The sequence below is a fragment of the Pipra filicauda genome, unplaced genomic scaffold, assembly GCF_003945595.2.
Source record: "Pipra filicauda isolate LSUMZ 115617 unplaced genomic scaffold, ASM394559v2 scaffold132_size2486313_pilon, whole genome shotgun sequence".
NCBI lineage: Eukaryota > Metazoa > Chordata > Aves > Passeriformes > Pipridae > Pipra > Pipra filicauda.
Genome location: NW_024103796.1, coordinates 1,756,584 through 1,887,140, shown reverse-complemented (window position 1 = coordinate 1,887,140; position 130,557 = coordinate 1,756,584). Strand labels below are relative to the sequence as shown.

At 41.0% G+C, this 130,557-nt stretch overlaps 5 protein-coding genes and 1 long non-coding RNA gene across 26 annotated transcripts; 5 read left to right on the top strand and 1 right to left on the bottom strand.

Moving 5' to 3' along the window:
* The first annotated feature begins 9,188 nt into the window (after nucleotides 1-9,188).
* Nucleotides 9,189-16,030, top strand: MRPL42 (mitochondrial ribosomal protein L42). 3 transcript variants are annotated; one of them, XM_027732296.2, is made up of 6 exons: nucleotides 9,189-9,446; nucleotides 10,280-10,439; nucleotides 11,782-11,845; nucleotides 12,769-12,853; nucleotides 14,126-14,289; nucleotides 15,536-16,030. In XM_027732296.2, exons 1-6 carry the CDS (start codon nucleotides 9,204-9,206, stop codon nucleotides 15,579-15,581), a joined length of 762 nt encoding a protein of 253 aa, XP_027588097.2. In that variant the 5' UTR covers nucleotides 9,189-9,203; the 3' UTR covers nucleotides 15,582-16,030. The 3 variants fall into 3 exon arrangements, with proteins under 3 accessions (XP_027588097.2, XP_039234172.1, XP_039234171.1); XM_039378238.1 differs by lacking the exon at nucleotides 9,189-9,446 and adding an exon at nucleotides 9,457-9,998; XM_039378237.1 differs by lacking the exon at nucleotides 9,189-9,446 and adding an exon at nucleotides 9,457-10,002.
* Nucleotides 16,031-16,364: 334 nt separating this feature from the next.
* LOC120322579 lies at nucleotides 16,365-20,536 on the top strand. Its single transcript, XR_005562376.1, has 2 exons — nucleotides 16,365-19,199; nucleotides 19,421-20,536. It is a non-coding gene; the product is annotated as an uncharacterized LOC120322579 (long non-coding RNA).
* Nucleotides 19,395-32,869, bottom strand: LOC113993771 (collagen alpha-2(I) chain-like). 13 transcript variants are annotated; one of them, XR_005562370.1, is made up of 3 exons: nucleotides 31,966-32,869; nucleotides 27,710-27,870; nucleotides 19,395-23,075 (listed from the first exon to the last, which is right to left on the bottom strand). XR_005562370.1 is itself a non-coding variant. In XM_039378231.1 (3 exons), exons 1-2 carry the CDS (start codon nucleotides 32,629-32,631, stop codon nucleotides 23,052-23,054), a joined length of 690 nt encoding a protein of 229 aa, XP_039234165.1. In that variant the 5' UTR covers nucleotides 32,632-32,869; the 3' UTR covers nucleotides 19,395-20,108; nucleotides 23,024-23,051. The 13 variants fall into 13 exon arrangements, 3 of the variants coding, with proteins under 3 accessions (XP_039234165.1, XP_039234166.1, XP_039234164.1); XR_005562368.1 differs by having other exon boundaries at nucleotides 19,395-24,260; nucleotides 27,714-27,870; XR_005562369.1 differs by having other exon boundaries at nucleotides 27,714-27,870.
* SOCS2 (suppressor of cytokine signaling 2) lies at nucleotides 32,291-41,175 on the top strand. Of its 4 annotated transcripts, none has more exons than XM_039378233.1 (3): nucleotides 32,291-32,457; nucleotides 33,965-34,247; nucleotides 35,199-41,175. In XM_039378233.1, the coding sequence occupies exons 2-3, from the start codon at nucleotides 34,103-34,105 to the stop codon at nucleotides 35,645-35,647; spliced, it is 594 nt and encodes a 197-aa protein (XP_039234167.1). In that variant the 5' UTR covers nucleotides 32,291-32,457; nucleotides 33,965-34,102; the 3' UTR covers nucleotides 35,648-41,175. The 4 variants fall into 4 exon arrangements, with proteins under 4 accessions (XP_039234167.1, XP_039234168.1, XP_039234169.1 ...); XM_039378234.1 differs by lacking the exon at nucleotides 32,291-32,457 and adding an exon at nucleotides 33,352-33,470; XM_039378235.1 differs by lacking the exon at nucleotides 32,291-32,457 and having other exon boundaries at nucleotides 33,772-34,247; nucleotides 35,199-35,641; nucleotides 37,300-41,175.
* A 5,755-nt stretch (nucleotides 41,176-46,930) lies between these two features.
* On the top strand, nucleotides 46,931-127,313 carry CRADD (CASP2 and RIPK1 domain containing adaptor with death domain). 4 transcript variants are annotated; one of them, XM_027732283.2, is made up of 4 exons: nucleotides 47,191-48,755; nucleotides 49,462-49,702; nucleotides 50,234-50,539; nucleotides 126,794-127,313. In XM_027732283.2, the coding sequence occupies exons 3-4, from the start codon at nucleotides 50,242-50,244 to the stop codon at nucleotides 127,132-127,134; spliced, it is 639 nt and encodes a 212-aa protein (XP_027588084.1). In that variant the 5' UTR covers nucleotides 47,191-48,755; nucleotides 49,462-49,702; nucleotides 50,234-50,241; the 3' UTR covers nucleotides 127,135-127,313. The 4 variants fall into 4 exon arrangements, with proteins under 4 accessions (XP_027588086.1, XP_027588084.1, XP_027588088.1 ...); XM_027732285.2 differs by lacking the exons at nucleotides 47,191-48,755; nucleotides 49,462-49,702 and adding an exon at nucleotides 46,931-47,074; XM_027732287.2 differs by lacking the exon at nucleotides 49,462-49,702.
* LOC113993762 (dynein light chain Tctex-type 3-like) lies at nucleotides 98,039-98,420 on the top strand (the record flags this gene model as incomplete). The annotated part of the gene is made up of 1 exon (XM_039378240.1): nucleotides 98,039-98,420. A coding segment is annotated over one exon (369 nt), but the record flags the coding sequence as incomplete, so codon positions are not given.
* Nucleotides 127,314-130,557: the final 3,244 nt, after the last annotated feature.

Sequence of the window (130,557 nt, the reverse complement as noted above, 5' to 3'; positions counted from 1 at the left end):
TCAAGTGTTTTCTCCTGTTTTAAAACAGGACTTGTTTTTAAAGAGGACATAATTTCTGTATACTCCGGTGAAATGTAAAGTTCTCTTCCAGCAGCAAATCTGGACTTTGTAATTGCTGAAACAATCACAGATAGTACAAACATGTTCTGCATGCTACCATTTAAGCATTTATATTATTATACAGTGGTTATGAACCTGAAGCATGTGTCAGAAGATTGATGTGCCTTCCCCCTTCACCCTACTGCTATCAAGGAAAGTCAGCAATTCCTTGTGAATTTTATGAAAGTAGGAAGACAAAAGGAAAAAAACCGTCGCTGGTAGTCCCACTAGGAGAAAGACTCCATGACATCAATACTTTATTAGACATGACAGAATCTTCACTGAGCCATACCCTCAAGAGAAAAGTAATTAGAAACAGTATTTTGTTACAGTGCTTGTTGAATTACTTCTTTTTCTTTTTTTCTGCCTTCGCCTCTTTTTTTTTCTTTTTTTTTCCTTTTACACTTCTCCCAGAATACTGTGCATTAAAAGACTGGCATAAGTGGAAGAAAACATGAGCCAAAGCTGGTTTTACGTTCAATGTGAGTAAAATGCCACTCAGTTTCTTGAAAGTCTGTGAGAAGCACCAACAGAGTGCACAGTTGGCTCAAATACATGCTCATTCAGTGTCCCTTTTCTAGTGTTGTACACCAGGAACCTTGCTTCAGTCTGAAGACTTGCTGAAATTGAAGCAAGTCAATCTGGCTTATTATGTTTTGACATCTTTTGTTGCACAAGTGGCCCGTCACATCCTGGGAAAGTTGCAGTTTTCATTACACCTCTCCTGGCTCCTCTTAGGAAAAGGCTTTTGAAGGCCACTTGCTCAGGAGATAGCAGTAAACAAAAGCATTGATTTCTGTTGTCATATCTACAAAGATTTAGGTTGTTCCCTAAGTCATTCCAGCTCCTACAAGGACTGCTGCAGAGATCCTTGAGTATCCATATCAGTGCTGGAAAAGCCATCCAAACAGGCTCCTCCAGAATACCGGCTATAGACTTTGCTTCTCTGCGTTTCCTGTCTACCAAGGGATATCTTCCAAGAGAAGCTATAGTAAAAATTGTCCTTCTTTTGTAGCATTCTCAAATTCCCAAAGGAAACAACTTAATCTTCTGATTCAGAGCTGGAACAAGGCATGTAAGTGCCAGGAGAGACTTTTCTCCTCAAGCTAGCCACACCCCATAGAATTCTTGAATCCTCCAGGTGCCTTACCAACCCAATGACCTTCCAGTGTCCACACCTGTCCTTCAGGATTTTCCACTCATCCATTACTGCCACCGTAACTGTGTTCTGGACTACAGCCTGCATTGCTCTGTGTGCATATCCTCCATTTGGCATGTGTCTTGGAAGATTTCCTTGGAGAAGCACCGCAGGTGATCCAGCTTAGCATGCTTTTGCTTTCTGCTTTCCTGGATAGATCAGTACTTCATCACTCCTGTTCTGGAGTGCAATGTTGTTGTTAAAATGCATTTATTCTTCTCTGCCGGATTATTTATTTTGAGCAGTATGGTACAGGGATTCTTTACCCACAGAGTTTTTCAAATGTACGATTAAAAATAAGACAGTGCCACCAGAACCACCTAAAAATTGTAAAGTTTCTTGGAGGGCATGGGAGGGAGGACAGAGAGGAGAAAAGAAGAAAAAGTAGATGCAAAAAACTAGCTGTCCACAGTGCTACAAGTGTAGTTTGTCAAAACTTCCAGATTATTTCAGCAATCCCTTTTTTTTTTGTTCATGTAAAATAAAGATTTGATGGAAAAAATACTTCTTTCATCCCAAGTACTGTAATTAATGAAGTCATGCATCCTCATTTAGACAGCTGCCCTTCCTGACTCAACCCGGTATTTTTCTTTTGCTAGGCTGAAAGATTTAGATACTATATGTTGGTTTAAATTAAATTCAAATCTTTCCTTAGACTCATTGCCTGGAATTCTGTCTGATGCTCTTTTAGCACTGGTGATTGCTAACTGTTTGCTCCCTTAATATCCTGAAATAAATCCTGCACATCAGCCAGAATGTGAGCAAATCTGGAAATGTCATATGCTGTATTTTCTCAGATATATGCTGACAAACAGTTCCAGGATATAAGACAGGACTCTGGATGGTTGGTAAAGGCTTTGTTAGATACTATTTTGAAGACAGAGCTTCATGTCAAGGCACTGAGTGCACAAATAGATGGTAATTGCTGTGACAGCCTAAACAGGGGCATCCACCCTCACCCTCCTATGAGCCTAGGTAGAGTCCTTCCTGAGCTGCACCTCAGCTGTGCCTGCCTGACTGTCTGGGGCTCCTGAACCAGTTCAGACCCAGCCTGTTCCTGCCTGATGATCCCTGGACCATCAGCAGGCCCCGCTGCAGTAAACAAACTGTTCTGCTCACTGGCCTCTGGCGCAGTGGGGCTGCTCCCCATTGAAGTCACTGCTCGGCTCACCTTGGGGTGCCCTTGGCTTCTGGCTCACCTACCCTGAGCGAGCAGTGCTACTCTTGATGTTCCCTGATGCTTTGCTTCAGAGTTCAGAATGCCTGAAGATGCAGGTTCTTTTTAGAAAAGTAGTATTGTCACACTACTGGTTGGTTTTATAAAGCAACATTTATATTTGCATTTCAGAGGAAATTTAGGTACAATGTTCAGTCAGATTGGTGTCACCTGTAGTCCCCATTCAAAAGACAGTTCATTCCTACAGCCTAGGCCTGCCTCCACAGTGGTTACTGAGTGTGTGTGTAGTTTCACATCAAGGTTACATCACTTTGTATTTACATTAGTGCTAAAGAGGGCTTCTGCCCTTCTCATCTGCCACGCACCACTGCTCCATCAGCTCTCACCATGATCTCACCCAAGGTGAGCTGATCAAAAGCACAAATAGTTCCTGGATGAGCAGTGAGGTGCTGAGAACCACAGGCAGTCACACAGCTATGCAGGTGAAGCACAAGCAAATGTACAAGAACTCATACCTGAGGGGGTAAGAAAGGGGCTGTCTATAATTCCCTGCATTAGGGATAGTGTGAAACCACATATCTGAGGTCAAGTTATACCAAACAGCTGAGTCAATCTGTTAAAAAGAGGTCTTCTTACTTCCCTTTCCCATCTCACTGGTTCCACGCTCCTTTCTCTCGCACAGCATTTCCCCCACTGTTCTTTTGAGCTGATGCAATGCACTAACTTGGCTGAAAACCAGCCCTTCAGTCTGGTCTTCTGCTGTATCAGTGAATTGGTTTGGCTTACAGGGGGTCTGGCAAACACCACTGACAACAAAAAGTAACACAAGTGGGAGTGAAATTGCCCTTTGTAGTGCACATGAGTTATTAACACATCTTTGGATGCCTTTTGGAGAAGCCGAAGACAACACTGAGCTCCTCCCGTCTTTCCCTGCCTTATATTCCTGATCCCCTTCTGCCATTCATATGGGTCTGTTGGGGTTTCTTTGGCTATGTTACCTTTCTGACCAGCTCACTGGGGCATCGGAGCTGGCACAAGAGGAGCAGCAGGAAACAGAGCGAGAGGTGGTAGATGTAGGATTACCCCCTTCCACAGCAGTGACCTGTTCTGTTGGCTGAGCTGATCCTGTCCCACCACACCTCTGTGAAGGCCAGGATGGAGAGAACAATACTCCTCCCACAAATCCATGATCATCACATTGTTCTGGGATTACAGTAGTTCTGAGAATAGTTAGGCAACCAGCTTATTCACCAACAAAGTGCTCTATAATGCCACTGTAGGCGGAAAGGTAAAGAAGTAATTGCAATTAGGCAATTAATACTCCCAGAACAATTCAATACAGCTGCTGACCATCTTCCTGTGACAGCTTTTGCTGTCATGGAGTTACTCACTTAGTGGGTGCACCCAGGCCGACTGAGCCTGTGACTGACTATCTCACTTCCTCCTCCTATCCCTCTTTGCAATCTTATAGAAGTCTTACTGCAATTACAACTCTGTTTCAGACTCCGGATTCTTTATTTGTGCATAAAAGCATTTCTCTATTTTTGTCAAGTATTGCAGAAAATCTGTTCTACAGCAAAAACCAGATGTATGTATATGTGTATGAATGAATTCTCACAGTAACATCTAGATTTTATATTAAAAACGTTCACTAATCCCCAGAGTATTTTACAAGAGTTGCTATGATCCCTATGTACAAATGGGGAAACTGAGGCACAGAAGTGCAGTGTTTTTCACTTAGCACTAATTTAAAGTGTCACTGGACAATTTCTGAGTTATCCTAAATTGCAGGGCTAAGTGAAACTGTACTGGGCAAATAAACCCCACCCCACTAGCTATATGTTTTACCAACTTAGAACATCAAAATGGGATGCTGTGATTAGGCGCCTTCACTGTGGCAAATAACTTTAGATTTTTTTCATTAAGTGGCTGCTTGAATAGAGGCATAAAATTTAATTGAACTATGGTAATCAACAGAAACACAAATTATTTAGGCTGCATATGACTGCTCAGTTATTTACAGTTGCAGCTTCACTCCTTACCAGTAACAAGATGGACAAGATGACGTGAGATATGCTAAAGAATTAAGATGGCCTTGGTGACATAAGCCTTGATGTTTACTCTAGGTGTTTACAGACTGACTTAAAACATAGAAATGTGTCTACAACATCACTTGAGAAGACTTGAGAATTAAGACCATAATTAAACTACAATGTCTCATTAAAAATCTGATGCCTACATTTATAGGATAACCTTACAGAGATTAAGATATCTTATTTCAGGAGTGGAGGCCCATCCGTCTCCATTGTTAAGACACAACCTTTGCAATAAAAAAACTCCATCCGTTCACAAATTCAGTTCCACTTCAAGGTACAATTGTATAGCACCTTTTCTACTACAGATTTAAAAGGAAATAAAGGAAATAAAATGCTTTTTCCTAGGCAGATTTTGAAACATTTGTTTCTATGAAAAAAAAAGTATTATATTGAGTTTGCCAATAATCCAGCCTGAATAATTTCATTAAGTAACAATTTCCTGAATATGCCACTGCAGCAAAAGAGCTAGAACGCCCAGGTCCCAATTTTTATTTCTCAGAAAGGCTGTGTGTGTGTGTGTGCGTGTGTGTGTGTGTGTGTGTGTGTGCAACTGCTCACACAAAAACAGTCCAGATGCCATCTCTGATTTATAAATTTTTTCTTCTAAAACAGAGGCAACCAACATAGTCCTGACCTCATTACTACATGGTGTTTGTTGCCTAACTGTTGCAAAAGTCTGATCAGTTAGAGCATTTCCTGGAGAAGCTTGTGACTGAGTAAGAGCAGGTTAATGGTTTATCTTCAGTGAGCAACCTAGAAACCAAACTTGCCAGATTTTCAAAGACATGAAGTCCCAGAGGTCTGGAACTCACCATTAGCACCTCCACAGTGTCTCCACAGGTAACAGAGAGAACAACCTCCTTTCTGCTGAGCCAGTGCAGACTGAGCAACTCCCCCTCCTCTGTCTACAGCCTGCTGAAGCAAGCCAGGCCGTTGGCAGTTATTAATAACCCATCTCCAGACATGCTGGAGAAGTGTGTAGTCATACTTCTGAGCTCTCCTTAAGCAATTCCTATCTCCCTACCAGAAAGTTGTGATCTGTCAGAACATGCTGCTAAGAATAGACTCGCAGAACATCATGTGTCAGGGAGGGGGTAGACCTCATCTACTATCTCCTAAAAAATCTTTTTATAGAAACCACCTAAAAATAGCCTGGAAGCCTAACAGCGTATGTGGTTCAGTTTTTTAAAAATAAAAATAAAGTTCTGCAGTATCTTCAATTGCAACCTTTTAGAAGTAGGATTTAAATTGCAAGATTTGCCGTTAAAGTGATATTTTAAAAGCACACGTTTCTGGAATAAAATCCTTACAGAAATACCCATAGGTTACCTCTAATTTAAAACTAATTATGCAATAAGGATGTCTGGGAAATCTGAAGGCTGTTTTATGAATCAAGATTTCAGAGGGCTGTCAAGTGTTCTCGGTGAGTTCACATAAGGGACAGAAGATTGTTAGCAATCTCTGATGAACTTTGCAAGTGATATTCCATTGCAGCGATATGAAAGAGAAGACTAACGATATGGTAATTCTCCTGGTGGCTGCCCTCCTGTCTGGAATCAGAAATTCCCCCCAGAGAACCACCTAGCATTTGTTATGTGGAAAAAAATTATAATGATTGAAAACAAGCAGTACAGGCTGTAGCTTCAAATTAAAGAGCTTTTGTTGATCTTCACAATCTCATTGATTAAGCCATTAACGACTCAATACTACCAGCCTAAAAAATCCCACCATTAGAAGATTTGTTGGCCACATTCATCAGTAACATTAGAAACTCTACTTTTTCAAACTTGAGAGCACACATATCTGCAACTCGTGCCTATATGCAGTCCTCAGGAAGTACATATGGCACTGAAGAGTAAAAAAATTGTCTTGATTAAAGCAAATAAATTGATTAGGAAACAGTAATGTAGGAGTACCACAGAAGTCTTCTTATATTGCAATCATGACTAACATACTCAAGCATATTGAAATTTAGTAGTTTTTATTGGGAGACCATTTTTAAGGGGCTAGCGAGAGGTTTTAATTTTTTTTTTTTAACAGTTGCTGCTCAATATAGAGGAGATTAAAAAAAAAGTGTCTCACACTGCAGAAAGAAACAGGTGTGATTTTCAGTCATCTCCAGTTGTGAAAGGAGTTAATTTCAAGGTTTCCACTCGACAGCAAAGAATTTTTGTCTCCTGAATGGGTGAACAGTATCGGTTTGAGAAAGCCTCTAAGAATCGGCGGTGTCAATCACAGTCCTCATCATCACTGTGTTTAGGCAATCTTTTAAAGAAGCTATGACAACTAAGTCATGAGCACCTCCAAGGCAAGTCAGAGAAGCCTTAAGTTTATTTAGTATTTCCTAGGAACCTAGACCAAGCCTTAATGTGCTTGTGTCCCAGGTTCACACACAAACACACACATAGCACACACGACAGACCGGGTTCTGTGCTAAGGGACCACTGCAAGATGCATTTGCATACAGGGGTGTCACACTGCAGCCAACCAGGAGAAAGGCAAGAATCCTGAGCCGGTCTGTTGTTGTCACAAACTGCTCCTGGTGAGAGTGACTTTGAAATACCTCCGTTTATCCCCGTTATGCCTATGGACAAGATATTCCTGAAGCTCACTCCTTAAATGAAGTTTCATTCCTAACTTTTAATTTCCAGAGAGCACTTATTTCACACAGTTTATAACCATTTAATTTTTTTTCAACACTGTCCTTGAGTTTAAAATCCTCAACATGTTTTATTTGTCCACTGTCTTGCTTGTATTCAGCTTCAAAAGGCTGTCCTTTATCCAGGGGTGGCCCTCATCCTAGTACAAGGACTTCCTTGTGGGAATCATGAGCCAGTGCACAACAGAAGATATGTAAAACTGTATTGCTTCTGTTCAGTGCTTGATCCAGATCAGACACACACACTGCTGCACACTGCAAGAAACTTGATAGAATGACAAAGTGAGTTGATCTCCACAAATCTGGAGGAGTCTTACAATGGAGTTGTTATCTCTCACCTTGGCTGCATCTCTCCAAGTAGTATGTAATACATTTTGGCCCACCTCTAGTCCCTTTTTCTAAGGATTGATTCTATGATCTACTACTGCAAGAAGCTCCAAAATGGATGTCTTCCATCTTCCACTGTAAGGAAAAATACTCACAGAGAAACCTTTGCTACTGCTAATGGGAATGATCAGCTATTGACTAGTGATTTCTGGCTATACTTCTGTTATACTTCTGGAAGTTATTAGCGTAACTACAACTCTGCAGCTACAGAATCAAGTTAGACGTGACTGAAATTGTGAGGCTTCCACCGATGATGACGTGAAATTGCAGTACCACAGCCAGCGATCAGAAAAGATGCAATGGTTTGAAGATATCTGGAAAAGGTTGCAGCCTTTTAAAAGGCATTAGCTAAGAGTTTCTAAAAGAGTAATGCTGTGAAAGGAATAGAGACAGAACCTACAGATGTGAATTAGAGAGGTTTTATGGACGTTCGAAAGCTTACAGTGCTGGAGCCATTTCAGATACTAAAACTGCAGATCAGATAATTGATTTTTGTATCTTCTTCTTGTCTTTTATCAATGTTGTGTAAATATAATCTTATCTTTGAAACGCTTTTTGACTCAGTCTTCAAAAGAAGCAAAGCAAGTAGCCCCAGAACAGCAATGTGCCTGGGGTATTCCGGTGAATTTTCAGCATGCCTTAAATATTGGAAACATTCTATTTCATCTACAGAAACTCAGGCGTTCCCTGAGGAAAAGTATTACAGGTACTGCGAGGGTTTGGCAGGCTGAACAGAGGGAGCTGCTGTTGTGTAATTTAACCCAGAAAGCAAGCAGGCTATGCTCGCAAGCTTGTGAAAATAACCAATAATGTTAGAGGTGTCCCTTCAAATTATGGGATCAGAGGGGGTTGTTTTGCAGATAACAAGACTATGGCACATTCCTGGGACTGGCAGTTGCACTGCTGCATCTTGCTGGGGCTTTGTGCCCTCTCCCCCAGCTGAACAGCTGCTGCTGATGCCAGGGTGCCCCAGTGCCTCTGCTACGGGTTTCTGAGCCCCTGAAGCCCACTCAGTACAGGGACCACCAGAGAGCACTGAGGGCGAGTGGCAGGTGTTTCGTGACAGGTCTACGGGGTAAATCCTATGAGGAGAGGCTGAGGTAACTGGGGTGCCTGGAGAAGAGAAGCCTTGGGGATCCCTTAGAGCTCTCTACAACTATCTGAAAGGAGGTTGTAGCCAGATGGGGGCAGACCCTTCTGCCAAGCAACTAGTGACAGTGTTGTCTGCAGTGTGTTATTAACGGCTTGTTGCACACTGGCTAACGAATCTCATTTTTGTGGACAACAGGACGAGAGGAAATGGCCTCCAGCTGTGCCAGGGGAGGTTCAGGTTGAACATCGGGGGAAACTTCTTCTCTGAAAGGGTTGTCAACATTGGACTGGACTGCCCAGGGAGGTGGTGGAGTCACCATCCCTGGAGGCGTTCAAGAAACGACACTTTGTGCCACGGTCTAGTTGTCTAAGTGCAGATCGGTCACAGGTTGGACTCCATCTCGGAGGTCTTTTCTAACGTAATTCTGTTACTCTGTGTCCGCGTTGCTCCCCCTGGCCCGGCCCGGCCCGGTCTACCCTTCCCGCCACCATATTATGAAGCGGCTCGGGGCTTGCGGCCACGGCCGGGGCAGTGCTGAGGGCGGAAGGAGCAGGAGGTGGTGTCGGTATCGGTATCAGCACCACTGTAGGTGCCGGGCCCTCCTGGCCGGCCGGCCCGCACTACGTGTCCCGGCGTGCCGCGGGACGAGCCGCCGGAGCCGGAACGGGAAGGAGAGCGGGAGGGCGGCGCCGCTTCCGCCGGCGGGGCGGGCGCGGGCAGCGGGCGGTGCCGCGCAGGTGAGCGCCGGGCAGGGCCGGGCGGGAGGCCCTGGGCTTTCGGAGGGGCCGAACCGCCGGGGGTCACACTCGGGGTTTCATAACGGGGACTCTTGCTTGCTTTGACGGATTACTGATTTATATATTTTTAAGTTAAATATTTTCTTTAATTATAAAAGTGTCAGGTTTCGTGTTTCCGCGCATTGCTGGCACACGTGTCCTGTGTCTTTAAACTGTCTCCAGTTGTGTTTTTTTAAGCATCGTAATAAGTTTCTCTTTGAAGCAGTTTTTTTTTTTCTCAGTAGACAATGAAAACATAAGATGTCTTTCTGCTTCTGTGAAGTCCGGGGTAATATTTACGGTATTCTAAACGGTGTTTCTTGGTTTCTAGGTGTATTGCTTTTGAGATGGATAAACCATCTGACTTCATTTAGACAGTTTGTTAACTACAGCAGGTGTTATTTATAAGTACTTCTATTTTTATACTGGGTGATGGTATTTACATTGTGAACAAGAAGAACGTGTTTCAGGAATAATTCTATGGAGTGTGCAGAAGGAAGGATCAAATTTTAGGTGGGTGAGTACCATTAGAAAAACCTGTGAGAAGACCCAAGATTGGAAACTTTTTTAAAAAGTTAATGTTTTCAAAGACTACCTCTCAGTAAATAAAGTCTTGTACTGCTTTTGACTGTTAAAAAGGCAGGTACCAGTACCATAAATAATAAGGAACTCTAAATAATTGACAAATAATGAAGAATGTATTGCACAGATTTTATTTATCCTTAAGATTTTCAATAAATTTAATTGTTAGTCTTCTGTATCCTGAACGGTTATGAAACTGGTTTCTTTCAAAGAGTGTTCTGCAGAGAAAAAGGATACGTGTCTCTTTGAGTTTCATCAAGTCCCGGACTGGTTCCCTCTCTGCTGTCCACATGGCACTGTCTCTTAGAACTGCATGGTCCAGCCTCTTTTGGATGCGTTCGGTAGCACCCTGTAAGCCGGCCCCGCTGCACAGTAAGTAGCGATAAATTGTAGAAGTCCTGTATTAAAATTTGTTCTTTGAGAGCCTCTGTCCTGTACTGTTTAAAGTAATGGAAGCATGGAAGTGACTTTTCTATTTGAATACAGTGAAGCCTGATAGTCTGTGCTCTCTGCTAATAATTAAAGGACATCTTGATCTGGTTTTTTTTTTCCTTTTGAAGCTTTCATGGTTCACATAGGATACTCCTCTAACTTATTAGCTTGTAAATACCACCCCTCTTACCACTGATTATCACTGAAGATTTAAATTTATTTTTTCAGACTTGTAAAAAGTGGTGAGAAAAGGCTACAGTAAAATCTCATTACTTAACATAAACATTATTAGAATAAGTCGAAACAGGCAGTATTATTTCTTAGATTTTTGTCTATGTTTTAGTTGTCAATAGAAAGACATAGGAGAGATAGTAAAGGTGGTAGAAAAGACAGTAATTGAGTAAATATAATGGACATGTTACATTTTAGAGGTTAGTGGGCAAGGAAGGGAAAGAAATCTTAGGAAGAAATGCAAACTATTTACAGTATACCAGAACTCAACTTCTCAATAACTAAGACAACTTAATAACTTGTGGAAGGCAAGATGCCTATAGCATGATTCCTATGTAAGGGACTGTTACTGTTTAACACTTTACGCTAAGCTTGCATTTGGACTCTGACCTTAAAAGTCTTTTCCAATCTAAATGATTCTGTGATTCTATAAAAAAATGTAAATCAAACTGTGAGTAAGGAACTTTGAGTGATTTGTGGTCCAGGCTCCTCCTTAAAGCAGGGTCAGCTCTGCAAACACATTGGGTTGCTCAGGGCTTGCTGAGTCTTTGAATTCTCCAAGGACAGAGGCTGCACAAACCTGCTGCACTCCAGTCCCACTGTTGGCTGTCCTCATTAGGAAAGCATTTCTCTGCATATCCAGTCAGAGCCCCTGATTTTGATAATAATGTTGCTATGAATGAAATTACGATCTTCCCTGAAAGTCATATGGTAATGTTCTTTGCATATATATATATATATGTATAAGAATACTCTCTAATAACTCTGTAGCTATTTTGTTCATACTGTGACTTTTCTCAGGAAAACAATACAATTGGAAAGGTAGGTATAGGTCATAGGTACCTGGATACTGTGGGTTTTTTGATTGCATTAGAAATCTGTATAGTAAAGTGAATTTCTATTTAGACAGCATTTGGGTGTCTAACTGTGTAGGATTATAATTCTGATTAGGACTTGAAACAGAATGAAAATTGAAAACATAAACATTCTTAAATGGGCACAGCTCTGCTTGATTTTACATCAGTGTTCCTTACTTGGGTTCTTGTTGCAGAGGGAGCTGTGTATCATGCTTGCCATAAATCTACATACTCGGTTCTCCCTGAAGACTACAACTGGTATGTAAACATGCTTTGATGTGTGGCCTTTTCATGTAATGTGTATTCCAGGGCTACTTTCTCTGTCATGAAGTTGTTGTATAATGCTGTCATTTTCTGCCAGTATTGGATATATGTAATAATTTTAGCTAAAGTACTGATTCCAATAGTAATAATGATAGTGAAGTTAATATTTCAAAAAATAAGTGTAATGAAAAATTACACAGGACCCATTCTGATGATATCGACATCAGCATGTTGATGACCCCAGTACCCCTGCAGTTTTGCTTGCAGAAGAGCAAAAGTAGCTTAGAGTTGTCATTTCCATTGGTGCTCATTGTTAAGACAAAGTCCCAGTATATTTTTGCTGCTGCATGGGAAACTTGAGTAGAAATGGGAAAAGACGATACAAATATAGTGAGAAACACAGAATCCATGGCATCCATGGTTTTAGGAAGCTTAATGTGTCATGGGAAGGGGAAGGAAGGTGACAAAAGCCATATTCATGCAAAGAAATTCTCAGTAGGACATCTTGTTCGTCATCTTTTACCAAAGAGAAAAGTTGGAACCCCAAACAGAGCTTTGTTTCCAATTTTTTCATTGTAGGTGCCATATTTCTTATAAAGGCATGTTGTCCTAGAGGTCATTTTCCCCATCTGTTTAGAGTTGTATATGCAACTCTTAAAGACTTCTTGTCCAACCCATATTTCCAGCTTTTTTTAATACTTTCTTTAGCTCTTTTTTCCTCTCCATTCACAAAGAAAGATGAAGATGACTGGGGGAACAAAAAATTGGAAGTTCAGATCAAATACTTGTGACCCTTATTTTATATAGAAGATTATTAAGAATTCATAAATGCAGGGTCAAATCCAGTTTTCTTTAGGACTTGGGCTGCTCAGTTGTTCAGCATTTCTGAAAATTATAAGTTTGTTTTATTTTCATAGCAAAGTGGAACTTGCAGTGACATCAGATTTGAAGACAATTGTCTGCTACCACCCTTCGCTTGAGATTCCATATGAGCATACAAAAGTATGTGCAAACGTACACATTTATATTTCTTACTCTTGTAAAGGCATTTATTAGTTCATAGGTTTGAGTCTTTAGGGCATCTTTTTTAATTTGAAATACTGAGATACTTTTTAGTATGTGATCAACATCTCTATGAAGTAAGTGAATGATGAATACAGCTGCTGCCACAAGGAGAAACTTAGTTGAATTGAGGGAAAGTTGCAGAGTAAGAAAAGCTCAGATATCACAGCACATAGTAACTCAAATAGAATTAAACAGGGCACTCGGATACTTGGGCACTGCAGAGAAAACTAGTGTCTGTCTATGAACTACTCAAAGAGGATGATCAGAATGCAGATTATAGTGCACATATGCCACAATCTGGGCAAGAGAATATAAAGAAATGTTGCCTCTACTGTTTTCAACTCAAACTTTAAATTCCATTCAGCACTCTTGAGCCAAAAAAAACCTTTAAATACTGATTTTTATCTATCAGTAGTACTTTCAGTGTGTTCTTTACATTGATGAAAGTAAGTCTAGTGTTGTGATTTAACATCTAGATAAACTTTTCTAGTGTACACTTCTTGTTTGAATTTCCAGTTCTCATGTGCTAGTAAAATACTGCATCTGGTAGCCATGTTGCTGAAGTACCCAATGTGACAATTCTCTATTGAAACTTAAAACCTTGTAGCACTCTTTGCGTGCAAGTTATATATTGGTATTTTTGAATCTGTCAGTTGCATGTTCCTCAGGAAAAACAGGTGAAACAAGGAAAAATATTTATAATAGTGCTAGTAGTTAGGTTTCCAGTTGAAAACAAACAACTTTGTCTTAGCTGGTGCATAAAAAATTAGGAAGTGACATTCTTCTCAAAGGTACACATCAGCTAAAAACTTTTTAGCAACAATGATTGTCACTATGAATAAAATTCTAATTAGGAATAATATGGATACTTCTGTATTAGTAGAACTGAAGCTTATGATCCAGCTAGTGAATTTTAAGAATGAGATCAGCAATAATGATGACAAGAATGTTGGTGTTAGGGGTAGGGTAATCAGCTGGAGCACCTGGGGTAATTAGATATTTCTAGACATCTGCTCCACAGTGGTGTGGTTTCATTTGGGATGGGCAGGCAGGGGCGATAAACAGCTTGTACAATTGCAGGCATTTTTCTGTATTCCTTTGGTTTCAGCTGTTAGACAGCATTACAGTTTACTCTTATGTAGCCTGGCTTTTTGACTTTCTCAAAAAAAAAGAGAAAAAGGATATACTTATACATTACTGTTTTTATAGCCCATACCACGGCCAGATCCAGTGAATAATAAAGAAGAAAACCTTGATCAAGTTTTGAAATCCAGATTGAATGAAAAAGAGCTAAAGAACAAAAGAGGTCCTACAATTGAAGAGCTCAGCAAAATGTTTTACACAACTAAACATCGCTGGTATCCTGTGGGACAGTAAGTATTTTCTTTTCAATGTTTGTTCCTTTTAGCAGTAAAAGGAAATACAGGAATAATTTAATGACCAGATGCAATCTAGGATGAGTCATGTGAGACAAGATATGTGGACTATTACATAAAATTTTAAATGCAGTGTTGTGTAAATGGAAGACTGTATTTCATGAGGGTTTTTTTAACACTGCCTCTTTGTTTGGTAGCCTTTGCCTCTTTTGTCACAGTGTCGAAATTTCTCATACCATCTAGTTAGTTACTGGTTTGGGTCATTTATTAAAGTTACATAACAGAATCTAGTATGTAAAATACCCTCAGTGGACATAACCAAATACAGCTTGGAAACATGCATTGTCTATTCCTTAACAACTTTTCTGAAAAAAGCCCTCAGTGGGATAATTCCCAGACTTAAGAGCAGTAGAAGTTTTTCATTTGAAATGGTGAAAACTTCACCTTGGTGTGCCTTGTATTCAGAAATCGAGGAAGAAAGGTGCAAATATGCATGACTGAGCTTAAAGAAGAACTATGTACATTCAGATATACTAATGGAAACAAGCAGCATTCTGGTTTGTGCTACTCCCAGTCCATGTTACTACATATTTTGGTAGCTGCTAATTTTATAACTATGAAGACATAACACACACAAATTTTTGGGGGTTTATTGTCTGCAGAAAACTTTAATTAATGTGCTTTGGGAGTAGATATAAGGAATGGAATGGTAGGACTTTCATGACCAAAGGGTAGCTGTCACTTTAATGAGGATCAAACAGGATCTATCTTGTCTTAGGGTGCATAATTAAGAGGAAAATATGGATCATTTTTTGTTGTTAAGAATTTGTTTTTCAGTTTGTCTGTAAAATACTACACTATTTAACACACAGTCTGGCTCAACTCCTTTAAACATCAGGTGTCTGTTCTATAGCAATCATTTTAGCCAAAGGGAAAGCTGACCATGTAATAAAATTAACTTCACACAAAGGATTAAGAATAAACAGCAGCCTTTGTGCCTATTCAGCTGTAGAACTGATTGGATTATTGTGTGCTTGTAGCAGATGTAACAATAGAAATGAGTAACGTTATGTAATTCCACAAACAACAGAGATGGCATCTACTGAGTGGTGATGGGTAGTGCTTGTGTATCTTGTGTTTTGCTTACATGTGTAACCTCAGATCACTTACTGGGGGCAAAAATATCAGGAAAATAAAGACTGTCCACAGTCTTGCATTCATTGCACCCTTTTTTTTCTTCTAGGTATCACAGAAGACGCAAGAATCCTAATCCTCCCAAAGACCGATAATTAAGATAATTTCTTGATCATCAGCACTTTGCTGTTAATCTTTATTAGAAATAAAAATTACAGAAAATGAGATGTTTGGCTATAACAAAACACTTAATTTGACTGTTATTTTCCACTTTAACTAGTTGACAGAAAAATGGCACTGATGAGACAGAGCGTCAGTGAAGGCAGTTGTGCATGTGCCTGGTCAGCACATGGGCCGGTTTTAGAATGGAGAACAGGATGTAACAGGCCATGGAGTGCTCTGACTATACTTGGTCACAGCCTCATTGTTTATAAAGTGAATCCATACAAGTCTTGTGTCAAAATGGGAAGTCTAGAAATGGACACATTAGGGTTTGGTGGTTTGCTGAGGGTAATAATTTTTTTTCTTCTTTAGAAATTTAGTAACGTAAATGCAGGTAAGCTTGAATACTGAGGTATTAATAAAAGAGTGTTTATGAAAAATACTGTATGAGGTATTTATGAAAACAAATAGTTTTGCTTCTTCTGTTACACTTGTAAGATACCTGGTTCCATGTTTGATTCTACGTCGGCCAAGAGATTGTATCTAAGGCTATTGTTGTGTACTGAAAACTGGCCAACTTGGTTTTAATTTTTAGCATCCATAGAATCATAGAATTGTCATAGAATCAACTGGGTTGGAAAAGACCTGAGATCATCAAGTCCAACCCTTGATCCAACACTGCCATGGTTACTAGACCATGGCACTAAGTGCCAGATCCAGTCTCATCTTAAAAACCTCCAGGGATGGTGAATCCACCACCTCCCTGGGCAGCCCATTCCAATGTCTGATTACTCTCTCTGTAAAAAATTTCTTCCTGATATCCAACCTAAACCTCCCCTGGCACAGCTTAAGCCCATGCCCTCTTTTCCTTGTGCTGGTTGCCTGGGAGAAGAGACCGACGCCCACCTGGCTACAATCTCCTTTCAGGGAGTTGTAGAGTGTGACAAGACATAGTAACTTGTCCTTCAAAATCACCCAGCGTTCCCAAATACCTGAGAACTTCTGTGTGCATTTGTGATTCATGGGCAGTTTTTTTGTTTGTTTAATTCCCAGCTACTGCTCAGTGAGGATGCTACAGCTATTCCAATTTATATATGAAGTTCTTTGCATCTGCAAGGTAATCACTGAAGACTCCCAGCTCTTTGTAGCTTACTTAATAGGAAGGGTTGACCCTTTATTATATAAAATGCTTTAAATTAAAGAAATTTGGTCTGATTCTACCTCATTGCTTTAGCATTTTGTAGTGCTTAAGTGTTCCTGCTCTTGTAATATTCTATGTCATGCAGCATTTTTTCCCTCAGGAAAAGGCAATTCTGTGTTCCAATCTACAGTTTTAGGCATCGGCCTTCTGATAAAAAGGGCTGGCTTGGAACATTGTGCCTCTGCAGAGATCCCAGTGACTTCATAAAACCTTCTTAGCAGATCCTTGTAAATAACCAGAAAATAGTTACTTCTCATACAGGATACATTTTTATTGCATTTCCTTTCCAAAGCAAGCTGGATAACCTAAGAAGGTTTTTGTTTCCTCTGTTAGTTTAGTGCCATTTTGTCAGCATGTATTATCTACAGATTTTGCTAGAAGTTGAGTACTGTATGGAGCCTCTTATCTTGGTCATTGTTAGTTTCTAAAGTTATCACTAAATCACCTTTTTTTCTTTGAATGTCCTTAAATTGTGAAAAAAGTGATGTTGGATGTGTGTAAAAAGACTGCCTTTAAATACCTCTGGAAAATTTTATGTAAAGCTAGTCTAAGTGCATTTTTAAATCTGAATGCCGGGTAGCTGATAATGGTTTTTCATTGCTCTGTTGTGCTTGTAAGATATGAGTCCGTGCTTAAGCCGACATCAGCCAAGTGATTTTGGCTCCTTATTAATGATGTGTTACTCACATAACAAACATGCTGTTTGGAGGAATGTCTGTGCTGCCTATGCAAAGGATGTCTGCTTAACTCTGCAAGTACGATCACATGAACATAATTGTGGGGTTTTTTCTGCCTAGAATATAACTTTTAAAATAGTTTGTAGTAATTTCTAGTACAACAAATTTTAGTATTTTCATCAGTTCATGGTGCCTGGTACTGACACTGGCACATAACTGAGATGACATCTCTTGTAGTGTTTTATTATGTTCCACAGCTTAACTGCATTGAGTCCCCTTTATTTTTAGAAAGCTGAGACCTAATTTGTCACTCCAGTGTAAGAAAAAATATTCTTGGACTAACTTAAACTTTCAGTTATTTCCTCCCCCCCTTTTCTCCAATACTTTTGCTTATTGCTGCCTAATACTGCTAAGACATTTTGTTTTATAGAGACCTTCTGTTATGGCATTTATCTGTTCATGCCTAACCCTGTTTATGTTTATCAGTGTAGAAATGCTGGATTTCTCAATGTTTCCCAAACATTTTTGGATGCTTTTCAGGCATTTTGAGGGCTAAAAATCTATTATGTACTTGATTCCTATCTTTAAAGTACCTTCTCTTCTGACCAGTTACTGGAAACTGAGTCTAAAACACCTGTTCACTACATATGTCCTCTGACATTTTGTTATTAATTCATAACATTGATGTTTTATCCCTGCATTGCACTGCCTCTTTCAATATTTCTCTGTTTGCTTCTACTAAATCTTTTTCTGGGGTCATCTGAAGCATGACATAATTAAAATACTACTCTCAAAGGAATTTGAAGCTCTCTTCTTGATTTTCTAGGTATCAAACAAGTACATAAAGTTATGTTTCTCTTCACTTGAAAACTTGGAATTCAAAATTTATCCACCCACTTGATTCTTGTCCCTCTTCTATGCAAAAGGAAATCCATTTGAAAGTTAGTTTGGGACTTCTGTTTTCTGTTGCTCTTGTTCCTTGGAATTGAAAACTTAAATTGCATAAAATTCACAATGTTAAGTCTACTCTGGCACTTTATATGCAATTTGGGGCACTTACCCTTTTAGACTGTGTATCTAGTAGCTGTTAAGTGTTCCAGACCATGTTAGTTCATTGCTGTGGATAGTATACAGTTGGGTGCATCTTACTGATTGATTTTTGGTTTTTAAATGTCTCACTACAAGTCTCCTCAGGCCTTGCTTGCCTGCATGCCTTTAGAAAACTCTGTTTCAGTCAATTATCAAAAATCTTGTCCGTAATTCAGGGTATCACAGAATTGTTAGGGTTGGAAGGGACCTCTGGAGACCATCCAGTCCAACCCCCCCCACCAGGCAGGGTCACCTAGAGCAGGTGACACAGAAATGCATCCAGATGGGTTTTGATGGTCCCTCCAGAGAGGGAGACTCCATGACCTTCCTGGGCAGCCTGTTCCAGTGCTCTAGAAGAGGAATTCCAACCATTTAAATCGCAGTTCGATTTATCCTGATGCCTTCATGAAAAGAATTCTTTTCACTGCCCCTAGTAGTTAGCCCTGAATTAAAAACGGAAGATGCTTTTAAGACGGGCCTTTTCTGTGTGCCACTGCTGATGTTTTGCAGATTCTGGGTACCACCACCAGGAGGCAGCCTTGTCCAGGAACGAGACTGGATCTGTCAGAGATCCTCGAGGACTTGGCTGTGTGGTCAAATTTAACCAAGAGACGGGAGTAAGCTGCAGTTCTTTGCTTCAGTTTGTAAGTACTTCAGAAAAAGGAGCTCCCAAGCAGGTCCGAAAGTGGTTGGATTTAAAGGGTCAAAGGTTCTTATGTGGGGCTTGCCTGTTTGCTTTTAACTTTTGTAAGGTGTCTCAGAGATGTATGTTCATGTTTAAACCAAAAAAGCTCCACCCTCCCAGTTTGGGAAAAAATTAGTCGACAGAGGAGCATGTGACAAGTGTCATGTCTTTATATTTCAGTTCCTCACGACTACAATGAAGGCAGCAGTTACACATCCACCCATCTCTCCCTCCCCACCCTTCCAGCTATTCAGTCCTGTAGGAAAGTTCTCTTCTTGTCCGTTGCTGTTGTATTGGGTCTGAACTTCATCTGTCATGTCCAAGTTCTGTTGTACCAGAGTAAATCGTTGTGGCAGGTCCATTATAAGTCACAGTACTGACTGCTGTTTAAAGCCAGCACTGCATTTCTCAGTTACTCCAGTCTTTATGAATTTTAGCAGCTGCTCTGCTGTAATTTCTCAAGTGCTCATTCCATCCTCCAAACCAATACAAAGTTATAAAAGACAAAATAGATGTAGACTGCATTCCTCATCTGTAATAGAGGATGTATATTTTATTTTAATGCTACAGTATAGTAAAAGTGACTTAAAGCAAACCCACTAGTAACCAGAATAAAGAAACAAATCGTGTACCCACAATACATAAAAGTTGGATTTGTCTCCAGGATTGAGACAGCTACTAATTAGACATCAAAGCCTGAGTTAATCTTTGTAGGCTCCCCTTATAGTCAATTGACGTGGAAAAAATACCTACATAAGGCAGTTGATCTTATTTTAACATTTTATTGTATAGACTATGTCACACAGTTGTTCTCTGGAGGTACATTTTCCTTCTCTGTGAAGGGAGGATGAAGATGAGATTCAGATGTCTGTATTGGGGTAAATGAAAGCAGTCTTACTACTTTTTTTTTTTAATTTAGGAGAGTATCTATGTAAAAGGAAAATACTTCTCTTAAAATTTGGATAGAACTATTTTTGCTGTGTCTGCTAGCCTTCAACAGTGTGTAGCCCGTATATAGGAAATCTTGCTTTTCTATATAGAGTAATTCACATACATTTAATTTGTCACTTTGAATAAATTGTGTGTAGGTTTTTAATCTCCCTTCATATTTAATCAACCCTCCAATGCTAAAAGATAATAATTAAGCTATTTTGTTTGTTTCGCTCAGTGTGTAGTCACGGGAGAAATAAGATATGTATCTTAGTAGCACCTCTTCTAAAATGAGCTCATGATTGTAACTGTTACTTCGAGGTACTTCTAGAAAAATTACACAATAAATTATGGTTTACTGAGCAATTTGCCCAGAATTATCTGAAAATTTAGATACAGTTGACAAAGATTGTTAGTTCCACTGTATGTAATGACAGCGGCTGGGACACTGCAGATCAGACAGTGGGAGCAATGTGGAAGCTGTGTGAACTAAACAGCATGTTTGGCCAGCAATTTTCCATTGCATGGCTTCTGGAGAAGTAAAAGTTTATGGCCTGGTGTGCCACTTTAGTAAATGATGTAGGTGAGAAGTGATAATCAATATATCACAAAGTTTTTCATCACCTGGAGGCACCTCAAGAGGTTGGAATGGCCAGTAGAACTGGAAACTTTGCCAACTGGTCTTTATGAAAAATAAGTAATACATACAGAAAACAATTGTTCTAATATTCAGCTTTACTGCTTGTCAAGATGATAAACAGTCTCAGGTCAGAGGTGATTTACCTTTTTATATAAGGCCAGTTTTGACAACTACTGAAGTTTACAATTCCTCAGCAAAAGAATGTCCCTAACCAGCAAAATATGAGATATTAAAAAAAGAGAAATTCTGGAAGAGCTGTTTTTTAGCATCTTTTCTGCTAGAACTAATAAAATTCTAATCAGGTAAGTACCACAAAAAAATTCAATGAACAGTGAAAAGTGATTGTTGAATTAGGCTACTGCATTAAGCTATTACCAGGTAGAATAAAGTTTAACCTAAGTAAAAGATTAAACTATTAAAGCAGGATACTGTACAAACATGTATTTCCTACTCACTAATGGTAACAAAACAGAGCTTAACAGTTTCAAGCAAAGATCAGTGTTTCTTAAACACTGCTAGTCATTAGCACTAAGTTTTCTAAACACTGCTAAAGTTTCTTAAACACTGCAAGTTTCTCATTCAAATATGTTTTATTTGTTTAAACAAATAATAAGCCAAGTAGCATTTTTCTGAAGTTAACATCAGCAGGAGTTACGCTGCATCAGAACTGTGCTGCAGTAGTGATCCTCACCATCTGCTTTAGTTAAGACACACTGATGATTTCAATTGAATAATTGAGGAAAAAATTTTCCTTGACCCCTAGTTAATTAACATTTGGTTGGTATAAGTAGCATAAGGCTTCATATCCTTCTTTTTAAATTTATTTTCTAATTTTTAATCCTGACTGGTTTCAGTATGGGTTCACTTGTTATTTTCCAAGAATAGATGTTTATAGAACTCCCTCTCCCGCATGCTATTTTTCATACAGTTAAAATCCTGGCATTGGTGATGGGGAAACTGAGGTTGGCAGTGAGTTCCACAAAATTTAGAATTTTAAGAAATAGGATTTCCTATCCAGAGTAGAAGACCAGTGCAAGCAAAATTCATGGGGAGTTTACCATAAGCAGAGGTAAGAAAAATTGCAGAGAAACTCCCTTTCTAGAGCATATATTTGTATCAAATCTACTAAAATAAACATGCTGTATCTTGGCTGCATGGGTTACAATTCATGGACTTTATGTGGCCATATTTGTTGAAGAAAGATTTGAAGTGAGCCCAAAGAGGCCACTGGTAAGGCACACAATGGCCTGTGAAGAGAAGAGTGGTTAGTACCTACACAGTGCTTAGCCAGTCCTTGTCCAGTGCAAGGACAAAAGCTTGAATTGCTGGAACTTGGTCAGTGTTTTGTTTCAATATGACCAAGATTTTAAGTCATGACTTTGTGGAAATGACACAGGAAATACAGTGATGCCTTTATCCTGCAGTCAAAACGCCTGTCTGTGCTTTACCATGCCACAGTGGCTCCAGCAGCAGGCAGATGCTTGGGATCCATCCCTCTGAGCTCATCCTTACTGCAGCAGGCTGGGGAGCAAGCTCAAGCCCCAGCTGCTAGTCCCCACAACTCTTCATTACCTCCCATGTTCCACCAAGCCCTTTTTCAAGCAATGGCTGCCCACTGCTGCAGGGAGAGTCTGCACCAAGCACTGCTCCTGATATCACATCTTGTTTGACTTCGCGCTGCCTGCTCTTCTAAACTGCTCGAGCTGTGCACCCTCAAACATGACCACATGCCAAAACATATAACACACCCCCTCACTTTCATGCTAGGAAAGCACCCTTCTCACAACCTGTAATACAGTTTCACGTAATTTCAGATACTTCAAATTATCTAAAAAGATAACACAAAAAATCCCAGAATGGCATGTTGGATCTATAGGGGCACCAGAAGGAGTCCAAGGAGGACTGCTTGATGTGAATGTGGGAGTCTGCTCAAGAGGGAACTAGCCCCAGCTAATGTGAATATAAGCCATATATGTGCCCCTTATATTCCCAATATAAGTCTTTCTTAACATCAGGGACTTTTTTTTTATTATTATTTAGAAATACAAGTATGCCCTCTGAAATCAGGTAGTGTGAACCCACAGCATTTTTGCAGATTACCTGAGCTTAGACTGCCTTTGTTCAGAGTACCAGGTGTGAATGAGTCTAGCACAGGCTTATACAGACACACAAAACCAGCAACTCACACACATAATTACTGTTCTCTAAACAACCTGAGTCGTGAAGATTCTCCAGTCCAGTTCACAGAGGCCCCTGTTGAGACTCCTGTAAAATTAAAAGGATTTTTCTTCTGAATAAAAAAAATATACAGAGAAGAAAGCGCATTTCTGTAACTTCAAAAAAAATCTGGATTTAAGAGCAAGCATCTTCTTACACAGTCCATGTTGGAGTAAATGAACCATACCAAAGGTCAGTAAATGTCAATGTTCTGTAATTTTCAGCCTTCAGAGGATCAAAGAAATCTAAAGATGTGGTTCAAGTTGAGACATTTGGCAAAATAATGAGGTGGAAAGCTTTCAAAGTTTTCTGGAGAAAAAACCCTACAGTAATTGGACATAATTCTTAAAATCTTCATTTAGGCATTACTAAATAAAAATGCTGTTTCCTTTTCTGAGCTAATGAAATGTCAACAAAAGAAAATCGTGGTATAAAACCCAAAGAGCTGTTTTTCAGTTATTTTCAGGACATAAGAGGTTTGTTTATTCAAAAATCTGTGACACTAGCAAATAAGCTGTTCACTTTAAACAGTTTGACAGGTGTTGTTTTGGTTTTTGTTTGGTTTGGGTTTTTTTTCATTTTCAGCTGTATTTTACAATAAATTAATTTTGCTAGAAATACACTACCAGTTCAGCACAGATTTTTTTTAAACAATTAATCTCCTTACCTGGCATACTTTTGTTGCCTTAGAGCAGCCCAAGGAACTGATCTTGAAAATGCCCAAGGAGATTAAAAGATAAGCTTCAGTCGATTGTTGAAGGATAATTTAGAACCCTAACTGATCAGTCATTTAGGGAATTTCATTGTTGTTGCTTCACCTCTTCAATCAGCTAGTCCAAAGGGATCTCATTAACATCTCACTAGTACCTCTAAGTGGGAATTTTGACTAGATTGTCACAGCTTCCAGAAATAATCTATTTTTAAGTGCTAAGTATATAAATGCAAATTGAGTGGAAACAGCTGTTATTTACATTCTGTGGACACGTGATTTCAGTCCCTGATGCACAGGGGAAGAAAAAAAGCGACTGAAAGACTGAAATGCCATTAAAGAAAATGGAAAAATAGGGATCTAATAAAAATACATGCAATGGACCATACTGTCAGGTGGCATAAATTGGTAAAGCTTTACAGGTTTGCCACCACAACATTATATAGCCCACCTGCCAGGAGGATGTGAAGAGCTCCATGTATTTCTTGGAGAAAGTGGGGGGAGGAGTTGAAAGAATGAATACACTGAAACAAAAGCATATGAACAAATTCACGTTTCAGCCTTTTATGCAGTGGCTAACAGAGAACCAGGCTGTTTTCAGAAACAGTCTCACAGAACAAAGCCCCCATTCACAACAAGATTTTGCTATGGACTTAGTTTGAGATTATGTTCTGGAAAAATTACAAAAGCTTCTGAAAAATGTAAGCAGCATATTCTAGACCAGTGTGCCTGAAAGTAGAGGGCTGCGCTGGAGAGAAAAGGAAGCAGAGTGTGAAATTTCCCCCTTTCAATGAACCAACTTTTTATGAGCCTGGCAGAGGCCCTCCTGCGTGTCCTCTCTACATGGCCCCCTTCAGTTACCTGGAGCAGGTCCCTGCTGTCATGTGTTCCACTGGAAAGCTCACGCTCCCTCCTGCCACGCCTGCTTCTATTTGTAACATCACCAACAACCACTTAGAGTAGAAAGAAGTAACAGACTGTCCTCAGAAAAGGTTAGGCATGTTAAAAAACGTACACAAAACACGGCTTCTAATTTCATTTGGACCAAACCCACTCAGTCAAATCAGCAAGAAGAACGTGGGCCGGAGAATTAAAAGTGGGATTTTTTTGCTGGGATTTTTTTCCTTATAGGAGGAAAAGGAGTTGACATACTCAGCACAGTTAAAGCTCAAGCACCACAGAAACGTTGATTCTTAAGTGCCTGTTGAGTGATTCCCTCCAAGATTAGTTCTGTTTGACTTAGGATTGCTTTGTGCCTGCCAGCACACAAAACCTGTCATAACACAGGGAAAGGTGGAACAGAAATTTCATTCTCGTTCCATTTCAGATACACTCTTGCCTGCTGCTCTGTCCTACGCAAACAATACATCCAATGTCTAAATGCATCCTTTAGTTCCTTCCCAGAATAAAGACTGATCTACAGCAGCAGATTTTGCAGCTTCCTTCCATCTAGCATTATGTGGCATGAAATGCTGGGGAAAAAGTCTACTGTGCCTCAGGCATCTTTCTGGATCAAATTTATTCGCAGAGGGATAATTTATCAGAGAAGTGAGCTCTGAAGAGACTACTAAACACAATGTTAAAATTTTGAAATACAGGGCAATGGCACTGAAAGTCAGAAAACATGTCTAGCCCAAGCTCACACTTTATAAAAGGCTTTGAATATTTTGTAATAATTATGGATATTATTTCCCCTCCTCTGTTAATTTATAAAGACAGAGATAATAACAAACTTCAGCAAATCTGAGTTTGGTTACACCGAGCCATCTGTTAATTCTGGTATATGGCAGTAGAGGGCATCTAAGGACTTCAAGTCACATATGGTAAGGGATTAAAATCAGATGGCTGAAGGAGTTAGTTCGTTCACCCCACCCCGTGACATCTTGCCACCTCACAACCAAACAGCTCTCGAAGCTGCTCCTGAACGATGGTAATTTTGAGCCATGCTGAAACTGGAGTTGATCTTAACACACCAGACTGAAAGCTGAAGTTGTTTAGGAGGAGATGCAGGAGTTAATGTTTCTTCCCTGCTGGAAGCAGTGGTCTGCCAGAGCCACAGGAAGGATGGTTTCAGACACAGTACAGGGGGAGATAGTAACTGCCTCAAGCAGTCTATCCAATTTTATCTACTACTGTTTGAGCTTTAATTTCCATACCTGGCAAAACTGCTTACAGGAGCAGCAAGCAATTCTGGGAATGACAGGCCGTACCAAGAGAAGGCAAGCTGTGGACCAATGCTCTTTACTTAACCAGAAAGAGTAGACCTATGTCTACTTCCTCTGTTGAGCCTAAAAAATGCCAATCTGTCTATCTGGCCTGTGCTTCAGTTTATGTCCTCCCAACATGCTAATCAGTTATAGAACAATGCCTCGAGCCATCCTAACAAAAATCAAGCATGAATCCTGACAAATATAGAGAAGGTAGTTAGTTGGCAGCTAGCACTGTTTTCTCGTCATCTGTCCAGGTTTGTAAGACATTCCACATCCAGCCTCTCTCTGTACTGAAGCAGGGAAAGCAGCCATGCCTATCTTGAGCCGAAAGAAGCCAACACGTCAGAGGCAGGTTAAGTTCATTACCTGACATTAGCACTTAATGCACTAATTTGAAAAATGTATTTGAGCCCAAAAGCATATTCACATACCATGGGCACATATTTTCAATTAACTATAAGAAGTTTAAAATCATATAAACATATTAGTAAATGTTGATTAGCCTGTTATTCAAACTTCTAATACAGCAACACAGCAGGCCTTATGCTGAAGTCTATTATAGCCTTAACCTGAAATTTAAAAGTGGCTCATGCCCAGGAAAAGGTTCTACAACTCATTTAATGATCCACAGCACTCCTGAAATGATATTCATGTGTCTGCTCTCCATGGCAGCACTTTCAATCATAAACACTTAATTGCGGGAATTCATCCACAAGGCCAAATAGTTCTGCATGAATTAAACCATCTTTAATATAAGAATTAGAACAGTGATTTTAAAATAATCTTTTTCTGATGGGAGGCCATTTATTCACAGACATATAACCCAATTTCTTCTTCATCTTCATTTTCCTTTGTACTCAAATATCTCCCCTTTAGAGATAGCCACTTCATCACCTGTTTTGGTTTTCCCTATTAGTTTCAGAACTGACTCTTTGCCAACAAAGGAACTTTAATTGCTTAAGGACTGGCCGAGCACAGCAGAGCTGCCTTCATGCCGTCTGTCAGGAAAACTTTTTTCACAGACATTACTTGCTTTCTTTTACTTTGGGAAGTAGGACTTGCAACTGGCAAGAAAACAGCTCAAGCCTCCTCAATCTTAAAAGGCTTGTTTTTTCTGGCAGCATCTAGAACAAGAATGCAAGATTTCACAGTGCTTTCAGCTGTGCTATCTCTAGGATTTTTCTAAAACAAAGAGTGTATGTTTCTTTAAAAATCCAGAACTTCAAAGAGCGTGTTTCTGAACATGCGTATGTATAGGTGTATGTGTATATATACACCTATATGCTCTTTCTCAGCCAAAAGAACAAGGTAAATAAATATTACAGTCACAGCATCTTATACTATAATCTGAATATTAAAATCCATAGCATATATTCTCCTAGTAGTTGTTTGAAATGAGTGTACCAAAATGGTCCTTTCCAGCAGTCTTTTTTCTACTTTTTTTCTACTTACAGCTTATCCTTCAGTAACTGTCAGCAATATTTAGCTAGTGTTAGTCAGAGTGAAATTGGATAATTCACAAAATAACAAAGTAATAGACCAGAATTCTGCTGTTTATAAAGAAGCCTAACACAGTATAAAGTGAAAAATGCTGTGCAAATTATCTTTTTTTTTGTACGTTCTACTTTTCCTTTACGAGTCCATCCAAATTACTTTCAGTTATTTTGGTTTTACTTAAAATTGTAAATAGCAGAGAAACTAAGAAAGCACTACATTTAATTATTTTCATTGAAGATTCTAAGTGTGTCTAGATAACCTCTTACTCACTGCAGTTGAGGCCTTTAGTTTTAAACAGTAGACAGCACATGATGAGGTGAGAGCTGGACTTAAATGCCACCTTTTTCTGGTCAGTTCCATGCTTGTCGATGGTTATTTACCTATCCACTGAACCAAAGGAAATGATCCTTTGTTATCTCAATGGTCTCTGAAAGAAAAGAATCTGGATGTTATTTCAAAGTACTACTCTCATAGTGCCCTCTCTTGATGGTTTGCTTTTAAATTAAAAGTGCTGATTTTCTTTTAGAGCACCCCTGATTCATAGAAATTATTCACTGAATTTTTTGTTATTCTCCTTTACCAAATGCATATTCTCAAGAAAGACAAAGCATTCACATCTGAAGAGATAAAAATGACAGTAAATAAGGTGGCAGCTGGTAAGTAGTAAAATTATCTGGTATAAATCATAATTTATTTCATCAAAACATTCTATTCCTCAGAAAGCTGGAAAGAGCAGGGTGATCCCATTTAGGAAAACACTTGCTTTCTCTATGCTTTATTTATTATGTTTTAGGAACTCTTTGTGAAATAGGCAAACCTTCCTCCTGACTGCTAAGTGAGAAATTCTCTAAGTTCACATTGCAGACCTTGTTTGTGCTGTAGAGCTATAGTTAACCCATTCCAATTTGCTTGAACTAAAGGCTCAATATTCATATTTCTCTGCTCGAGAACCAGACTGTAATCCAGAGAGGGAGGAACAGTGGCAGTTGTACACCATTATTTAGATCAGTTCAGGTAAACAGTTGTCAAAGTATGGTCAATAAGAAGAGGTGTGTCATATGCCATAGCTGGCCTTTAAACTAAAGGGGATTTTTTCCTGACCAAATGGTATGTCACAGATAATGGATATTCTGTGCTGCAACTTTGGGAAGTAAAGATGCAGACAGCAAGGAAAGGCCCCTTGTATTCCTCCAGGTAGCTAGATAAATCTAGCTTAATAAATCAGTAAGTCTTTTCAGCATATCAGAGCAAATTCAGCAAAATCAGCTGGGTCAAAAACACATTACCCCCTCCTCTGCTTATATCATATTATATAAATAAATCAGCATGCTAGCTCTCCAGTAAACTTGGCATACTTCTCAGGAACAAAGTGAAAATAATTTCTAGCAACAGGCACTTTACAGGACTGTAAAAATCTTTTTGCCTCCTTCCTTGATCATGAAAGGGATTTTTGCCTAAAGGAAAAATAAAAAAATAAATTCACTCATCCCTCCCTGTCTTGGGCACACATGTTTGAAATCAAGTCAGGAACAATATATTCTTCCGGTGATTTTCAAGAATTCTTAAGGTTCATGTTTTCACTACTAATGTAAAACTCGATTAAATATATCTACAATCTGGATGATATACATTGAGAATCAAAATGTTCAGGAACAGTAGAAAGGATCTGGGGAAAAAAAATAGAGGTTGCTTAACTTTGTGCCTTTCATCCCCAGTAAGGTGATATGCCTCTAAAATTGACTCAGAAGCATTCATAACTGTATATGTACAGGCAATGTTTGTCCTAGAATTGCTACCCCAAAACACACAGATTAAAAATAAATAAAGCATTGGGTTTGAATTGTACTTAAAAATTTTAAATCCCCATTTGTATATAGTTATCGTATTTGTGACTGTTTAGAAGAATTACTGTTTGTTATATGGCAAAGTAAAAAAAACTTATTTTGTTTACATGAAGGGAAGCTAGGTTTTCAGAATCTGCTCTTTTTTTTCTCCATTTCACATCTTTCTCCTACTCCATTAGAACTTTTACACAGTAAAACATTTAAGGCAGACCAAGCCTGTATTAAACGTTCCAATGCCAAAGAAGCTCAGAAGTAGCTTTAAGTAGTTTCATGCACTACATATGGCCCAGAGTCCCAAAAGTAATTTAATTTAGTCACTTTTTCTTACCCTTAAAGCTATTTTTTTTCCTTCTCTGTGACTGTATGGAAGACTCACATAGATAGAAGAGAAAAACAGCAACTAACATTGTTGAGAGAAACAGTGAAATTCAAACATACTTCAAGGAGCCCATAGCACTTATGGAAGTCTCAAGCCAGAGAATAAAGGTAACTGTGAACCAGAGTACTCTTATGAGGTGCCAATATTGTCATTTAAAGATTGATTTGCAGTTTTTAAGTTTGAATTTCATTACCCTTGTAAATTTATAAGATATTTAGTGCTGTTTTTAAAAGACAGTAAATTCTCTAGAAAAAAAAAATTAACAGAACTCTGTTTAGGAAAGATCCTGCTGATATACTGCCTATTTAATTTTTATGCTACCTTTTTCATAACAATATCCTAAGTTTTAAGTAACAAATATTTATTACATTCTTCTATTCTTGTTTCTCATTCACCACATAAATCATGGTCTTCCTCTCTCTGCCTTTATAGCAGCCAGCTGTGGTTTTAGAAACAAATTATTATGACTTCAAGTGATGAATAAACAGCAGAAGCAAAGGAAGTCTTGAGATACTATCCACATACAAATTCCATTAATAACATAACATAGGGAAAGAGAACTACAGCAAAGCTGTAAAAAAGCAGCTTTGCACCTAGGCAAGATGCATTCCATTTCTCCAAGATGCATTAGTGCACTTTAAATAAATAGCCCTAATTTGAACACTATGATATCAAAATAACATATTTTTGAGCAAAAGCTCTGTGCCTGCATATATGGAATTATTCTAGTAATAAAACTAGATCTGTATTATTTTTTTATTGTTCTTGTGAAAATAGCAAAGCCAGTGCCATTCTGGAAAAATTAATATAAGTTTTATGCAAGATCTCACATTATCGGTAGCTGAACTGTCAACTAAATTTCAAGGAGTACAAATGTATTCTCTCCCCTCTTCACATCTATCCAACAAAAAGTTAGTGGGGATTTCTGCAAGAGTCACTGGAGGCTGGATCTGAGGCTATCTGAATTGCACGGACAAAAACAGGAACAAGAATGACCTTCAGGACCTAAATTGTTTTAAACCATTTCTGAGAATGCTTAAGAAAGACCGTGTTTGTTCCTCAGACCTCATTTTAAATCTGTGCTGCTGCCAGTGATTAAAACCACCTTTTTCATAAACTGAATAAATTAAATTCAAAAGCACCGAGGCATGACAAAAAGGTGAAACTATACTGACCAATATTTCACTTAACAAAGTAGATTTTTTTTTCTCAGATGAATCTGCTTAATTACTAAATATAGCACTTAATTTTTAAGATAACTATTAACTCTCTTATTCCCTGATGCTTAAGAATTATAAGCAATAGCTGTTACAAAGTCCTTCAGGAACTGTTTCTTTTTTTTTAATTGTTATTATTTTAAAGAAACGTCGAATTACAGGCGTTACTGGGGATTACGACCCAAGGCAGCGTGTCCCTATGGGAGTTTTCTCCGTGCAGAGGAGGTGCCGGCTCCCTCAGCCAGACAGTCCAGCCTAATACATATTCATTTACCACTTTGATAACAAAGACTCCCTCCCCCCTCCCGGCCTGATTTTTAAGGAGATTATTTTGTACTTTTTTTTTTTTTCCCCCGAGGGCTTCAAAAAGACACCCCTTAATCCTTCTCCCGTCAATTCGCGCTCCCAAACACCGCCGGGCAATTTGCAGGGAGCCCTGACCTGCAGATAAGGGCAGGGGTGAAACTATTACGGCTACTTTTCCTTTGTTTCCCCTCTTTTTTTTTTTTTTTCCATTTTTTTTCTGCGTGTGTGTGTGTGCATGTGTGTGTGTGTGTCTTTCTAAAGTTGGCTCGGGGCCGCCCGGGCAGCGACAGAAGGTGGCTGGTTACTGAGCAGCACCCGCGGCGAAATCAATCATCTTTACGCCGAAAAACAGCTTCGCGGTTATTAAAAATAATAATAATAATAATTAAACAAAAAAAAAGAATCGGGGCGGGGGTGTGTGGGGGGAGAAGATCGGCGCGCGCATCGGCGAGCAATGGCTGTTTGTAGCAACGAGGTATTTAGCGCCGGAGGGTGAAGGGGGGTGGAGACCAGGGTGGGGTGTCCCAGGAGCTTCGGCCGCCGCAAGTCCCTGGCACGGAGCTCCTGGCATCAGCCCCTGACGCGCTCCCGGCCCTGAGGGCGGGCCCCGCCGCCGCGCTCAGGTGCCCACGGCTGCCGGCGCCGGGCAGGCCGGGCACCCCTCGCCCCGCCGTCCCGGCCGGGGGGGCCGCGCTCAGCTCCCGCCCGGTTACCTCAGGGGGTCCCGCCGTGCCCGGCCCCGCCGGCCCGGTCCCCCCGCGGCCCCAGGCACTGACCTGCGCGTCGCCCGCGGCCCCGCGGGCGGAGGAGGAGGCGGGGGGGCCGCGGGGCAGCATTCGGCGACCGCTGCCCCGGCGTGACAGGGGCGGCGGCTCGGTGCGTCGGCCCTGGCTGGCCGCGATCGCGGCGGAGGCGCCGGAGCGGGTTCTGTCACATGATGCGGTTCCTGGAAAGTTCCTGGAAAGCAGCCTTTGTATGTAACCATCCCGGGAGGGGGGAGCGGCGGGGGCAGGATGCCCTCGCCTCGCAATCAAAGGCGAGCAGACCGCCCGCGCCGGGAAGAGGGGGGGAGCGGAGGGTGTTGTTTCCCCAGAAGCACCATCCTTCTCCGGCAGCCTCTGTTCACCCCAGCACAGCCTCAACGCTTCTCCCCGGCGGCGAGTGCTCTGTCCCTGCGGCCCCGCAACGCCGCCGGGAGCCAGAACAACCTGACCACCCATCTCCAGGCGGTGGCAGCGGCAGCCCCAGCCCCGTCCCGCCGAACCCGGGTGAGTCCGCTCGCCCCCCTCCGCTCGATGAGCTGCCGCGCTTCGAGAGCGGGCAGCCCGCCTCCCCGCTACCAGGACGGCGCTGCCGACTGGCGGGATGGGGCTCCCCCGCAGCCGACGGCAGGCTGCTCCGGCGCTCCTCGCCCCGGCCGGGGGATGCCCCTCTGCAGCCATCCCCCACCGCCTCGCAAGCCTTCCGTCCCCATCGAACTCCCGCGAGCGGCGGCGCTTCGCGGCCAGGCTCTCTCGGAGCTTCCCTTTCACAAGAGGTCGCGCCCGGACACCGCCGGCAGGGCTGCTCCCACCTGTGATCGGCGGCCCCGCGCTCGCAGCCGCTCCGGTGACAGGCGCACCTGCGCCCCGTCCCCGAGCCGGCAGCGGGAGCTTCTAAGCGCAGCGGAAGAAGGGGATGGGCTTTGCCAGGGGGTTGCTGCTAGTGCATGTGTTAAGATAGAAACCCGGCAGAGCAGCCTATCAGTTGCCACTATAGTTCAATTTGGAAAAGTTTCTGAGCTCCGCCATGGAACTTGTTACGGGAGGAACCACCTCGGCATAATGCCTCACCTGGCGGCTGCTGCGCACCCGGAGGCAGAGACTCTGCCCAGTTCGCAAGCACCAGCGACGGGTCCAGGTCTTTATGGGTCTCCCTCCACCCCAGCTAAGCCGGCTAGGCTCCCCCTCACTGGTGCTGCCCGGCTTTGTATTGCTCCTGACGTGACGGTGCTCCTAGTAGAGGAGAGGCTCTTTTTGTCCCTCCCGTTCGCTTCAGCCGAGCGGAAAGATTTTTTTTTTCCTAATATCACATTTAATAGAGCGGGAAAAGCACATTTCCTGCCCCCACTAATTATATCGCACCCTCCACGATGCTGCCCCTTCCCGTTCCCAGCGGCCAGCGAGCCCCCGGAGCTGGCGTTGCCCGCGCACCCACTCCGCAGTTTCTCGGGCACGCAGCTGCCCGAGAGAAGCTCTCCCACCCCGGGAGCACGGCCCAGGCCGGGCTCCCGTTCCTGGAGGTACGAGTTGGCGTACGATCTTACTGAAAAGCACTACCGTACCGTTCCTACGCACCGCAGCGTGCAAGCCGGGCAGGGCCGGGGCTGGTACTGCCCCACTCCGTTGGTTACCCCTCCTCACTCATACCTTTACGTGCTCGGCTCTCCCCTACGACCTCCTCCCTCCCCAAACGCCCCCGCCTCGGTGCTGCCGGCCAGGTTCGCCTGCCCCGGCGGAGGCGGCGCATCAGCAGGTTTGCCCTTGCAATAAAGCGAGACCACCTTCGCGGGCCGCCGCCTCTGCCGCGTGCCCGGCGGAGGGGAGCCGAGGACAGGCTGTGTGGTGGGGGGAGGAGATGTCCCTCCCCCGCTCCGCCGCGAGGTGATCTCTCGCCTCGGGTTCCTCCTCTGGATGCTGGGAAGTTCCGAAGCGGGATCGCCAGAAACACACGGGTTGCGAGAGGGAGCGCCTCTCGCGGGGCTCGCCGCTAACCACGCTGTCTCTCCGCTCGCAGGCGGCGCCCGGGCTGGGGACCGGGACCATGTACCCGGCACGGCGCTGAACCCCGCGGCGGCGGCGGCGAAGCGGAGCCCTCCCCCGCCGGCAGCCCCCGACCTGCGTGCGAGCGGGGCCGCGCCCGCCGCCGCCGCCCATGACCCTGCGCTCCGCCGAGTCCCTGGAGAGCGCGGAGAGCTCCCAGGAGCGCTGGGGGCACCGCGAGGCGGCGGCGCCCGTTGCCGAGGAGTCCCGTGAGGCGGCGCAGCTGGCCGCGGCTATGGAGGAGCTGCGGCGGGCAGGTAAGCCCGGGCGGCCGGGAAGGGGAAAGCGCCCGGGGCGGCGGCGCTCGCCAAGGCTCCCGGCTCCCCGCCGTCCGCCGCGCCGCGGTCTCGGGGGAGGCGGGGAGCCTCGCCGGGCCGAGAGGGGAAGCGGGCGGCGGGGCGACGCTTGCCCATCGCCGCCCGGTGCTGCGGGGTCGCGCTCCCACGGCGCAGAGGGGCGGCGGCGGCTCCGACCTTCCGCGGGCTGCGGCGACGGCCGAAGCGAAAGCGCCGGCAGCGCCGCGCCCCGGCGGCAGCCCAGGATCGGCGGCCGAGAGAGGGCCGGGCTCTGCCGCCGGCCGGGGCGGCCGCCGTGCCGCATCCCCTCGGCCCCGCGTACCTGCGCTCCGCTCGCCGGCGTGGCGGCGGCTCACCCGGCCCCGCAAGACGCGGGGCTTGGCGGCGGGCGGCTGGAAGGGCTTTTTGTGTCCATCGCCGCCGCGCCAGGACCGCAGCCGCCCCGCCGGAGTTTTCTTACCCCTCTCTGTTTCCGATCGCTACACAAAGCTCATTTTAACAGCAGCCTGCCCGGAGTTGCTGGGCTCTCTGCGGGCTGCTAGCCTGTGCCGTGCGGACGCCGCGCCGGCCCCGGCGGGAGCGCAGTGGGGAGCCGCGGGACGCGTCCCTGCTGCCTCGGGGGCGGCCCGCCGGATCCGCGGCTCCCGTGTCTGCCTCGCAGGACGCTGCGGGAAAGTTTGTGCCTGTGTATGCATAGATATGAAAATAAAGAGTGACCTGAACGACTCTGTCAGAACGAGACGCATTGTAAAGCAAATGGATTTAAATAGCAAATAAAAATTTTATTGTGCCTGCAGGACTTTAGCTTTCAAACAACAAAGGAAATGGGTGACTACAAGTATATCAGCTAAAGAGCAGCTTTTTAAACAAACAGGAATAAACAAATCCCTTTTTTTTCTCACTTTTTAACAGGATGGTACTGGGGCAACATGACTGTTGCTGAAGCCAAAGAGAGATTACAGGATGCCCCCGAAGGAACCTTTTTGGTTAGGGATAGTTCACATTCAGAGTATCTACTGACTATTTCAGTAAAAACATCAGCGGGACCGACCAATCTACGTATAGAATATCAAGATGGCAAGTTTAGACTGGATTCTATCACTTGTGTCAGATCTAGACTTAAACAGTTCAACAGCGTTGTGCATTTGATTGAGTACTATGTTCTTATGTGCAAAGACAGAACTGAAACACCTTCAAATGGAACAGTTCATCTTTACTTGAACAAACCCCTCTATACGTCCGCTCCATCTCTGCAACACCGCTGCAGAATAGCTATAAACAAGAGTACAAATCAGATCTGGGAGCTGCCATTACCAACAAGACTAAAAGAGTACTTGAAAGAGTATCAATACCAGGTATAAATATATTTTCTAAATGCCTCTAACATAGAGTAACTTTTGAATGCAATTCTTAAAATCAGCCAAAGAACTGAGTAACTACTTGTACAACTCCACATGGAATTCACTATCAAAACAGTGGCAGTTCTGGGGAAAAGGTTTTTATTTCAGATGCCACAAAGGGAGACTTTATGTAGGATAATCCCAACTTGCATCCTTGAGGGTTCAACAAGGTGGCATGCTATTCTTGCAAGGAGAGAGAAGTCAGGAATCTGTCCAGATTGTGTTGCTTTGTCAATGGCATAAAATGCTGCACTAACTATCAAATGCTTACTGAAGCAGTGGGACTGGGAGAGACTGCAGAAGTGGTCAGAGACGTATGAGAGTTCACAAGTATCTCACTTGTCTGATTCCAAGATTAATTTGGTGCTGGTGTTCATATAATCCTAAAAGCTTAACTAGATCACACTGTGATAATCTTGCTGAAGTTATGCAACTAATCAAATCCAGTCAGAAAATGATCATGTATTCAGTTTTATTGAACTATTCTCTTGCTTTTCTGCAAGCAAAGGAGTACTGTAAGTAATCAGTTTAAAACATTGTTTTTCAAAGTTCTCTAAAGGCTGACCTTAAGAAGAAATGCCACATCTTTCACAGGAACCCAGTATGTTGCTGATTATACCAGATTGGTATCCCAGAATCCTTAACATGTTAACATCTTCACAGTGGTGATATATCCATGTTATTACTATTAAGCCTTTTTTGGTTGAGGCTTTAAGACTGTAGGCTGCAGACTTGCAGTTGCTCAGTTCCAATGTCAAAACATGGATATCAGCAGTTACAGCTGTCTTTCTACAGTGTAGAATGTTTTCTTCAGCTTGTTTCCCAAAATATGGGGAAATAGGATTTGGGTTTTGTTTGTTTGTTTTGTTTGTTTGTTTGTTTTGAGGTGGTTGGGTTTCTTCTTTCCTTTTTTTTTTACTTCTAATTCACCATTGTAGCTATCAGACTATTACTCAATAAAGTAAATCAAATTGCACAACAATCTCCCAATTTTTGTATGTATCGATTTGCTATTATTGAGGAAACAGGGCTCTTATGAACCTATATAATTTTCCTAGCTAATACTCAGATAAATGCACATGTATCAGTGAGGATGAATACTCCTGCTTTGCCTTTGTGGTATAGCTGGATTATGTTCAGATTAGTGGCTTAGAGGCTGCCTGCTGAATTCCTGTAGTTAAGTATTAGCATAGGACCTTGCTTTTTCTGTTACAGCAGTCTTCCAGATGGGAGGAGGGGACTAAGACCCTCAGTACCCATTCCTCAGATTAAATGTGAAGTATTTAATAGAAGAAATACTCAGGATGAGAATAGCAGGAGAGCAGTAAAGAGAGACAAGGACCTGGATTCATCCTCAGTCAACAAATTCATAGGTTTAGCTCTTTCCCTAGCTTATTTGTTAATTAAAGCAAGGACCTGTGCTTGAACAAGGAGGATTGTCAAGACTTGCTATAATCGAGCTCTGCCCAGGCTGAAGTAGAAATAACATAAAATAATCTTCTTGTTTTCTTTGTGATTTTACTGCTCTGTTGTACCGTTCTCATAAACTTTGGGGCACTGACCAGCTTATTTGTGGCATCTAAATTCCCAATATTATCCTCTCAATTTTTCAGTAACATGCTGGCAGAAATGAGTAGAAGAGCCATTCAGCAAAACAAGATACCAAGAACCTGAGACAGAGTGGATGGTTCCTTGGTATGCCAGATACTTGATATGTTCTCTCTGTGGAAAAGGCAGCTTTTCTCCTCCTCCATGGATTAAATTTTCTGTCCCCATTTTTAATGCAAGCTTTAGTGTAGAAATGGGGGGAGTTTTCTCCTGAAAAACGAAACAAAGGATTTTGTTATGTAACATTTTCCCCATGTCCTGCCAAAATGTAGTTGGAAATTTTTCACATTACATGGTGACCACCCTTTGGTTCCCATCCCAGAAGACTTGTATTCCAGGTATGTGTTATAATCACACAATTTTTCTCGTCAGCCTTGCTAGGATCTGCCACCCTAGGCTGAGGAGCTTTTCCTGTGAGCAGAGCCTGTGAAAGAACCATATGCCTGAGAACACTTTTCATTCTGAAGAATCTGTTTTCTCACAGTTCTTGTCTAGCTCTACCTTGCAGTGAGAGAGCTGCTATATGGAATAACTTCTGTCACAGTTAGAAACACTCTAATCTGCTGCTATGTTAACCTTCCACTACCGTGCATTTTCAGTCAAGGTGATATGCTTGGAGTCTCAATGATAAACACATAATAATTCCTCCCTGGCTAGCCCCTGGCCTGAGGATTTAAAATCATGAATACCAATGCTGGAGCAAGCAGACTGAGAGGATAAGTGCAATGAGACTGCTATATTGCAAATATAAGAAATAATTTATGGCTTATTGCTGGCAGCCTACTGTAAGCACACATAGGCCAAGTGTACCCCACGGCAGAGCCAAGCTCTGAGGAGCGACATGAGGCAAATGCAGGGAAGCTTGCTGGGTTTCTTGATAGCAGTTCTCCAAAGCACAAGGGCAAATGGTAGGCTGAGGACGAGGAGCGCTAGTAAAGTGAAAGGTGGTGATTCTTGTAAATAATCAAGATTAGTTACTGTCATGTGGAATCAAGTCACCAAACACTAAGCATACTGACTTCATGTCATTTGTATTAATTCCTGTGAAGAAAAGCAGGGTGTGTAGCTATGGTGTGCTCGAAGCAGTGAACAGTATTTTAAACAGACTGGAGGGGGAACTAGTCCTCTTTGCATGAAAGCGCGGTTCTTGTCCTCATTAGGATGCCAGTCCTAGGGTTGATGCATTGCACTAGTAAAACTAAACTGCACTATAGCTTGCTGAAAGCTTGGCTTCTTTCTAATGCAGCACAGAGGAAGGACTTGTTCTGGTACAAAAAATCCAAGGATAGCACATGATTGGATTACAGCGGTGCAAAGATCTTGCATGTAGACTTTGTGAATTTTTAGTCATGATCATGTTGTTCAAATATTTTAAAAAAGTTTCAGTGCCTTTTTTCTTTTTTTTTCTTTCTTTCTTTCTGTATGTTGTGGCTTGTTTGCAGCACTAGCTTTTAAATTGCTGGCTCTTCAGATTCCAAAAATTACTTCCAACTGATATATATCATCTTGAATCCTAGTACAGAGTGTTCAGTGAAGCCAGTTTCACACATTCAATGCCCATGAGTCAACCAAAAATCATGATAAGGACTTTAATCCTAAGCCTTTTTTCTCACCCCCATGTGTTGGTTTAGTTTTTAGTTTTTGAGTCTTGAGGTTTCAGATTTTCCAGCTTGTACCTGGAATGTTAGTTGCTGAAAACATCTTTATTTTAATTAAAGGAAAACTGAGAATCCCACAATCCTAAAAGGTGATGCTTAAAATAACCCCAAACAACCAAACCAAACGTAATTGCAAGATGAATGATGAAAATAGAATTGGTGACAGTATTTCATTTAGCACTAAACCTAGCAGAAGTGTGAACTATGGCAGCATTTTAGTTGTATGGGTACTTTCCTGCTGGTAGTGTTATCACCAAAGACAGAAAATGGTTCAAATACAAGATGAATGGGTAGAGTGGAAACGTATCCAAGCAGCTGCACCCAGTAATTTACATTAGAAGTAATTTTATTTTAATCTGATCTCGTCTGTATTGTCCTTATTATATTTTATGTAACCCCATTCTAGATAAACAATATATAATTATTAGCAAGAAGGAAAAATTGTTCACTAGAATATGGAGGCAGAGGGTTTTTTAATATCTTAAAACAATGCAAAACTTACTCTTCACTAGAAATGATGGAGCTTTATAATCTGAGGCTCTTACTAAGTCTCATCACCTTGAGGAAACAGAATCTACATACAATACAAAGGACAGGGTTCTGTAGTTGCATGAATTCCTGTACCTTAGCCAGCTCCCATGTCTTAGCAAAATGTTCCTGCAGGTAAATTATCTTGTTAAAGATTGTAAAAAACTTTATTTACTTACATGTTCTATTCAAGAGCTTCTTGTATTCCTGATAACAATCCTATGGATTTTTCCTTCGTCTATAAGCTTAGGCTCTAGCGGAAAGTAAGTCGAGTGGTGTCAGGGCTTTGCTCTCCTTAAGCCAAAACACATGATGGAAATGGGAAGAGAGATCTTTAGACAGGGGTAACACGTCTAAGGGTCATTTAAAATAAAGTAAAATAAAATTTCTGCTGACTTCACTGTCATTAAAATGAATCTAAGTGTCATATTTACTGCTAGAGGAAACAATGGCTTAAGGGATTCTAAAAATGGTATTGTTAATTCTCAGTCATAAGAAACTTTATCAAAACGAGGAATTTTATTTAGATAAAACTATAGAAATAAAAGAAACTTTTAGTATCTAAACCAAACAAATTCCAAATAGAATAACCAGAAATTAGTTGAAAGTTCTGAGCTTGTTAGTTCTTTATATACAAAGGAAGTGAATACGACAAGCTGCTTTGGTATCTCAGCCTAGCTCCTGAAAACCACTTCTTTATTAGTGTTAAATTCAGCAGGTCTCAGTATTTTGCTAAGCCATTAGCATGACTGAAAATGCTTGGAAACAGCATTCCACTTCAGTCATCATGGTCTGAGCTCGCTTTACAACAAAGTGATTTGCCACAGTAGTGCTGAAATGGAGTGATTTCTACAGTGGGATGAATATCTCTGAAGGGGACAGTGAGGCAGAGTTGGTGCTGCCCAAGGCCATGAAGGGTATCAGGTGCTGACCATTGCTGGTCCTTATGTGCTGCCTTAGACAGAGGGCACACTACAAACTAGGTGAAATACAGCTGCCAGGAAAACAGATGAGGAGCTACTCTGCTTGCTAAGGAGGGAATTTCATGTCTGAGAAGGGACTGAAGGGAAAGAACGTGGAAGAGTCAGCAGCTTCTGTGAGAGGTGGCACTTCTCACAAGGTGTATCAAATAACTAACCGTCAGGATGAGTATGATACTGAAATGTGTTATTAGTAGAGATTAAAGGTCCAGGGGGATAACAAGTATCAGCACAGTTTGAATCCACGTATAAACAAAGTCCGTCTAGATAGCTAAATTTCAGGAAAAAAAAAAGCTTCTAGCAAAATCAGTCTGTCCTGGTGCCAGGGTTACCAAACCAGGGGAGGGATTAACTGTGTTTATTAATCAGGTTATCTACAGGGCTTTGAAGCAGCCAGTGCCTCTGATAAAGTCTATAGAAATGTAAAAACATATCACCATAATTATGGTGTTTAATCTGCCTGATAAATTGTGAATTTTTTTCTACTTAGATCCTGTTTTAAAAAGGGATTGCACCTGTGTTACATTTTGTTTTCTTCCAGAGCTGAAGCCAGTAACTCTCCAGGAACTGAAATACCAAAATAATACCACTCCTTTCTATGGTATTAAGGAGGAATATAATACCAGAGCAAAAGCTATTTATATTAGCATAGGAGGTGGTTGGGCACTGGAACAGGCTCCCCAGGGAAGTGGTAACAGCACCAAGCCTGACAGAGTTCAAGAAGCATTTGGATGATTATCTCAGGCACATGGTGTGACTCTTGGGGATGATCCTGTGCAGGGTTAAGATTTGGACTCAATGAGCCTTATGGGTCCCTTCCAACTCAGCATATTCTGCGATTCTGTGGAGGCATTTAGTAGGAAAAACTTCAAGCAGATACTATCCAGGAAAAGTTTAGTGCTGAGTGCTGCAAAGAGCAAAACACATTTAAACCCCCCCCCACAAACTCAATGGTTCTGTTTTGATTTTTCTTTCACTAGCAGGCAGGGTTTATGTAGGTAAATCTTTTTGATTCTGGTCAAATTGTTCCATAATTGAAGTTTCATATTTGAGGTTTGCAATTTGGTGCACTGTTGGTTAACAAATAATAAATGCAGAGGTATGTTAAATGTGGGGAAAGATTCAAAGCTCCACGCAAATTCTTCTTTTGAGATTATTTGGATCAGGCTTGATAGCAGGAGTTATATAGAAAATAGTTGTAAATCTGGTAGCTGAAAGCTGTAAAATACCTTTTCAGAACGCTTTGTTACAGTTTAACTGTATCTCTTCAGGTTGCAGCCCTAAAATAGGATCTGTTCAGCTGAGTCCTGTACCCACACTATGTTTGTCTCAGGGGGGGTCTCCAGATTTGAGAGATTGCTCCAGACACCTATATTACATGTCATACATTTGCTTTTTTCTTACCCAGTGTGCTGTTTGATGCATATGCAGAGCAGAATAAGTTGTGGATCGACTGTTACTGTTCAAGGGATTTAATTTGGTCCATTTTCTTTAGGAACAGAAACAAGACTGCAATTTTCCATCTGTAAAGTGGGCAGTGGACTCAACATTTTGTAATTTATCAGCATAGGGTGAAAAGTGGCTTATATTTCAATTAACATTAGTAGGAACTTAAGCTGCAATGATGGCAGTATCTTTGGCTGCATTGGTAGAAAGAGAGAAGTAAGTTAAGAAAGTGAGATCCTTGTCTAACTATATTGCAGTGGAAGTGGCATCACAGCTCCTTCGTGAGCTGAAGTGCTTCAGGCGTGTCTTCAAGAGAAACTGGCTGTGAGAAGATAACTGTTTTCTGGAAATTCATCTGTTTAACTCCCCTGATGGAGGATGCAGTGCCTACTGCAGGCTGCTTCACTAGCCTGAATGCAGGCAGGTTTCATTTTGAAAGGGAACAAAATAGAGTAAGTGAAATTTTAATTGAAGGGTTTGTCCAGTTCAAATCCTAAAAAATGGAAGATTACAAAAAGCAATAATTACTCTCCCCCTAAATAAAACCAACCTTCCAGTCTTTTATGTAAAATGCTAGAGAACCATTTCATATGCTGTAATTTGCGAACAAAATAAGTTGGTTTTGTGAAAAGGTTTCAGACTTGAATCTTAAATTCATTTTAGTTATTTGTCAATGTTTGATTTTCAGGCTAATTAGTGAATTTTCTTTGTTCTCACATTATTAAAATGGTGCTTTACATTTAAAAATAACTTCATAAGTCTGGAATAAATAATAAATAATAAGAGACTTGTAATATTTCATCTGTCTCCTCAAAGTATTTTTAAATTAAAAATAAACAGAGAACTACATTAATTCATGTATTTAAAGAAAATGGACTAAAAATTCTGAGACATACTGAGTCATGTTTAGCAAATATTAATTACAAGTTTTTTATTACAATTCATTGGAGTTTTTTTTTCTGGAATGTATGCAAACGTTTTGCATTTGATGCCTGTTTCTTTTTTATAACTACTTGTCGCTCAACTTTTTGCTACAGATTATTTATATCAAAGTAAACAGCATTAAGAATTCACTGCAGTACTGCTAATAAACACTTATTTTTATTATTGAAACAAATGTAAATGTATAGACGCTACAGGGTCACTTTAAACCTGGTTTAAGATATTTTAAAACTTTCTGTGCTATATTTTACCTACATGCTGGACATGCCTTTTAATAAAATAATACTTTTAAGGAAGTTCATGATGTGTCACCTATTTTGTTTTCATTCTTCTCTTTGAACTGCATTTAATTTAAAGCCTTTATTGTTTAAATGAATGGAAATCATGGAGTATCAGAATAATTAAGCAGCAGCCCAGCTGGTCCCCTTCAGTGATGCACTTCAGTCCTGCCCATCATCTTTTCTTAGGAACGATAAGGAATTATTTTTGGAGTAGCAAATGCCACCTGAAGAGTGACACCCCCTCCCAGCCCACCACCTAATGCCCTCAAACCCTGCCAGCACCCAGCACAGCATGCCTAAATTTTGGTCTACAGTTTGGGCAAACTTTCCATACCAAAACCTTCCCTTCCTTGGCACCAGCTTGTTGTTTGGTGACTGGCAGAGGAGACCTGGATGTTGGCATTACGGACACCCACGCTTGCAAAGGGGAGTGCAATTGGGACCAGGGTGAGGAGGAAGAGGGAGGAAGGGAAAGGATGGGATTATTGTCTGGGACAGCAGTAGACAGCAATGGCTTGCAAGACCCTCATCTTACCTGAAGACCACCAAGTTTGGCCCACCCTGACAAATATTTTAACACTGTTTTTGAGATACATCACATAAGAAATCTTTTCTGTGCTCTTCTTTCTAAAAATGACAGGCAAGCACACAATAAGTTTCTTTTTTTCCATCTTAATTTCTAAGGTTTTGTGAGAGATTTAACCAATTAGACGTGTTTCTAATAAACAAATTTAAAGGCTCATATTTTTTCCTTTGTCCTTAAAGCCAGAATGCTGTCCTACAGACAATTGAAAACAGCATAATCCTAATAGATTAAATCTGCTTGCACTAGTTTTAAAAACATATTTAGGCTCTTGTTATCAGCAGAAACCAACTAGTCCAAAGAGAACAAAGAAAATACATACATGCTTGAATACAGCTTGACTAATTAGCATAAACCATTTAAAAAAATCTCATTATACTAGTACAGAGTCTCTAAAAAGATTTGGCACTTAAAAGTGAGCTTTAAAAAAGTGTGTAATAATTGTAAAAATCTGCCATTATGACCTGGAATATCCCACATGTAAAGAGAAGAGATACTGGATAGCTTGTTTCCCACAGATTTGGACTTGTGACCCTGAATTCAGCAGTCCTTAAAAGCCGATGACCGCTGGTGACCCCTCAGTCTGCAGGACCAGACAGAACAAGGTTTTCAGTCTAGAAGTCTGATGATAGCGATGTGCAGGATTGACTATGAGATTTGTGCAGTTAGTGGGATACTGAATTGACACCAAACTGGCTCAAATAGATATAAAAATATGTATAAATAAATAAATATAAAATATGTATTTTATACATATACACACATACATGTGTGTATATATATACACATACATATACATATATATATGCATACATATATATATATATATATATTAATTTTTTTGTCCTTAAAACTGGAACAGAACTAAATCATCTTTCTGAAGTTTTGTTGAACTTGGACCAGAACTGAACTGGGAGAACTTTGTGAGGGCTGAACCCAAATGGAACTGAAATAAAGAGCTTAAGGGCTTCTCTCCTTGGACTTAAAGTATTACCTGTGTGCATTCTTATCCTGTAACTGTAGTATATAATCAACAGCTGGGTTGCATTGCTAAAGATGAACCCAAAACACCAGTAGCACATTCACAGTTTCTGCTAAGTAAATTTGCAGCACTGGTTATTAATTAGTGGAAGAAAAAGGAAACACCACATTTCCCCTTTAATCAGACTTGGACTTCTGCTGCTGTCCTCTTCCTTCCTAGGCTTATCTGTTTCCTTCTTTGTATCTCTGATGACTAAATGTTGATGAATAACTGCTATAATTTACTTGAGTGGAATCTGGAGCTGCTCTGTGTATATCCATATGATGTGATTCTGTGAAGTCTCCAAGTTTGGTCACTCCAATTCAACATAAAATACAGTTCCTCAGATCATGACTGAAAAAAAAAAAAAAAAAAAAGCAAAGCTGACAGAAGTAAAAGAACCCAAGAAAGGAAACTTTTGTTTCTGTGCTGAGAAACAATCAAAGAGATGGTTTATGGTGTTCTCTGCTCCCTGGTGCTGCTCTGTGCTGTTTACAAATATATTTTCTCACAACTACTAGTACAGACTATCCATGACAAGAAAATTTAAAACCACCTCAGTTGTACTTTGGCTACAATAGCAGCATACTTCTGGTCTCAGAGTTCCCAAAGATGACTTACTTGTGTGGTTTCCAGTATTGTCAAGGTCATGGTAAATATGTTAATGCACCTCTCTGAAATAACCCACAGGAGTATTTAAATTCTTTATGTCTGTGTTCCTAGAAGACTAACAGGTGTGCCTGAGACAAAAAAACAGTTACCTTGGTTTACTAGATGTATTGGAATAAGAATTATTCACAAGCAATTTAACCCCCGTATCAAATTTATTGCCTGGAAATAATAGTAAATACAAGTGTTATGTCAATCAAACCAAAACACTGCTTTAAAATGGCCAAGCAAGTAGTAGCTCTGCAGAAGCTGGCCACACAATAAATGTATATATTTTTAAAAACATTTCTTAAAACCAGCATACAAACTTTGATTTTAAGACTGACTTACATTGTGTTCACATAAATTCTCAACTTTGGTGTCAGACACAGGAAAATCAAAGGAAAAAGATTTAAGCTTTCTCAGAGTGACTGCATATCTTTATGTAAAGACTTGTAGATAACTACCATGTTAAGGATATGCAGTATGCAAGCTCTACTTTTGGTCATATTTTTCTATGGCAAGTATTTCCTGGGTACAGTAACCAGGAAAAGCACATAAAGGTTTCCATAACTAACTTCCAAATACCCTTAAGTCTGTACAATTACTCTAAACTGAGTGTACAAATAAGATTCACACGGTGTCAACAGCAGCTGCAGCCACCACCTTTCCTGCTTTTCCAGAGGGTAGGCATTAGCATGCTGTGCAGACCACAGTTTGCTCGCTGTGGTTGCCTATAGCTTCAAGGTAGCACGTTCCAGCACTGCAGGATCTTTTTTTTTTTTCTTTCATCGCTATTGCGGTCCCAACATGAAAGGAAAAGGGCTGACACCACTAAATCACGTGTAACACCTGACACCTACGTAAAGATGGAAAAAAGTTCTTCCATGGTATGTGACAGAAAGTGATACCGCCTCATTTTTATAGCTCTGTGAATCATAGTCATCTCTCTTCTACCATATTTTCGTTCCAGATATTAATATAAAATTATGTGAATTCAATAATACTGTATTCAGTAATCAATAAAACGACTAGATTAATAAAATGACCAGAATGTGCATAGCACTGTGGTAGACACAGGCTGGCACTCACTTTAGTAAACGGTTTTCATCTATCAAAGTTTCTTCATTTTTAGGCTGCTCAGATGAAAGTAATGAAGCCAAATATGTATAGTATTCCATATAATACTTCTCTGTGTTTGATATGACGATACAGCACCGGGATGAACTTCGACTTAGCGCAATGCTTGAAAATAGGAACCAATATTCCTAGAGAGTAATGGCATCAGCTGTTTCTAATGCCATTAAAACTCCAATGTCGTAATTTCTGATTTAATTTTGGATACAACCCCTCCACTCGCTGAACACCCCCACCACCCAGACGCTGAGAGCGCAGCAGGTCCTCTGAACTCCTGGAAAGAGGCCCCTTTCGAGGAGACCCCCCGCCGCGGCACTGGGCAACGGCGGGACCCCCCAGCCGGCGCCAGGGCCGCCCGCACCGCCCGCACCGCCGGGCTCCCGGCGCGCTGCCCACAGCTGACATGGCGGCGACGGCCGCCCCTCCTCGGCCGGCCCGGCAGGGCGGCGGCGGCGGCGGCTTCCGGCGGAGCGCGCTCGCCTTCCCCACGGATGGTGCTGCCCGCGCAGGCTCCGCGGGCTCCGCGCCGCCCGGGGTAGTTCCGCGCTGCCCTCGCGTAAGTAGGGGAGGGGGACGGCGGCTCGTTCGCCCAGGCGCTGCCCGGCTCGGCTCGGCTGCCCGCGCCCGCCGCCCCGGGAGCCGCGCAGGGGGAAGCGGGAGAGCGCTGCCGAGGAGCCGTTCGGTGGCGCCCCGGGGCCGAGGCAGGGGCCGGGCTTCCGCGGGGCGGTCTCGGGCCGCCTCCGCTGCCGCCGCCGGTGCCGGAGGGAAGGCCGGAGGGCGGCTGCTGCCGGCAGGGGCTCGGGGCCAGGGTGCCGGCAACCAAGCCCTGGCTGTTGCAGGAGAAGCAGCGTCGAGACCTCAGCTGCAGGGAAGGAGTTAAAAGCAAAACCTGATTTTTTTAATGATATATTTTTAACCCGTAGGCATGCTGTGAATAGGCAGAATCACTCGTGGGTTAGGCGGGGGAGACCTTATCCTTAGCTAAGCAGGCGTATGGGAACGCACGTGGGAGTCATGAGCAGCCCGTTGCAGTTGGTGTTAGGGAAAACGCCGAAGTTTTTGTAGCCAAGAAGTGAATGTGCCTTTTTAGAATCAGAAAGGGCTTTTATCAAAAGTTTTATCTCCATTCATGGCCAGATTCTGTGTCAGATTTGAAAAAATGCAGACCTGCTTGTGTTGGTGTGGCGATGAATCAAGGATTGTGCACATTCAGCAGGACATGGACTGCGTTTCTTAGAATTTGGCTTTACAATGGAAAGGAACAATTTTCAGAAGTATCTGGGAAGGGTTTGAGCCATGTCTTTTTTTGGGTCAATGGACATCTCATCTTTTTCATTTTCCATGGAATTACTACACAAAATTTAGTTCAGGGCTTACTTTGCATCCCTAGATATAGCCTGTGATTAAAACGAATTTAAATTAATTCTGTGTTGCACTAAGCTCTGTCCCAACACTGTAAACACACAAAAAGAAGTACTTAATCTTTAAAAAGACCTTAGAAAGCAGTACACCCCATCCTGGAAGTTTATTAGGACAATGCCAGGACTTTACAACCTCAGTTGTGTGCACTCTGCAGTCAGCAAGATTCCTCCTTCAGATTCATGGCTTGATAGGCATTTTTCAGCAGCCAGAGGTGCAAACTGAGATGGTTGGTAAGAGCTTGTTTTTGAAAAGTGTTGGCTGCTTTGGTCATGAAAAAGAGGAACTCATCAAGTGCTGCACAGTGACTGGAGAACTCAATGATTCTCATCCAGCACATGGGTGGGGAGGCTGCTGGACGGGGACTCTCACAAGTGGCTTGTGCAGAATGTGAAGCACAAGAGTTTTGTAGCATCTGAAAGAGATTTTTGCCTGGGTTGAGATAACACCCTCAGAGCTGCTGCTGGATGTCTGTCTTGAACTCTGCAAGTGTTTTGTGAGCTCAAGGGCATTCCAGAAGGGAGAAGCAATGGGATTTACTGGCTGAATTTTTGTCCAGAGATACCTTCCAGTAGTGTAAAGGTACTATGTGTTGGAGACCAGAGTCTTCAGCTTCACCTCTCCAAAATTAACCTCCTAACATCAAGTGGGGAAATCCAGTTCTTTCTTGCCTGCTCTTTTTCCTGCTCCTTCCTTGCAATATTGTCTCAGTCCATGATGGAGTTTGATGTTTGAGCTATGCTTAGCAAACTGGCATTTCTTAAAGACATGTGCTGGGATAGCCGTTACTTGATTCCCACATGATCCCTAGACACAAGGTAAGCACCTTGAAATTCACTTCAGTATATGAGAAATGCACCGAGTAACCCAGGAAGGTCCTCTGGGAAAGTGCCTTCCAGCAGTGCTTTTAGCTCTCAGTGGAAGCATTTTTGGAAAGTGGCTTTATCAGAGGATGTCACAGACAGGGTTTTCCAGTCTCTCTCTCTCATGGTGCTATGCCCTTGCATTCTGACCAAGGTGCCATTTGCATGCCGATATGTTTTGTTGGTTGCCTGCCCTAGATTTTAACAACCAGGTCAACCAAAAAACCTCTGATGGGGCCCTGGGAGTCACTAGGCACCTCTGATGATAAAAAGACTTCAGCAGGATTCATACAAAGGCTTTGAAAATTCCTGTCTCGCCTTGTATCCTCAAGCTGAATGAAGTAGAGTTTCTGCTGTTCAAACAGCAGCTTCTGGTGTAATTATTAGAAACCCTCTTGCCATAATCACAACACCTACTGCAGTTTTTTGACTTCATTATTTAGTAATGAGAAAGTATCTCATTGTATTGTCCTGTCACTTTCCTTTTCAAGTATCATTAATGGCCCTAAGGATATGTTTGTCGTTAAGGATTAGACTAGACATCTCGAGTTGGTTCATAGGTCTGATATAGACTCCTGTCATGATCTTGGGTCTCTGGTCCTTGACTCTTGTTCTGTAGAGTGACTATAAAATGCATCTTTTTTGGCTTTTATCTCATCAGAGTGTTAGTCAAGTAAAATGGAAGCTGGCAAAGGGCATCTGATTGCTTACTGTGAACACATTAGAAGGGAGGGAGAAGAGCTTCTTAAGCTAAAGAACAATTTTGGCAGAAAAAATGCCTATAAATGGAAGGTGGATAAATTTGAGATGGAAATTTGAAGAAAGTTTCTCATCATCAGATCAGTCAAGCTCCAGAGCACTATTCCAGGATGATCTGGGGGGAGAACGACCTGGTGCATAAGGTGCGTTTCTACCCCTTCTAAGCTTAAAATGCAGGCCAAAGCTACCTCCTGCTGTCCCTGCTGCTGCTGCCTGGCTGTAGTGCATCTACAAGTCCTGCTGCTGCTTTTGTAATTATATCAGTGGTCAGTTGTGACATCTCTTTAATTTTTGGGGTTAGAGTCTCTTAAGGACTGGCAAGTGCTCTAGCTGCCTTTAATGCGGACCTTAGCCAGTTAGTGAGCGGGATTACGTGGCGTGGGTTTCACTCCAGCAAAGAACTTGGCTTCACAATACCAAAGGTTCTATTCTTGTCTAATATTTCCCAGAAATGGCTGCATTTTACCTTGTGAGACAGTGAAATCTGAGCAGAAAGAAGATGATAGGGATCATTAACAGTTTACCCAGGCTGGTGATTCTGAATTTGTAATTCTTTCTGAAGGTTGACAGGTGTCAAAACATCTCTTCTGAATGTTCAAACATCACTTCTGGATGTTAAAGGTCTCAGTGTTTTAATCTTTATACGTTTCCTTACTCCTTGTCTCACATTCTAGATTACCAGATGGATGCCAGAGATAAGCAGCTTTTACGCTCCCTGCGCATTGAGCTCTGCACAGAGGTGCTGGTGGATGGACTTGTTATTCAGTATCTCTTCCAAGAAGGGATTCTTACAGACAGTCATGTTCAAGAAATAAAAGCCCAAACCACCAGTCAGAGGAAAACTATGATGCTCCTTGATATTCTCCCCACCAGAGGACCCAAAGCTTTTGAAATGTTCTTGGATTCCTTACAGGAGTTCCCATGGGTTAAAGACAAGCTGATGATGAAGCGTAAGGAAATGACAGTACAAGGTCCTTCAGGTAAGGCCAGGATTGTTGTTGCTGGTATTTTGAAGGTTGGTATTTTGATTGTTGTTGCTGATATTGTTCTCAAGCCATGATTTTAAAAGTATTGAATGTACCAGTAATTTCAAGTTATGCATTGTGATACCAAGAAAAGGGAACAGCCTGAATTTCCTGGAAGCCAGACAAATATCAGGAAATATTGCGAAGTTAGGGGCATGAGCAGGGCTGAGTTTCAGGAGACAAGGAGATAGCAGGAGGGGCTGCCTTGGGTGAGGCTGGAGTATAGGAGGACCCATAATCCATTACCTCAACGGGAGTGGACTATAAAAAGTAGTTTTGACTGGCTGCAGAACAGTCTCTTTACCATCCGTATCTGATTATTGTTTGGTTTATGTATGTTTTACAGTGATTTGTTTCTGGGTCATTAATACTGACAGAGTTTTTATTTACTTTTATTATGATTTTGATGTAATTTTGATTTAGTACCAGGTACTAATTTAGATTTATTTAGTTTATTATATTTACTGGAGTACAAATATCTAGGATCATTACTTCCAAAATTACTAACCATTGCTTATTTTTAAAACAAATGTAGGAGCTAACTGATTTAGTGGGTCTTAAATGATCTTATTTAGTAAAATCTCTGGCATTTAAATGTACTTCTAAAATTAGTTTTATGGACTTGATGTTTGTTCAGAAGTGATTTCTTTACCAATCCATGCATGCAATTGGCTAAGCCGTTTTGAAGTCAAGACAACTGCTTAAAATTCACATTTCTTCTCCCAGATTCTGGCAGCATGCTCTGACTGCTAACCTCATGTTACCAGTGAGATAGTGAAATAGTCCTCAGTTGGGAACATCCTTTCCAGGCAGTCTGATTAATCTTTCTCCAAGTCCTCCACCCCCTGCTCTACCCCCACTTTTGTTTGGTCATACATATTTTGATGCACATGACTTGTGATTTTTCCAGTGTCAGTGTGCTTTATGTGAGACTGAAAGCCTGTGAAGATGGGTGACTAAGACCCGTTGACCATCATGTGCACCTGCATCTCAGCTGCACGTTCAAGAATGTTTTGTCAAGATCTGCTGGACAAATCCGAGATTATCTTACTTTAGGACATTTTTAATGGAATATTGTGACAGCTGTCTTTCTGATGGTCTCTGTGGAGGTTGCTGTGTGTGTGCTTGGAAATGAGTAAATAATTTTCAAAAACTGGGAAACAAATATGCTATGCTGCCTACAGGGCAAAACACTTCAAGTTCTCATCACAGTGCAAACCAAGGCATTGAATGTGTTGGAAAAGGCCTTGCTCAGACCAAATCCTGAGCTAATGCTCTTTATCTGCCTTACAAAACAGCTTCTTCCTTGGATAATTGCTGCTTAAGCTGTTGAATAATTCTTACAGTTCCAGAAACACACAGCCATCAAGTGGAAAAATTGTTACCGATTTTTGTTCTTCTTGTTTTATGGGTTACTTGTTCCCATCGTTTGTTGACTAAGGTGTTGGATTTAAGCGTATCAAGTTCTTTGGTTTCGAGTGGGCTGATTCTACTTGATAATCCTATTGCCAAATTTTGTGTGTAAATTAGAAAAGACTTCCAGACTAGCTCAAAGGCTACTGTTATTTTTATTTGTGGCAATACAGAGTGTAAGACCAGGATAAGAGGCAGATTTTGTAGACGTGGTCTTTAGAAACCAAGGAAAGGGAGCACCATCTGTGCCCTAATAAGTGCTGACTGCGCCCTGGAATGAATTGGAAACTATGGTGGCATCATCAGCTCTGATTACATGCAAGAAAATGTGCTTTGGGATAAAAGCTTTGCTTTGCATTCTAACAACAAAGTTGGAAGCTTTTGTCTTGGCAGAGTACATGAGCATATGCTTAGCCTTAAGCATGGAAAAAGCCATTGGTTCTAATAAAACTATAAGCATATTTAAAATTAAATGTACTCTCTAGTGCCATGCTAGATAACTTCTGCCTTATTGGAACTGTTCTTATACATGATTATTTGACAATGACAATTTGTTTTAAAGAATCTGTTTGTGGTGAAAAGAGCCTACCCCATACACACTACCTTTTTTTAGATCCTAAAACTTTTAAAATTGGTTTTATGGCCCCAGTTTTTTAAATTATTTTTTTTGATCATATATACTATGGAAACTGAATGCTTGCTGTTCACTTGTTTATGCTTAATTAAAATTCTGTTAACTGAAGTAAAATATCCTCAGTTTTTACAGATCCTTTGCAGAACTAAAGACTGGTAGCAAGTTGGTCCTTGAAGGAAGGTTTTATTTTGGTCTTTCACTTCACGGTGGCTACATGGAGGATTTTTAAAGTCAGTGACTAAGTAGACTATTAGATTTGTCTATCTGAACCTAAAACTGGCATGTGCACAGTGATTTTCCTGTGTAGGTCTTTGGGTTATTTTACATTTTGTTCAAAGAGATCAGGCTTTCTATCTTTGCTTCAGCAGAGAAGCATATTTTGTTGGTTGCTAGTTAAAAAAAAAGTCACAACTGTAATTATTTAGAAACTTTTAATTTATTTTCTTCCCCTAGTTAAAATCAAACCCAAAACAACAAACCAACCAAACAAAACAAATGGCAATTTCAGAAGGTCAGAAAAAAAATATTTTGTTTTGCTTTGTTGTATAAATATGATCTGATGAACCGAGCAGCTACAAAATGGAAGCCAAAGTCTGAGACCTAAGCAAGATACTGCCACTGACTCATCATGACTCTTTGAGTAAATTCTTTCAAGGCAATGGATTTACTGACTCCCAAGTTGTGTAACTTGGTGTAGTGTTCATGGAACAGCATAGGCAGGAACTGTAAATTGGCTCAGGATTCAAACCCAGTTTGGCTGCTTGCAAATAAATGAACTCTAAAACCACTGATATCCTGAGTTTTATTGCTCAGTGTCTGTTGACTTAAAAATAATAGTTCTGTATATGTATATACATCTATATGTATATAGATGCTCTGGGAGTATCTGTTGTAGTTTCAAGGAACACAAAAGACCTTGATCTTGCAGAGCATGAGGAATACTTTTTCTATGAGAATCAGGAGAGGGATGTGCAGGCAGGTAGGACCACTTGCATCTGTATAACTGCAGCAAAGAGATCCAAGATTCCTTCACCTTGTTTGTTTACTTAAGGCACAGGGCAGCCTATTGCCTACGGTCACCTTTCTCCTCTCTCCTGTGGACCTGACAGATGGCCAGAGCTTTAGGGAAACCTTATCGTAAGGTGGGGAAATACCTGGGTAATACCCCAAAATCCCAAGGAGGAAATTCAAAGTCATGTGCTTTTGAAGGTAAATATTTATAACTTTAATTGATTTAAAGATATTAGGGTTCCTTTCTTGCTTGTGTAATAACCTGTGATAAAACAGTTCACCTTGTGCAGAGTGGCATTGCAAGACTTAATCATTATGAACATCAACCACAGCATGAGTTCCTGGTTTTGAAGATCAAAACTCCTGCCATAGTAAGAGTTAACAAAAGTAATGTGGGTCTGTTTCATTGGGAAAAGACTATTCTGTTTTTTCTGCCCTAGTTTGGATAACTTTATGCCTTTGTCAGGAACATAAATCTTCAGTATAGTCTTATAATTCCTACAAAAAACTACAGCTGTTGGCAGTAGAATTCCCTTCTTTCTAGGAACAGAAAACAGTTACCCAATATTTTTTACACTGAATTAAAAAAATATATGAGCTTTGATGGCATTTGTTTATCAGAATTTTTCTAATCTCTGTCCACTTGGGAATTTCTTGGTCCAAGTATTAAATTTCTCTCCATAATACATGTGCTATAAAATAATTTACTTCTAAAAGTGTTAGTATTGCACTTCTTTGTAGTATAGATTTCTCCATTCCACAGAAAATCACAGCATACTGAGAAAGAAAAAAGTCTGAGATATGGCATTTGCCAGAGGAATCCTAGAGCAGCTGCTGTTATCTGGCAAATGTTAGTGAATTTAGGGCATGGAGTTACACGGAATTGCCATGGGAAAGCTGTACTCTCACAACTAAGCAGGGGATATTTTCTAATGCACGATTTTGTTGTTGTGGTACCTAGTCAACGTTAAGGTCCTGTTAGACTTGGGTGAGGTTTTTTGATTTGAACAGATTTTAGTGTGGTTGAGGTTTTTCCCTGGATATGTGGGGAGTATGCGTTCTCATATGGCTATATAAAGCTTCATGTTGTGTAACACTTTGGATGAAGCATGCAAATAGAAAACAAAGCAAAACATGTACTTATGCTGAGAAAGCCAGACAGCCTTCCATGCCCTCCCAGCTTTCACAAAGTCCTTTTTCCACAGCTGGATTGTGGGTTTCTAAGAATTTGGATTCAAATGCAAAAGCATTAGGACATGGGAAATTTTAGTATGTCTTTCTGCCTTTTGTTGGCTGCTTCCTGCCCTCTTCCTGTCCTGCTTCCTCTCCCATCTAATGCAGTGAGGAAACAGCCTGATCTCTTGCCTTTTCCATTTGGATGTCAGATAGGAGAGCAGCTGAAATGGTGGACACAAGATAGTGGTTTTTTTCTTTCTTTTCTTTCCCTCCCCTCTCTTGTATAGTCCAGTGGCAGAAGGGGGAGTTTACTCCCATGTATGTCTGAAGGAATGGGCTTAGCAGCCTTGGCCATGCTGGGTTGACCCGGAGATGAAGAAATGCCCTTGCGCCACATCCTAATGCCTGGAGGCTATAGAAAATGTTATCTGGAGAGATTCAAAGGCATCCTGGTAGGAAAATTTCCCGAACTCTTTTCCACATTCCCATCTCCCCTGAAAATCGGGTGTTACATTTACAGCTTTGGCTGTGTTCCTGACCACAGTGCACGGACTGAAGTCTGGCATTAAAGGTTTGTGCAGATACTCAATATTAACAGTATGTATCATGACATCATGACATGGACAAGTAATCAACTTCCCTGGTTCTATGGAGCATTCTGTGTATTTATTTTAGTTAGTTGTGTGTATGGATGTAAGATTTTCTTTTTTTTTTTTTTTTTTAAAGTTTAAGGAGTATTTGCTTGCTTTCTTTTTTTGCTTTCTTGCTGTGTTAAAAGCAGCTGTCTTTATGCTGGTTACATGCTATGTTTTCACTTTGAGAAGCCTAAATCTTAGGCATCACTGTTAGGAACTATAGTGTTTCCAGCCTCAAACAATTTCTCTCAGGTAATTTAATGGAAAGATAAACCCATGTTTGGTGTCATCCTCAGTAAGACATATATGTAAGGCTAATAATAATAATAATATAGATTTAATAAAATGTGTAGACCCTGGAAGCTGGAGGGGAGGAGTGAGGTCTGGCAAGAGAGGTGTTTAGACCAGCCGTGCCTGATCAACTACTCTTAACCAGTGCCACAAAGAGGAAGCAGGGGGTAATTGGGATTGAATACTCCCTGCGGTAGGAAGTGAAGACATCCATCTGCTGACCAGACCTGATGACTTCCAAAGCTTGCTTCTTTCCCAGGGACTGGATCCAGGACATCACAGTGGTTGCCAAGACCTGGCCAATCATCAGACTTTGCTACTCTCTCATGTGAGCAGTAATAACACTTCAGTAGATTAAGGATGACTATGGGGCTCAGTGATTCCATGTGAAGGGATGAAGCCCCAGCAGTTCTCCATCCTTCCAATCAAGAGGAAAAACCTGGGCAGGGATGGATGCATCCTGCATATTCACACATCTGTGCACCTGCTGTTCTAACAGCACTTTGGACTCCATGACCACGGGACAGTTTTCAAGAAATGGGGACTGCTAGGAACAAATGGGATCAACTCAACAGTGTGGGGAAAAGTGTCTTTACCAGCAGGTGTTCTGATATGAAGTGGAAGACTGCATGGCTGCAGCACTGCAATGTCATTGGATTTGCAGAGATGCAGTGGGATAGTTCACACAACCGCAGTGCCACAGTGCATGGCCTCTTAGGTTCTTAGACAAGGATGCCATTGCAGCCTTTTCAAAGGAGTGTCTTGAATGCCAGAGTTGTGCTATTGCCTGGGCAATAGGCTGGTCAAAAGCCTGGATTAGGATCAAAAGGGAGCTCAGTAAGAGAGACATTGTGGTGGCACCTTTAGTAGGGCTTCCCGATCAAAAGGGGGTAGAGCCTGTAGAAAGGAAGGTAGCAGTTTTGCAGTACCTACAAAGAGGATATCAAGGTAAGACAGGGATAGGCTCTGCACAGCAGTGCATGATGGGAAGATAAGAGGTGAAGCATGTTAGTTGAAATGGGAGGTTCTGACTCATTATAGAGAGAGTTTTCATCACAGGGGTAGTCAAGAAGTGGAGCAAGGACCCAGAGTTCAGCCATAGAGGTTTTCAGGACCTGGCTGATCGCAGAGATCATCCTGCTTTTAACAGAAGGTTGGACATGAGACCTCCTGAGGTCTCTTGCAAGTCAAATTTCCCTATGATCCTATGAAGTCCTGTTTAAAGAGTGCTTCTTTTGGATGTCCTGGTTCTCAGGGAAACTGACAACTCTGGTATCTGCTGTAATGTGACACAGTATGGCAATCCAGGAGGCTTCTGGAATGCAGAAGGTAATATCTTGATGAATTTCCTGGATGAGAAGTGTAAGGGAGGTACTCTACTGGCCATGCTACTCACAAACAAGGAACACCTGTTTAGGGACGTGTTTGTTAACATAGTCTTGAACGCAGTTACCATACAGTGCTCAAGTTTAAGGCAGAGAAGAGAGAAAAACAAGTAGAAGTGTAAAGATCCCGGACTTTAGTCTGTTCATGAAACTGGTTGATGGTACAGTGTAGGAGACAGTTCTGAAGGACAAAAGCATCTAGGAGACCTAACTGAGCCTCAAGGAAAACATCTTCAAAGCACAAAAATGGTCCATTCCTATGTGGAGGAAAAGTAACAAACGTGGCAGGAAGCTAGCTCAGCTGAAGTCCCAACCTAACTCAAATTCAAAGAGGAATTGTCTAGGAGGTGGAAGTGATGACAGGCTACCCAGGAGTAATATAAAAGCATTCTGTGGACTTTTAGGAATAGAGTTCTGAAGGGCAAAGCTCATTTGAGTTTGAAACCGTTCAAAGATAAGAAGGACAAGTTGGGCTTCTACAGGTACACTGACAGTGGAAGGAAGACTAAGGTAACCACTGAAGAAGGGCACAGAAAATGTTGGGTCTTCATATGCAAAGTCTGCTCTCAGTTGGCCCTGATCTCTGTGTCTAATACTGGAATTTGGGTGAGGGAGATGCTGTTTATAGTAGAATCAAGTTAGGAACTACCCGAATGGACATGCAAAAATCCGTGGAGCTGGACAGGATGTGTCTGAGAGTGTTGAGGGAGCCAGACTATGTCTTTGAGAGGCTGTTTTCTGTCATGTTTGGTAGGCTGTGGTAAGCCAAATGCACAAAATGCAATAAAGTGACTAGTAACAGCTAGGTTGGGTATACCACACGTGAATCAAGCTTAACCAACGTGATTCTTGCCTTCTACAATAAAATGACTGTCTCTGTGGATGATAGCAGCAGATTTTGTTTAATTGACTTCAACAAGGCTTTCAGCACAGTCTCAGTGGGATTCTTGTGGCTAACTGGGAAAGTATGGACTGAATGGGTGAACTGCACAGTGGTTGAAAGAAAGGTTGGACCACCAGTCTTAAAGGATGTCTGTCTAACTGGTGGCTAATTAGGAGTCATGTTCCTCAGGGCTGACAGTGGGATTAATTCTGTTTAGCCTCTTTGTCAGTGACCTGGGTGATAGGAGGGACTGTATCTTCAGGAAATTTGTAGGTGAATTAACTTTGCTCACTTGTCAGTTTGCGTTCTGTGACCTTTGAATGGTGCCTAAAACAGGAAGGCAGGATGACTCCGGGCCCTGGGGGTAATTTAACACAGGAGAGTGGGACTGCCTCTCAGAGGGATCCCTGCAAGCAGGATGAATGGACCAGCAAGAACCTCATGACATTCAGGAGAAGGAATTGTGAAGTCCTGTACCTAGGATACAAAATTCCCACAAAATAACACAGGATGGGCGCTGACTGTCCAGCTGCAAATCTGCAAAAACGAAGCTGGGTGTCTTGATAGATGGCAAGTATGATGATGAAGACTAACCACACACAAGATTGCAAAAGCAAGAGAAAAGCCAACAGGCAGACTAAGGGAAGTGATTATTCCCCTGTACTTGGTACTAGAAGGCTGTATTTAAAATACTGTATCTAGCTTTATGCCACCAGTACAAGGGAAAGATTGACAAACTAGAGAGTCCTGTGGAGCATCACTGAAGTGGTTAATTTAACATAAACTACAGGGACAGCAGTTGAAACAATTGAGTTTGTTCTTGGAGAAGGCCAAGTAGACTCAGAAAACATGGAGTCAGACACTTTCTATGGATGTGCTGCAAAAGAAAAAGAAATGGCAGCCACAAGTTGTAGTGAAGAAAAGTCTGATTGAATATAATTTGGAAGTTTCACAAGGCAGGTTAAGCACTGGACACAAGAGTTTGCAGACCAAGTTGTGTTGCCCAAAGAGTCTCCATCCCAGATCCTTAAAGACAGTCAACACTCAACAGTACAGGATCTTGAGGAACCTGATCAGACTTGGAAACTGGCCTTACTTTGAGCAGGAGGTTGGACTAGATGACCATCTGAAAATGTTTGTTGAATTATTTTTTTCCTTGCATGGGGAAAATCTATTGTCTTTCATAAATTAAGTCTATGAATGCTATTGAACAAAAAACCAACCAATCAAGCAGACAACATGTTCACCTTAACTTACCTGTTGGGGAGGCTGCATAGCCACCCAAAGTCAGTAAAAAGTCAGTAAAAACATTAAGTAGTGTCTTTCAGTGAACGTCTGACTCTACTGAAGTCAGAGGCCAGACTCCTGTTGACCAGAGCAAGCCGGTGAAGGAATGGGTGCTATGCTGTCTTCCCTGCACCAACATGGCAGCATGTCTTGACCTTCAAAGAAAAATAATTTCCACAGCTGGAAAGCTATTACTAGTTCAGACTATGCACTCCTTTTGCCTGTAAACTGAGAATATCAGCAGTGGTGTGACTTACTTCTCACCAGGAAATGTCACTTGTATGGCAAAGGTCAGGGTTCCTCCAGGATATAGTTAATTATGCATGGTTACTGTATCATGAAGCACTCCCTGTACTGCCATGTGCAACTAAGTTTTCATTCCAGATCTGTTCACAGTCATATGTATGTTTATGAGAATGAGGACTAGAGCACCCAAGTATCACTGGTTACCTCAGAGTGATATGGTTTATCTTGTTAGAAGATTTATGGTTTTGTATACAAGACTTTTAAAGCCAGTTTTTATCTATTTGGCAATTGTCTGTGTAAACAAAAAACCAGTCTTGTTGCTTCTTTTCCACACTAGACCATTGTTCTGGTATTCTGTCAGATTTTCTTTTAAGCTTTCTTCTTGTTCTTGCTTTATCTGTGAATAGAAATGTTGATACTAATTAATGGCCCTTATGGTCCATAGATATACACTAATACGTGCTCCAGAGTAAATGAGAAAATTTGTAACTGAGTAATTAATTCTTGTAAATGAGAAAGCCCGATATGTTGGCGAGGAGTTGTACATGTGCTTTGACAGACACTTCTGCTGTGAAGTGAAGCTTCAGTATTTCTTCCAATTTACATTTAGAGAAGGAGCAGATTTGATTTATGCTATAGGGTTTTTGTGTGCAGGAAGTAAGCGTTGGATCAAGGTGAATAAATCGACATTAGTGCATCACTTCTTCTGGCAGCCTTCTTAATCTTAGTGTTTCACCACCTCGCCTGGGATTTTCAAAAGTACTTGTAGTTAACCCAAGCTCACTCAACCCTTCTCCCATCAAGGTCAAGGGTAAGTTCCCATTGGCTTTAAAGAAGGTAATTTTAGTCCTGTGCAGATGCTTTGGAAAGTCTTACCTTTCATTTGTAATTAACAATATATTGAGTTCTTTAACAAACAGCCTGTTTCAGGTTTTGGATCTTTCTAATAAAGTATGTGCTAGGGTTGAGTGAAAGGATTTTACATAGGTAAAGGGCTGACTAAGCCCCTTGCCAGCCCTTAGGGTCTCTGGCTGGCTCTGGTGGCAAGTAGCCTTTCTCCACAGAGAGGCGGTGCTTCCTTTAAGCAGGGACATACAAATCCTCAGCAAAGTAAAAATTGAGAAAGAAAAGCTGGAATGAAAAGGAAAGCCAGTACTTTCTAGTACTTCTACGTGAAGAAAGTATTTATTTAAATATGGTTTTATTTATTGTAGGCCATGGTGTTGTTTGCTCAGCTTTTCCAAGTGACATGTTCTTTATTCTTACTCCTCTTCCATTTAATTAGGACGTCATGTAGTTCTCTGTGATCCAGTTCTGCTACATCCCACATGAGATTAGCTTGGTCTTCATATTCGTGAATGATTGCTGCAGTTAGGGTTGCAAAACACTCTCATCATCCCCTCAGTTCATGTACTCATGGTGGATCTGATGGGTTCACCTACAAAGTGCTTGTTCTAAAAGCAACATCAGGCTATGGCTAGAAATGCTAGCTAGCTGTTTGCAATAGAAATTAACTCAGGATTCTTGGGGCATTCCTCTTGCAGGCACCAGGATCCAAAATGGAAAGCCTTAAATCCTTCCTCAGCAAGCTGCTGGTTGTGCCTTCAGCCAGGTCCCCAGGCAGCGCAGCTCCAGTCAGAGCTTCCTGGGCACTTCAAAGCCTGCTCTGGGCAGGTCCCAGGCTCCTGTCTCTCAACAGTGCCGAGAGCACTCACGGCACCTCACGCCTGGTGTTGGGACATGCGGCCAGGCGTTCCTCCAGCAATTCCACCCATGGGGCCGAATCCCGTGGGTGTTTGCAGAACACACCTGTCAGATGGGGCTGCGTCCCTGCCAGCAACTGGCAGTGAGGTGCAGCTCTTCGCATGGAATACTGTAATATTAATAGGACCCAACAGTGTAACTGAAGGATGCCACCTTGTGACTTCCCTAATAAGCACATATCATTTATATAAGCAATGCCCCCTGAGCTGTGCTTATAAATATTTGGTGGAGGTGTAACTCCAAGAGAGAGCTCATATCTTGAAGTTTTACTTGAATAAGGTCCTTTTCAGTAGTGGAAAGAAATATATCTAAGTCCTAGAAGAGGGCTTGAGTTGCTCTCCTCCTTGTTTCACCTGGGCTAACTGCAGCAGCTTCTTAATTAGCGCACTGGCCTTTGTGAATCCCTTTCCTAATACCCCTAACTTTCCTCAGAAATTGTGCACACATTTTAGGAAAATAATTTGTACCTGTTCTGGGGAAAGGGGATTGATGATAAACCTGTGTCTCTGCCTTTCACCTGAGTGGAGTAGAATTGACTCTGTAACCAAGAGTCTTGTTTTCATTTATCACTATTTGTATGTTTCATTTATCGTAGTTCTCATATATGACAATGTTAAATGTATCTTTAAGTTGTTCAACTAAGTCCAACCCTCCTTCAGAATAGAGACATACACTTCACCTATCTCTTTAAAGTTGTTACCTATGTTAGGGATTGTTCAGCTTCCACTCTGACCAGTGGATAAAGTATAGAAGAAGAAATGAGAAATACCTGTTTAGCACAAATGTTTATTGTTTATTAAAAGGCTGTTACCATGCTTCTGTTTAGATAAAATAAACTTGGCCAGCTCCTGGCATGGCACTGCATTGACCTGATATCTTGCACAAGACAAAGTCTGAGTCTCCAGAAGGTAATAGTCATCCTACATGCTGTCCATATCCCAATTAGTGGAAACATATGCATTGCTAAAATTTAATTGGAACGGCTAGTTTAAAAGGTCTGAGCTAATATATTTTTATTGTCAAACTCAACCTGCAAACATTTGTTTGTGTGACTGTATGCTTGTTAGCATGCTTATTGGCCTCAGTTGGATTATTTGCTCCAAGTTTACTTTCATTATCCACAGGATTGATCTATAATGTATATATAAACAGAGTCTGTAGGAGGAAAAACAACTGTGTTTCCACTGAAAGATGCACAAGGAGTCCAGGGGGATATTACAGAGTTGTATGTATCTTGTTTGGGTTCTGTTAGCATTTTTCTTTTGTTTTGCAATTTGCCACCTACAGTAGTGTAAAGAATAAACATCAAGTCAATTTAGAGAAAAAGTGAATCTCAGTAGTGTGGTGCCTTTCTGTTCAGACTAACATCAGAAGAATTGGAGTGTAAACTCTGCTGTTTACTTGAGTTTCATGCTCTAGCCTCCTGCGTGACAAGATGTTTTCCTGGCTAATGCTGATCAGAGGCATTCTTAGTGTGATTATATGTCCACTGCAGTGTTCATTTTGCCATTGGTATGTGCACCCTTTCACAAAATTCTTGGCATACCAGGCTCTGGTTTAGAAGATTTCTCCCTGTTTTTTGTTTTGTTTTGTTTTTTTCTCATGAGCCAGATATGAAGGGAACTGTGAGTTATTGCCTTGAATTTATGATTTAACAGCTTTTTTTCTCACTGCTCAGTAGCCCATGGACTTGGTAAAATTCCTCCTGTATCACTAAGTGTTTTTGTTGCTAGGGATTATGTTCTGATTAAAAAAGCAGTGTGCTGGATTTTCCTCCTCTTGTTCTGCATGCACAAATGTACTGCTGCTTTCCATTCAAAACTTCTTTGGCAAGTGCTGAAATCACTTAGGGACTTTAGGAAAACAGTCTTGATAATTATAGCAATAGTAATCCCATTAAATTCTCTGTAACTCTTCTGTAATCACCTGTAAATGTTAGGAAAGGCAGAACTAATTTTTTGCATTGGTGTATAAGCCTTTTACATTGGTCTTAGATTGTGTGTACTTGTTAGTGTCTAGCCCTGCTGGTAGTGTCCCCCAGGATAAAGTTCACCATTGTACACTTCATCTTGGTTTTTCAGCTTCAGCATTCTTTTGTTAAATACTATCAAATATTGAGTAGCTTTTATCTGTAAAGCTCCAGAGGTCTAAGGTAAGGAAATATAAAGGATGACCATGTCTTAATACTACTTTCATGCCAACTGATTCCTCCTGGTAGGAATCGAGGGCTGTGAATTACGTGTGTAATCATCGTTACTAGTGCTTCTTGTGCTGAATAGTATGCTGTCCAGTTAAAATTGCAAACCATCCCATTTATGTACAGACAGATGCTATTTTTTATGTGTTGTCCTTACCTTGTAGATTCATTCTGGGAAACTTGTCATCATGTCAGCAACACTGTCTGAGATATACATATCCAGACAAGTCTAGAGCTCTTCAGACTTCATCACTGTCTTGCATTACTGCCCATGGGTAAATTATGAACTCCTTCCACACAGGGCTGGAGAATACCAGAAGTCCTGGAATTGGGGATCTAATAACTTTAATTAATTAATTAATTAATCATGGAACATCAAAGCAGGCACAAAGTCCCAAAGCATGCCTATTCCTGGTGGGGAGAGGTAGATGGTAAGAGATTCTGTACTCCCAGGCGTTAATTAGCCTTCTGATTTGGCACCAGCTAACATTTGTACACCTCTAGGGGTTTGCACTGATAAACAAAGTGCTTTTCTCCTGTTCTATGCCGTAAGTGTGGCTTTTTGCTTTTTCTTATTGCTCAGTTCCTGTTAACTGTACAAGCTGTTGCCACAGCCCTTTTTCCTCCCATAGAGCTATGACTATTTAGTTACTCAGACTGCTAATTTAACCTGGTGCCTCAAGAAAAGCATTTATGTTGTCATATTAAAAATAAAGAGCTACTCTCTGAATAGATTAAGTCCTTTGCTTTATTGAGTAAACTAATGTGGGAGCAGGGTATAAAATCCCCCAGAAAGGGACTTATGATCCTATATCCCTTCCATGTGCTCCCAATTGTAAGTGGTCCCCTTTCTCCTTATCTCATTCCAGTCACGTCTGCACCACAACTTCTGAGGCTTCTCCCCATTCTGGATAGATTTTTCCTTCTCAGTTTACTATTTTCAAATGCATAACCATTTTACAGATCATTCAACATTATAACACATAGTTGATTTCATTCTGGTATGCAAAGCACATTGGTCATACATACCAGAGAAAAGTTTAATATAATTTCTGTGAATAAAATGAACGTCATTGTAGTGCATCTTTAAACATCTAAAAGCAAAGTTATTACTTGGGCCTTTTGCTACGATTGCATGTTCTGCCTTCATCAGGATATTTGGAGTGAATACATTATTACTTCATGTCCTTTCTTACCAGCTTCTGAGTCCAGTGGTATCACAAGATTAAAAAAATGTTGTTAGCACATAGAATATATAAAGTATGAAGAACTGTGTGCTTTGCCTCACATGGGGAACTGCTGTGAGTTATCTACATGCTTATTAGGAAATTGGATATTGAGTTTCAGTTTTTGGATACAATTTCTTCCTTCTGTTAAAAATTGTCAACACCAAAATGACCCAGAAGTATTCTCCTTCTACAGAAGCATTCATCTTTCTTTTGCAGAGGTAACATTAATGCTTGCCAAGATGATCTTCTGTCTTTTCCAGGATGTTGTATATCTGTTATAAATTCTAATGTACAGTTGTGATTGCTGCTTTGTCCTTAAATCATTGCAGCTCTATAGCAGATGCCCACTGATTCCTGACCACAGCTGATGGGCTTACTCCTCATACTATGCTTTACAGATTTCCTCATCTTGGTTTGAAAAAAGGGACTTTTCCAAGATGGAATCCTATTCCTATCCTATCCTATCCTTGTATAGCCCATGTTCCAGATCTACCAGTGTTCTTTGCCTTGCCTTTGAGCTGTAGGGGTGTGTAAGGCTTTGATTTTTTTTCCCGATCTGTGGGATGCATTATGTTATTAGTGATATTCCTTCCCCTATAGCAGTCTTGCAGTTACTCAGAAAATTTTCTTATGCATCTGGACTTAGCTGTAAAAAGAGAGATGCCTGAGATTTTGTTCATTTCTGTAATATAACCGCTGGGATGAGAGATGATGAAAGGACAGCCATGCTGGGTCTGTCTTGCTAAATATACCCACCGTGTCAAGGAACTCACCGTTAGCTTTTGCCAGGCTCTGTCAAACTGAATACCCACAGTGCCACAAGAAGGAAGCCTGACTGGCGAAATCCCAACAGTGAGACAGGAACTCTTTCCACTCCATTTTGCTGTCCTGTCTCCAGACAAAGAGAAATGGTGTCAGAGATGCCTTGTTTTAAGCTTCCCTTTGGCCCTCTGTTCTTATATTTTTTGAGCACCTTGGCCCTCAAGCCTCTCTTTTCCTCGATAGTCATATGCAGTAATTTTCTTGGTCTCCCCACATCTAGGCCTCTGACACCTGTCCCAGGTAGGAAATCCAGTGAGGACAGTGGTCTAGGAAAGAATAAGATGAGAGTAAACATTTAATCCCAGGATTTGCAGTGACTGCCTTTTTAGGCATAGATTTTAGGACTTGGTATGATTTTTTTCATTTGGCTGGAAGTAGCTAATCAAAATTCTGTCTTTTCACACTACAGTCATAACTATTTTCATGCGAAGTGATAATACAACACATATGTGAACAAAGTGCATATGCCATGTCTGGAACACCGAAATTAATTACCTCAGATGTAGAGGCAGAAGACAGTCACTCAAAACAAGGTATGATTTAGGATTAAGATATGGGAAATGTGCTGTTATATAGTCTCCCTCAACCATTCCAGATTTATAAAATAAATATTGGCATCTGCATGCAAAGGTGGTTGGTGCTTTAGGAATGCCAAAGAGGATGTAGCAATTTGACAGAACTACAACCAATTCTACACTTGTTTTTACCTACAGGTTATAAGAAAGTGATGAGAGCTGTTCTCAGCTTTGAGTAGGTCACCCTGTTTTGGTAGCTTGAATTCAGAATGTATATACATACCTAGGAAGTTTATTTCCTATGGGAAAGGAATATGTTTTAGTAGCTGAAATTAGGTTGTTCAGGAGAATCTGGCAGACTGTGATTCTCTTACTGTGTGGTGTATTCAGGCTGGCTGGTGAACCTTTGACTATGGTGAGAAAAACAGCTGAATCTATTGCTGTTCCTGGTGTTTTGTAATGGGGAAATTTGCATTAAGTGAATGATATTTAGTACTGAAGAAAGCTAATGGCTTGTCTTTAGAATTGTTTTATATAATTCACTTTTTCCCCTCCTTACAAGTTGGGTGTGTTTTGCTTTAGGCAACACCCAGCTGAGCTGAGTCTTCTCAGAAAAGTGTCTTGCACTTTAAACAAGCAGTACATAGCAGCTGGAGCTTTGCCCCAGTGTGTGTGTGTGTTACATTTATACTGTAAGATGCACCAGAATTTAATTTCAGGGTAGTCTTCTTCGTGACTAAAGCCAGAGGAAAAGCTGAAGTTTGCCTCTTGTCTACAGCTGTTTTATAGAGTTTCAATTAATCTTCAAAGCTCAGTAATTGGTGTAGTTTCATTGCAAAGTCTTGAAATGGAACTTAAAAGGATCATTTCCGTTTGAAGATAAAGCCAGATAAAGAGTCCTTTGTGCTACAAGTTGAAGATTTATGTTTTGGGTTGTTTTTGTTGTTTCTTTTTCTGAACACAAATGAATTCTTCTACTATCAGGAAGACTAAGGAAAAGGTTGCTTTTCATGTATGAAGTCCTGTCCATTTTGTGTTTTCTTATCAAATTTCTTAGTAGTTCTTTTTTCCTTTTGGACCATAAGAAATATGAACCACAGGTAGAAGATACTTTTTTATCAAACTTTTTGGTAAACAAGCAAACTAACTTCTATGAATTAGGCAGTGCTGTCTTTCTGTCACTCCTTTGTCTTTCCATGATGTTTTTCTGCTTTTTGTTCTTACGGTGGTGGACGAGTTGTTATATACATCTCAAGATGAAAGTGCTAGTTTTTAGGTCTGCTCTGTGGCCTCCCCTAAGGAATATGCAGGGGAAATCTGAACTTCAGACCAGTTAGTGTTAGGTAACATCTCAGAGCAGAAACATCTCACATTCCCACCAGGCACTGGGACTAGAGGGAGAGCTCTTAGCTCTTAGGCTGTTTAAAGGCTAGCCATGATATATTTTTTCTTATTAAGAAGTACATAAGTAAATAAATAAAAAGCTTGAAAGCTTTGATTTTGCATAGACTTTACTCTTAGACTTTGAAGATTTTACAGTAGTTCGTGTTTAAAACTCATAAAAGAAGATAGAGTATGATATAGCTGATACAGTCTCTTGCTGATAGAGAGGAGTTTTAATACCAGGGTGAACCTGGGTATTCATAACTTACCATGGAAGACTTCTTTATTTACTACAACACAGGTTTTTTAGGCTTTCAGTAGATTGTGATCAGCACCTTGAATTGCATTTGGAAGAGAAAGCTAGTGTAAAGTATATGTTGTCATTCAGATGAGCTCATGGTTTCAGTAGCTGCACAAACCTCCACTTTCCTTTACTCAACCTGTTTTGGTTTGTCTGTATGATATTGTGCGTAACCTAATGTTTTTGTCTTTTCCCCTGGGACTGAGATAAGGTTTGCTGCTGGTAATGTCTGGTGTGTTAATTGTCATGTTCTGTCTTGACCTGACTAATAAAAATGGCAGTGCATCATTGACTTTTCAGGAATAGTTGCTCTTTCAAAGGGTTCGGTTTGCTCTGTCAATGAGCATCATTGCTGCTTAATGCTATTTTTCAGAATTTCTGATCCAAGTGATTTATGACACTTGAACTTCCCAAACTAATCTGTAGTTTACGTGGATCTTAATCTTTGCCGAGGACATACTGACTATCCATAAAAATGTTTGGAAAAGGAATTTCGTCTTTTAAGTCAACAGCAAAAAATGATGTAAGAAAAGTTAATGTAATTGTCTGCTCTGTTCCCACGGGTGGCTGAGATGGGCTGCAGTAACACATGCCATCTTATTGTTCTCCTCATAAAAATTGTTACCAAAGAAAATGGGGTTTAGATGATTGTTTACATGACAGTTGTGCCTGCAGAAAAGAGATTTAAATGGAGGACTCTAGTCTCAATCTGGATGATGACTAAACTTTGTCTGGATGCCAAACCAAGAATCAAAAATCTGCTCTCTCCTGAGGCCGTACATGAGATCAGTTGCCTCTCTGCCTGGCATGTCTCAGGGGTTGCTGGAAGTGCCAACCACAGCTGCAGGCATGGCAAAGGGGGCAGTAAATGGCTTTCATTTCTAACGCTTGAGGGTTAACATTTTCAAGTCTTCCCTGCCTCCCTTCATTGAGAATGTAGGGTTTTTTCCTTCATGAAGACCAAGGGCAGTACATTTGGCAAAGTGATGCCAGGAGCTGGGCATTTAGGCAGAGCAGCCAAGAGTGTTGTTCCTGTGGAGAAAGAGCTGTTGGTGCTGGGTCAATAGCGAAGGTGAGGGTGGGATGTGGACACCACATCCTGGAAACCAGCCTGTTTGCTCCCTCTCCAGACGGCAGCCTCGCTGCTCCAATTGGCTTGTTCCAATTGCCCCTTCCGTGACATGCAGATCTCCATCTGTTTGTGGTAGTGACCAGGATTTGTATTCTTTAAGGACACTTTGGTAGCTCTGTCCTAATTCTTGGCTCACTCACCCAGGTTTAAGTGTGCGTTTTTACATCCCATCATGCCGGTCACAAGCCATCTCCCGCCATGCTGTTGTTGAGTCGTCTCTGAACCCCTCATGTGGTCTCATATACATTTTGGCCTGATCCAGTGCAATGACTGGAATGCCATACATCTTACACTTCCAAAGACTGATTCTGTCATAGTCTGAGGGCAGTAAGCTCCCTTCTTCTTTAAGACTGCTGAATTTAGTCCCTGCCCTTATAATCACTGTATATGGTCTCTCCAAAGACTTTCTCCTCAAGCATCAAAAATCTGCCCTAAGAGCCTTTTGCTTACATTTTCAATAGATGGCTTCTTCAAACCACTCCCAGATTTGCCATCCATCCAAATAATATCGAGCTGGTTGGTTTAAAGCTTCTTGAGAAACATGAAAGAATCCCAGTATTGCTGAGTTATGAATAAAACTTCACTCATGAAAAATTCCTTCCCTGCCTTCTTAGGGTTAACAGTTGCATTTTAGTTGTGGATCCCAAGAAACCTTGTTTTGGTATTTAAAACAAACAAACAAAAAAAAACAGGAAGAAAAATTGCTTTATGTGTTGGTGCCCCCTTGGTATCAGTTTGAAGCTGTGTTGGTGCAGAACATAATCCAGCAGAGCGTTAACTGGGCAGGAGGTTGTTTTCTTTAATCATTTACATTTGTTGCCTTTTCACTCATACTGTATATTCCCTTTCCAATAGATTTTAAAGATCATTCTGAGTAGCATGCCAAGGTGTTGAAATAACTCCCTTGGCCTATTCCACCAGTGACTCCCATGTATTTCTAACCTACATTTATAGCTCTGATTTTCTGTATCCTGCCGATGTCTGACTGGGGCATGCGTCTGAACCTTGCTGTCTCCACTTGCTCCTGTCAGCATTTCAAATGCTGTGCAGCTCCTTTTCACTTCTAACCTTACTGACAGCATGGAGAGCTGTCTTCTCTGTGTGGATGTGTATATTTATGTGTGTGTATATATATACACAGGTATATGTAGGATATATATACTGTAAGTAGTGGAGTGGTTACTGTTGGCCATGTTGTGCCTGTTCTTTTCTTGAACTGGTGTGCTGATAATGCCCAGGGCTTTTAAAATTGCCCACTTTTCTGTGGGGATTATCAGCACTCCCGTTTCAGGTGAGTCCTTTGATTGAGCTTGAATGCATGTTATTTTGCTGCTGTTGGCCTTGCCACAATGCTCCTGTCTTGAAATAATTTTCCCTTTACACCAAACTGTTAATCTTGCCTGTGTGCTTGTTTGTTGTTTTTTGTGCTGCAATCCACTGAATGGCGCCTGAACCAGGAAAACAGAATGATTTGGGAATTTTATTCCCAGTTCTAGTACTGATTTAAAGCATCGTGTTGGGCAAGTGACTGCTGGTCTGCTTTCTCTTACATTCACTGGAGGCAATGATATTCATTTATGCATCTCCTGGAGTTGCTTAGCTGTGGTATGAATGCACAGAGTGGATGGACCCACAGGACCTCTGGTAGCTAGCTATAGTGGGTATCGTGGAGTACTTCTTAATCACTTTCCATATATTTTTATTGTCCTCCTCCCAGACCAGATGGATTTGAAATTTATAGTTCTGAGAAACCAGATTCCTTTGCTCATACTGTATGGCTTTTGTTTTTCTTTTTTTTTCTTCCCCCTCCCCCTTTTTTTTTAAAATTCAGTATAGGAGTATCTAATTTAATAAAGGATTCAGTCAGCTGGAATGTGAACATTGCAAAGTGACAGAGAGCAGAGGCTTCCAGGGGAGACCAGGTGTATGAGCTGGCTTTAGGAGAGAGAAAGAATGGGGCAGTTGTAAAATAAAAGATGTCTACACAGTTAACATACAAATACCATCAGAGACAAAATGAATATTCCGCTCTTTTTCTTCGTCATGCTAGAATGTGATGGTGTTTCAGACCTCATTACTTCTTTAAGGTTTAATACTTTATGACAGATGGCAGGTTTGATGGCATCTACTTTCCTCAGATTAAAAAGAAAAAAGAAAATCCACCTGCCTTTCCTTTCATTTGGGGCCTGCAAAGGGTTAAGGACTTCTGAATGCAGGCATATATGGTGCTGTATTGATATTATGTACTTTGTAATAGAAAACAGAACTATCCAGGTCAAATATCAATAACATTCTATAAGCCTTTCTAGGAAAATATAATTAAAACCATTCAAAGCTGTTTCCCATAACTGAATTTACTGTGTCTTACTGATTTTGGTCCCACATCTACAGTGTGATATTATTATTGACTTTTAGAGATCTGTCAATTTTAAAAATAAAGAAAACACAGAATCAAGTGGTGGTATTCATTTTATTAGAAGTCTTTCCCTCTTTTTCTCCCTGAAGCAGGGATCATATTGAATTGTCTGAGCAACAAAATGGTGGGGTAGGCCTTCAGCTGGTTTAAATTGTCATAGTCCCACTGAAAGCAACTGAAACAATGGACCATCAACTGAGAATTTGTCCCATGTTCTGCATTTAAGCCACATATTCCTTTGCACCCAAGGCTGTCAGTTACAGCACTGTCTCTGGTTTTATTGTCAAGCTATATTGACTTGTTTTCATATTGAATATCATGAGTAGGATTTACAGTAGGAAGTCATTAAATTGCTTAAATATTTCAGACAGAATGAGTTTGCTTTTCTAATTCTGTCACTGCCTTTCCTCAAAGCAAAAATTTTGTCATATCATCCACATTTAAATTAGGAGTATATTCCTCCAGGCGTATTATTTTCAAAATAAATATATTTTGTATATTCAGTAGGTTCTTACAACCTATTTGCTAGCGCAGCCTCTTTGTAAAAAGAAAAGCATAATGGTCTCAAAAATTGAATGCTTATCTGAAAGAACTGATACCATATTCATTTAATATGTCTATGTTTTTTACAGAAATCTGCTAGTGAAATAATTTTTTAGCTATAAATATTAATCATATGAAACTATTTCTGCAAATATTACAAGAGCCTAACAGAAATCCTTTCTGAGAATAGTTTTATTGTTGTTGGTTGTGGGTAGCTTACCACTTCATGGTTATCACACAATATATGATCAATATTTAAGATTTTTTAAGAAGTTAGATGTATGCAGATGTCTAAAATAGATGTATATGCACACCCACTCACATATATATCTATATAAAGAAGAATTGGATGTAGAACCTTACAAGGAGCTTAAAATTTTTTATTTCCGTGAAGTTCAGTGTGCTTATGTAACACTGGTCTGATTTTCCTGAAATCCAAAGTTTCCCAGAACTTTGTAGGGATTGCATTCTAGAAGAGAGGGAAGAATTCAGACTGTTTCCTTTCTACTTGAATTGTGGCTCAAATAGAGTACCTAGATTTAACATTAACTTCCTTTAAAAACATTCAGACATGGATATTTATTGGTTGCGACAGCCTAGAATATTTTTAGTCCACTAATGGTTTTTTTTTATGTAGTTGGGACTTAATTGTTAAAATAAGGAGCACCCCTCATGTCCCAAGGCAGACAGTGGCAGCACTTAGTAAAATCTGATGGTCAGTGGTAAATATACTCTGAAGAAGATGAGGTAAAAGAAAGTAAGTCTGAAAGTATGTGAAAGCTGAACAGGCATACTGTGAATTGAAGAACAAAAATTAATTTTTTTTTCTCCTTCAGCAAGTATTTTTTTACATAATTATAACTTAATAGATACATGTATAGTTGGGAGGCAGAAAGACTTCTGTATAAACCATAATTATTCTTTGTGCTGTCAAAATTACTCTAATTCTGTGTCTGAATTTTAAAATTACATCCAAAAGATATCGAGCTACAGTTCTTGTTGCTGTGTATCTGCATACTTAACTAGGAATTCATTTGGGTGAATAGTATCTTAATTTATTTTTCAGGTCAGTTTAAGTCACCTGCAAATTGTGGGCAAGTCTGAGCCATGATTTTTGTATTTAAGTTTTTGAAAAAAAAAAAAAAAATCTCAGTATTTCAGTATGAAGTGCAGAAAATTTTACACTTGAGGTATTTGTTTAATATTGTAATAATGGTATTTTTTGATGTCTATGTTTTCTGCTTATGGTATTAGAAACTACACAAATATGTTAAAGGAACCAGAATAAATAATTTAAAAATCTGTAGGGCTCTTGTGTAATTTTAATTAGTTAGTCCATATCATTTATATTTTCATTAGTCCATTTAATTTATATTTTCTTCTAGCTTAAAAATGTCTCTGAGTGTGATTTTAGATTGATGTATGTCTTCTTTAAATATAAAGGTAGTGGTAAAATAGACCAGGGGATTTTGATGGACTGTCCTGTTGTTCTCTTACCTTTAAACAAAACTGCTTACAAACACTACAGAACAAGCACACAGACTGGGCAGTGGCTATAGATTTTCACTCACAGAATTCCTCTTTTTCAAATCTGATAGTGCTGTTCTGTGCCATTTCAAGAAGGGATATTGCTTACAGGCATTATGGTATCATTTAGTGTTCTTCATTAAAACTTGACTGTTTTAGCATACAGGTGGCATCAGGAAGATGAAACCAAAGAGATGAATATTATTAAAAGATGACAGGAAAAACAATCTGATCCTGACCCGTATTGCTTGTTTCCCCTGCAACTTCCCTTCGACCCCCATTTTTCACATAGCCCATGAATACTTAGAAAAAAACATTGTTAAATCAAATTTTTACACACATCTATAAATTTGGCAGAGTCAATTACTTGCCTAGGCCTGCCACTTTTATATTTTTAACTCTGTTCAGACTTGCCATGTGAGAAGCATCACTGCAGTATGCAGACAAATTCTAATTGCAGTAACATATGCAGTAGCATATTTTTTTCCAGCTGTAAATTGATTATTCTCCTTATCTTTAGGATTACTGGGAAGCACTGTGATTTTATTATCAGGCCTCTTGAGGTATTTAGAATATTGTGTAATACTTTTATGAGTTCAGAAATCGGACTTTGCTGTATTAAAGTGGTTAATGCATAGGGATACACCCCCAAAGTTTCCAGTAACAATTACATTCCAAGAAAGGTGCTAAATATATTGCTACCAAGAATCTTCTGGGTTTTTCCTCCCTCAATCTTTGATGTCATTTGGGAGTGCCAAGAATTTTCACTTCACCTACTTAAAACTTTTAAACGTGAAATAAAAATTCGCTTTAGATTTTTATCCTACCCAGGAAGCTTGAGCCTGTGGCTATCGCCTGGCAAAAATTCCCACTGTATTAAATGCGAGTTTTCCTTGTGTCAGGACTGCAGGCGTAGGGCTGGAGTTATAGTCAGCCCTTTGTGGTGAAATTAGTCCGAGTCCACACGAGACTGCTAATGATGTTATTCTAGCTGAAAATTTCACTACAAAAGGCAGAAGCACTTGAAAATAAAGTTTGCAAGATCAGTTGTTTACATTTTATAATTCAGAGATGTAAACTGGTTGGTAATGTTAGGGTCAGTGTTTCTTTTAATTTAGAGATGTGTTAACCTTTTAAGGTTGGGTTTGGGGTTTTTTTTTTGGGAAACAAGTTCTTAATGTCATTTCTTTTTTTATATGCCCAAAGCAAAAGCTGTAAATAGATTTGAAATTGTGAAATACGTCTTTAGGTCAGTATTATACTTACTGCACATTTTCTACCCACTACTACTTTGCAAAGTGAGAGCAGATGATAATTGGAGTAGTTTGCAGGCAATAACAACCTGCATTTTCTCACAGGAACCTTAGTAACAGTGTGACATAAGGAAGGTAAAAGTAAATTGCATTAGAAAAACAGCAAACATTGTGTTTTATAACCCAAAATAAAATTCTTCAGCAGCAACTAGTCCTGTAATGTAATCCAATCTGTTTTAATACTGAGATTTTTCCAAGAAAGCAGGAAACAGTAAAGGGTAAGGCTTTCAAACCTCTGCTGTTTCGTTTACAGATCCCTTGTGTTAATTTAATGCTTCTAGGGAACTGGGGCTCTTTCTTTTTTCTCAGAATCCCTTCTCTAGGAAATACTGAGTGGTGTGGTGCTGAGAAGCAGTCATGGTTTACAACAGATAAGCCAAAGGACCTGGCTTCAAATTCCACACTTCTCTGAGAAAACAAAACACTCCAATGCGTGCTTCTCTCTAAAATGGATGATTTCTTGCTAACAGGCTACAGAAAATTTACCTTAGAAGGAGCTTAGCAGGCCACTTCCTGGGCCCTGACTTTTCTCCCCTTCTCCTGTCCCTCCAGTGCATGCACTAGCATCTAGGAGTTCTGTGCAGTCAGGTTTTTTAATATTTACAGCTATTACTTTTGGAGCATTACCCTGAAAGTTTTACTGGCACAAAATTCATGCTCTTGCTGGTGTGACTGTACCAGCTGCAACCCCAGCATATACAACATTGGCCCCTTCCCACACCCTGCCAGCACATTTTCCCCATGCTTGGAACACCCCCTCCCTCCCTATAAACCAAAGACACCCACCTGGATAACTGGATTTTGCAGCTAAAACTGATTTTGTCTGGAAAAAACAGAATGAGTTTCTTGCAGAAACCCAGCCTGGCTGATGTCAGCCGTGTGCGTTAGCAGCCCAGCTGCTGCAGCTTTCGGAGATGCCTGGGCAATGCGTGTTTTGGCCTCTCGCCGTTTCTTTTCCTTATTTTGCTGGTTCAAAAGAAGGGCTCACAGTGTGATTTCTGAAATCACAGCAGCCCAGGCTTCTGGGTTTTTTTTGGGAGTGAGGGTTTGGGGTGTAGGTTGCGGAGTTTGGGCAAGGCTGTGGGGTGCCCCACGGAGGGTGTCAGTAAGCAGCCCCTGCTGTCAGGCCCAGGCCCACACGTGCTTGGAGAAGAGAGTTGCCGTGGGAGGAGACATCTGGAAAGGGACTGTCACTGGAGGCACATGTTTGGACCTGCTCCTGGTCCTCGGAGGGGCAGGGAGAATGAGATGTATGGAGGAGAAGGAATAAGGGAGGCATTGCAGGAAGGAGCAGCTGCCTGACCCCAGCTGCCTGTGCTGCCGGTCCTCTAGCAGACCAAGCATGGCATGTGGGGAAAACAAGGGAAATTGAGGCTAGGAAGGGGGAGAAGTTAATCACTTCCTCCCCCCTCCCTGCCACCCGCATCTGAAACAGTAATTAGAATTTTACGTTAATTGCCAATAAAGTGAATTAAGTAAAATTCCTGGAGTTGAGACTGTTTTGCTTGCAAGAGGAAGGGAAAAGCAAAGATTAACAGCATGCTTTATAACCAGCAGGCTCTTCTGTCTTTGGCCATAGTTTGTCTGGCATGGGATGAGATTTTCAGGAACCTTTTTCTTGTGGTACAGAACATCCTAGTAGGCTGATACCTTTTCTATGTTTACTGATTTTTTCATTACTAGGTAAAGACAAGGAGAATATTCAGGGCTGAGCTGTATCTTCTCCTAGTCCCAGGGTAAGCCAAAAGGATCTCAGATTCATGTAGCAGGAGCAGAGATTTAGCAAAGGGAAGAGCGTTGCTCTGTATCATATGTTCTTGGTCCCAGTCTCACCTTCCAACAGCTTAGGAAAGAAAGTTTAACAAACGGTTTTAGGTGCGCCATCAAGAATCCTTCTGCAAGCCAGGGCAGGTGCAACTCCCCTAGAGTCACATTCATGGTTTAGGTTTATGGCTGTGAAATTACTTGGTAGTCCATGGGATCAGCTCTAGAGTGGGATGCCGTGGCACTCCAGAGATTTCACAAGATCAAAGGTATATCTTGAGAATCATCTTCAGGGACATCTGGTACTCCCATATAAGCAGAGGGAGACAAATCTCAATGCTGTGGTACATAAAACACTGCCCTGATTTTCTTCCTAAACCTTCTTTCCTGGGTTCTCTGTAGGAGGCAGAGCTCTGCATTCATTTCACCAGCAGGTTTGGCGTTCATTATATGAGCTAAAATTGAGGAACACCACGAGAGGAAAAAAAACAAGGAAGTTCTAATTTTAGAGGGTATAATACGCTGAATACTGTGCTGCTCCAATTTGTAGAGATTTTAGAGCTTCTTGTTTAATTTTCCTATTGCAGAGGAACTTGAATCCTGCAAAGAATTCTTGATAATGTAAAAGTGTTGCCCCTACCAAGTACGGAAACAAACTTTGAAAAACAAGTTTGCTAGTAGAAAAATTGCAAGATAAACTTCCTCTCCTGCCCCTGCTATTTCCATATTTTTATTTGATTTTTTCATTTTGTTGTGTAAACCCCTCGGGGTTGGCAGTGTTGTACTAAGTGTCACTGGTTTCTTCCAATCCATGTGTTAACTCTTTGAAAAAGCATATTGTATGTCTGGTTTTTTGTGTGAACAGACTTTGAGAGAACACAAACATAAAAATCATAGAATCATAGAATAATCATTGGGTTGGAAGGGACCTTAAAGATCATCTCATTCCAATCACCCTGCCATGGGAGGACATGAGACACCTTTCACTAGACCAGGTTGCTCAAAGCCCTATACAATCTGTCCTTAAACACTTCCAGGCATGGGACATCCACAATTTCTCTGGGCAGCCTGTTCCAGTGCCTCACTACCCTCTAAGGAAAGAATTTCTTCCTAACAACTAAATGTTAAGAAGAATGTTAACAGATAAAAATCTCCTTGAATCTTAACCCACTCTATTTCTGTTTAAAGCCATTACCCCTTGTCCTATCATTACATGTCCTTGTTAAAAGTCTCTCTCCAGCTCTCTTGTAGGCCCCCTTTAGGTACTGGAAGGTGCTATAAGGTCTCCCCAGAGCTTTCCCTTCTCCAGCCCCAACTCTCTCAGCCTTTCCATAGGTCCTGTGATCATCTTCATGGTCCTCCTCTGGACTCATTCCAGCAAGTCTAAGGATGGTCATATGAAGGCAGAGCAAGGTCCATCTGTCTCATCAACTTGTTTCCGATTATAGTCATAGCTCAGTGGCTAAACAAAAACTGTAAGAAGACCTGCCCGTAGCAGTAGGTATCTGCAATGCTTTTCCTGCAGGTTGGAATTTGGGGGCTTCATGAGCTGCAATCTGTATCTTGGTGTTGTATGGCCTTTCATGGATTTTTCTCTCCCTTAATTTGAGAATGTGCTTGTTGAAATCTGGTGCTTGGAAATTGTGATAGATTGAACTTTTGACCTGCTTTCCCATTTGGTTGCATTTGATACACTTCTGTTCCCAAACATGGTTGGCTTAAAGGAGAGAGAGCAGTATACTCTCACCAAGGATGCAGCCTTTGGTGGCCATGTAAGAAAAACATCAACCTTCAAGTACAAAGGCAAATTCCAGTTGTATAAAGAGCTGCACACAGGCAGACCCTTTCTCTTTAACCTTCCTCTCCTCTTCATTCACCAAGGCTCTTCCTAGGCTCAGAAGACCAAAGTGAGCCTTTTTTGCTTTTACGATTAGATCTGTAAAGTCACAAGTGCTTCTGATAAAGAATAATGTCACTTGACTGCCCGAGGGTGTCAGTTTAGTGTTATTTACATAAGGCCTTGCACAAAGACTTGAAGCATTTCCTTTGGTCCGTGTGCGATGCATGACAAACCAGCCTCATATGGCAAAGGGCAACGTCTATCTGTCTGTCTGTCTGTCTCCCTCGTATAAAATAGTCCTCAGCAGTATGACTGTGAGTGGTTGCTTTCTGACTGGCACAACTTGCAGCATTGTTTATTTCTTTTCTGCGTGGGGATAATCTGCACCGTTCATGTAGTTGTTCAGCAGTAATGCGAAATAATGTGTGCCATGATGTGAATGTTGCGTAACACGGGCAGTCCTCCAGATCTATCGAAAGAGCTGCTTCATCTCTTCTCTGGATTTCTTGGCAGTCACAAGGAAGATAATAAAACTGTGCTCTCTGCATATCAGACAGAGAATTTGTCCTGCATCATCTGAAGTAGGAGTTATTAATTCAAAGCTGCTGGGATTTTTTAAATGAACATGGAAGTTTGTAGATATTTAATTCACGGGAGAGAGAATGGGTTTCCAGGTTGCATTATAGGTTGTAAAAATAATAATAAGCAAGAAAATTATGAAAGGCCTCCTATTACAAAATATGGATTAAAACAAGTCAACTTTTATGCAAATGTGATAATCCCTGTTTTGACAAATACTTTTCCAGACATGCAGCAAACTTTTCCGCTTACACTGAAATCCTTGCAGTTTATCACGTTTGCTTTTGTTACATTGTTGGGAGATACTGAAATTGTACAAAACAAGCATTTTCAGAGAGACATCTTAAAATACAGATATATTCTATGAAAAGATATTAAAGATGAAGTTAAAATGTACATTTTATTTTTACTTAAATATCAGGAGCATGACTGAGTTTGACCTTTGAACTTGAAGACTAACAGTTACTAATATGAGAGTTTTGTGACTGACCATGTGAAGTGTGGTTAGAATTGCATTGTCTTTCATTTACATGTCTTTTACAAGCCAGAGCTTTGATATTTCAGGTTGATATAGAGAGGTTGACTTCTGTTGTGGTTGAGTTCCTGGTTCATTGTGTGATTTTACTTGTAAAAGTGCAGCTCAGTCAGTCGCTAGAAGCCAGCACAGTGGGAATAAGCCAGTGGAGCCAAAGTTATCCTGTGTAATCGATTTGCTGGTCGCAGTAATGTGAGAAATGTAGTATAAGAACTGGCCCTGGTGTTCTTGACAGTCACCATCTTCAGGTGTGGAGACTTAAATATATACATGGCAAGGGAAAAGAAGATGATTATTTTACTTTTACAGCTAGCAAACTAAGCAGCAGAATGAATGGTTTCCCTAAAGTTTATGTCAGATTCAGGAACTGAACTGTTAAGTTCCAGTCCACTCTCCTAACCACAGATGGTTTTTCCTATCATCAATTTTACCAAAATACATAACTTCAGAATGCATGAACTTTAAGCTGTTGCAATAATGCCTCATTTTTATAGTTATCACTATTCCTAATGAATTTGCTGCAACTTATTTTAATGGGCTTTCAGTGTGCTGGCTAGGATTCCAGGATACTTATTGTTTGTACATCATAAAAACACCATGCTGTCTTTCAGCAGAAAGGTTTTTCTTTTAACAATCCTTTCAAGTACATTTCATGAAATAACAAAGACAGCCATTAAAACACAGCATTGAATAGCTTCTGCCAAGTTTCAGTGAACGAATTTTTTATTTAAATTAGGAATGGAAAAGATTTCCTGAACCTAGTATTTGTTCTCCTACTATTCCAGGCAACCTCCTCCTGCTATGCCATTTGCAAAGTGATCAAAATCCTGTTAAGTTCTTTGTCTTCACTTCTGTCATTAAAAATATCTTCCAAAACCTCAGTGCGGTCAGGCTAGAAGCCTTCTTCTAACTTCAGCCTGAATTTCATTGTGGCCTGTTTATATCCACTTGTTCTTGAGTTAACATTGTCATTTTGATTAAATAGCTCTTTTACTTCCTCTGCAATATATTTATATAAACAATCAGAAGTCTGTGTCTTTGGAGGCTAACCAAACCAAGTTCCTTGAGTCCTCTTCTGATCTAGGAGAAACTTTTTTGTTCTCTTGACCTTGGTAAGCTTTCTTTGCACCCCAGTGTCCTCCAATATGGGTAATGAAAACCTTTGCTCGCTGCTCCAGGTGAACTGTTGCTCTGTAGAGCAAGAGCACTGCAGTGATCTTTGTCTAGCAGGACATCTGATACACTTTAGCTGTGTCTTTGTCTTTTATGATTATATCAGGATGACTCTCTGTGATTTTATGGGTTTCTCTCTGATGTTTCCAGCTGATGAGTTTTCAGTTTATAGCATAAATTTTGCTTTCAGTCCCTCTGTTCATGGTCTTGCTTTTTCAGTTGCAGTTCTGTAGCAATGCCTCAAGAGCTCAAATAGTTCTTCCTATTTGATATCTCCTCAGGCCAGGTGAATATTTAATAAACTATTTTCTTTTAATTTATCAAATTTGCCCCTTTGAAGTCTTGAACTTTTATTACAAACATTTTGCTTATCTCTCTATTTAGTCTAAACAAAACCAAATAATGGTCTCACAGCTCATTATTATTTTCTTAATCCAGTTGTATTACAGAAAACTTTGCTTCCCCCAAAATTAACCCTAGGAATACCCACAGTCCTTCTTGTTTAACTGTTGTTTAGTAAAAAAATACATAGGATCTCGCGTCCAGAAATAACTGGGCCCCTGCTGCTACTAGATCCATTTGTTTTGCTATCTGGAACTCATAATTTAAAAACATTTTTCTGCTAGGAATTGTTTCTTTTGAGTGTCAAGTAAAATTTTCTTTGGGGAAAAAAGAAAGAAATCTACTTCAAAGGAAGTGAGAATCTATTGTACAGTGTCTTTCTCCTAAAAGACATTTGTATTATTGATACTATTCCTTCTTATCCCATTGCCATTGCCGTTATTCATGTTCAGTCCTTGTGCACCATTTTTGCTTCTGTTTTCACCTTTCCCAGACAGTCGCCTTCCACTCCTGATTGCATTTTCTGTTATTCCTGCAATATATTGCTTCACATTTAGCACCAGCAATTGAAACTCCATTTTTTACTTCTCTGTTCTATGACCTAAGTATTAATACACAATCATTTTACTTGTTTCTCACTAACCACATCCCTTTCCCTTACTGGATTAGGCATAATCCTGTGTTTCCTCTCAATTACTGCACTCTATAGTACTGAATCTCTTTTCCTTCTCATTTTTTACTCACTGACATTCTTTTGCCCATTGCCATATCTTTATAGTGCAGTATTGTTCAGGATAATTTTTAAATCTCACTCCATATCCTGTATCCATTTGATATACCATTCTTATTTGTAGATCCAGTCAGATGACAGATTTTCAGATCTGTTAAGGACAGTCTCCCATCATACGTGTCTTCTTCCTCTGCCTGATGGTACTCAAGATAATTTGCTCCATGACTTTCCCTGGCATTAAGGTCAGTCTAACAGGCCTGTAGTTTCTCAGATCCTTTCTCCAACCCTTCTTGTAGGTGTAGGTCACATTTGCTAACTTCCAGTCAACTGGAATGTCCCCGGTCAGCCAGATCTGCTGATAAATGATGGAAGGTGGCTTTCTGAGCTCTTCTGAGTTCCCAGTACCCTTGGATGGATCCCATCCAGCCCCATAGACTTGTGTGTGTGTAAGTGGCATAGCAGGTCACTGACTGTTTCTTCCTGGATTATGGGGCCTTCATTTTGCTCCCTCTCCCTGTCTTCCAGCTCAAGGGACTGCATACCCAGAAAACAGCTAGTCTTCCTGCTAAGGACTGAGGCAAAGAAGGCATTAAGTACCTTAGCTTTTCCTCATCCTTTGCCACTCTGTTTCCCCCTGCTTCTAATAAAGGATGGAGATTCTCCTTTGCCCTCCTTTTGTTGATAATATATTTGTAGAACTTTTTTTATTGTCTTTTACAACAGCATCCAGATTAAGTTCTAGCTGGGCTTTGGCCCTTCTAATTTTCTCCCTGTATAACTTCTCAACATCCTTGTAATTCTCCTGAGTTGCCTGCCCCTTCTTCCAAAGGTCATAAACTCCATTTTTTTTCCTGAGTTCCAGCCAAAGCTCTGTTCAGCCAGGCAGTCTTCTTCCCTGCCATGCAGTTGGTGAATTGCTTAATAGAAAGACTTAATATTAGAGAGTTGCACACAGCATAGTAAAAGTTGATAAATTTAATATTGCTTGTTATTGTATTAAAGGAATGTCTGACTACAATGCATATAAAAAAACCCAGCAATAGCAGCACTGCAGGAAAGCATTTTAATATTTGACTGTACGTATTAATGCAGATACTTTAAAGCTGCAATTTCTAAAAACATTTTCTTTTCCTGAAAAATGAAAGTGCTTCTACAAAATTGACTTTTACTGGTTGAAGCTGTCAAAAAGTCTAAGTAATAGATGAAAGCAGCATATTTCTTTAATATGACTGATTCTAATATGATACATTTTCATTGTGCATTTGAGCCTGAAAATAGTGCAGGAAACATTCAGAATAGTTTCTTAACATTCATGCAAATATTTTACAGTAATTGGGAAATTATTATAGCCTGTTTGTTGGTGGAGAAACAGTCAGAGCTTTACATTTTTGTTCTTTCTCAAGACTGAGGAATCTTTTTTGCTATAAAACAGCAAAGTTTAATCTTCTGAACAATTAGTGGAAGATCCTCCCCAGCAAAATCTATGTTAAAAACATGTTAAAGTATAGAATATTGATAAACTATTTCAGTCTGATAGTTGAATAAGAGACCAAAATTTCTGTTACAATTGCAGGTGTTTCCTGCAGCTGAGTATGAAATTAAATAAACTTTAATTAAGTTACAGTTGCTATTTCTTGAGCTTTTGCTGTTCTTAGTTTTTTTCTTAGTTATTCTTACTGTTTTCCAGGAATTCTGGAACTAAGAAATGTTCTACTTAGAATTTGAAAACACAAAGCCATCAATTCACTGAGTTTGTTTTTAAGCGTGGAAAGCAGTGAAATAGGGATTTCTAATTTGTTACTCTATGTATTATCTTGTAAATGTGTTTAATATAATTTAATTGCACTTTATGGAGCAAAAAAACACAAACAGTAATTGCAGATACATTCTTGCTACATTAAACAAGCAAACATTTCCCTCATGAAGAGAGTTTTAATAACAAAACAAAAAAAAAGGGATAAGTAACTAAATAATTAAAAATTGATGTTTTTAAAATACAGAAATTATGTAAAAGCTTGTTGCCATTCTCCTTTGTTCTTCAGTTAAACATCATCATTGCTAGGCTTCGTGAACGAAGATTTGGGGAAGGCTCTATCCGCATTTGTTCCAAGCACGCTGGTGGCTAAAAAGGCCAATATGAGATAGACACATCTGGTTGCAAAAGGCACAGCAGAAAGACTCCTTAGGTGGTAAATTCTGCAAGACACGATTCTTTCTGCGTTGTCTTTTCTCCTCAAGAGTGATCCTGCGTGCTTTCTCAAAGGCATCAGCAGCGTTATAGATGGTGTGTCTCCAGACCTCCCAATTGGAGGCCAGAGTAGACCAGTTATGTTGATCAATATGGCCAAGGCTGAGATGTTGTTTCAGGGAGTCCTTGTATCTTCTCTTCAGGGCTCCTCTCTTGCGGCAGCCGGTGGCAAGTTCACCATAAAGCAAGATCTTAGGGAGGCGGTGGTCCTTCATCCTGGAGATGTGCCCTGCCCAGCGCAGCTGTGTTCTCAGCAACATGGCCTCAATACTTGTGACTGCTGCTTGCTCTAGAACAGATGTATTAATCACATAATCTGACCAGTGGACGTTTAGGATTGTACAGAGGCAGTGTGTGGCGGCCGCCGGGAGCCTGCCCGGTGTTCAGTTAAACATATTCGCTTTTTATTCCCACTAGCTTCTATGAAATTAGGAAGTTCCTTCTTTCCTATCATTTTCTTATTTATTTTTCACATTAAACAAGCCAACCTTTCTCTCATTTTATACTTTTGCTTTTCCAGATGTTTCCTTAGAAGTATTCTATCTTTAGTCCTTTTCTGCATTTTTCGTATTCTCTCCACCCTCATTCTTCTTTTCTCGCGGCCTAAGTCCAGTGGTACTCAGTATTCAGAGGAAACCATGGCAGTATTTTCCTTAGGCTTGCATGTTCCCATCATGTTCTTAGTAAGGAAGTCACTCCCTCCATCAGTTCAGCACTGGAGGCTGCAAGCAGATATCTATTATTATTGCCTACTATTTTACAAACTATTTTAAATTAAAAGAAAAATTAAAAAAAAAAAAGAGGAGAGGGAAGGAAGCACTAGACTAGGAAATGTGAAATACAAGAAAGTATCAAATCAGCAGAATTCAACCTCAGTTTTAGGAACCTCATTGCAGTCTAAAACTTCCTTGTGAGGGGAAGAGGAGAAGGAGGAACTGATCTCTTCTCTGTGGTGACCAGTGACAGGACCCAAGGGAATGGCATGAAGTTGTGTCAGGGGAGGTTTAGGTTGGATATTAGAAAGAGGTTTTTTACGCAGAGGGTGGTTGTGCACTGGAACAGGCTCCTCAGGGAAGTGGTCACAGCACCAAGCCTAACCAAGTTCAAGAAGCATTTGGATGATACTCTCAGGCACATGGAGTGACTCTCGGGGATGGTCCTGTGCAGGGCTAAGGGTTGGACTTGATAATCCTTGTGGGTCCCTTCCAACTCAGCATATTTTGTGATTCTGTGAACTGAAATTCACTTGCCCTGTTATCTCAGAATGTGTCTCTCAGCTGCCAAACCTATCTTGTTGAGTTTTAATATCCAGTGTAGCTCTCCTTCTCTTTTCAGGATCACAGTAATCACCCCTGGGAAAAGATGAAACTAGCAGCTTATGAAGTTAAATGCAGTGGGCTAGTTCCCACATGATGTAAAATGATACAGCTCCACTAATCCTGTTTGGAATTACAACACCTTCTACCATCTGAGAGAAGTGAATAATGTCTTTGACGGAAGACTCTGAGCTCAGCTTGAGTGGTCAGTCAAGAGTACAAGTGCGCTCCCAATAGTCAGTCAGTGCACAGCGAAAAATACTTCATATATTATAGCCCAGGTTTGTTTTTATGAGTAAGAATTACGGATGTGTGCAAAGAGGATCTTTTCTAACAGTCTGTAAGGGGAGAGCAGGTCTGAAACAGACAACAGTTGGTAGCAAAATCAGCTTTCCGCAGCTCTGCAGAGGGCTGGCCATTTCCCTTTGCATCAGACTCAGCTCTCGGCAGCTTCTCCAGCACGGGCATCTCCTTTGAGCCTGTACTTGCCTCCCTAAAATGGCCTTCAAAAAGCTAAAACTTTCTGTGTCCCAAAGCAATACCTTCCTACTTCTTTTCCGGACATACACCTTGGGACACATTTCACACTTCTCCCATTTGAGGGACTATATTGTAGCATATACTAGCTATGTGCTCTTAGCCAAGCAAATTTTAAGTAAGCAGTATATAATGCCTCCATTTCTTTGAGGTTCTGCAGTGTACCTTCAAAAACAGACACAGGATTACCCATTTGAAGATTTAATGCTGTTCTTTTAGATTGATGGGCCAGATAATTGATCTTTCTGCTGCCTTGCTTTTCTTTTTCTTTACTTGCGTTTTCCCGGATAAAAGCTGTTCCTTTTTTTCCAGTGGCATTTCTTCAGTAGATTCTAATGATACGGGCAGTCTCCTCTCTGATAGGTGGTGTTTACTTTATGCCAACCGCAGTAAATTAAATTATGGTTTCAGTGCTGAGAAAAATACATTCCTGATGATATGCATGCTTTTGCTTGTCATGGTGGCACTTCTGGTTGTATGTAGAGACTGACTTGAGTCCACCCTGTAGCAGTTACAGGCGACAGGAGTAACATCCATTTTTTCATTTCATTGTAACAGGTAACTTGAGTGAAGCCCTGTATTTGCAAGGCATTTCTTCTTTCTAACCTGCAATTTTCTCCCTGCTGAGGAGCAGCCGAGCTGGCCTTTTAGTGCAGATTTACTTATAATGGTGATATCAGTTGTGGGTTTGCTTTTCCCTTCAGTTTCCCTTTGAGTACTAAACTTCTAGTATTTGACATTAAATATTTAAACCTTAGGAGTTTTCTCACATATCATGATTCTATTGGTCAGAAATCTCTGGCTAGCTGAAATGTGTAAAACTGACAAGAAAAAAAATGTCAAAAACTAAGACCCCTCCATAAAATGTCTCTGTTCTTGTGCTACTGAGGTCAGGCAGGTGTGTAAAAAATGCCTTTGCTGTCCTGAAGATCAATTTTTTCATTTGAATAGCTTATTGGTAGATAGTTGAAATTTTGAAAGGGCTGTACATGCCCTGGTGATGAAATGTGTTTTAAATGTGATGATGTAATCTGCACAATACATTTCGAGTGAAGGGCGTGCTGAATCCTTGAAGCTTTACCAGTCTGGAGTGCCTCAAACAGGACTTGGTGCTGGCTGTCATTGCCCCGGCCCTGCTGGACTCACACATGCATCAGAAAAAGGCAGCGAATTGCCACCCTTATGATGTCCCTGTGCGGACACTGCTTTTGCTGGCACATGCTAGGAATGTCTCATGCTTGTCATCCTCTTCTCCCTCTGGAGCTTCCTTTTTCTTGGAACACACCAAAAATAGCCTTTTCTCCTGTTCAGTTATGTTGACCATGGATGTGGATAAGATAAACCATCCAAAATCTCATAACCCAGAGATGCCCAGTGATTTTTCATGCTGCCTGTCCTCTGAATGGCTGCCACTGCCTACACTGTGCCAACAAGTTCATCTGCCAGTCACTTCAGCTGGTGGGCCTGTGGGCAAGAGCGACCTCTTTCCTGCAGATGAGAGGCTGAATCAGGGCCGTATAGTGAGGTTCATGTTGCATCCCAAAACAGCATCAAGAAACCACCTTCCTCCTCCTTAGTCTTTGCCTTGTATGTAGTGCAGATTTATTGATGAATGGTAAATCTGGCTTCATGACAGAGATGGTTTCTACTGGATGGTGAGACCTGTGCTGGATCCTGAGCAGCAGGGCCTCCTCCCTCTTGGTGATACAACGTACCCCCAGCCCCACCCAGGTACCTAACACAGAGCATAGAGAACATATGTATATGTTACATTTTTGTCCGAAAGGGCAAGACAGTGATGTAATGTATGTGCATATGTTTCAGTGCCTTCCTTAGAGAACTCTCTCTGTTTCCCCCCAGTCATGACTCTGTTTCCTTGGTGGAAGTCTCAAGCTGTTCGTGCTTCCATTCTCTGGTTTCCAAACCCTCAGTCTCTTCTACTACACTTGAATGTGGCCAAGGCCTCTGTCCTCACCTATCATCCTTTCTGGCTGCTCTCAAAAGCATCCACTTCACTTTCCAGCATACACAGATGCTGTCACAGTCTGGTGGATCTTTTTGCTCTTCCTTTCCATTGCTTTCTGGAACGAGCTAACTGTTCTGCTCATGAATATTTTGTATATGCTTAGGGCTGTTCCTAGGATTCAGGAAGAAATCAGCACCTGGATTATCTCAGTGCTCGAAGCAATCTGCAAAAGAAAATTCTGTTTCTTGTCCCCTGCATGAGGAATAGCCACTCTTCTCAAAAGAAGCTTCCCAGAGCTTCCTTGTGCATAATAAAAAATGAGCTCTCCTTTTTTCTATTTAGCTGGAAGGCAGGCCTGGATGGTTGAGGAAAAATGTGGTCACAATCGTACATAATCCTTTCCAGCTCTTTTGAAGGAAGATCTTTGTCTACTTTTTTCTCTCTCCTGCTATTACTGTGCCTACCACTCAGTGTCTCATCTGGACTCGTCTGTGCTCAGCAGCTTTTCCCTCTGAATCTTCCTCTTCTCACATACCAGCTTCCTACCCTCTCATCCAAGCAGCTTTTCACACCATATAATGTTTTGCTGTTCTCCTTTCCCAGCGATGCAGTGCAGTGGCTTGCCAAGCCAGGACACACCTCTGTCTGTTGGGGAATGTGGAATATCCGTGGTGTGCTTCAGAGAGCAGAGCAAAGGGAGCACCTGGGAAGAAGTGGCTAGTACAGGGCTGAGGGAGTCTTCAGTTGTTTGGGAAAGGTGAAGGAGGAGGGCAAACACAGCGAGGAGCTGTGGTATTTAGTGGCTAGTGCAGCATCAGTCTTTTGCCGTGGGGGCTGCCAGCCTACCCTTCTCTAGCTGTGGTCAGTTCTGGGTGCCTACCTCCTGCCACCTCTGCCCAGTCACTGCTAGCTGCCCTCCCTGTGGTTTTCCTTGCAAGAGCGACCTCTTCCTCATGGGGCACAGTCTGCAGTTCCACATCTCTCCCTTCCTTGTTTCTCCTGGAATCAGCAGTTCTCCAGCTGGCTGGGAAAGGCAGGAGAGGACATAAGGAATGTATCACAGGATTGCATAGAGGAAAAGATGTTGAAGAACTACTGCTGTAGCTCTCATTAGTAAGAGTGGTGTGACGGTGAGCTGCTCTGTGACTTGGTGGCATGTGTGTCTGGGACCTCTGCCAGAACATCCATTTGGAGTGAGCTTTGTATGGTGGTGATACAAATAGCAGAGGAGCTCACAGAAACCAGAGAATGTCAGCTGTAGTTGCTGCTTTGCTTTTCATTTTTATTATACAACATGTTAGGCCTTTAAAGTGACTTGAAGTACTTTTTTTCTGTAGTAAATCAAAGCTTTCTAAAGCTATTATTAGTAAAGAGATCCTTGAAACTTAGGTGTAGTTTTTGATGTTAGAGAGACTAGAGCAGGCAGCTTGAATGTTCAGAGCATCTCCCCATTCCTGAGGTTCGTTTCAATAGAATCTGTGTATCAAGGCCAAAATACTGAATTTCTCTCTTTTTTTTTAATCCAAACTGCAGTTTGCTTTTACCAGAATATAAAGGGAAGTGGAGGCCCCTTGGGAGTCTTTGTTGCCTGTGGAAGATGAGAAAGGCTGATAGGCTGATCAGTCCTTTCTTCAGAAAGTCTACCGATATTTGATAAGGAACTTGAGCTACACTTTTGAATTTTTGTATTAAACATTAAAATAATCTTGAGGTTGCCTTATTTTTTTGTGTGAAAGAGAGAAAACAAGCAAGGGAGAAACTGATTCCTCCCATGTTTCTTTTATTCAGTATAGTAGAAAAGAGTTCTCCGAGTGTGGCTGAAGGTAGTAATAAAAAAGAGTTCTCTGACTATGGTTAGAGTGTATTTGTTCACCAGTCTTGTAGGAAGTGGCATTTTTTGTGCAACAGAAAAACACACAGCTCTCAGGTACTTCTCTCAGAGTTACAAGAAAAGCAACTGGCACACCCAAAACAACCCAACAAACACAAAACATCCAACTCTTCAAACCAAAATGCAACCAAATTCCCTAGCAACACAACTACTTATTCTAAAATTTTATATCCCCAAATTATAATTTTATTTTCCCTCAAAAATAACTAAATTAAAATGAGGACAAATTGCCAATCTAATTATTAGTGAGCAGTGGTTAAACTGGTTAGACCTCCCCTGTCCTTCTTCCCGCAGTCCTCTTGACCTTAAAGCACAATAGATGTTAGAGTATCTTATGCTTGTGGTTCCCTGGTGCCCTGTTTCTGCTAAAACATCCCTATAACGAATAAAACTGCTTGTATTTCCTTTATGATATGTTGTGCATGTTGTACGTGTCTCACCTCTTCTGTCTGTCATATGACTATGGTGCACAGCAGTGGGTATCTCAGGGTGATCTGCATTTTAAGGCACGTATATGTGTGTTTGAGAGTGACCTCAGTTTCCTGGTAGCAAAGCCATTTTGACTGTTTCTGGACTTGTCCAGGAACCTTAGTGTGTTTTATTAATGGCTGTTGAGATGGGGAAGGGGGCTAGGACTAGAGGATTGGATTTTGGGGCTATCTCAAACCATGACACTGTGTTTAGGAGTTTGAAATGAAAATAATTTCTTAGGAGCTTTATGAATATAGACCAAACTGATTGTGAATTGATATTTGTGGCATAGAAACTCTGTAAGTAAATAAGATGTAACTTAAAGGGCTAATGGCTATATCCTTATTAATAGGGACAACTAGTGAAAAGACAGCCAGGGATATGGCTGCATTTATGTTAGTCTGGCTTGTTTGGCTGATTTTATTGCTCTTAACTTTGTCCATATGCTGAGCAGAATTCAAGGGGCTTCTTTGTGTGATACTCTGGCCCTTGTTCAATGGAGTTCTTAATCACAAGCGTAACTTCAAGCATACAGATAGTTCCACTTGTCACAGGTGTTGACAAAGCCATCTCCGAGTGTCCATTTGCGGTCTTCTCTAAGTATAGCCTGTTGTATCTTCTGCTAGCATAAGAAGTTCATCCTGTATTATCTTCCTGCTTTTTCACCCCCAAAACACATTAGGCTCTTTCAGACTGGAAGGATTTCATTCCTCTTAACAGAGTGGATGAGTTATGGAAAAAGAAATGTTTATCAAAATGACTAAGAACAAAATTCTATGGATCATGGAAGTTTCAAAACAGAGTTTGCAGCAAGAGGCAAATGACTCCTCAGAGTGACAAAATTATATCTCTAATGAAAAGAATTTCTACTTTCACATGCATAGTTACAGCATACAGAATGGTTGAGGCTGGTAGATACCCTCGGGCATCATCTAGTCCAACACTCCTGCTGGGATCAGGGTCAGACAGAACACATTGCTCAGGACTGTGACCCATCATATTCTGAGCATGTCCAAGGATGGAGACTCCACAATCTCTTTGGGCCACCTAGTCCAGTGTTCAATCACTCAGTAAAAAGTTTTCTTGTGTTTGAGTTTCCTGTATTTGAATTTCTGCCCATTGCTTGTTATCCTGTCCCTGGGCACCACTGAGAAGAGCCTGGCTCCATCTTTTTTGCTTCCCCCCATTGGGTATTTGCAGACACGGATATCATCGCCTTGAGCTGCACCAGGCTGAACACTACCAGGTCTCTCAGCCTCTCTTTATACATCAGATGCTCCAAACCCTCTCATTGTCTTCCTGGTCCTTTGGTAGACTCAGTCCAGAATATCTGTGTCTCTCTTTTTCTGGGGACCTCAGCACTGGACCCAGACCTTCAGCTGTGTCTCACCAGGGCTGAGGAGAGCAGAGGGATCACCTCCCTTGACCTGCTGATGATTCTCTGCCTAATGCAACTCTGGACACCATTGGCCTGCTTTGCTGCAGGGGGGCATTGTTGGTTCATAGAGACAGCTTGTTTATCAAGAACCCCAGGTCCTTCTCTGGGGAGCTGCTTCCCAGCTGTACTGGTGTTTTGGATTATTTCTGCTCAGGACGTGGCATTTCCCTTTGTTGAGCTGCATGAAGTTTCTGTTGGCCCATTTCTCCAGCCTGTCCAGGTTCCTCTGTATGACAGCAAGACCCTCTGGTGCATCAGACATTGCTCCCAGTTTTGTATTGTCTGTGGACTTGCTGAGGGTACCCACTGTCCCAGCATCCAGATCATTGATGAAGGGGATAAATAGTCTTGGCCCCAGTATTTTCTGCTGGGGTACGCTGCTAGTGACTTGTGTCTTGTTAGACTTTTTGCTGCCATCTGCAACCCTTAAAGCTCAACAGGTTCATTTTCAGTCTACCTCACTGTCCCCTTTACTGGACCAAACCACATTGCTGGTCTACTAGGTTGTTATGGGAAACTGTGTCAAAGGCATTACTGAAGTTGAGATAAACAACATCCAATGGTCTCTCCTCTCCACCAAGCAGTCATCTCCTTTTAGAAGGCTGTCAGGTTGAGTTATCAAGTTGACAGGAAAGCACTGAGGATAAAAGAACAGCTAATACACTGTTGCATTACTTTCTTAGACAGTGAATTTGCTAACTAGCTGCTCAAATCTCAGTAGACTGTGAAATTCAGGTGCAATTTGAAGCCTGAAGCTGGCTACTTTTAAGATGAAAAAAGGTATTTTAAGTTACCTTAACAAATAATTAGTGAAACTTTTCAAGCTGTTTTTTTAATTCTAGATCCAAAAAAAATGGACATGAAATCAGTGCAAAAATTATTCTTGAACTTTGGATGAAGCAGGTTAGCAGTAATAATTTATGAAATCTTAGGCATTAAAGGGAAGATGACCTTCCTTCCATATAACACTGGAATTTTTTTCTTGTAGGTTAAATCAGAGTGAAATCAGGAGTTTATGATTTTGTGTACCCAACTGGACTATTTTTTCTTTCCCCTTTTTGTAGTTAATTTTTTTTAACTTCTGTGCTAGTTAATAATTTGTAAGCATTCAATTCTATACTAGATTTAGAGGGGGTAACTTTGGCTCACTGCCTGCAGAAGTAGTGCTCCCTCTTTTTTTTTCTTAAAAGTTTTAATGTGTTGCAACTCTGTGGCCACTGTTGAGTCATGCTGTGTAACTAGGCCAAGCAGGGATGTCTTGCCTATTTCTGTCTTTCTAAGGATATTTCTAACATTTGGCTCTAATTAAGAGAATGAAGAAATGAGGGACAACAGGATATTTTTTACATGACCTCCCATTACTTAAGGAGAATGTTAGACTTAACAGTTTGAGTTCTTAAAATGAAACTAGAGCTTTGGTCATTTGTAATATATAAGTGCTTTCATGGGGAGAAAATATGTGATGCTAGAATAGGAGGTTACTGAGAGGTCACTTTAACAGCAACAGAAGGCATAACATGAGTCAGTGGCTAGAATCTGAGGCCAGAAAATTTCAAATTAGATGCAAGGTTCATATTTTTAATAAGAGAGGTTGCTAACCTTTAGAGGAAACTGCTGGTTGACAAATTAAATATTTCTATTTAGTAAAGACTAAAAGTTTTCCTGGTAGATGCAGTGTAGTCAGACATAAATCTGTCCTGTATTCCAACACAATTGAACCTAGTGCAAGGGCAACAATTGGGAATAAAATGGCTTGTGATAATGCAAAATGTTAGATGAGACCAGGGGGATTCAGCATCTAACTCTAGTTCACACATGCCACCCTCTGTTGCTGTAGCACTCATCCATCATGAGATGGGGTGAAAAGCAGCATGCCCCTGGGAAGATTGTGGCTCATAGATACTTCTGATAAGACATAGAGTTGTTCAGCCTTTAGATCACTCTGCATCTGCTCCTGAGGTTTTGCCAGCGAGATCCTTTGGCAGTGGTAACCTGTCCCCAGGGCCCTCTGTCTGAGGGCAGTCAAGGGTGTGTGGGAGCACAGCTGTACCACTGCAAAAACACTCCAGCACGGGTCCTTGAAGTTCAGCTAGTGTCGCACCTCTATAATGTCTACTTGAAATCTGGGATTAGGTATACAGAAAACATTGAATAGGGCACACATGGATACAATCATTTAGAAAGTCAAGGTGATCTACCCACAGTGAAAATGTGAAGACTGGAAAATCTGGAAGAAACTCACAGCAACTGCTCTAGCAAAGTTCTCATCACTGGCATAGCATAGCCATACAGGAATGGAGCTGAGGAACCCCATAACTCCCCTTAAGAGACAGAAAATGGTCCTGTGATAAGATCTGGCAGGAAATGTAGACGATAAGGATCCCATCAATGCAATTTTAAGGCTGGAGTTGGCAGGGGAAGTAGGAAGTTAGTCGGTACTGTTTAACCTGCTCTCCCACATTATAACTCACACATTCTGCACAGTAATTCTTCTGTGAACCTCATCACTTCTGTTGAACTCAGTCATACTTTTGTAGAAAAACAAATGCAAGATGAGGATAGGCAAGGAAGAAAAGTACTGTAGCTCAACATGTCCATTTATAAAATGCAGAAAACATTTGGCTAATTAATAAAGGCATGGCAGTGCGGATAAGGTACCCTCTGATCCTCAGATGGAAGGCAAAACAGATAACAACGTGTTGTTTTCTTCTTGTGATCCTGGGTGTGTGTAAGGCTTGAAGATGAGTCAGCTGTGAATTAATAATGTGTGGAGCAATTAAGAAACCCATATAATTTAGTGAAATTATCTTCTTATGACAGCAGAAAATACACTTAAGCTCCAGTAGCTAGGTCATAGTTCTGTCACCACTTGTGATCCTCCCACTGAAATCACTGGGGCAGTGACAGTGTTTGACATCATCCTGAGATATGTCCATAGTCCCATGAATCAGAAATAACCGACTGTTGTGAACCAACTCTGAGACTTCAAAAAACCATGTCAGTGCATCGGGATTCAGGTCCCACTGAACTCCAATAGTCTTCTCTAAAAATCTCAGGCATGAATTTCCGAGCAGATTACCTGCTGTTATCTGACCCACCCATAGAAACTTCAACTATGAGAGAAGTTGTTTATTTAAATAACTGGCCTAAAAATAAAAATGGCATTGATAATGTGTTTCAGAAATCAATCCATTATAATTCCCAGGACCTTCTGTTCAGGGCACAGGAACAGCTTTGATCCTTCTGTGTAGGGCTAAGAGATGATAGGAACTGATACGTTGTTGGGAAATTGGTATTTGTTGTGAGATTTAGTTTTTGACTGTGACACATTGCTGTAAGTGGTGTGTTTTTGTTGTTGTTTTTACTACATGTATTTTATTATGGGTTTAGGGATTAACCAGGGATCATTATGCAAAGTGTCATCTTCATTTTGCAGATGGTTCCTGTCCCAAGTCGTATCGTACTTGGCATAAATTTTCATAGAAAAGAATAAATAATTTGGTACCTAAGGAAGTTACTCGTTTGTGTAAGCAGAAACTTTCTTTGTTATTGAAATCAAAGAGGGTACTCTTGAAATGCATAACTCCCCTGGTGTTTTGAGATCCTTTTCATACTTCCATTTTGAATCATCTTGTTCTGTTGAGATAAAGAGGTAGAGTCACCATTTTGGAGGGAGCTCCACATATATGGACTTTATAAGCCATATAAATCAAAACACAGGATTTGATTTTTATTATATGAACCCTGCTTTTATTGCATATACCCTGCTTTTAAATTTTAAATATAATTAATGTCACAATGACCCTACAAATATCTTATCCAAACTTTTTATTTCATAATGTTATATCCAAATACTCTCATCATCCTAATATCTCCCCCACCTTCTCAACACATTCCAAGCTGCCCCGTTAGCACATCAAGCATTTCATTGCCTCTTATTAGCAGGAAACAATTCCATCTCCTGAGTTATGGAAAAAGATATTATATGTCTTTTAGGCCAGGAAACAGAACTCTTTTTCTGCTGGGCCTCTCAGAAATCCCAACCCTTATTTACACCACTGAAACTACTTAACAAGCAAACAAACCAACCACCATGGTCCACAGTGCATTATAAAGTGATATTTGTCAGCACGATTGTATGCCCTGAATTCACCACCTCTGTGCTCTGAATATTTCTTAAGTTGTGTAGGCAGCATAACAAAGGAGAATTTGTAGAAACTGTTGGAAGATGATTATCTGAAGCAATTGACAGGTTTTTTCTCCAAGTTGGCTAGCTCCTTGAGGAATGCATACTGTCTGATAGAAGATGCTGACTTTACCTGTTAATAGAGATACCTATTTCTAGAAGTTCTGCAGATGTTATTTTAATTACTCTTGAGTATTCAGATCCAGGCTTGAATCTCTGGATTGAGTTGTTTCTTGTGTCACAGTGCCTAATATTGCAGCATAGCCTGGTAGAGGTATTTTACACTAGCCTGGAGTACTTTGAAAGCTGAGACAAAATGGTAGGATCTTTCTGCAAGAGCTTAAGATCAAACACTGAGGCAGTTGATGGAAAGTTGTGGAGTTTGTTTGTTGTTGTTGTTGTTTGTTTGTTTAATGGGTTGCCCTATTTTAAACATTTCTCTTTGTTAGAGAGGCTTGGGAACTGATTTGGGAAAAGAGCCTAGCACAGTGTTGCTTCTCTGAAAGAGGCTGGTAAGAGGTACTGATGGAACATAAAGGTCCTCAGTGTTGCCCAAAGACTGCATTTGGATCACTATGCTTTGTAGTCGCTGGAGACAGTTTATCCTCTGAATTTATCTAATCTGTTTTGAATCCAATTTTACTTTTGTCTATGAGTTTAGCAAATTGTAGAGTGAGGAAAAAAGCTAATTTTTTCCTTACTGTGTTTTTCTTATAAGCAGCCTGTTAAGGTATTTGTGGTAAGCACCTGTGCTCAAGCGTGGCTTGCATCTGTCTTTCTGTTCCTTTGTTTATACTGAGTGTTGCTGACATGGTGATATGTCCTAAGTATAAAATTATGACTTAAAGGGAAGTATGAGGACAAATAATAATTTGAAGAAGATTATATATTCTCTGCACAGATAGCGGCTTTTAATGTTCACAGAGTCAGTTTCAAATAAGATAAGAACACATTTTTTTAATGACCTTTTGAAACTTACTGTAGCCCACAAAGCAGTTTGGGATGTTGCTGTTGTAAACCCACTTAGTTTTGTTTAAGGAATGCAATCTGCTGTTCTGTGGTGGTGTGAAGTTGGATTGGACTGTTTTAGTGGTTATTGGGTCATACTCAACCTGGAGGCCTGTGACAAGTGGAATAGCACAGGGTCTGTGTTGGGACATGCTCTGTTTAACATCAGTGACCTGATCAGATGCACATTCATCAGGTATACAGATGACATCAAACTGGGAGAACCAGTCAGTATGCTAAAGCACAAGGTTGCCATTCAGGGGGACCTGGGCAGGCTGGAGAAGTGGGCTAACAGGAACCTTAGGAAATCCAGTAGGGCCAAATGTGGAGTCCTGTATCTGGGAAAGAGGCAATACAAGCAACTGACTGTAGGGAGCAACTGTGCTGAAAGGGAATGTAGGGATGTGATAAACAGCAGGCAAACATGTGCCAGCACAGTGCTCTGGCAGCAAAGAGGGTTGACAGCATCCTGGGCTCTTTTAAGAGAAGCAGAGTTAGTAGATGAAGGGAAGTGGTTGTCTCCCTCAGCATTCAGGAGGGCTCATCTAGATACTGTGGCTGGTTTTGGCCCCTTGAGCATAGGAAAGACATCGATAAACTGGAATGAGTTCAGCAAAGAACCACTAGGATTGTTCAGGGCAGGAAAACCTGCCATGTGAGGAGAGGCTGAGGGACTAGGGCTGGTTCAACCGGGAGAAAGGATGGTTTCAGAGGGACCTGACAGCTGCCCCTCACTGCTTATGTGGGAACAATGGAGGAGAGGGAACCAGGCTGTTCGCAGTGATGCAGAGTGGTAGAGTAAAAGTCAACAGATGTAAGTTGAAGCAAGAGGATTTCTGACTGGACTTAGGGAGAAACCTTTTCTCCACCAGGATGATTAAGTAGTGGCTGCCAGGAGAGGCTGCACAGTCTTTGTTCTTGGAGGTTTTCAAGACTCACCTGATCTGGTTTCACAGCTCATTCTACTTTGAGCAGAAGGTTGAACTGGGAATTTTCTGAGTCCCCTTTCCAATCTAAGTTATTCAGAGATCATAGGATCTTTCAGTTACGCCAAGATTTCACCCAGGGTACATCTGTATGTGCCAGGCAGTGTCAAGCTTGATGTGTATTAAGGGTGAGTTCAGTGCATAATTTGCACTCTGCTTCTTTGGAAGGCAGAGGGCACATTGTTTTTTCTTCAATTATGTGGTACTGTCCCATCCTGCAGTAGGTATGTGTCAATTTGGGAAAGGTTTTTTTAATGGTATTGTTTGTCAGGGTCACTCCTACTCTGTGTGTGTGCTTGTCTTTCCAATGAGGATATGAAGGAATAAAGCAAATGTGATCCTATTACAACTCCCCTGTTCTTTCTGTGGTAGTAAGATGGACCAACGACAAAATGATCTTCAATGCTGATGAGGCCCATAACATTGTTAAGGAGTGCATAGAAAGTGTTTTAGGCAAGGCAGATTATAATCACAATAAAGTCAACCAGTGGACTGCTGCTATAGTGGAGCAGTCGCTGACATATCTGGTGAAACTTGAAAAAACATACAAGTACATAGTTACTTATGCAGTGGTGCAGAGGAGTGGAGCTGGTCTTCACACAAGGTCGTGCTTCTGGGATACCACAACTGATGGAACCTGCGCAGTGAGATGGGAAAACCAAACAATGAACTGCATTGTCAATGTGTTTGCTGTTGCTATTATCCTGTAGCTGGCTGGAAGATAAAGATAAGCAACACCTTTAAAAAAAAATCATCCAAATGTATGGCTAAATATTTCAAACTATTATTTGTTTCTGTATGAGGAGCATACAGAAATTCTCTACAGAGAGCATTGTAGCGGGTTGGCTTTTGGATTTTTTAGGCCTTCCTTAGCAACGGGGTCAGAAATCTAAGGGAGTATTCCATATCATCCTTTAACGTAACACAACATATAAATAAGGTGTAGATAGAGCTCGCTCTCTTCGCTCTTCCGGTGGCTGAAGGTGACAGATCTCTCTGTAGATGGTTTTTGCTTGTATAGGCCAAGGCCTTTCTGCTCCAACCTGCCATTATCTCCATTCCCTTCGGGAGGCATGGGGAGTTAGTTCTGCTGTCTCATTCAGGGAAGTATTTAATTTGATTTTTTTTATTTATTCACTAGCTCTATAGTAATGGTGTATATTTGGAGGATATTTGGTTTAGTGGGATTTTTTTAATCCCTGCTTCCCCTTCCCTTTTCCCTTTTTTCCTCCTCGGGAGCTCCCTGTTGTGTGTACAATATATTCAAATTGTATATATAATTGTAAATATATGTTTTTGCTATAGCTTTGGCTATTCGGGTTTTTTTCTTCCCTCTCTGGGGAGTAGGCTTTATTCTGGGTCTCGGCAATTTGGCAGAGAGCCAGCTCGAAACTTACACCCTTGTGTAAGCCAGTTCTCATCGATTAGTTATCTGAAAGCTAGCAGAAAATTTTAATACATATATGTATCTTATCTAAAGAGAAAGTCACTTTTATCAAAAATACACAGTGGAGATCTTGATGGACATTATCTCTGTCATGCTTGACATGAAAATCAAGTAGATGCTTATTCATTGTTTCACTGGAAATATAAGAGCTCTCAAACTCAGAAAACGATGCTCTCAGTATGGACTATCTCTGTTAGCTCCTCACTATCAGGAATTAAAAATAAACTTGTGAACTTGCGGAGTAGAAGGGAAGTTCATGAGAAGCTGATAGAGAACTGATAAACATTAGTGGGGTTTCCTGTGATGCATCTTATTGCTGCCAAAGGTGTCAACAGTAGCAACATTTTAATTCCAAGAGCATGAGTTCAGGGACACTGATCATTATCTTGTTACTTGTGGTCCTTTTCTTTCTCACACAGTTCCCCCAATTTCCAACAAGATTTCTAAAGGTTGAAGAAAAAGCCATGACCTCTTTCAGAGATACAAACTGGCTGGGATAGAGTTGGCAATACCCTCTATCCGTTGAGGTATCAGCAGGTGGTACTTGGTTCACAGCCTAAACATACATCAAACAGCAAAAGCAGTTCCATGTTCTTTACAGTGAACATATTGGTCATTCACATGATCATTGTTACTGGTCCAACTTAGCCAGAACTTTACAAAGTTATAACTGGATGGATGAGCCCAAGGCTGCAGCAACACAGAGCCCAGTGTGGGGTGGGACACTGCTACAGATAGGGAGGTGTCTGCCCTCTACCCTACCTTCCCTGTCCAAGGACACGGAGATTTGTCATTCACTATTCAAGCTGTGCTCTGGGGCTGCGGATCCTGGAGCAGGACTCCTCGTCTTTCCATTCAGTTCCATCAGTGTCCACTTCTGTTGTGCAGCCTCTCTCTACCTCTGCTCACGGTGCTGTGGCTGCCATGGTGTTGCTACAGAGTTATCCATCAACAAGGAACATGCCTTGCCCACAAAATCTTAAAACTTATTGATGCCTTTTTTTTTTTCCAGCACGCTGAAATACATGTGTAGCTATGAACTGCTTTCTATTCAGCATCACCAAGTTAACTCTCTTCTGAGTTATTACTTACACTGAGTCTGACTTTACTTACACTGCCCTGTTCTCCTTGAATGTATGTTTTGTCCTGCACAGTTGTAACTACCAGTATTAAAGACTGAATCAGAAAAAGTGCACCTGATTTTTCAGCTCCTGGGCAGTCAAACAGGCTGAGGGTTAAGAAAAGACACCACCAAAAAAAATACCCCAAGTCTATAATTTGTAAATGGCATTAATTTTATCTGGAAGTCACTGAGACATAAAAGATGCAAAATTTGAATGTTGTTTCGATAAGCTACCTTTCAAAACAAATTTTACTTTAAAACCTCAGAATGTCAATAGGTAAATATGCTTGTTAAATGCCAGCAAGTACAAATATATCTTTAAAATGAAGTAGAAAACCCCCAAGCTATTACTAGTTATTCAGAGAAAGTAGTGGAATATATAAACCCCTGCTCAGTACTGAAAAAGACCTCATGAAAATGTTTGGGTTGCTAAGAAAATTATTAAAAATTAAGAAAACGCTGAAAGCAAAATTATCTTCACTATTTAGCTCCTTATGACTGTGTACTCATGAATTACACAGTAATATGTATGTATTTTCAGCAATAGCACTGCATCATTACAGTGGAATGAATATTGGAATAGATGAGGGGTCTTCACTTAGGTTTCATTTAAGACTTTCAACAAAGACAGGCAGTCCTTAAATGATACTTTGTTTCCCTGCAGGAAGTATATTTACCTCAGTGGTGTAGGCACAGTACTGTACAATGGCTTTTCAGTGGGTTGGGGTTTTTCTCTTGTTTTATTCTACAGCTAGTCTTCACACTGAGCTGAGAAAGGATAGCCCATAATTTAATGTAATGATGGTTACTGCAGAGGTAATTGTTGCATGGGTGATATTAAAGGAACACTTTGCAGCTGATGAGCACTTCACTTCCCATTTCAAAGCTAAAAACCTCAAAACACACACACACAAAGAAAGAGAAACTGCATAATTTAGATCTCTCTATCAGAAAGCATTAGAGCATTCTCCAATATGAGGAATATTTATCATCTGTCCTCATATGTGATTTGCTGGCATAACCAACAAAGAAAAATAAGGCAAAGCCACCAAATGCTGTGATTGCAGATCCTCTGTTACTGGCATAGTAAACACTTTTTGAAGTTTGGGAATAAATGAGTAGATATTTTTAGACATTGTTTCATAATGCAGACCCCATGTACCATCATTAAAATTTGTCTCTTTGTCATTAGTGTTCATAATCGTACTTGTATGCTGGCTGGCCTGTACGTCCCTTTGTGGGAGTATGCTCTGCTCTAGGATTAGTAATTAGAGTTTGGCTGTATTCTGCTCTTACTTTGGACTAAGTCATGTTGTGTTCATATGTGCGTTGCTTGACTTGTAAGGCATCTGGCTTGGAGGGAAGACATGAATTGGGGGAAACAGCTCCTAGTTTCTTGGCAAAGCCTTCTAGATTTCCAATAAACCTGCAAGGCTGATTTAGTTAATGTGCAAATTATGGAAGGTAATCTCAAAGGACATAGCCATTCAGCAGCAGAGCAGAAGATGGCAGAACCGCTGTGATGTTCAAATATGCTTTAATGGTTTTAATAAGCGGAATATACTGCTGCCTGCTTGCAGAACCAGGTCATGAATTCCTTATCTTATAAATCTCTACTGAGCTCACAGCATTGACTAAAAGCCCACAATAGTTTCTTTAGGAAAACATGTCTAAATTGAAAGCAGTGGCCAAATATCAAGTTATTTGGATTTTAGAAGTTCAGGGGGAGTTTAGATTATCAGAATATAAAAGATTGCCATATTTCTCTTTACTTATACCTATATACTTTACTGTGTAAGAACTGCCAGCTTTCAGCTGCCAAGTTATAATCCAGATGAGACTGAATTTCAATAACAGACAAAATTATTCTTAAGCACAATTTATGTGTAGACCCATTTGAGGGACACCAAGGAATTGTGTAAATGTTTTCTGTAAAGGTAGAGTATCCAGGTCAATCATGTAGTATGTTCCTGGTATCTTAAATTTGGGAATTTTCCTACACTTCAACACTGTCTCTCCCAGTGTACCAGGTTCGGAAATGCGACTGATAGCCAAGTGGCTTTTCTTTTAAGAAGACTCAGAATGCTTGAACAAATTAACAGGTTCTGAGGGCTTCCGAAGGGAAATTACCCTACTGGAGCTTGATTGAGGAGAGTTAGTCATCAAGAGGAATTCTCTGACATCTAAGAAATCTTTCACTAGGAGGAGATGTCCCTTAGAAAACACTGCCAAGCACTTATGGAAATACTTGAACTGGAAATTACTAATTGATTGACTGTGCCTTTTCTACCACAGCCTTTTTTTTAATTTCTTCTTCTTTTGTGGTTTTGTTTGGTCAGGGTTTTGTTTCTTGGTTTTTTTGTTTGTTTTCTTTTTCTTTTTAAATCAGGCAGTTAAGAAACCAAAGACATTCCTGGCCAGGACAGTTTCCTTAATTGACTCAATTTTCCCATTTCCTCCCTTGCTTCCGCTGACTGTGCTGGGACAGGAAGCTCTGCTGCAGCCTGCTCAAGACTCATCTCCTTTTGCTGCTCATATTGAGAATTCCACCAGTCATTTGCAGACCCTTGATCAACCACTGACTGTGAACACTGAGGCAGGAGGCTAGAACACCTGCATGCTTTTGGTGCCCGAGGGCAGCCAGAGGAACTACTTCACTTGCAGGGACAGAGAGGTTAGCGCAGTCTTCTGGGAACTGAGAGGTGTGGTTTCAAACTTCCTTGTAAATGAATTGTGAGTGTGTGGGGATGTTGGGTGAAAGGCGTGAGTGGCAGCACTAGTCCTCATATCTCATTGCAAGGACTGTGGCATTGCTTGCTTTTGACATGAAGTATTTATCCAGCTCTGGAAGAGGATTCTAGGCTGAGAACCATAAATGGAGACATACCTCCTTGTGACCCTGTGTTAGGCTCTCATGTTATCAAGGGATGTATGGCTCAGCATTTCTCATTTCTTTCTTGCTCAGTTTGCCAGCTATTGTGGACCATGCTCTCAGAAGTCTCTCTCACCCTATGCACAGGATCGAGGGAGCCTTAGCCTTTAGGAAGGCCTCTGAAAGTCCCATGAAAATCAGTCTTTGAAGTCTTCCAAGCTGAACTTCCCACTCTTCATTTGTTCAGACCTCTGTTGAACCCTTAGCTGTTTGGAGTTTTGTCTTTTTATGCACAAAACACAATACCTTTCATCAGCCTCTTTTCCATGGAGTGTTGTTTACATTTCCCTGTTTCTCTCCAGAAATGCAGAGCTTGCTTGCTTCTGAAGCCTGAAGTGCTCAACTTGAAGTATTGGAGCAGGTATCCCAATCTGAGTCAATTCCAAAATACAAACTTGTCTTTTCTCATCTTTTTTCTTTTCTACTTTATAAGGCTACAGCTTTTCCCTCAAGATGACGCATCAGAGTAGGTAGGTGCCAACTACTCTGCCTTCTCAAGGAGTTTCCCTTCAGCTTCGTGAGCCTCAGGAGAGATTAGCTTTTCAAAGCTCTTCTCAGCATCCTCTGAGACTGTGTCAGAATTTTTCCCTAAAGCTTATACTTCTTGCTTCAGTGCTTCAAGCTGCTGGTCATTTCTTCCTCTAGTAAGATCACTTCTTCCTCAATGATGCTTGACAAGAAGTTTGGAATTGTCTTTTCTTTGGTTAAGATATTTAGCTTCTGTGTGCCTCAAGGGCTCTGTCTTTCAGGCAATTTAATGCTTAACCCTCTGGTTCCCTATTAAATGGCACACATCTCTGTCTCCAAGAGCAGCTGGAGAAGAGAGAAAAATTGCCTTGCAGGCATTTTGTGATCTTGCCAATTTGAGAGGCATTGAGTGGAATTGCAGGGGTTGCCTATGAGAATCTACTAGGACAACATGTGACTGCTTTCCATTGCCATAGTGCTCATCACCATCCTTCTCTCTTCCCTCAGCAACTTCAACCTTGAGGCCCAAGAAAATGCCATAAAGGAGAAATGAACCTACACGAACATCAGGATGTGGTGTCTGAGCATTATCAGGCATTAAACGGGTTACTTTCCTTCAGTTGGAAGGAACATCTTAAGTAAAGTGAGTATTACAATGTGTGCAACAGACTGGCAAGATGAACCTTGGTAATATAAAATATTACCAAGACAGCTGCCCCATACAGTTTTTCTGATCTTGGTGGCAGTTGGTCTTATGTGAGTACTTTGCTGAACATCTCTGTTTGCAAGGAGGCATCTTGGAAGGGCTACAAAAGAGGCCTGAGGACAATTTGTAGTATTTTAAGCTGTCAGTTCCAAACCAAAATATTTTAATATAAGTTTACTTATAAGCTGTAGTACCAGTCAGGAAGAACTTTACAAACTGAACCTATATTTTTCTGTTGTACTTCCCAAGTGTAGGTTGCAGTATTTACCGATGCTCAGTGATGGTACCAGAGCCCAAATATGGTTTTTATCATAAAATTTGCATTTCATGGTCGCAAAAGGTGGAACTTGGAGGGAGATTTTTTACAAGGCCAGGTAGTGATAGGACAAGGGTGAATGGCTTCAAACTGAAAGAGGGTAGGTTTAGATTAGATATTAGGGAGAAATTCTTTACTGTGAGGGTGGTGAGGTGTTGGAAGAGGTTGCCCAGTGATATGGATGCCTCATTCCTGGAAGTGTTCAAGGTGGGATGGGGCTCTGAGTAACCTGGTCTGGTGAAAGGTGTCCCTGCCCATGGCAGGGGGATTGGAACTAGATGATCGTTAAGGTCCCTTTCAACTCAAATCATTCTATGATTCTAACTTGACTGACCACTTTCACTTTCCTTTTTAGGGGTTATTTTTAAAATGTTTCACTTTCTGGCTCCCCTCCCTTTGACCTGTGGTGTAATGTTTGGACTAGAGATGATTCTGGGGAAACATTAAATCCAAACAAACTCCCTTCCACCCTGTTTTTCATGAAATCTTTCTTGGATGGTCACTAATGTTCTATTTTTTTTTCCATTACATTCTCTATTAAACACAGAAACGCACTAGAGATCTCATGGTTAGTAACTTCCTCAAACTAAAGCAATTTTAAACGCTTTTTTGTTTGTTGTATTTTGGAAGGCAATTAGAAACACTCTGGTGCTTACTTTTTTTGTTTGTTTAATTTTTCTTTGTTTTGGGGTTTTGGGGGAGGATTTTTTTTTTTTTTTGCTTTGCTTTGTTTTTCCTGAGGATGAGATGGAAGAAGTGAGAATTGGAAACCCTGGAAATCCTTGGCAGAATACATTTTTCCCCTTGGTAGTATGTCTTTAAATGAGGAGAGATGAGTTGTTAAAGCATTGGTCCATTACACGCTAATTTATGGAAATTTCCAGTAGAGGCAATGCCTTCAATCATACCTAAGGTCATACGAGTTCCTTCTTTCACAGCCCATGGTGTGTTAGGTCTTCCTGGAGCCATGCAGACCATGCAGATGCCACATAGGCAAGTTCTGGGAGCATTTTGAAGATAGATCTTTACTTCTGTAGGGAGTGTGGCAGAAGCAGAATTAACTATTCAAATCTTGCCATTAGGAATTTAATAAATCAGTTCTCTGTGGCTGATTCTCCACTAGATACGTCCCATTAAAGAAAGAAATGAAGCTCAGACACAGAAGAGGAGACGGGACTAAATGATCGGGGTAGAATTGATGTGAAGGTTTGCTATGGCTGTGATCTGTCCGAGCCTATTCCAAAGCACGGCTTCCCAACAAGTGGCAGTATTTCTCTATCTTGCTTTATCCATGCTTTATCAATTTAGTTCAAGTCTCGTAAAATCATCAACTCAAGATGCAATAAAATCTCTGCTTGCTTTGCCGGTGTCTAACATATATATCTTCCTCTGCGCACCCCACACCTGGAATAACATGACAAGAGGTCTCCTTCTCATGTCTTCACAGGCTGCCTTTGTGTCAGCGGTTTTAAATCTAATAGTTTGCTTTGTATCCTATTATTGGATAAAATATGTATTTCATATGTTTCTTTGGTACTGCAAGTATCTTATGAGACTTACATTCTTCCTGCTGGAGTGTTTTTTTCAAAAATATCTGGTTTGAGTTGATGAATCTGAGAACTATAATCTGTATTTTTATTTTGAGCTTCTTGGCACTGATATGTAATAAATTTACTTCGTTACCCCATCCAAGACAAATACTGCTAACTTGAGGGTCATGAATGTTTCATATCAATATCCTGTCTTTAATAAATCCTGGTAACTTCTGCAAAAAATCTGTCTGCTTTCTGTTTTGGGATATTCAGGAAGAGAAATATGGGAAAATGAAATATTTTAGTCTGGGACTTCCATGCTTTTCACAGCCTCTGTCTCCTTTTTCTTCCTGGTAGATATCTCCAGGATGTGCAGACTCATCCGGGCTGCAGCTGAGCCCTGGGACCGGAATGGAGTTGGTCCATCCCTACTTACTGTGACTCACTTTTCAAAATGTTCTAACCTCTAGCATTTTAAAACTGCCCTCTGAATCCTAAATTCTTTGTATATAAGAGCTTCCTATCCAGTCAAATATTTTCTCTCTGTGGCAGTGGCAAGCAAAAGCCAGTATGGGACTTGTGGATTAGTGGAATAAACAGAGAAAACCTAAGTGATGGGAACCGTGTGCTGTGCCTGGCATATGGCTCATGGCTGGGGCCTACCGGCACTGCTTGTGTTAGTAGTAAAAAAGACTTTCTCAGCATAATATTACCTGCTGCTTGGATTCTGCCAGTGTTCCTATTTTTCCAATAGGTCAACATCTATGCTGGCAGCTTGTTCTGATTTTCTTCAATTACTCGATCTGTTGGGTATGGACAAACAACCTTCAGGGTAAGCTGATGACTTTGTGATGGAGTCACCTAAAGTGAAAGAAAGTAGCTGAAATAAGAATATATTAAGTCTATATGTTTTTATTCTGGTCAGTTTCAGGAGATGATCCATAGGGCCCCTGCCACTACAAAAACCTGGTGCAAGGGAAGATTGTCACATCATTAGGTGTAACACCACCTGTTATCTACAACAAAAACTCAAGCTATGTTCTCATAACAAATGAAAGCTATGGCATAGTACTTTCCCAAATGAGCTGTGATACCAAGTTTTCAGTTTATTTTGGAAGATACTACCAGGATATAATTTCATAGGTGGATTTTCTGGACTGTTGTAACTTGTCAAAACACACTTCAGTCAGTCAAATTACTGGAATTCCCTGGGGGAAAGCAGCCTTCAGAAGAATGCGAACCACTGTGTACTAGCACAAACAGTTTTCCCATCTGTTGCATAATAGGGTGACTTGCTTGGTTATTACATGGTTAGTCCTTTCCATGCTGAAAGAAGTATTTGGAAGCAAAAGTCCAGACTACATTCAGTGGCCTAATCTGTTTTTGCAGTCAGGTTTTGAAATGAGGGAAGAAACCAAAGTAAGGTAAGCTTAGGGAACTCACCTCCAGGATGAAGGGAGAAAAAAGGTGTGTATGCAGAAGACAGGAAGCATGATTTTGCAATTACAGCATGTAACAAAGACTCCAGAAATCCTGAGTTTTTAATTCTGCCACATATCTATCTACCATTCTCCCCTCTCCCTGCCCTCTCCTTTATTAAAATCAGTCTGGGAGGATCTTGGAGCCCTATGAGGAAGGACACACATTGTCTTTTCTGGCTGATGTTGCAGAATATCAGGCCCCATCGGTTCTGCAACACACCCACAAACAACAGCAGGGTGGATCTAGATTCAGACCTGTGGGTGGGGGTACAGGACACTTCATGTCCTGTGTAAATAAAGAGATTATGTGTTAGTGTTACTTCAGACAGAAAATGTCTATAGTATGTATAAACTATCCTTTGTTCTGGGAAATGGGACTAACACCAGATATTAAAACCTTTGGCCTGAAGCACATGGCTTTATCGCTTGTTGTTTGATTTGCTTTTCAGCTCACAGAGCAATACTTTCCCACTCTAAATACAGCTTATCACATGAAAAACGAGCACTGCTATTGCAGTTGCTGTGACAGCTCCTGTTCTGAATGAGACGTTCCATGTGGAAAGCAGCAATTCCACACAGCCCAGCTCAAGGCTCACTGTAGCTAAGGAGCACTGCTGGCTTGGCCGAAGCTTGCTTCGTGATGCTTAATTTGAGCTGACACTGTAACATCTGACCCAGTGGTGTTTTATCATTGGTATAGGGTTGCTGTGTTCCAGCTGCAGTTGCTGGATCAACATTTGCTGGTGGTCTGCTGAGAAGTGCATGTTTGCGTTTGTGTGTGCGTGTGTGTGTGTGCATATGTGTGCATGCCCACAGCTGGGATGTTTCTTCCACTCCTGTTTCCAGGTGCAAGCAGACTCAGTCACAGAGGAAAGAGGATGATGGTTGGTTGTCCCCAGAACTCATCATGTTTCCAAGAGCTTTATTTGTGTTGGTTTGTCTGGATTTTACTTGTGCCAACAATGATCACTGGACTTTCACTTATTTTGTGTTTTGTAGGTAATTGTTGAGTTTTAGGAGGCCAACACCCTGCTGCTGGGTCAGGGTGGCGTTGAGTTACATCTCGCTGTGCTAATGAGTCCTGCTGTGCTGTCAGAAGGAGGGATACTCAAAGGAAGTTGCGCTGCCCTGTGGTCGCAGGGGAGACCTTGGAGACTGCTGGAAGGGTCCTAGTCAGTTAACAACCTAGGACATCCCTGGATAAAAATAAGTGAAAAAAACCCAGCTGCTGAAGGAATAAGTCAGTAGTGTTTCTGTCACTATCTTTTCTGGTACCGTCCTGCCTTATGTACTTGCTATTGCAAACAAGGTCTGGGCTTGTTTCTGTGTCACAGGCTTTTTTTTTTTCATGGGAGACATGTATAGCCAGAGCAACGGGTCACCTTCTACACCTGGTAGTTCAGGCTCACCAAGTGAGTTTCTACCTAGGAATTCAGATTTTCATGGCAGCCTCAAAAAAAACCCCAACAACCCTCCAACACCACCACCAATTCAGTCAGGAAGAGTGTTGTAGGTAGTTAATTAAAAATTGGGTAATGTTAATTCTATAGTCTGGCTAGGTATATGCTCCTGTAATACATAAAATAATACATTGAAGGAGGGAATTAGAGAGATGGCTATTTCTGCATTGGTAAAGAGAGCAGCAGTCTATTTTTGAAAACAGCTGGGGGCTGGTTTGGCAGCAAAATCTTAGCCCAGCAGTTGTCATGCTTTGCCATCTGCTCAGACAAAGCACACCCTAAACAAGGTTGACTCGTAAGCTGAAACCAAGACAGTGTGCCATGTATACACAGACTATTCTTGTCAGTGACTGTAGGGTCCCAAAGCTGCTCAGACCCCTGCCCATCAATGCCATTGGCAAATCAATGGCCTCAACGACTTTTCTTCTCCTTTACTGACTGCACCCATCTGTGATGCTCTCTTCCATTCATGGGAAGGCTGCTGCAGCTTTTGGCCGCTCCAGTCCTCTCCTTGCTCACCAGTGCTTTCCTCCCTCCTTCTAGAACACGTGGGGGCAGTGGAGATTAACACTGGGGGTGTGCAGAGCCAACTGGCAGAAGGAAAGCATGATGAGCTATGCATCCTTGCTGGGCTATGGGGTTTGATTCATTGGCTATGGAGTTTGAGTCATACAACCGAAACCCTGAGAAGAGGTTTGCAAAGATACAATTCAAGAGAAAAATTCAAGCTGACCTCTTGCCACACTTAAGGATGGGATCTGTGCTAAACGAAACAGATACTAGATCTCTGCTACCTTCCACACCAAATGACAGTATTAACTGGACACTTCTTTAGGAAATTTTAAATTAAAAAAATGGCTTCTGAACCTCACTGGAAAAAAAACAAAACAAAACAAAAAAGATTCCGTCTTGGTGGAAAATTTTTGTGGTTTTTTTCCAACAGAAGCTGAGGAAATCATTATTCTCCCTGTCATTCTCCTTCCTGCTCGAAAAAGTGGGCAGGGAATGAGAGAAAAAGCTGGCGAAGGAAGAAAAAAAGAAAAAAACAAATGCGTTTTTTAAAAGTAGGAGGGAATTTTTGTTATGGAAAAACTTGCAACATACCTTTAACACAGACGAGTCCGCCCATCCAGTGGGAAGGCTGCATGCCTGCCCAACATGGGTTGGGAGACAGACCAGTTGTCTTTCTGTGGTGGACAGACATGGTGGTAGCACCTTGTCCCAGCTCCAGAGTCCTCCAGCAGCTGCGACATGAGGCAGGGCATAGAAGAGAGATGGAGGAGGTGGCAGATGGTGGGAATAGACCAAGTCAGTGCTAAGAGTGAGAGAGGAGAAGGAATCTACACTGTGAACTGTCTTGGAAAATCTATCACTTTGTGTAAATGCAAACATCAGAATTTGACTCAAAGGTATGTTTTTCCATATTAAACCCAATGCCTTAAATTCCACGTGAAGCAACTGGCAGAATAGTGGCGAGGTGCATATTTGTCTCCATAACATTTCAACCTTTCTAGATGAAATAACTACTTACCTCTTTGGTTATCTGATCCCTTTGGTTATCAGTACCTCAGGGGATTTCCATATTCCAGTAAGCTCAATTCCTTACTCAAGATTATTTGGGTCAAATTATTATTTGCATTTCTGGGACCTGGTCAGTTAGCTTCTCTGATTAAAACTGCAGAGGTGAAGCAGGGCTCCATCAGCATCTGATGATGGGCACCTTTAAAAGCAGTGGCCATGAGTAGGAAATCCAGCATGAATGAGCTGCTGGGCGTTGGTTCCTCTGGTGCTTTTCCTTTTTCACCTATGTAGGTCTAGCTCTTTGGAGTTATTTGAACATAATCATGGCAGTCTCTGTGTACATAAACTAATACATAGAAAGCCTTTTTCACAACCTGAGATTGCAAACTCTCCTCCATACATGTTTGTATTTAGCTCAACAAGGCTAGTTGCATGGGGAGCTTCCAGACAGTGTTGTGTGAAAACCATGAAACACAGTAGTTCAGATACAAGAAAGGCTAGGAGGCTGTTGGTTCAGAGTTCCTGGAAAGCTTGGGATGGTGTACAAATGAGGTCATATCTGAAACATCTTCAAATATGTTTCTAAAGTGAATGTTGCACAATCAAATTAAAGCTTCAGAGGAATAAAAAAGTAGAGACAGATTTGTTTTTCTGTTGAACAAGGCAAGTATGTTATACTTAATGATTCCCACAGAAAAATGTGGACTTCAAAATTAAAGCCACAGCTGTGTTGTCAGTCTAACAAAGTATATCAGACTGGGACATACAGGGCTGTAGACCACTGCATAAAACCCAAGGACTTCTCTCCGTCTCTTTCTAGTAGAGATATGTAGTTTCCTAGGCTTTCCCTTTTGGTCTAGTGTGTGTATTCATGTAGTAATTATCATTTTTCTCGGGGTCAGAGACCAATGAGTACTAGAGTTGTGCCACAGATTGCTTCAGCTGCCTCCTGCTGTCCCTGCATGTAGCTCTGATCTTATTTGATAGATACTCTCAAGCTGTGTTTCTTAATGAAACTGTCTTTAAAGTAGCATTCTGTGGGTTTACAGAGCTACAGGTTTTTTAGACTTGTGTATCTGAGACAATTTCATATGTTGTTTGAAATTCCTTCATCAAGCTTTTGTTCGGCTGTTTCAAACAGACTTTTGCTCCCTGTAAAAGCTGTGCTCCTGCCTCACTTACAGACACAGGTATCTTTGGTTGACTGAGTTTCTCTACTTGCATGTGGAAATAATTGCATGACACAAAGAACAGTAAAATGGCGTCTACTGTCCGTGCTTGGTTTACAGAAGGGGTTTGTTGAGTCTCTTTGTCAAATGCTTAAGACCTGGATTGTTTAAAAAGGAGTTGTGGCTTGAGGTGATCCAGAGATTCTTGTCCCAAGTCTCATAATCTGCCTTCACAGACCTTCCTGAAAAAATTGAAGCTCTTCAGTTTTCAGCTTGACTGTCCCTATCCACCTGGCAATTTTGGAAGTAAAAACCTTTATACATCTATAAATTCCAAGATGCCTTGAGCGAAGAGTTTTCATGAGGTTTCTCAAGTTCTCAATGTTTCAAATACAGTATCACTAAATAATGCCTAGTAAATAGTGTGTCTTGAAAAGCCTGAGTCGTAGCAGTACCTTCATGTGCTTGTCAACCTCTTTCAAGTAGACAAGAAGCCCCCATTTTCAATCAACAAAACTGAATAAAGATGTTTAAGTAGGTCAGTCTTGTGGCTTTAGGATGCAGCTCCTAGACTGTATAATAGACTTAGAAAACTGGAATCTCCCAAAATAAGAGAAAAACAAAGGTTTGCAAACAAATCTTCATTTGTCTTTTGCACTTGAACTTGTAAACTTGCACATGAACCCTCTTTCATTAGCATGTTTACACATACTGAAGTGCAAGTGGAAGGCCCAGTGAGGTAGCTGGGCACTGTTTGTGTGGTTTGTGCAGAACACAGTTGGGTTTGCATATGCTGATGTGGTGTGGTACATTTCCTCAAAGGGAAATCTGAGGCCACTCCTGCAGAATGTGTTAACCTCACATCTCCTGGTCATTCAACCCTTCTCTGAGGAGCACACACATAAAACTAGGTAACATATTGAATGTGAAACTCAAAGCACTTATCCCTGTCTAGCACTAAAATCCGTTAGAAGGTTCATTGCAGCATGTGTTTAATTTCTTTAATAAAGCCAAACAACACATAACAGTTTCATCTGAAGAAGGAAGAAAGATAAAGATGTTGATGTTTACAGTTCCAGTGCTAAAATTTTCAGCATTATGAAAAAAGCCCCTTGATTTCTTTGTTTCTGAGTTTGTAGAACTAAAAAGATGTTTACCTAAGCAAACATTTCAAGATTTAAAATTACCTTTTTGAAGATTTTAAGATTACCTTTCCATTGTTACCTCTAGGAGGTTGCTGTGATGTCAGACACGTCCTTATTGTCAAGGATATAACAGCCCTTCTCTCTTGATTGTATCAGGATTTCAGGTTTGGTTCCTTCAGGGATACAAGCATCGCTTCTATTTCTGCATCTCTGTGACAGAAGAGATTAGTTTAGTTTTTGTTTTGCCTTTTGGTATTTTTTCAGTCTTACTTAGATTAGGCATAGCTGTGTAAAAATCCCAAACCAAGTAAAACATCTTTTATGTTCTGTCTGATCTCCCAGTCTTTTCATTCTGGTGTGAAAACATTTTTATTTCTGATTTGCTACATATGAAAGCCAAAATGACTGAAATTTCAATTCTGTATTAAAGTTTGGCAGCTATTAGATTACAAAACTGTGAGGGAAAACATTGTTCTCTATGCATGAGACATGAAAATTAACTTTTCAAGCAAAATAATCTTTAAAACGTTTAGGTTTTGCGTATGAATCATCCCACTAATACTGGCATAAATCTTCTTCAAATACCCTAAGTAATACAAATGTTTGCTAATAGCTTGTTTGATTTTGAACTTGACTCAGTTGCTTTGGCAAAATACTATTCCTGAGTAGGTAAAAGCGTAATTGTGTCCTCAGCCGTCAAGTGCGTGGCTGCAGCTGTGAATCATCCCATTACTTTCAGTACTGTCTTGGGATCTGTAATGACTGCAGCAGATCAGTGTGCCGTGTCACCCAGCACTTCCCATGTGGCAGGGCCAGCCACAAGCCACACACTGGTGAGCACATGGTGGGGGTGTTAGGTCAGTGCTGACTCAGAGGGGAAAGAAATGCTCATCCAGCCCGTGGTGGTGTAAAGTGCTCTGTGAGTTAGGACCTCTGTTTAGGAAATTACTTCACCCACGCTCCTGTTTTCATCCTTTTCCTACTAGGGTGGTGTTACAGATTCCTAACCTGAATTTGTGGAAATGAAATCAAAAAAGGGAATGAATTTGACTTGCATATATCTAAGACTTTCATTTTTTTTAATTAAGATTTTTAAAATTTATGTGTGTGTATATATATTTGTATATACACATAAATGCAAACTCACATTTGCTTTATACAGATAATTAAAAGTCCTGTGACTGTGACCTTCTAAAATTACTGCCCTATTGGTCAGCTAAAATTGCTTTTGGACAGTACAAGTTTGTGAAGCCAGCCATGAGATTTCAAATTGCTTTCTTTCAGATCTTCAAGTAACTTAGCAGTTGAGAGGGCTGATTGAGATGCTAAGCCTCCCAGTCATCTGAAAATGGAGAGAAGCAGGTGATGCCACCTGAAGCTCTCCTTCCTGACACCTATGGAAAGCTCTGTCGTCTGACTCAGGCTGTTGAATCGCATTTGGCAAGCCAGGCGTAGCAACAGATGGTAGCTGAGCAGTGTATTTTAGTACCAGTACCTGTTTTTTCTTGTGGATTTTGAATTGTCAAAAAGTCTATTGTGAAGTTCATAAACCTTTAAGGCAGTGACACAAAAAATGGAATTCAAAAAGAAACCAGAAGGGGTCTTAAGTCCATGTTGCTTATGGCATTTTTTGAAGTCTTTTACACCTGTGCAAAATGTCTCTAAAGAGACACTAAACTAAACTGTTGCACTTTGTTTACTTGCTTTGCTTGGATGTAAGTGATTAAATAAAATGCCAAGCAGTGGAGGATTCAGCATAATGATAGTACTGTTTTAGCTTGCTCTGCATGGCTCGTTCTATTAATATATGTTTGTGGTCAGGAAGGAACTCAGTCTCACTTTGCTGTAATATGTGCAGTATTAATTTTGGTTTGACACCTGCCAGGCAAAGATCCTCACCAGCCAAAGGCATTCTTCTCATCCGAACTCCATCTGTTGTACAGATCTTTGATTCTGATATTTCTACTGACTTGAGCCAAAGCGAAAGGAAGAGCCAACTTGAAGAAAAAAAAATCTCAAAGAGGAATGAACAGTTTTATCAGGGCTAAATATAGTGGCTTGTTGTCATATTTAAGTCCTGCAAGGGAAACATATATGATGAGTTGTGTTGTATGAGAAAACAGTCCTTCATACTGGCAGTATGATTATTGTTATTGCATGAAAGAAACATTGGTAGCTAAAGTCCAAGCACATGATTTTTGCTAAAATGCTGCAGCCTTTAGAAAGATTTCTTGATAGGAAAACTGCTAGAAAAAAAATTTACGCACTCACTGCACTCAGCAGATAAAAAACCTAAGGAATCTGTTGTGATTCTTGCATACAAAGGATTAAAGCTGGATTAAAACTTCCTCAGCTCGGGCTGAGGCTCAGCTCAGGCTATTTGAAGTAAGCATTCAAGGAGCGTCTTTCAAAAGTTAGCTTTCAATCCCCTGACAAAAGTTTCATGATGAGTTTGTCACCTAGCTGACAAAACAGTCATTAATTGCTCCAGTTGTCTTTGTTTTGCACTTAGAGTGGGTGAACTACTCTATCAGAGCTGCCCGCCCACATGGGTAAACATTTGCCTCCTATGATACCATGAGAACTCTACTGCAAATGTGAGTGTGTTTTATGATCATCATAACTTCAGACAACCACCCTCTAATTCTTAATTATTATTTGTGATAGCAGGGAGAAGAAACTTGCCCAAGAGAAATTATGTTTCTGTGTACTTCAGATCTGTAATTAATGGCTGAAAGTGCCATGAGTATTATGAAACTCCATTGAATTCACTAGCAACTGCCGAGCATTCAAAAATATATAGAAATGGATTGACATACTTCAGAATCTGATTTTTTCAGCATTCTTTCTAGAGTTGACTCTTGGTGTGACTCTGGCCTGTAAACCAGAGACTCTCGTCTCTACTCTTTCAGACTTAAAGATGATTTTGTACTGTCTAGTAATTTGTAAGAGCTCAGAATTTCCACAGAACCTCCCAATTGAGTAGATATTTCTTTTTTTCCTTAGTGTATTGCTGCATGTTGAACCTGTTTGTGCATTTATACCAAAGGTATCACTGCAAGGATGCCATCATTAGCTGTGGCTTCAGTATAGAAATGAATAGAAAATATCAAGCAAATTTTACTTCTACTTCAGTGTCTAGAGCAGCATCCAATGCTGCTACAAATAAAAAGGTATAAAACTACAGTATGAATAAGTCCAATCCTGCCTGTAACGTGGAGTCCTCCTGCCTGAAAAGAGAGCAGACATTATAATATGTTGTATTTGTTTTCTTTGCGTAGGTGTTCTTTTCCTTGCATGCATATGCAGCCGCCATTTATTTATGAAATGAAATATTCGATTTCATAGTATGCAACAGCAGAGAAATACTGTGTGGGATTGCAATTAATGTTTCTTCATGGGAAACAGAATAACATCCACACTATTAGTTGCTGAAACTTTCTCCCTGCTCTTTCCAGTAAAAATGTGAACAAAGATGTGAAAACCCAATCTCTTTCAATTCCTTAAACACAGGGATTGCTCCCTATGGTTTCAAAATGGTGGAAACTGAAGACAGAATTAATTTATTTAGGGACTTCCTTGTCAATCTGTTTAACAGTATAATCTATTATACTGAAGGCTATCAGTATAGCAGAGATCTGTGGAGGCACTAAACCTGTAAGACAAATAAAAAAATGTTCAAGAAAACTGTGTAGCTACTGGAACTGAATAGTGGGTATACAATTGAAAACTTTTGTCATGAAATCTGAATGTTTATATTTCAGGTTTTAGTAGTCTGCTTCCACATCCGCAGCTACTAGACAGTCATTAGCAAGTGATAAAGAATATACGAATTAGCTGCTGGCATTGAGCCAAAATACAAACATCTGTGGTTTTGAATTTACAAAATTTTATGCACTGTTTTTTTCTTACGCCAATACCCAAAATGTACTTAACGTGACAAAGTGTGATGCTTTAGAGCTCACACAGGAGAAGAGATTGCCAACAAATGAAGATATATGTACTTTTTAATTACACCACTAATGGAGATTCCCATCAAGCTTTTGGCTGGAAGAAGCTGTACTTGGTACCATGGGTGGATTATGCTTCACTTCAGGGAGATCATTTAAAGTTACCTTAGATTTGATTATCACGGGATCATGGCCACAATTTATTCTGCACATTGGCTGTCATAGAAGTAGTAGATTGCCATTTGTTTAAAATAAGACAGAGAACTTCCTATCTTTCAATGCAAGTCATAAAAAACAGCACAATATGGAAGAATGCAGCCAGTCTTAAAAATATATTTCATATTTTCTTTCATTTTGGCTAAAGCCTTTTATAGTCTAATTAAGAGACTGGGAATGTAAATTACCATGATAGAAGTATGCTTACAAGTAAGTGTTTTATGATCACTAACTAACAGATGTTGGTTTTATTCATGCACTTTCTGTATATTAATGTTTGCATTCATAAGATCGGAAGTTATCAAGCACAGAAACTGTACTTTGTGAAGCATAACAGCAGCATATACTCAGACAAACATAAAATTCTCTGTCAGATTTATTTTGCTGTAACACTGAAAAAAATGTGCCACTTCCTAAACCTTTGTTTTAGGTGTTTTAATTTCAATGTGCTCATGATACAGATTCCATTCTGTAGTTTACTCTGACTATTTAACTGACCAAGATTTGATTTTGATTGCATTAGAGAAGTCAGTATATATTCTTAAGACAGTACTGGACTTGTTGTTCCTACAAAGATGCAAGTTTTCCATCACCGGGATTTCCCCAGGCTGAGTCAACTCTGTGGGAGGAAGAAGCTGGATTTCCCAAGCAGAGAACAGAGATCAGCACTCGCTTGGTAGTCATTATTAGATGGTGTCCTCCAGTAGCCTCAAATGAGATACGAAGGAGTTGGGCATCTCTTTGGTAGTCAGCAGAAGCCTACAGAAGAGGCAACCAGCACAGGTAAGTGGAGCAGCTACCACAGCCTTCCATCTTGCAGCTACAGAGAAACAGCTATGCACATGCTAAAAGCAGAAGGCTATATAACTTCTCCAAGTTGTTTTAATCTTCTTCTGTAAGTGAAATTAAGCTGAGTGTATCAACTTTATATATGGAAAGATGTCTCTAATGGGGTCAGCTGTCTGTCTGCTAATAGTGCTGGATTTACAGTTCAGTTTTTCTTGCTCCTTGGTCAAACACTTTTTAGAACCTACTGACACCAGGAGGTGGGCCTGGTGGTTTTGAGTAGACTTTGAATGGGCTGTGTGATCTGTGCTGTTTGCAGATGCATAGAAGATATGTATATGCTGATACTTAGAAATGTTTTTCCGTGTTCTCTGGAGCATGATTATTTGGAGCTGTTGCAAAACACTAATGTTCCCCTCCCAGCCTTTGAGTCAGTCTGGTGTTTAATTAGCAACAATGGCAACAAGATTAAAAACAATACCCAAATTATATAGGAGTGGTAGGTGTCTGGATAGTCTGTTCTACTTTCTTTCACTGATTAGTAATTTGAACTTGTTTCTTGTGTTTAAACAGATCCCAAGCTGGACCCTAAAGTTCACTGCAATGAAATAACCTTATAATGCTTACCAATAGTTTTAAACTTGCATATGAGGGGCTAAGTGCTGCATGCTCCATGCAGGACTGCCAAGTGTTGTATATCCCGTGTGATACTTTCCTGTCTGGCACTCCAGTCATTCATGGCTGCAGGTTGGCTCATGAATTTGGATGTGATATAGTAAGAGGGCAGCCATTTGCCTGCAGTTAGGACAGGGTCGGGAGAGAACAGCTGAACAAAAAAGCAGCAGAGCAGCTGAACAAATGGAGACCTATGGTCACCTCCCATCCTCTTTTCTAACACATCAAGCCAAGTCACCCCCTGCAGTTATCCGACAACTTCTCTTTATTCCATTGTTCTCACCAGGACCTCCACCATGGTCTTGTGTTTGACTTCGCTAATCTACAACACCTACCAGGATCCCTCAAAATGCTTACTCTCTGCTTTCCCTTTCATCCAGCATCTCTGGCAGCTCAAGGGGGCTGTAGCTCTCAGAAGTCTCCAATCTCTCCGTTAGTGGGAGTATTACATACTTACCTTCAGTTCAGGTTCTGCAACCCCACCTCACTGGTCTTGAAAGCCTGTCCCAACCTGATCTGCCAAATGTTGTTTTGCTTCATAACACACTTTCACCATTGTGCTCAGGCCAAGGGGATTTCACTGTAAAGCAAATATACCTGGTTATGAGCAAGTTGTTTTCTATTGTGACATTCAGTCATTAAATAATTTCTGGAACATAGTACAGCTGCTAAAACACAGAGCACACCATCTTGGCAACCATGCCCATTCAGTACCCAGTGCTGGGTCAGTGGCTGAGGCTCGTTGAACAAGTACACTGTGCTCCAAGGGGGCTGGAGGGAAGTAGAACCTGGCACTAGATTCATTAATGTCATATTGGGTCTGGCTGAGCTGGAGTTCATTTCCCCGTAGTAGCCCTCACAGTGCTGTGCTTTGCATTGGCAGCTAGAAGGGTGTTGATAACACACCAGTGTTTTGGCTACTGCTGAGCACAGCATCAGCACTGTAACATTCCTTCCTCAGTTGAGGGCAAGATCTCAGGAGGGGACCCAAGTAGGCCAGCTGACCCAAACTGACAAAAGGGATATTCCATACCATGTAATGTCAGCTCAGGTACAAAAGCTGAGGCAAGGAGCAGGAAGGCAGGCATTCACTGTCTGATGGCTGCCTGCTGAGGAACCATTGTGCCTGCTGAAACCCTGCTTCTTGGAGGTGGCCGACTATCACTGTTGATGGGAAGTAGAGAATAAACCCTGCTATCTTTCGCTTCGCTTTTGTGCATGCAAGCTTCTGCTTTGCTTTTGCTTTAATAAACTGCCTTATCCCAACCCACAAGTTGTTTTCCACCTTACACTCTCTCCTGTCTGTCTGGGACAGGGAGTGATAGAGCAGCTGGGTGAGCACCTGGCATCCAGCCAAGGTTAACCCGCCACAAATATGTATGTTTTCCTTTAGCTAAAGTGCCCCAAATGTAATTGCTGGCATATTAGCCATGATGACTCTGGAGTTTCAGAGTCCTTTTTAGCCCTTGGTATAGAAACCAAGGCCATTTGATTCTCTGCTGTGGGCCATTGCCTGTATGCATGTACCCCTAGTAGCTTCTGAACCTGTTGGCCAACTTCAAGAAGCCTGCTGTTATGAACCACCCCAGAAGGGGGGGGGGGAGAGTAAGCCAGGTTCTTAGTAATAAATCCCTTGGGGTGGATTAGAGTGAAACGACACTAAATAATCGGTGTTTGAAAACATATATATGTAGGGTTTATTTTAGAACAGTTTTGTTTCAAAGGTAAACAGGTATGTTGCCATTTTGGGTGTTATCATCTATATCTATCATCTCTAGCAATATGGTATAAAGATAACCTTTAGGGAAAATACATAAGGGAGAAAAAGGAAAGACAGGATAAGGGTAAGGGAGAGTAAGGGAAAGAAAAGATGAGAGTGGAAAGATATATATAGTCACTGCCCACGGGGTCCAGCGATGGAACTTGGTAGTTGCAGCTTCCATGTCTGTTAGTTGAAGTGGGGCCTTGATCCATTGGGGTTGGGGGAGGGAAACCCACACACTCAAAGAAGTTATGAGTTATTATATCCATGAATAGTGTCACAGGTCATACCACGAGCCTCCAATGTCTCCTTGGCCTGTGCAGAGTTCCTGTGAGGAGCACAGTAAAAGTTTTTCCCTTTCAGGATTGGCAGGGGGATGGGCTTTGATGGGCCATGCCATGAACCTCCATCATCTCGGACAGCCCAGTGCAGAGTCCATGTGAAGGGCGTGGTAAACATGGCTCTTTTCACCTTTTCAGGACTTGACACCTTCAGCAGCGCTGGCAGGGGAGGGAGGATGGGTCCAGCTACCTCTTCCCTGCCTGCAAAAGTCCCCTGGCAATCCTGGAATGTATAAATCATTAACCATTTCAGTCTCTGACACCTGCCTAGTTGCTGTTGAGGACAGGAGCAATTTCCTGAGTGTCTTGAGAACCGGTAAGCAGCTGAAGAAGTCCTGAAGTGCAAGTCAGATGTAGGACTCACACCTGGGGGAAGTGAGGCTTCTTTCGTTTGCTGCTTGTGGAACCTCTTGATCTAACTTTAGCACTTCTCAGGGAAAAACTGTACTCCAGATGCCAGAAAAGATGATTAAAGAGGACTCTGAAATGTTTACTTTGAACTCTTCAGAAATTATGAGCAGGACTGCTAAGAGGGTCCAGATCACTGAAGGACTCCATACACCTATGTAGGGACAGAAGAGTTAAACGCAGAAGATTTATTTGAGGAGAAAAAAGAGTTTTTGCTCAAGGAAGTTTCAGCTGCTAGGAAAGCTAGGCCTGGAAAAGATCAGTGTGGGAAAATTCCATTCATTACACCTACTGATGTTTATTCTCTGCCGGTTTTGAGAAGTAGGATTCCTGCGTAGAGATAACACTTTCTCACAGACATACTGTGAGGGCCCTGCTGGGAGAGAGAGAGAGTCCATAAAGGTCAGGGGAGAACACACCCTTGAAGTTTTGCCCATGCTAAAGGTGTTATAAACGCACCAGAAACAGGCCTGCTGCTGCGCTCTTTCGCCTGCTTTCTGAATTAACACTGGTTTTAGGGTTTCCAACTTTGGAATAAACTTTTCTGTAATACCTTAGCTGTGGTTTGGTCCTCTGGGTTACCTGCAGGCATATAAATTCTTACAACCTATCAGGAGGGGATGCTGAGGCCATGTGTTTGCCTGAGCAGTTACTCCTTTTTACAGTCCCATTCCAGTTATGCAGGATTTGAAGCCCATCTCACCTACCTGTTTCTGATGTGATTGTATAAAGATTACAGCATTTGCCTAGCATTGTTTCTGCCAAGGACTCTTGCATGCTTGGATTTAGCATACTACTTGATTCCCAGGAGGCTTTTCTCTCAAACAGGCTCCATTCTAGAAGCTAAGAAGCATTCTTGACCCTTCCTAGGGAAATCTTTGTATTTTTTGCTGTAGTGATTTGCCAGGAGAAATGAAGTATGTCTGTGCACCTCAGCATTACGATGTGCAGCTCAACGATACCTGGATTCCCATCTGCTCTTCCAGGGCTGCTTCTGTCTTCTTATCCAATAAATATGTACATGGTCCTTTAAATTGATGAAATACAGAGGCGGTGCTGGAAGCAGAGACCAGTCTGCAGAAACACCTTTCCCAACAGATTTCTTAGTTATTGGATAAGAGGTGTGCCATTAAATCCCTGGCTTCCCAGCTGTCTCCTGAACTGCCTGTGGAGTTGTCCTTGTAGGATTAGGCAGCAACTGATTGAGACTTTTTCAGCACTTTGGATTCAGCTGCATCATTTCCATCAAAATCCCTTTTACACAGCAGAGAGCAAAAGCCAAAAAGTTGGGTTTGTGTTACATCATATTAAAATATATTGACTTCATAGGGGAGAAACCTCCCTGAAACTCCAACAAATGATTTTGGTCATGCACAAAGAAGTCCTTTGGACAAAACCATAAGGCACTGTGGTGGCCTGTGGTTCTGTGAAATCAGCTGGGTACTTTGCAGATCATCCAGAACTGCCTCAGTCCTTTCTGCTGCTGTCTCCTGTGTTGGAGCCAAGCTCTCTTACTCCCCACTGCATTTCAGCAGCATAGAGAGTGGGAGGTCAGTTCTTTAACACTGATAAAGATTGTCCCATGGTGCAAGACAGCCTAAGAGATGATCTCATCTTTTTTCATCACCTGAGGATAATGATTAGAAAGGAAAAGCAAGAAAAAAAGTCTTTGAGTAATTCAAAGTCCATTTTCACTGTACTTTATCTTGCATCCTCTCACTTGTACCAAGCGGGACAGAGCTGAGGTGAGTTTATTTTCCATCTGCCTGATTTTGGCAATATCTTCTTGGAGTCTACTACTTAAAGCTGGAGAGGTCCTGAAGAAAAAGTAATGCAAAAGCAGTGGCTGTCTGCCCTTACCCCATCTATAGCTTTGGTATCTGGGTTACTCTGTTTTGTCTGGTACATATCTGTGATATCCTTTCTATTTGTATCCAGCTCTGTTTCCTGTCTACACTCACCAGCACCATTGTATCTCCTGGTCTGTGCAGTGGTCTGAAAGCACAGATGTACACACAGGTCAGAAGTTGTCAACATCTGTTTTTTAACTGGGACAACTAGGATAAAGACTTAGCGTGGATAAGCTTCCTTGACCAGCAAGAGCTGGAGATGGGGAGAAGCACATTCCATCATGCTGCAGCTTTGAATAGAAGGAGCCGCAGGTCTTTCTCTTGGTCGGTTTCAGCTCCAAAACCAGAGTGGAGAGAGTCCTTCTCCTCTCCAGAACTGAGAAAGGGGATTTTCATGGTCCCAAGTGCCGTGCCAGCAAGCTGGCTGGCAGTTCCAGGAAAGAAGCTCTGCACCAGGCTGGCTTGGTCCCCAGATCAAAGCTGTCTTCTCATTCCTCGGGGACTTAGTGGCTTCAGCACGAGCAGCGAGACCTCAGCCTCTAGATCTCTGCAGTGTGTGGCCCTGACACTTCACAGCATAGATCTTGTCCACAGCTGGACACAGTGTTCCACTTGGTGCTTTCGCTGAAAGTGACAGCACCACAAATCACCTTCTTCAGGGAAATCCTCAACACCCTCTGGTGGTGTCCCAAGCCCCACTTCTGCCCATTTTTAACAGTGCAGTCCTCATTTTGCTAAGCTGAAGCATGTGCATAACAAAAGTGCGTACACCTCATCAGGTCCACCTAAAGCAAGAAGAGCTTTACATTTTTTTTTTCAAACATGGAGTCTCAGTATCGTAAAAGTACCTTTCAAATGCAACTGCAGGATCTGCATAATTGAAACTTTTGCCCCAATGTTGTTACCTTCCTCAGGAAGTTCCTGACAAATGAAGATTATAAGTGAGGGTTTGTAGTAAACATAACTTAAAAAAAAGGCATCTTTAGTGTTTTTGCAATGTTTTCAAAGCAGTTTTGGTGCTGAGCACAGAGAACTCATTTCCATTTCAACTGAAATGCCATTATGTTTATTAAATTGGGAGTGGCATTAATCCTAGAACATAACCAAATCTTTTTGTGATTTTACATTTGTCATAACTGAAAGATCTCATTAAATATTTCTCTATAACTCTAAATAACACTGCCTGTCATGTAATATTTCTCTTAGATTTTCTTCAGTGACTTTGTATCAGAGCTGAAAGTGAGCTATCACAGAAAATAAAATGGGACTAAAATAACAGTCCTTTGTATTAAATTTAACATTTGGCTTCTGTCCCAGAGTTTTCCACATCCATATTAGAATCAGATGGTAGCCTAAGATGAAAAGATTTCCTGGATGGATTTTATTCTGATTCTTATTAAAGGGCTGATAACAGACTGAAGGCAAGATACTCGTTGTAGTAAAAAAACCTGCCTAATATCAAAGGCTGGATGGACACGCTGACCTGTATAATTGTTAGGCCTCCCTACTTGATCACATTTCAGTATCATAAAATGATTCCGCAAGTGAACATGAAGTATAAAAATTCTAGTGTGAGAGCAAAAAGCCCAGGCTGGCAGGTATTGCTGCTGTGGGCACACTGCTTTATGCTTTGTAGCTGACCCAAAGCCAAGTCAAGGGTTTAATATCAAAAAAGCAGTGTTGGTGACAGCACACTGTAGCTATATTTTTTTTAATTCTCAATTATTTACATTCATGAAAGGCACTCCCTTGTCCTGACTTACCTGTGGAATTGGTATCACGTGTGATGTGACAGCATAGGACATCCCCACTGGTATTGCTCAGCCTTCTTCAGAAGCTGTGTATCCTCTGCCCTACCCCCAAACCAGCACTTGCCCCAGGTTCCTTTGGCAATCTAGAGACAGAAAGATCAAAGGGACCTAAATACTCTTCAGAAAGCAATTTTCCCTTTACCCAAAGCAGCTTTGTATAGTAGTTATGTATTATTGGGCTTAAATTGTACAAATATTTTCAGACTCTTGAGTGTTCTATGCAAAAACAATTACTTTTGATAAAATGTAGGAGTGATGCTTTGTAATGTTGCTGTTCTGCTGTATTGGAGACTGCAAGCATGATATTGGAGCTGCAAATTAGATTTTGCAAAGCAGCACTTCTGTAAGGAGTCTGCTGCTTCAGACCAACAGGGTATAATCAGCATTTTCATGGGGATATTTTGCCTGTGTTTTGTCGCAGCATCTTCAGCAACAGGAGAGCAGCAATTGCAGGCTGCATTGACCATTTCAGCTTGTGATCACATGGGATATTGAAGATTAAATATGCTTTATAGGTATTTTATGCTGTTTTTCTAAGTGCACCTTTTTAAAGTAACCGGTACGTAGTTTGAATTTATAGGCAGAGAATCATTTCATCAGCACCAATGTCAACATCTGAGCTTACACCCAGTGCTCCTTTTACAATCTGTGGAGAGAAATGTGCATGTTTACAGGAGTAATTTATCTGATTATTTTAGACATCTTCTTTCCAGTGAGAGAGATTGTATTAGAAGAGCCAATTTCTCTCCTTCTCTCCAGCAATAATTAATCCTAGCATATTTAGTTCAGGAGGTGTTAGCTGTAGTTAGGTGACATGGATCTCATACAGCATGTTTCTGACTAGAACTGTATTCTCACTTGGCTACTAACTCTGTCCGTATGAATGCCTTTTTTTTTCCTTTTATAAATTATCAGATTATCATAGGGAACACATAAAGAGATCTGTTGTGTATGTAAGAAATGATTGGCTTGGTCCCTACAAGATTTTTACCACTGGCAGTTACAGCTACCTTAATGCTTCCTGTGAAAGCTGTTTTGGTAGTTGTATTGATCCTGTCCTCCTCAGGTACCATTTCAATGCTAAACATCTTCTTGGATGAAGAGTGCGTTCTGTTGGGTACTTGGACAATTCTAAGGGACTTAACACTGGGCAAAAATCTCTAAGAGAAAATGGGACCTCCTTGCACTCTCTTGAAAACAGCTTCAGGGAGGTCAGGTGAATGGGGCTGTAGCACATACGTGCCTGTTTTCAGGAGTGTTACTGCAAGTGGTGTGAGGGATAAGCAAGCATAATGTGTACTGGGGAACAGTGTTGATGTTCTGTTTATTTGGGTTCACCTGGTGGATTCATTCAAATAGAAGAAAAGCCCCAAAGCTGGTCTCCTCAAGATGAGTGTGCCATATATTACAAGGTACAAAGGGTAAGTAGCATCTTAGGAGACAGAAGAATTTCCTGTGAACAGCCCTCAGCAAAAAAAAAAAAAAAAATGTAGAGTAATACCTACTAACTAAAGAATCAAAGTTATTTCTGAAGTGTATAAACAGTGTCACAGAATAGGAGTAATAAGGTGTTATTGGTCCCATATTTGTCATTTGTCACTATATCATACTGATGCAAGCAGATTGATTTTCAGAGGGTGATGGCTGCTGGAAACATGTTCCTTGAAAACCTTTCTTGTTCACTGCCCCAAAATCTATAATTGCTTTTGGAAGTCTTTGCTTTGGTGTACAGTTCTGATATCTGGATTACTGACGTCAGAAACCTCAAGTCTCCCTTGTATGTCCACTAAGAATTACGTTTTCTCTGATTAATCTTCTGGTTGATTATGTAATTAATTTTTCTACATGAATGTGTATTCTGTTTAATTAATTAATTCGTTCACCTCAGCTTTGCTTATGCCTATTCCTTCCTTTGTCAAGGTCTCACATTAATATTTGCAGCATTACCTAGCGACACATATGCATTTTCTTTTTCATATTTTTTTTTCCTTTTACAGATTTAACTGTAATTGCACCATGCATTTTGAAGACTTCACCAACAGATCAACAGCTGAACAAGCTTGCGAGGAGGCTGGGACCCGAATGGGAGCATGTGGTTCTGTGCTTGGGTTTGTCCCATACTGACATCTATCGATGTAAAGTCAATCACCCTCACAACCTGCAGTCACAGATTGTAGCTGCATTTGTCCTGTGGAGACAGCGTTTGGGGAAAAAAGCAACGATCCAAAGTCTGCAAGCCAGTCTGATAGCAGAAGAAGTGGATCCTTCTGTGATACAGTACATGCTTGAGGGAAGCCATGCTATTGATCGAGAGCTTCCACGTACTTCGTTAAATTAAATATAGAGAGTGGAAATGTATGTTGGAAGATTGGATGCCTCAAACTGGAAAAAAAAATGGGGTTGGGAACTGTGATTTTATTAAGCTTAAACATTCCAATTTTCTGTGGCATCTTGTGACTTGTAATTCTTTTCATGCCAGATTAATTTTTAGCAGGCATTAAAAAATGAATCATTGTTTCCTGTTCACTTTTGTGCTATTTCAGTGGGGATATAGGGTGACAAAGTTCTTGCAAGCAGGCAGCCCTGCAGTGAGTTCAGCAAGGTTTCTGATTTCACTGAGGGAGCAACACTTGGTTTAACCTCTTTTCTGGACTATGTAGGAACCTTTTTTAGTGCTGTTTCATGCTATTTCCCTGATATCCCAGCATGAAATGAAAGTAATCACTAATTTAACAATTTTACAACAGTTATTGCAGGTGGCTAATTTCACATTTATAAAATTTTCAGCACATACAGTTTCTTGCTAGGATAGATGGCTGCTACCTTAGTCTGCCTTTGAAAATGGCCCTAAGTGGAAGTAACAGAAACCTAGCATGCCTGTGAGAGTTTCTCTCGTTATTATTTAATTGGTGTAGGTTTCTGCGAAGAGACAGGCACTGGGCGCAGATGCTGTGTCACAGGTGAGAAGTTCTCAGGGAAGACACACAGTAGAAAAGTGACCAGAAGATAGGCAAAGCCAGGCAAACAGAGCAAGAAGCAGCCTAAGAAAGGAGACAACTTCTAAGTTGTCCATGTTTGTCTCCACTAATAAACTGGGAGACAATCTGGTGCCTGTTGAGTTTTTGGGCTGTGCTCTGGATCCAGGCACTCTTGTGGCACAGTTAAGCCAAGCATCCATAGGCACATTGCTCTGCCCACTGCATGCCCAGTAGGGTAGTGAAGCTTGCAGGTCTTTCTGGTCAAGATGAACTTTTCAGTGCTCTTCCTCCAGCTTATGGTATCTCCGGTTCTTTGCCAGCTGTACCAGCAGTGAGGATAAAATTTTATGCAAAAGAACAGTAAAGCTTGGGCTCTTCTCCTCCTTCCCTTCTGTCTAGGAGATTTTACTCCTGCTGGAAAAAAACACTGAGATTGTTGCTGACCAGGTAAGTGGGGATCAATCCACAGGGTATGTATCCAAAGGCAGTGGAAGTGACCAGCTGCTCTCTGAGGCCTAATGACAAGAGGCAGAATACGTTTTAATTCTCCCTGAGCAGTTTACTGTACAGTAAATGCAAAACAAAGTTTCAATGCAGGTTTTCCAGGTCCGTTTATGAACAAGCTACTATAGAGTGTTTCGTCTACAGAGTCATTGCCAAAGAACTTCTCATCCTACAAAATTTGCTCTGTTTTATTTAGCAGCTTAACAGCCTTGTCTGAAGTCTTTATTGGGGCAAGAATGAACTTTACTGCTTTTTAAATTTTTTTATTTGTTATTACTATACCTAGATTTTCAAAGACATGGGAAATTAGGAAAGACAAAGAGATTTTAAAGAAATCCTATATGCCTTGGTTTTCAGAAGCATGGAAACAAAGAACATATCCTGACAGGATCTGCTCCTGCAGGTTCTGAAGTAATTTGGTAATATTTTGGTTTAAATCTTCAGTATACAGTTCTGACCTTCCGGTCATACCTCACTCAGATCTTAATTAATCATATTCGTATCTTAACTATTCATATTCTACTTCCAGAATTTAACTCTATCAACAAATTCCAGATAAACAATGTAAATCAGTTTAGGGTTTGGGATTTATTTTTCTCATGATGCTTTAATGCCAGCATGTTCTTTTTAGGTTGAAAACCATCCCAGAGCAGGTGTACAGACATTTGGCAAATTCATATGAGCACAGCCCAGCATAGGGAGTGGGATGAGGACTTGAAAACAATTCTGACAGTGACATTGACAGGAGCATGGTTTGCATGTTAGGGAAGAGAGGCAAAGCAGTCTCCCTGGCAGCAGTCTGGAGGAAAAAAAGATGGAGATGGGGGACAAGAGAAACTACTGAAAAGGTGATTTAGAGGAAGAATATGGCTCCCAGTGTCATAAATGCAAGTACCTTATCTTGTTCTGAGCCAGCATGGACCAAGTCTCAACACAGACTGTCTCCAAGAGAGTTCATCCCCGGTTAACCCAGCATGAGCACCGAGAAGACGACCAGTCTAGCGATAAAGCAGTGGCACAGTCAGGGACTCCGGTATCTTCCTCTTTGGGTGAACTTTGCATCTCATACTCTTCATTTTATGGAACCATAGAATGGTTTGGGTTGGAAGGGATCTTAAAGATCATCTAGTTCCAACTGGGGATGCCATGGGCAGGGACACCTTTCACTAGACCAGGTTGCTCAGAGCCCCATCCAACCTGGCCTTGAACACTTCCAGGGATGCGACATCCACAACATCTCTCATCCACAACATCCACATCATCTCTAGGCAGCCTGTTCCAGGGCCTCACCATCCTCACAGTAAAGAATTTCTTCCTAATATCTAATCTAAACCAACTCTCTTTTAGTTTGAAGCCACTGCCCCTTGTCCTATCATTACATGCCCTTGTAGGAAATCTCTCTCCAGCTCTCTTGTAGGCCCCCTTTAAATACTAGAAGGTGCTAAAAGGTCTCCCCATAGCCTTCTCCAGGCTGAAGAAGCACAACTCTCTCAGCCTTTCTTCATAGGAGAGGTGCTCCCCCCCTCTTATCATCTCCATGGCCCTTCTCTGGTCTTGCTCCAATGCTTCTATGCCCTACCCCAGCGCTGGATGCAGCACTCCAGATGGGGTCTTATGAGAATGGAGAAGAGGTAGAGAGTCACCTCCCTCGACCTGCTGGCCACGCTGCTTTTGGTGCAGCTCAGGATACAGTTGACCAATGTCAGGTTATCCGTAACTAATATATTTAGAGTCTTTTTAATGGTTGAGAAAAGAGCCTTCAGTAGGTATGAAGTTTCATGCCAAATAAGCCTTCCTTCCAAGACAGGTATCCTTCTGAGTATCTGCTATGGGCCACTGGAAACCTGATGGGTGAATATCATATCAGGTAATTTCTCCACCTTCTTTAGGTGGGATAAATGCTACATCCCTTGCGCCTGGTACCGAAGTTACGGAAGCCACAGCTAGACAAGGAATATAAAACCTGGCCTCTTGTATTGTAGAACAAAGCACATCATTCATAATTCAGAGTTGCTTTCACATTCCCAGGCCCTAAATACTTCAGTTGCAAATATTGAAGGGAGAGGTTTACTTATTTTATGAGATTGTTTCCACTGCTGTTATTTTTAAATTCATGGAAATGTTCCTATTAGACTCTTCGTTTCTATTAAAGCTTGTTTTTGCACTACACAAATGCAGAAATACATTTAACTGACAGTAGTATTCCTTCAAACCAGCGGATTTTTCCATCCACTTAAAAATTAATGCTTTATTTTTACACAAGGATGCAATTAAGACAA

What these genes read in the sequence shown, in the direction of transcription:
- SOCS2 (XM_039378233.1), top strand. Translation starts at nt 34,103, where the DNA reads ATGACCCTGCGCTCCGCCGAGTCCCTGGAGAGCGCGGAGAGCTCCCAG. An exon ending in GGAGGAGCTGCGGCGGGCAG is followed by an intron (nt 34,248 to 35,198) that starts GTAAGCCCGGGC and finishes ACTTTTTAACAG; the next exon opens with GATGGTACTGGGGCAACATG.
- LOC113993771 (XM_039378230.1), bottom strand. Translation starts at nt 32,631, where the DNA reads ATGGCTGCAGAGGGGCATCCCCCGGCCGGGGCGAGGAGCGCCGGAGCA. An exon ending in GGGCCGCGGGCGACGCGCAG is followed by an intron (nt 23,076 to 31,965) that starts GTCAGTGCCTGG and finishes TTAATTTTACAG; the next exon opens with GAGTCTCAACAGGGGCCTCT.
- CRADD (XM_027732285.2), top strand. Translation starts at nt 50,242, where the DNA reads ATGGATGCCAGAGATAAGCAGCTTTTACGCTCCCTGCGCATTGAGCTC. An exon ending in GACAGTACAAGGTCCTTCAG is followed by an intron (nt 50,540 to 126,793) that starts GTAAGGCCAGGA and finishes TTCCTTTTACAG; the next exon opens with ATTTAACTGTAATTGCACCA.
- MRPL42 (XM_027732296.2), top strand. Translation starts at nt 9,204, where the DNA reads ATGAAGCGGCTCGGGGCTTGCGGCCACGGCCGGGGCAGTGCTGAGGGC. An exon ending in TAAGCCGGCCCCGCTGCACA is followed by an intron (nt 10,440 to 11,781) that starts GTAAGTAGCGAT and finishes TTCTTGTTGCAG; the next exon opens with AGGGAGCTGTGTATCATGCT. An exon ending in TTCCATATGAGCATACAAAA is followed by an intron (nt 12,854 to 14,125) that starts GTATGTGCAAAC and finishes CTGTTTTTATAG; the next exon opens with CCCATACCACGGCCAGATCC.